This window comes from Drosophila subpulchrella, unplaced genomic scaffold (genome assembly GCF_014743375.2).
Source record: "Drosophila subpulchrella strain 33 F10 #4 breed RU33 unplaced genomic scaffold, RU_Dsub_v1.1 Primary Assembly Seq354, whole genome shotgun sequence".
NCBI classification, from domain to species: domain Eukaryota; kingdom Metazoa; phylum Arthropoda; class Insecta; order Diptera; family Drosophilidae; genus Drosophila; species Drosophila subpulchrella.
Window position 1 is genome coordinate 160,533 of NW_023665577.1, and position 121,896 is coordinate 282,428.

At 40.7% G+C, this 121,896-nt stretch overlaps 6 protein-coding genes and 1 long non-coding RNA gene across 8 annotated transcripts; 3 read left to right on the forward strand and 4 right to left on the reverse strand.

The window, feature by feature from the left end:
• The first annotated feature begins 23,382 nt into the window (after positions 1 to 23,382).
• LOC119560156 lies at positions 23,383 to 24,294 on the forward strand. The gene has a single exon (XM_037873511.1). The coding sequence runs from the start codon at positions 23,383 to 23,385 to the stop codon at positions 24,292 to 24,294; it is 912 nt and encodes a 303-aa protein (XP_037729439.1).
• Positions 24,295 to 25,001: 707 nt separating this feature from the next.
• LOC119560084 (hemicentin-2) lies at positions 25,002 to 103,261 on the reverse strand. Its single transcript, XM_037873401.1, has 8 exons — positions 102,816 to 103,261; positions 73,444 to 74,175; positions 51,135 to 51,445; positions 47,779 to 47,849; positions 35,532 to 35,692; positions 28,992 to 29,200; positions 28,072 to 28,177; positions 25,002 to 27,657 (listed from the first exon to the last, which is right to left on the reverse strand). The coding sequence occupies exons 2-8, from the start codon at positions 73,562 to 73,564 to the stop codon at positions 27,542 to 27,544; spliced, it is 1,095 nt and encodes a 364-aa protein (XP_037729329.1). The 5' UTR covers positions 73,565 to 74,175; positions 102,816 to 103,261; the 3' UTR covers positions 25,002 to 27,541.
• LOC119560086 lies at positions 54,849 to 55,548 on the forward strand. 2 transcript variants are annotated; one of them, XR_005220998.1, is made up of 2 exons: positions 54,849 to 54,964; positions 55,023 to 55,548. It is a non-coding gene; the product is annotated as an uncharacterized LOC119560086 (long non-coding RNA). The 2 variants fall into 2 exon arrangements; XR_005220999.1 differs by having other exon boundaries at positions 54,862 to 54,964; positions 55,026 to 55,548.
• LOC119560083 (dynein regulatory complex protein 10) lies at positions 65,059 to 67,029 on the reverse strand. Its single transcript, XM_037873400.1, has 4 exons — positions 66,779 to 67,029; positions 65,753 to 66,350; positions 65,530 to 65,679; positions 65,059 to 65,466 (listed from the first exon to the last, which is right to left on the reverse strand). Exons 1-4 carry the CDS (start codon positions 66,852 to 66,854, stop codon positions 65,148 to 65,150), a joined length of 1,143 nt encoding a protein of 380 aa, XP_037729328.1. The 5' UTR covers positions 66,855 to 67,029; the 3' UTR covers positions 65,059 to 65,147.
• Positions 90,350 to 91,824, forward strand: LOC119560085. Its single transcript, XM_037873402.1, has 3 exons — positions 90,350 to 90,441; positions 90,528 to 90,542; positions 90,604 to 91,824. The coding sequence occupies exons 1-3, from the start codon at positions 90,434 to 90,436 to the stop codon at positions 91,547 to 91,549; spliced, it is 969 nt and encodes a 322-aa protein (XP_037729330.1). The 5' UTR covers positions 90,350 to 90,433; the 3' UTR covers positions 91,550 to 91,824.
• A 4,559-nt stretch (positions 103,262 to 107,820) lies between the features above and the next one.
• LOC119560157 lies at positions 107,821 to 117,404 on the reverse strand. The gene is made up of 3 exons (XM_037873512.1): positions 117,342 to 117,404; positions 108,600 to 108,764; positions 107,821 to 108,549 (listed from the first exon to the last, which is right to left on the reverse strand). Exons 1-3 carry the CDS (start codon positions 117,402 to 117,404, stop codon positions 107,839 to 107,841), a joined length of 939 nt encoding a protein of 312 aa, XP_037729440.1. The 3' UTR covers positions 107,821 to 107,838.
• A 2,287-nt stretch (positions 117,405 to 119,691) lies between these two features.
• On the reverse strand, positions 119,692 to 120,681 carry LOC119560549. Its single transcript, XM_037874054.1, has 3 exons — positions 120,361 to 120,681; positions 120,091 to 120,298; positions 119,692 to 120,002 (listed from the first exon to the last, which is right to left on the reverse strand). The coding sequence occupies exons 1-3, from the start codon at positions 120,594 to 120,596 to the stop codon at positions 119,793 to 119,795; spliced, it is 654 nt and encodes a 217-aa protein (XP_037729982.1). The 5' UTR covers positions 120,597 to 120,681; the 3' UTR covers positions 119,692 to 119,792.
• Positions 120,682 to 121,896: the final 1,215 nt, after the last annotated feature.

Sequence of the window (121,896 nt, forward strand, 5' to 3'; positions counted from 1 at the left end):
GTTCCCATTCTGGGAGCCATTGGAAATACGGAAAAATCGGACATGAAAATGGGTTAAAATTTTGACCCTCTTATAAAAGAAATATTTGAATGTAAATTATTAGAGCACAAACTCATAGAGGTATGCCACTTAAAAATCGGGATCCAAGTTACAAAGTTATGGCAAATCTCTTCAACTGCACTGACCACCTTTAGCCGTTTTTGGTGTTTTTCTTTAATTTTTAAATTCCGCACGAACACCGCCATTTTCTTATTCTTTGGGCTTCGGCTAACGGCGTTTATCGAAAATTCACTCACGAAATCTGGTATTTTTTCTGGTATTTCCTTACCTCATCTGAGTACCGCGCTGAAAAACAGACTCGACGGAAAGCCTTTCCCGCTGAGGTTGATCTAACGGAGGTTAGCTGCTTCAGCTACTTTTGGCTCCATAGAAATACACGTGTAGAAAAGAGACGGGAAAAAGTCGCTACAACTCGCTGCAGTGGGAAATGGGACCGCACACGCATATCGATTCAGTATTCTGGTGTTCTATTCAGTATTTTTTTTTACGAGTTTCGGGATTTTTTTGAGAACGAAATGCATTTCAACTGCAATGGCGCCGTATTAAGGACAATGTTGTTTGTGCAGAGCCACGGAGCACTTCAACGGTTCGCAACACAGCAAATCATCTCATCTTGAAAAAAAACATTGCTATGCTATGGGTAATGGATGTAATCTTAATGAGCCTTCCACTCTTGATCACCTTGACGGGACGATTGGATATGGAACTCCGGTGATAGACATCATACTCCCGAAGGAGTCCCCAGAACTTGGGCACAAAGTCAAGCTTATTTTCAGGGCCAATGAACTGCAGATGAGAGTGGCGGCCCTAACAAATCCTGCTTAAAAAAAACATCCACTGACCACTATTTTTAGCCGCATCACAGCATGACAATTTCTCTTTATGGACTTCATGTTCTTGTTCAGGGTTCTTCATGGCTGTTTGCTAGTGCACTTTCATCTTTACCGTCATCCGAATTGATCGTCTTGAAGGTCAGGTTTTATTCTTCTTGCGGTCAGGCGCATGCTCTTCGCAATTCAACGGAGTATCTTTGGTTCTTACCTGACGTGGTATTTTTCGATTAGAAAAAATTAATTCAGGACAAGTGTCTACCAATTTTGTGAATATCAAATTTTGCAACTAGATGGGGCTGCTGCGTCCTTTTTGAATTTATTTCTTGCTCTTCGTGAGCGTCATGTTCCTACGGCTTGTTGAGGGTTCTTCATGGCCGTTTGGTAATGCACTTTCACCTACATACGAATTAATCTTCTTGAGGGTCAGGTTTGATTCTTTTGCGGTCAGGCGCATGCTCTTCACAATTCAACGGATTATCTTGGATTATTACCTGACGTGGCATTTTTCGATTAGAAAAAATTAATTCAGGATAAGTGTTACCAGCCTCAAACCAATTTTATTAATATGAACGGAGAAATAAATAATACTGAACTGACAGGCGTCAAATTTTGCAACAACTCTAAAGGGCTGCTGCGTTCTTCTCCTTGCATTTTTTACTTGCTCTTCGTAAGCTTCATGTTCCTATGGCTTGTTGAGGGTTCTTCATGGCCGTTTGGTAATGCACTTTCATCCGAATTAATCTTCTTGAGGGTCAGGTTTGATTCTTGCGGTCAGGCGCATGCTCTTCTCAATTCAACGGAGTATCTTTGATTTTAACCTGACGAGGCATTTTTCGATTAGAAAAAATTAATTCAGGATAAGTGTTATCAGCCTCAAACCAATTTTATTAATATGAACGGAGAAATAATTAATACTGAACTGACAGGCGTCAAATTTTGCAACAACTCTAAAGGGCTGCAGGTTATTAGAGAATTCAACCACAAACTCATAGAGGTGTGCCACTTCGAAATCGGGATCCAATTACCAAAGTTAAGGAATTAAGAAGTCTAATTTTGGGTTCCCATTCTGGGAGCCATTGGAAATACGGAAAAATCAGACATGAAAATGGGTTAAAATTTTGACCCTCGTATAAAAGAAATATTTGAATGTAGATTATTAGAGAATTCAACCACAAACTCATAGAGGTATGTCACTTAGAAATCGGGATCCAATTACCAAAGTTATGGAATTTAGAAGTCTAGTTTTGGGTTCCCATTCTGGGAGCCATTGGAAATACGGAAAAATCGGACATGAAAATGGGTTAAAATTTTAACCCTCGTATAAAAGAAATATTTGAGTGTAGATTATTAGAGAATTCAACCACAAACTCATAGAGGTATGCCACTTCGAAATCGGGATCAAATTACCAAAGTTATGGAATTTAGAAGTCTAGTTTGGGGTTCCCATTCTGGGATCCATTGGAAATACGGAAAAATCGGACATGAAAATGGGTTAAAGTTTTGACCCTCGAATAAAAGAAATATTTCAATGTAGATTATTAGAGAATTCAACCACAAACTCATAGAGGTATGCCACTTCGAAATCGGGATCAAATTACCAAAGTTATGGAATTTAGAAGTCTAGTTTGGGGTTCCCATTCTGGGAGCCATTGGAAATACGGAAAAATGGGACATGAAAATGGGTTAAAATTTTGACCCTCGTATAAAAGAAATATTTGAATGTAGATTATTAGAGAATTCAACCACAAACTCATAGAAGTATGCCACTTAGAAATCGGGATCCAATTACCAAAGTTATGGAATTTAGAAGTCTAGTTTTGGGTTTCCATTCTGGGAGCCATTGGAAATACGGAAAAATCGGACATGAAAATGGGTTAAAATTTTGACCCTCGTATAAAAGAAATATTTGAATGTAGATTATTAGAGAATTCAACCACAAACTCATAGAGGTATGCCACTTAGGAATCGGGATCCAATTACCAAAGTTATGGAATTTAGAAATCTAGTTTTGGGTTCCCATTCTGGGAGCCATTGGAAATACGGAAAAATCGGACATGAAAATGGGTTAAAATTTTGACCCTCTTATAAAAGAAATATTTGAATGTAAATTATTAGAGCATTCAACCACAAACTCATAGAGGTATGCGACTTAAAAATCGGGATCCAAGTTACAAAGTTATGGCAAATCTCTTCAACTGCACTGACCACCTTTAGCCGTTTTTCTTTAATTTTTAATTTCCGCACGAACACCGCCATTTTCTTATTCTTTGGGCCTCGGCTAACGGCGTTTATCGAAAATTCACTCACGAAATCTGGTATTTTTTCTGGTATTTCCTTACCTCATCTGAGTACCGCGCTGAAAAACAGACTCGACGGAAAGCCTTTGCCGCTGAGGTTGATCTAACGGAGGTTAGCTGCTTCAGCTACTTTTGGCTCCATAGAAATACACGTGTAGAAAAGAGACGGGAAAAAGTCGCTACAACTCGCTGCAGTGGAAAATGGGACCGCACACGCATATCGATTCAGTATTCTGGTGTTCTATTCAGTATTTTTTTTTACGAGTTGCGGGATTTTTTTGAGAACGAAATGCATTTGAACTGCAATGGCGCCGTATTAAGGACAATGTTGTTTGTGCAGAGCCACGGAGCACTTCAACGGTTCGCAACACAGCAAATCATCTCATCTTGAAAAAAAACATTGCTATGCTATGGGTAATGGATGTAATCTTAATGAGCCTTCCACTCTTGATCACCTTGACGGGACGATTGGATATGGAACTCCGGTGATAGACATCATACTCCCGAAGGAGTCCCCAGAACTTGGGCACAAAGTCAAGCTTATTTTCAGGGCCAATGAACTGCAGATGAGAGTGGCGGCCCTAACAAATCCTGCTTAAAAAAAACATCCACTGACCACTATTTTTAGCCGCATCACAGCATGACAATTTCTCTTTATGGACTTCATGTTCTTGTTCAGGGTTCTTCATGGCTGTTTGCTAGTGCACTTTCATCTTTACCGTCATCCGAATTGATCGTCTTGAAGGTCAGGTTTTATTCTTCTTGCGGTCAGGCGCATGCTCTTCGCAATTCAACGGAGTATCTTTGGTTCTTACCTGACGTGGTATTTTTCGATTAGAAAAAATTAATTCAGGACAAGTGTCTACCAATTTTGTGAATATCAAATTTTGCAACTAGATGGGGCTGCTGCGTCCTTTTTGAATTTATTTCTTGCTCTTCGTGAGCGTCATGTTCCTACGGCTTGTTGAGGGTTCTTCATGGCCGTTTGGTAATGCACTTTCACCTACATACGAATTAATCTTCTTGAGGGTCAGGTTTGATTCTTTTGCGGTCAGGCGCATGCTCTTCACAATTCAACGGATTATCTTGGATTATTACCTGACGTGGCATTTTTCGATTAGAAAAAATTAATTCAGGATAAGTGTTACCAGCCTCAAACCAATTTTATTAATATGAACGGAGAAATAAATAATACTGAACTGACAGGCGTCAAATTTTGCAACAACTCTAAAGGGCTGCTGCGTTCTTCTCCTTGCATTTTTTACTTGCTCTTCGTAAGCTTCATGTTCCTATGGCTTGTTGAGGGTTCTTCATGGCCGTTTGGTAATGCACTTTCACCTTCATCCGAATTAATCTTCTTGAGGGTCAGGTTTGATTCTTGCGGTCAGGCGCATGCTCTTCGCAATTCAACGGAGTATCTTTGATTTTAACCTGACGAGGCATTTTTCGATCAGAAAAAATTAATTCAGGATAAGTGTTATCAGCCTCAAACCAATTTTATTAATTGAACGGAGAAATAAATAATACTGAACTGACAGGCGTCAAATTTTGCAACAACTCTAAAGGGCTGCTGCGTTCTTCTCCTTGCATTTTTTACTTGCTCTTCGTAAGCTTTATGTTCCTACGGCTTTTTGAGGGTTCTTCATGGCAGTTTGGTAATGCACTTTCACCTACATACGAATTAATCTTCTTGAGGGTCAGGTTTGATTCTTTTGCGGTCAGGCGCATGCTCTTCACAATTCAACGGATTATCTTGGATTATTACCTGACGTGGCATTTTTCGATTAGAAAAAATTAATTCAGGATAAGTGTTACCAGCCTCAAACCAATTTTATTAATATGAACGGAGAAATAAATAATACTGAACTGACAGGCGTCAAATTTTGCAACAACTCTAAAGGGCTGCTGCGTTCTTCTCCTTGCATTTTTTACTTGCTCTTCGTAAGCTTCATGTTCCTATGGCTTGTTGAGGGTTCTTCATGGCCGTTTGGTAATGCACTTTCACCTTCATCCGAATTAATCTTCTTGAGGGTCAGGTTTGATTCTTGCGGTCAGGCGCATGCTCTTCGCAATTCAACGGAGTATCTTTGATTTTAACCTGACGGCATTTTTCGATTAGAAAAAATTAATTCAGGATAAGTGTTATCAGCCTCAAACCAATTTTATTCATATGAACGGAGAAATAATACTGAACTGACAGGCGTCAAATTTTGCAACAACTCTAAAGGGCTGCTACGTTCTTCTCCTTGCATTTTTTACTTGCTCTTCGTAAGCTTCATGTTCCTATGGCTTGTTGAGGGTTCTTCATGGCCGTTTGGTAATGCACTTTCACCTTCATCCGAATTAATCTTCTTGAGGGTCAGGTTTGATTCTTGCGGTCAGGCGCATGCTCTTCGCAATTCAACGGAGTATCTTTGATTTTAACCTGACGTGGCATTTTTCAATCAGAAAAAATTAATTCAGGATAAGTGTTATCAGCCTCAAACCAATTTTATTAATATGAACGGAGAAATAAATAATACTGAACTGACAGGCGTCAAATTTTGCAACAACTCTAAAGGGCTGCTCCTTCTTCTCCTTGCATTTTTTTTCTTGCTCTTCGTAAGCTTCATGTTCCTATGGCCTGTTGAGGGTTCTTCATGGCCGTTTGGTAATGCACTTTCACCTTCATCCGAATTAATCTTCTTGAGGGTCAGGTTTGATTCTTGCGGTCAGGCGCATGCTCTTCGCAATTCAACGGAGTATCATTGATTTTAACCTGACGAGGCATTTTTCGATTAGAAAAAATTAATTCAGGATAAGTGTTATCAGCCTCAAACCAATTTTATTAATATGAACGGAGAAATAAATAATACTGAACTGACAGGCGTCAAATTTTGCAACAACTCTAAAGGGCTGCTGCGTTCTTCTCCTTGCATTTTTTACTTGCTCTTCGTAAGCTTCATGTTCCTATGGCTTGTTGAGGGTTCTTCATGGCCGTTTGGTAATGCACTTTCACCTTCATCCGAATTAATCTTCTTGAGGGTCAGGTTTGATTCTTGCGGTCAGGCGCATGCTCTTCGCAATTCAACGGAGTATCATTGATTTTAACCTGACGAGGCATTTTTCGATTAGAAAAAATTAATTCAGGATAAGTGTTATCAGCCTCAAACCAATTTTATTAATATGAACGGAGAAATAAATAATACTGAACTGACAGGCGTCAAATTTTGCAACAACTCTAAAGGGCTGCTGCGTTCTGCTTGCATTTTTTACTTGCTCTTCGTAAGCTTCATGTTCCTACGGCTTGTTGAGGGTTCTTCATGGCCGTTTGGTAATGCACTTTCACCTACATCCGCATTAATCTTCTTGAGGGTCAGCTTTGATGAAATTGTGTTAAAATTTTTACCCTCGTATAAAAGAAATATTTGAATGTAGATTATTAGAAAATGCAACCACAAACTTATAGAGGTATGCCACTTCGAAATCGGGATCCAATTAACAAAGTTAAGGAATTTAGAAGTCTACTTTTGGGTTCCCTTTCTGGGAGCCATTGAAAATACGGAAAAATCGGACATGAAAATGGGTTAAAATTTTGACCCTCGAATAAAAGAAATATTTGAATGTAGATTATTAGAGAATTCAACAACAAACTCATAGAGGTATGCCACTTCGAAATCGGGATCAAATTACCAAAGTTATGGAATTTAGAAGTCTAGTTTGGGGTTCCCATTCTGGGAGCCATTAGAAATACGGAAAAATCGGACATGAAAATGGGTTAAAATTTTGACCCTCGAATAAAAGAAATATTTGAATGTAGATTATTAGAGAATTCAACCACAAACTCATAGAGGTATGCCACTTCGATTACCAATTACCAAAGTTAAGGAACTTAGAAGACTAGTTTCGGGTTCCCATTATGGGATCCATCGGAAATACGGAAAAATGGGACATGAAAATGGGTTAAAATTTTGACCCTCGTATAAAAGAAATATTGGAATGTAGGTTATTAGAGAATTCAACCACAAACTCATAGAGGTGTGCCACTTCGAAATCGGAATCCAATTACCAAAGTTAGGGAATTTTGAAGTCTACTTTTGGGTTCCCATTCTGGGAGCCATTGGAAATACGGAAAAATCGGACATGAAAATGGGTTAAAATTTTGATCCTCGTATGAAAGAAATATTTGAATGTAGATTATTTGAGAATTCAACCACAAACTCATAGAGGTATGCCACTTAGAAATCGGAATCCAATTACCAAAGTTATGGAATTTAGAAGTCTAGTTTTGGGTTCTCATTCTGGGATCCATTGGAAATACGGAAAAATCGGACAAATGGGTTAAAATTTTGACCCTCGTATAAAAAAAATATTTGAATGTAGATTATTAGAGAATTCAACCACAAACTCATAGAGGTATGCCACTTCGAAATCGGGATCCAATTTCCAAAGTTGTGGAATTTAGAAGTCTAGTTTGGGGTTCCCATTGTGGGAGCCATACGGAAAAATCGGACATGAAAATGGGTTAAAATTTTGACCCTCTTATAAAAGAAATATTTGAATGTAAATTATTAGAGCATTCAACCACAAACTTATAGAGGTATGCCACTTCGAAATCGGGATCAAATTACCAAAGTTATGGAATTTAGAAGTCTAGTTTGGGGTTCCCATTATGGGATCCATCGGAAATACGGAAAAATGGGACATGAAAATGGGTTAAAATTTTGACCCTCGTATAAAAGAAATATTGGAATGTAGGTTATTAGAGAATTCAACCACAAACTCATAGAGGTGTGCCACTTCGAAATCGGAATCCAATTACCAAAGTTAGGGAATTTTGAAGTCTACTTTTGGGTTCCCATTCTGGGAGCCATTGGAAATACGGAAAAATCGGACATGAAAATGGGTTAAAATTTTGATCCTCGTATGAAAGAAATATTTGAATGTAGATTATTTGAGAATTCAACCACAAACTCATAGAGGTATGCCACTTAGAAATCGGAATCCAATTACCAAAGTTATGGAATTTAGAAGTCTAGTTTTGGGTTCTCATTCTGGGATCCATTGGAAATACGGAAAAATCGGACAAATGGGTTAAAATTTTGACCCTCGTATAAAAAAAATATTTGAATGTAGATTATTAGAGAATTCAACCACAAACTCATAGAGGTATGCCACTTCGAAATCGGGATCCAATTTCCAAAGTTGTGGAATTTAGAAGTCTAGTTTGGGGTTCCCATTGTGGGAGCCATACGGAAAAATCGGACATGAAAATGGGTTAAAATTTTGACCCTCTTATAAAAGAAATATTTGAATGTAAATTATTAGAGCATTCAACCACAAACTTATAGAGGTATGCCACTTCGAAATCGGGATCCAATTAACAAAGTTAAGGAATTTAGAAGTCTACTTTTGGGTTCCCTTTCTGGGAGCCATTGGAAATACGGAAAAATCGGACATGAAAATGGGTTAAAATTTTGACCCTCTTATAAAAGAAATATTTGAATGTAAATTATTAGAGCATTCAACCACAAACTCATAGAGGTATGCCACTTCGATATCGGGATCAAATTACCAAAGTTATGGAATTAAGAAGTCTAGTTTGGGGTTCCCATTCTGGGATCCATTGGAAATACGGAAAAATCGGACATGAAAATGGGTTAAAGTTTTGACCCTCGAATAAAAGAAATATTTCAAAGTAGATTATTAGAGAATTCAACCACAAACTCATAGAGGTATGCCACTTCGAAATCGGGATCAAATTACCAAAGTTATGGAATTTAGAAGTCTAGTTTGGAGTTCCCATTCTGGGAGCCATTGGAAATACGGAAAAATCGGACATAAAATTGGGTTAAAATTTTGACCCTCGTATAAACGAAATATTTGAATGTAGATTATTAGATATTTCAACCACAAACTCATAGAGGTATGCCACTTCGAAATCGGGATCAAATTACCAAAGTTATGGAATTTAGAAGTCTAGTTTGGGGTTCCCATTCTGGGAGCCATTGGAAATACGGAAAAATCGGACATGAAAATGGGTTAAAATTTTGACCCTCGTATAAAAGAAATATTTGAATGTAGATTATTAGAGAATTCAACCACAAACTCATAGAGGTATGCCACTTCGAAATCGGGATCTAATTTCCAAAGTTGTGGAATTTAGAAGTCTAGTTTGGGGTTCCCATTGTGGGATCCATTGGAAATACGGAAAAATCAAACATGAAAATGGGTTAAAATTTTGACCCTCTTATAAAAGAAATATTTGAATGTAAATTATTAGAGCATTCAACCACAAACTCATAGAGGTATGCCACTTCGATATCGGGATCAAATTACCAAAGTTATGGAATTAAGAAGTCTAGTTTGGGGTTCCCATTCTGGGATCCATTGGAAATACGGAAAAATCGGACATGAAAATGGGTTAAAGTTTTGACCCTCGAATAAAAGAAATATTTCAAAGTAGATTATTAGAGAATTCAACCACAAACTCATAGAGGTATGCCACTTCGAAATCGGGATCAAATTACCAAAGTTATGGAATTTAGAAGTCTAGTTTGGAGTTCCCATTCTGGGAGCCATTGGAAATACGGAAAAATCGGACATAAAATTGGGTTAAAATTTTGACCCTCGTATAAACGAAATATTTGAATGTAGATTATTAGATATTTCAACCACAAACTCATAGAGGTATGCCACTTCGAAATCGGGATCAAATTACCAAAGTTATGGAATTTAGAAGTCTAGTTTGGGGTTCCCATTCTGGGAGCCATTGGAAATACGGAAAAATCGGACATGAAAATGGGTTAAAATTTTGACCCTCGTATAAAAGAAATATTTGAATGTAGATTATTAGAGAATTCAACCACAAACTCATAGAGGTATGCCACTTTGAAATCGGGATCCAATTTCCAAAGTTGTGGAATTTAGAAGTCTAGTTTGGGGTTCCCATTGTGGGAGCCATTGGAAATACGGAAAAATCAGACATGAAAATGGGTTAAAATTTTGACCCTCTTATAAAAGAAATATTTGAATGTAAATTATTAGAGCATTCAACCACAAACTCATAGAGGTATGCCACTTAAAAATCGGGATCCAAGTAACAAAGTTATGGCAAATCTCTTCAACTGCACTGACCACCTTTAGCCGTTTTTGGTGTTTTTCTTTAATTTTTAAATTCCGCACGAACACCGCCAATTTCTTTTTCTTTGGGCCGCGGCTAACGGCGTTTATCGAAAATTCACTCGCGAAATCTGGTATTTTTTCTGGTATTTCCTTACCTCATCTGAGTACCGCGCTGAAAAACAGACTCGACGGAAAGCCTTTGCCGCTGAGGTTGATCTAACGGAGGTAAGCTACTTTTGGCTCCATAGAAATACACGTGTAGAAAAGAGACGGGAAAAAGTCGCTACAACTCGCTGCAGTGGGAAATGGGACCGCACACGCATATCGATTCAGTATTCTGGTGTTCTATTCAGTATTTTTTTTACGAGTTTCGGGATTGCAATGGCGCCGTATTAAGGACAATGTTGTTTGTGCAGAGCCACGGAGCACTTCAACGGTTCGCAACACAGCAAATCATCTCATCTTGAAAAAAAACATTGCTATGCTATGGGTAATGGATGTAATCTTAATGAGCCTTCCACTCTTGATCACCTTGACGGGACGATTGGATATGGAACTCCGGTGATGGACATCATACTCCCGAAGGAGTCCCCAGAACTTAGACACAAAGTCAAGCTTATTTTCAGGGCCAATGAACTGCAGATGAGAGTGGCGGCCCTAACAAATCCTGCTTAAAAAAAAAATCCACTGACCACTATTTTTAGCTGCATCACAGCATGACAATTTCTCTTTATGGACTTCATGTTCTTGTTCAGGGTTCTTCATGGCTGTTTGCTAGTGCACTTTCATCTTTACCGTCATCCGAATTGATCGTCTTGAAGGTCAGGTTTTATTCTTCTTGCGGTCAGGCGCATGCTCTTCGCAATTCAACGGAGTATCTTTGGTTCTTACCTGACGTGGTATTTTTCGATTAGAAAAAATTAATTCAGGACAAGTGTCTACCAATTTTGTGAATATCAAATTTTGCAACTAGATAGGGCTGCTGCGTCCTTTTTTAATTTATTTCTTGCTCTTCGTGAGCGTCATGTTCCTACGGCTTGTTGAGGGTTCTTCATGGCCGTTTGGTAATGCACTTTCACCTACATACGAATTAATCTTCTTGAGGGTCAGGTTTGATTCTTTTGCGGTCAGGCGCATGCTCTTCACAATTCAACGGATTATCTTGGATTATTACCTGACGTGGCATTTTTCGATTAGAAAAAATTAATTCAGGATAAGTGTTACCAGCCTCAAACCAATTTTATTAATATGAACGGAGAAATAAATAATACTGAACTGACAGGCGTCAAATTTTGCAACAACTCTAAAGGGCTGCTGCGTTCTTCTTGCATTTTTTACTTGCTCTTCGTAAGCTTCATGTTCCTACGGCTTGTTGAGGGTTCTTCATGGCCGTTTGGTAATGCACTTTCACCTACATCCGAATTAATCTTCTTGAGGGTCAGGTTTGATTCTTGCGGTCAGGCGCATGCTCTTCGCAATTCAACGGAGTATCTTTGATTTTAACCTGACGTGGCATTTTTCGATTAGAAAAAATTAATTCAGGATAAGTGTTACCAGCCTCAAAGCAATTTTATTAATATGAACGGAGAAATAAATAATACTGAACTGACAGGCGTCAAATTTTGCAACAACTCTAAAGGGCTGCTGCGTTCTTCTTGCATTTTTTATTTGCTCTTCGTAAGCTTCATGTTCCTACGGCTTGTTGAGGGTTCTTCATGGCCGTTTGGTAATGCACTTTCACCTACATCCGAATTAATCTTCTTGAGGGTCAGGTTTGATTCTTGCGGTCAGGCGCATGCTCTTCGCAATTCAACGGAGTATCTTTGATTTTAACCTGACGTGGCATTTTTCGATCAGAAAAAATTAATTCAGGATAAGTGTTATCAGCCTCAAACCAATTTTATTAATATGAACGGAGAAATAAATAATACTGAACTGACAGGCGTCAAATTTTGCAACAACTCTAAAGGGCTGCTGCGTTCTTCTCCTTGCATTTTTTACTTGCTCTTCGTAAGCTTCATGTTCCTATGGCTTGTTGAGGGTTCTTCATGGCCGTTTGGTAATGCACTTTCACCTTCATCCGAATTAATCTTCTTGAGGGTCAGGTTTGATTCTTGCGGTCAGGCGCATGCTCTTCGCAATTCAACGGAGTATCATTGATTTTAACCTGACGAGGCATTTTTCGATTAGAAAAAATTAATTCAGGATAAGTGTTATCAGCCTCAAACCAATTTTATTAATATGAACGGAGAAATAAATAATACTGAACTGACAGGCGTCAAATTTTGCAACAACTCTAAAGGGCTGCTGCGTTCTTCTTGCATTTTTTACTTGCTCTTCGTAAGCTTCATGTTCCTACGGCTTGTTGAGGGTTCTTCATGGCCGTTTGGTAATGCACTTTCACCTACATCCGAATTAATCTTCTTGAGGGTCAGGTTTGATTCTTGCGGTCAGGCGCATGCTCTTCGCAATTCAACGGAGTATCTTTGATTTTAACCTGACGTGGCATTTTTCGATCAGAAAAAATTAATTCAGGATAAGTGTTATCAGCCTCAAACCAATTTTATTAATATGAACGGAGAAATAAATAATACTGAACTGACAGGCGTCAAATTTTGCAACAACTCTAAAGGGCTGCTGCGTTCTTCTCCTTGCATTTTTTACTTGCTCTTCGTAAGCTTCATGTTCCTATGGCTTGTTGAGGGTTCTTCATGGCCGTTTGGTAATGCACTTTCACCTTCATCCGAATTAATCTTCTTGAGGGTCAGGTTTGATTCTTGCGATCAGGCGCATGCTCTTCGCAATTCAACGGAGTATCATTGATTTTAACCTGACGAGGCATTTTTCGATTAGAAAAAATTAATTCAGGATAAGTGTTATCAGCCTCAAACCAATTTTATTAATATGAACGGAGAAATAAATAATACTGAACTGACAGGCGTCAAATTTTGCAACAACTCTAAAGGGCTGCTGCGTTCTTCTTGCATTTTTTACTTGCTCTTCGTAAGCTTCATGTTCCTACGGCTTGTTGAGGGTTCTTCATGGCCGTTTGGTAATGCACTTTCACCTACATCCGAATTAATCTTCTTGAGGGTCAGGTTTGATTCTTGCGGTCAGGCGCATGCTCTTCGCAATTCAACGGAGTATCTTTGATTTTAACCTGACGTGGCATTTTTCGATCAGAAAAAATTAATTCAGGATAAGTGTTATCAGCCTCAAACCAATTTTATTAATATGAACGGAGAAATAAATAATACTGAACTGACAGGCGTCAAATTTTGCAACAACTCTAAAGGGCTGCTGCGTTCTTCTCCTTGCATTTTTTACTTGCTCTTCGTAAGCTTCATGTTCCTACGGCTTGTTGAGGGTTCTTCATGGCCGTTTGGTAATGCACTTTCACCTACATACGAATTAATCTTCTTGAGGGTCAGGTTTGATTCTTGCGGTCAGGCGCATGCTCTTCGCAATTCAACGGAGTATCTTTGATTTTAACCTGACGAGGCATTTTTCGATTAGAAAAAATTAATTCAGGATAAGTGTTACCAGCCTCAAACCAATTTTATTAATATGAACGGAGAAATAAATAATACTGAACTGACAGGCGTCAAATTTTGCAACAACTCTAAAGGGCTGCTGCGTTCTTCTCCTTGCATTTTTTACTTGCTCTTCGTAAGCTTCATGTTCCTACGGCTTGTTGAGGGTTCTTCATGGCCGTTTGGTAATGCACTTTCACCTACATACGAATTAATCTTCTTGAGGGTCAGGTTTGATTCTTGCGGTCAGGCGCATGCTCTTCGCAATTCAACGGAGTATCTTTGATTTTAACCTGACGAGGCATTTTTCGATTAGAAAAAATTAATTCAGGATAAGTGTTACCAGCCTCAAACCAATTTTATTAATATGAACGGAGAAATAAATAATACTGAACTGACAGGCGTCAAATTTTGCAACAACTCTAAAGGGCTGCTGCGTTCTTCTCCTTGCATTTTTTACTTGCTCTTCGTAAGCTTCATGTTCCTATGGCTTGTTGAGGGTTCTTCATGGCCGTTTGGTAATGCACTTTCACCTTCATCCGAATTAATCTTCTTGAGGGTCAGGTTTGATTCTTGCGGTCAGGCGCATGCTCTTCGCAATTCAACGGAGTATCTTTGATTTTAACCTGACGGCATTTTTCGATTAGAAAAAATTAATTCAGGATAAGTGTTATCAGCCTCAAACCAATTTTATTAATATGAACGGAGAAATAAATAATACTGAACTGACAGGCGTCAAATTTTGCAACAACTCTAAAGGGCTGCTGCGTTCTTCTTGCATTTTTTATTTGCTCTTCGTAAGCTTCATGTTCCTACGGCTTGTTGAGGGTTCTTCATGGCCGTTTGGTAATGCACTTTCACCTACATCCGAATTAATCTTCTTGAGGGTCAGGTTTGATTCTTGCGGTCAGGCGCATGCTCTTCGCAATTCAACGGAGTATCTTTGATTTTAACCTGACGTGGCCTTTTTCAATCAGAAAAAATTAATTCAGGATAAGTGTTATCAGCCTCAAACCAATTTTATTAATATGAACGGAGAAATAAATAATACTGAACTGACAGGCGTCAAATTTTGCAACAACTCTAAAGGGCTGCTCCTTCTTCTCCTTGCATTTTTTACTTGCTCTTCGTAAGCTTCATGTTCCTATGGCTTTTTGAGGGTTCTTCATGGCCGTTTGGTAATGCACTTTCACCTTCATCCGAATTAATCTTCTTGAGGGTCAGGTTTGATGAAATTGGGTTAAACCTTTGACCCTCGTATAAAAGAAATATTTGAATGTAGATTATTAGAAAATTCAACCACAAACTTATAGAGGTATGCCACTTCGAAATCGGGATCCAATTAACAAAGTTAAGGAATTTAGAAGTCTACTTTAGGGTTCCCTTTCTGGGAGCCATTGGAAATACGGAAAAATTGGACATGAAAATGAGTTAAAATTTTGACCCTCGTATAAATAAATATTTGAATGTAGATTATTAGAGAATTCAACTCATAGAGGTATGCCACTTAGAAATCGGGATCCAATTAAATATTTGAATGTATATTATTAGAGAATTCAACCACAAACTCATAGAGGTATGCCACTTAGAAATCGGGATCCAATTACCAAAGTTGGGGAATTTAGAAGTCTACTTTTGGGTTCCCATTCTGGGAGCCATTGGAAATACGGAAAAATCGGACAATAAAATGGGTTAAAATTTTGACCCTCGTATGAAAGAAATATTTGAATGTAGATTATTAGAGAATTCAACCACAAACTCATAGAGGTATGCCACTTCGAAATCGGGATCTAATTTCCAAAGTTGTGGAATTTAGAAGTCTAGTTTGGGGTTCCCATTGTGGGATCCATTGGAAATACGGAAAAATCAAACATGAAAATGGGTTAAAATTTTGACCCTCGTATGAAAGAAATATTTCAATGTAGATTATTAGAAAATTCAACCACAAACTTATAGAGCTATGCCACTTCGAAATCGGGATCCAATTAACAAAGTTAAGGAATTTAGAAGTCTAGTTTTGGGTTCCCATTCTGGGAGCCATTGGAAATACGGAAAAATCGGACATGAAAATGGGTTAAAATTTTGACCCTCGTATAAAAGAAATATTTGAATGTAGATTATTAGAGAATTCAACCACAAACTCATAGAGGTATGCCACTTCGAAATCGGGATCCAATTTCCAAAGTTGTGGAATTTAGAAGTCTAGTTTGGGGTTCCCATTCTGGGAGCCATTGGAAATACGGAAAAATCGGACATGAAAATGGGTTAAAATTTTGACCCTCGTATAAAAGAAATATTTGAATGTAGATTATTAGAAAATTCAACCACAAACTTATAGAGGTATGCCACTTCGAAATCGGGATCCAATTAACAAAGTTAAGGAATTTAGAAGTCTACTTTTGGGTTCCCTTTCTGGGAGCCATTGGAAATACGGAAAAATCATACATGAAATTGGGTTAAAATTTTGACCCTCGTATAAAAGAAATATTTGAATGTAGATTATTAGAAAATTCTACGACAAACTCATTGAGGTATGCCACTTAGAAATCGGGATCCAATTACCAAGGTTATGGAATTTAGAAGTCTAGTTTTGGGTTCCCATTCTGGGAGCCATTGGAAATACGGAAAAATCGGACATGAAAATGGGTTAAAATTTTGACCCTCGTATAAAAGAAATATTTGAATGTAGATTATTAGAGAATTCAACCACAAACTCATAGAGGTATGCCACTTCGAAATCGGGATCCAATTTCCAAAGTTGTGGAATTTAGAAGTCTAGTTTGGGGTTCCCATTCTGGGAGCCATTGGAAATACGGAAAAATCGGACATGAAAATGGGTTAAAATTTTGACCCTCGTATAAAAGAAATATTTAAATGTAAATTATAAGAGCATTCAACCACAAACTCATAGATTTATGCCACTTCGATATCGGGATCAAATTACCAAAGTTATGGAACTTAGAAGTCTAGTTTGGAGTTCCCATTCTGGGAGCCATTGAAAATACGGAAAAATGGGACATGAAAATGGGTTAAAATTTTGACCCTCGTATAAAAGAAATATTTGAATGTAGATTATTAGAGAATTCAACCACAAACTCATAGAGGTATGCCACTTCGAAATCGGGATCCAATTTCCAAAGTTGTGGAATTTAGAAGTCTAGTTGGGGTTCCCATTGTGGGAGCCATTAGAAATACGGAAAAATCAGACATGAAAATGGGTTAAAATTTTGACCCTCTTATAAAAGAAATATTTGAATGTAGATTATTAGAAAATTCTACGACAAACTCATTGAGGTATGCCACTTAGAAATCGGGATCCAATTACCAAGGTTATGGAATTTAGAAGTCTAGTTTTGGGTTCCCATTCTGGGAGCCATTGGAAATACGGAAAAATCGGACATGAAAATGGGTTAAAGTTTTGACCCTCGTATAAAAGAAATATTTGAATGTAGATTATTAGAGGATTCAACCACAAACTCATAGAGCTATGCCACTTCGAAATCGGGATCAAATTACCAAAGTTATGGAATTTAGAAGTCCAGTTTGGGGTTCCCATTCTGGGAGCCATTGGAAATACGGAAAAATCGGACATGAAAATGGGTTAAAATGTTGACCCTCGTATAAAAGAAATATTTGAATGTAGATTATTAGAGAATTCAACCACAAACTCATAGAGGTATGCCACTTCGAAATCGGGATCCAATTTCCAAAGTTGTGGAATTTAGAAGTCTAGTTGGGGTTCCCATTGTGGGAGCCATTAGAAATACGGAAAAATCAGACATGAAAATGGGTTAAAATTTTGACCCTCTTATAAAAGAAATATTTGAATGTAAATTATTAGAGCATTCAACCACAAACTCATAGAGGTATGCCACTTAAAAATCGGGATCCAAGTAACAAAGTTATGGCAAATCTCTTCAACTGCACTGACCTCCTTTAGCCGTTTTTGGTGTTTTTCTTTAATTTTTAAATTCCGCACGAACACCGCCAATTTCTTATTCTTTGGGCCGCGGCTAACGGCGTTTATCGAAAATTCACTCGCGAGATCTGGTATTTTTTCTGGTATTTCCTTACCTCATCTGAGTACCGCGCTGAAAAACAGACTCGACGGAAAGCCTTTGCCGATGAGGTTGATCTAACGGAGGTTAGCTGCTTCAGCTACTTTTGGCTCCATAGAAATACACGTGTAGAAAAGAGACGGGAAAAAGTCGCTACAACTCGCTGCAGTGGGAAATGGGACCGCACACGCATATCGATTCAGTATTCTGGTGTTCCATTCAGTATTTTTTTTTACGAGTTTCGGGATTTTTTTGAGAACGAAATGCATTTGAACTGCAATGGCGCCGTATTAAGGACAATGTTGTTTGTGCAGAGCCACGGAGCATCTCATTTTGAAAAAAACATTGCTATGCTATGGGTAATGGATATAATCTTAATGAGCCTTCCACTCTTGATCACCTTGACGGGACGATACTCCCGAAGGAGTCCCCAGAGCTTTGACACAAAGTCAAGCTCATTTTCAGGGCCAATGATCTGCAGATGAGAGTGGCGGCCCTAACAAATCCTGCTTAAAAAAAACATCCACTGACCACTATTTTTAGCTGCAGCACAGCATGACAATTTCTCTTTATGGACTTCATGTTCTTGTTCAGGGTTCTTCATGGCTGTTTGCTAGTGCACTTTCATCTTTACCGTCATCCGAATTGATCGTCTTGAAGGTCAGGTTTGATTCTTCTTGCGGTCAGGCGCATGCTCTTCGCAATTCAACGGAGTATCTTTGGTTCTTACCTGACGTGGTATTTTTCGATTAGAAAAAATTAATTCAGGACAAGTGTCTACCAATTTTGTGAATATCAAATTTTGCAACTAGATGGGGCTGCTGCGTCCTTTTTGAATTTATTTCTTGCTCTTCGTGAGCGTCATGTTACTACGGCTTGTTGAGGGTTCTTCATGGCCGTTTGGTAATGCACTTTCACCTACATACGAATTAATCTTCTTGAGGGTCAGGTTTGATTCACAATTCAACGGAGTATCTTTGATTTTAAAGGGCTGCTGCGATCTTCTCCTTGCATTTTTTACTTGCTCTTCGTAAGCTTCATGTTCCTATGGCTTGTTGAGGGTTCTTCATGGCCGTTGGGTAATGCACTTTTACCTTCATCCGAATTAATCTTCTTGAGGGTCAGGTTTGATTCTTGCGGTCAGGCGCATGCTCTTCGCAATTCAACGGAGTATCTTTGATTTTAACCTGACGTGGCATTTTTCGATTAGAAAAAATTAATTCAGGATAAGTGTTATCAGCCTCAAACCAATTTTATTAATATGAACGGAGAAATAAATAATACTGAACTGACAGGCGTCAAATTTTGCAACAACTCTAAAGGGCTGCTGCGTCCTTCTCCTTGCATTTTTTACTTGCTCTTCGTAAGCTTCATGTTCCTATGGCTTGTTGAGGGTTCTTCATGGACGTTTGGTAATACACTTTCATCCTCACCTACATCCGAATTGATCTTCTTGAGCAAATGTTTCATGGTCTTTTCGTCCTCAACTGATTTTAAGTCTGATGAATTCATGGGTTCAGACGCATGCTCTTCGCGATTCAACGGAGTATCTTTGATTTTTAACGGACGTATCTGTCTACAGGCTCAAATCAGAGTTATTAATATGAACAAAGAAATATATCGTACGGAGCTGTCAGGCGTCGTGAATAAGCACATGAAGTCCGCGAAGAGAAATTTTCAGTGAGTTTTTATTTTTAAACAGGATTAGTTAGGGCTGCCACTCTCATCTGCAGATCATTGGCCCTTGAAATAAGATTGTGTTGGTGTCCAAAATCTGGGGATTCCTTTTGGAGTATGATGTCCTTCACCGGAGTTCCGTATACAAACGTCCTTTCGTCTCGCCAAGTTGATCAAGAGCGAAAGGTTAATTATGATTACATGCGAACAAATTGTGGCAATAAAAACAGATATAAGCCCGTTAGAAAATCAATAGCACAAAAGCAAGAGATGATTGCTTTAAAATTGGAATACGCATCGAAGATTCTCAAAAAAATCGCATTATGCACTCTGGTTTTGCCATACGAGAGACTAATGGGAAAACAGAAACATTTACAGCGCTGTTACGTGCACAAATTTTCGGTCTTTTTATGCCTTCTAGTGCTTTTAAAATTTGGCTTAAGTGAATGCACTAAAAACACTTTCTTCTACCTGGGACATCTAGTATGCCCTTTTACTCTTTGAGTAACGGGTATAATAACGGTTTTTTTTACTATGTGGCAACCCTAAATATTTTAGCGGCCTCTCAACGCCAACTAAGTGCCAATGGTTGTTGCAAGGGCAAAGTGGCGGGAACTAATTGGCAATGTTTACATTTATACCACTCCTGAGAAAATAAACGAATATAGTATTTAGAATTAATTTTAGAGTTTTACACAAGATACCCTTTTACTATTTGAGTAACGTAAATTAAAACAAGGGAGAACGCTATAGTCGAGTACCTCGACTATCAGATACCCGTTACTCAGCTTAAGGGACCAAAGGGAAATGGAGATATGCAAGCAGCAAAGCGAGATTTAAATGCGCCACCTACCGGCGGAAGACAGATTTTAGCGTTGTGGGCGTTAGGGTAGGCGTGAAAAAATCATTATTCAATAGAATAAGTTAGCCGCGCACTTTGCTCTCTCTGAGCGCCGGCAGTGCTTTTTTCTTTGCCTAAGTTCGGCCGGCAACTATTTACATACACACACATACACGCGTAAAAACATTTTGCATTATCTGGCTCTGACGTCATAGCTTTTTTTCTTGGGAGGGTTGTGGGCGTTAGAGTGGGCCAATCGATAGGTATTGACAAGACTAATACATTTCAGTTAAAATTTTCTACCTAGCATAAAAACTGTAGGAGCCACAGTTTAGGGCGGTTTGTGGGCGTTAGAGTGCGCGTGGCAGTCCACTGAAACAAACTTGCGCTGCGTAAGACGCTCAGGAATCTGCACGCCAAATCTCAATAGCCTAGCTCTTATAGTTTCCGAGATCTCAGCGTTCATCCGGACAGACAGACGGACAGACGGTCATGGCTAGATCGACTCGGCTAGTGATCCTGATCAAGAATATATATACTTTATGGGGTCGGAAACGCTTCCTTCTGCCTGTTACATACTTTCCGACGAATCTAGTATACCCTTTTACTCTACGAGTAACGGTTATAATAATAAGATAAATCAATGAAATAACAATAACTTAAGAGTTAAGTACTTTCTATATCAATAACAATTTTAAGTATTATAACATACATTAATAATAATATAGTGACGTGTCTGCACTGCGATTTCTCAAAGAACGAAGCCGTTCACAAATAAACAGAATCGCCAATTTCGGCTTTGATTAAAAACGATACAGAAGCTCGAGATCCCGCAATGCAAACAAACAAAGAAAATTGATTAAGTCAGAATGTCAACAATAACGTAATTTCATAAACGTAAAAATCCAATAAGATCGCAAAATCTAATAAAACCGAATTATGTAAAAATAAACAAAGAAGTGTCGATCGCATCATCCACTTGCGATTGCGTCACCTAATGCATTAACAGTAAATTCTAAGACGCAAACCGAGGTCTTATTCTAACCAATTCTGTAACATACAATTAGTCTTTTTCCAACGTTCTAATAAAGAATAACCAACAAATATAAAAAATCTGATTTTTTATTCGGGCGAAGAACGACTCATGTAAATATATATATCTTCTTAAGATGAATGATTTACCTTGGTTCTATTACCATCATTGTTAGCGTTTTATTTCCATTTAATTAATGTCCTCAGAACTCAAGTCTTGAACCAACGCCGAAATTTCATTTATTACGAATTTCTCGATGCTCCCCGCCTTGATTTAGTGGCCAGACACAATTTGGTTTGGCAACAATTGTTGGACATCGGCCCTAATGGAAATTCGCAAATAAAACCTTCAATCCTTTCAATCACGTTCGTCCTTCATGCTTAGCCTGAAATTAGAAAACAAGTCGACCTTGACCCGATGACCGTTGGCTGGATTAATTTGAAGCTCCTGTACCCTTTAGCCAACAGAAGTGTGCAGTTAAAAGAAATGTCAATTTTCAGTGTTCGAGTATTTCTTTCATTTTATTTTTCAATTTCTGAGAGCGTGCAGCGGTATTTCGCGACCGAGTTATTTTTTGCTACCTAAAAATTAAATCCGCGGGTCGAGGCAGGTGGAAGCACTACAATTTGGCGTTGCTGTTTCTGGATAATTGAAGATATAAGCGGAATTCTGAAAAATTTTGGATGGACTTGCCAAAATGCGGGTGAAATCTGAAATTTTTTAGTATTAATCCGAAGTTCAAAAAAAAGAAAAAAAAGGAATAGCCCACATGTTTTTAGTATCCGAAGGCAGAGGAATTTGGTTGTTCCGCAAAAAATGGAAAACGGTGCAAAACTCAATACAATTTGGACGCTAGCATTTGGAATGGTTTTTAGCGCCAAATGATTATTTCATTGCTATGAATTGTCATTATATGAATGAAAAGGCTTTGGAAAGTCAAAGATAAGAGGAGTGAACTGCGAATTCATATCATCTTGACATAGCATCCTATAACTTCGGCAAGCCGAAGTTTTAGCACCCTTGCAGGCTTTGCCAAAATTAATAAAATGAAGCGAAACCAAAGTAGCAAGAAACATTCCCCAAATGGCAATATCATCACAACAGGATATGTTGAAATTTTGTACAATGTACATTTGTATGTATTTGAAAAGATTAATGGCAATATGTCAATATGATAAACATAGATGTCCGATCGATGTTGATCTGCATTCATATATTTCAGTATGTCTGTGAAAGTTGTAGATCGCTAGCTTTTAAACTGATCTCGCAAGCAATATTGAAATGAACGGACATGGCTATGTATATCGACTTCCCCAGTGATCTCGATCAAGAATATATACATACACTTTATAGGGTCGGGAACGACTCGTTCTCTGCGTTACAAACATCTGACCAAAATTATTATACCCTCTGCAAGTGTATCACCAGTTTAAAAATAAAAGTATCACTGATTCTTTTATGAACCTCTATAGGTTGAGTGCCGCAATTGTAGTAGGAAAAACTGCACTACCATCATTTAAACCGCCTCGCTTAATAAACACTACGCGGCTTTAAAAATTTGTTTTCCTCTTTGCTGTTAACGATTGTATAAAAACAATTAACGTTTGTCAATCGCGGGTTCTTTTTATCAAATAGTGTGACCACACTAAAGTACCTACTTTTAGAAATCAGTCATCCCTGCTAAATGAAATTAAATCATTTGAGTATCTCTATCGCATAATCGGGGTCTAATTTTATTTTACGTTTTTGAAAATTCGCTAGGTGTTATATGCTTAGCTCTTTCTACAGTATAAAAGCCCACTCTGATGTCTATGTTAGTGCGAATACAATTATTCCCGAATAACCGGCAGGATAGATTATCGATAGTTGCAGATAAGTAATCGGTTTTGCCATCCCTGGTAATTCCGCGTCTTGGACAATAAGTAAATTTTAACATCTACTCTACCATGGCTAATAAGATTTATAATGGCGAGAATTTCAAACACATTACGGGTGACGAAGACGAAAATAATGAAGACCTTCTGGATATCGACGAGGATCATCTAATAATCGCAGAGGAGGAGACGAGCAACAAGGCTTCTAAGATCGAAGGAGACGTGTCTCCGGATGAGGATTGCCAAGGCACTGGAGGAGGTCTTGCTGTTCTGATGGCCGCTATTGACTCTTTCAAAACAGCAAATGGATGTATTTCCGACGATCCTATTACCCCAGAGCCCGAAGAACCCGCAGCTGATTATGCGGGAGAGAGTCCATTTGCAGAACCAAGCTATCCCCCTTACAATGTTATAGCCACTGAACGTTTTTCACATCCTTCTGAAGAAATATCCCTAGTGTCACGGCTGATCCGGTTTTACAACCAGAATATCGTTTACCAGGCGTATTCGCCGCCCTCGATCCCCGGATTGCATGCCTGCAATTGCTGCCGCCGACACAACCGCATCCTGCTGAACTACTTCGGGTTCGATATGGTCGAAGTGGCCTGCACCCTGCTGAACTCGGCAGCTGCTCAAATGGAACCCCCTGTAATCGTGGACGACGCTACGGTGCAATCCATAGCTTGCGGTCTGTCCGCGGCCATGGACTTCACGGCCAAGGAGGGGACTCCCCTGATCGGACGCCAGGGCGTCGGTCGCCTGGTGGCCTCCATTATCGTGGACAGGGAATCGGGCGTCCTTATGGCTTACGCCGTGGCCCAGTTGGTGCCCCAGGCTTTGATCGATGACAACACCGGCGACATTGTTGGCATGATGCTCCATCAGGTAACTCGTGGATTCGGCATCAACGAAAACTGCCGTATCATCATCACCGAAAACACTGGACCCGTTCTCTTAGAGGTGAACCAAATTCCAAACGAATAGCTTCCTTAAAAAGTATTCAACCCTTTTCACTGTCTGTTTATTTAAAAAATTATTGAAAGCCAATATGGTTCAGCTTTGCCTTTTGCTTTAAAACTCATTAGTTAAGAAGTTCTGTGAAATAGGTCCTATAAGAACGATTTTGGTATTTGATAAGTTTTTAGATCGACTAAAAGTTTTTAGCTTTGGTAATCTTTATTTTGAATGTAATGAGCTTAAAAGACGAAATTTTTGTTACTCTAACGTAAATTTTAAAAGTTTTAAGTTTCAAATTATTACTAGAATTTTATAAAAACAGACAAAAAAAGGAATGTATACCTACCATATGAATTTCGCTGACTGAGTCGTTGAAAAGTCCTACTTAAGTCATTGAATTATAATAAGTTATTGCAAGCTGTAGTTTTAATAACTTATTGGATAGTATTCGTGCTACATGACATGATTTTAAAAGTGGAAGAGAAAATGAATTATTTTGAAAGATGATGCCAATCGCTGATTTTAAAAGTGGAAGAGAAAATGAATTATTTTGAAAGATGATGCCAATCGTTAATAGTATTTATAAAAACTAATATTTGGCATAGTACCTAATTAACCCACTTTTCTATACAGAACAAAAGGACAAAACTAAATTGTCTCATTTTATACTTACCGTAAAACCCAAAATGATTTTCCTAACAAGGCCCAAAGGTTGAGTCGTTGAAAAGGCCTCATTAAGTTATTCAATTTTATTATTTTATTGTATGTAATGCAATAAATTTGTCAGTTAAAGTTTCACATAGTTCTTAGTTTCGTTTACATATGTATGTGTAAGTATTTCCTTTCGTTATTAGTCGGTACTTAACAATAAACTTTGCTATATCATGAGTACACGTGAGTTCGAGTGTCTGTCTTTAAAAAGTAATGTCCACACCTCGCTTCGATTCCGGGACGTTTGCGTGTAATGCGATTTATTTACAATTTTTCGGGGTGTTGATAATTACACGTATGGCGTCTATACGTTAATCGAGTTAATGAAAAACACTTAAGAGCTTAGAAATGTATTTTGATTTCGATTTGTATAGTACTTGCTATGGTCATATACGCCGCTTAAATCTAACAAAGTTTCATTGTTTCCACACTCAGTTTTATGGGGTGTCCAATGGGTTGTTGGTGGCTTTTTAGCGGGCAAATAAAAGGCTGAAAGTTAAGTGTCAGGGGATGGTTGGAAGTGGGCGTGGGAGTGGGAGTGGGTGGAGGGCTCAAAGGCGGTTAGCCGCAGACCGCGAGCGTTTGATGCATGCAAGCCGGAATGTGTTAATTGTCCACACCCGTGAAAAGAATCCCTGTTAAATTAACCCCCACCTGCCCTCCCCCGCTGTAATATTGACCGCAGAAATTTATTTCCGTGGCTTTTTTCTCGCCCATCTGCAGAGAGTGTTTGCGTTTGCATTTGCTTACATCTGCTTGCGGTCTACTTGGCCCAGGATCAGTTCGTTAAACGCTCAAAGGCGAGCGCATCAAGTATACGCAGGGTGTGACAAACGGCGCCTTGGGAGGTTCGCACACATAATTAATGCCGCTTTGAGGGCATTGTTTGGGCGGGAGGATGTTTGTGTGTGGCCTGCACCTAATTGCAATTAAGTTGACGCTGCAGCCTCAATTTCCACGTCGCAGCAGAGGGAGCGGAGACAACTTTAATTAATTTCAGACGATTTTTATGGGATTTGCCGTGGATCGGGAGTGTGTGTAATTAAAAAGGACGTTAAGTGGATAAATAAATACGAGCCGGGCCTGCGGGTTCGCGATGCACACGATGTTTACATTTTGTCCGTTTGATTTCGTTTTATTTATTTCTTTGGCCGCCTTCAGCCTTTGTCTCCTGCCCGCCTGCTATTTGTTTATTTATTTTATATATTTATTTGTATCGTTTAAATGCAATTCATTAGTGTTTGGAATACGTCTCTGGTTGGATTCTGCCATTTATATTATTTGTATATTCAATTAATTTACATTTTGTTGAACGATTTCGCAATAGAGTTATATACAGTTCGCGATTCAGTCCGCTCAATTCAATAAATTTACTTTCGTTATCAATTAAATTGTTTTCGCTTGCATTTCTGTTGTTTTCTGCTGGATGTCCGTTCCGATCAATGCATGTATTTGCTATAATTTTTTGTTCCTTACGCAATTATTTACTTTATGAATTTTGGTTTTTCCCGCATGTTTCGAGCTTGTTCGTGAGATAAGAGCACATAAAATAGAGTTCCATAAATTGGCTATGCAAATGTTTGCGATGTCGCCCATACATACATCGGATAGTTCATATTTGTGAGTGTTCTGCTTGCCAAAGATAATGTTAAATAAACTCCTTGGAAATCATACAGAACTTCTCCGAATCCGGGGACGGCCTATTCGAGGGTATACAAATTTTCGGGAGAATTCATCGGCAAAGGAAGTTGGATATTCCTCGACCAGAAACGAGGTCACCGACCAGAGTCCGGTATTTGCTAAAAATAATAAATATTCAAAATCGTCCGGCATCCGTGAGTGAGAGAGAGGGGAGAAAGTGTGCGAGGAGTGCGGGAGATATGGCTAATTGAAAAGTTCAGGATGTCGCCACATGGGAAGGAGACTGCAAATGTTGTTCCAGACTCAAATTGCCATGCAAATGCATTCGAGTTGAATTTTTCCAAAAACGCATTCGTTTGATGGCAGGAATTTACCAGACCCCATCGGTTCCCTCTTCCTTCCCGGTTCGCTCATGCGGTCCGAATGGATTCAGGATATCGATGCAATTTCACATCGGACTGCATAAATATTTACGGTTATGCATTTATGCAAGCTTACTCGGTATTTTCCACAAAACAGAGCCCCGCATCCAAACCGAAAAACCCAAACAAAAACTACATAACAAAGTCAGTTAGGAGTCTGCCTAAGACTAGGGGCTTACTAACTAGTTCGCTTAGAGCCGGTAGAACTTACGATTAGCTGGGGCTCGGGGTTCTCGAAACTGACAGCGGTAATCCGGGGATTACGGAATCATCCTCTATATGTATTGGTTATTAGTTAGTGGATAAAATCAACTAGCTTACAACATGCACTCAATTATTACGTTTATCTCTCTGTTCATCTCGCATTTGCTATTTGGGTCTATCAAATTAATTTGGTTTTATACTTTTTACGTTGGCAGAGTGTTGGGGTTCCCATCTTCTCACTTTCTAGTAGCTGCTGTGGCGCCTGCCCTTCAGTTCGGCTTGGTGGCAGTGACATGTCATGTGCGGTGGCCCACTCCGATGATGATGACACTGAGTAGGAGAGCCAGGATGCTGAGGGCGTAGGCCCGGGTGGTGGCTGCCGATGAGGTGACCGCCGAGGCCGACGATTCGCCTACGAAAATTCAGACAAAAAATCAAACATTGTGGCGAGTGGTCTCCCTAAACAGTAAAAAACTATATTCAAAATAAAAGGACATAAAGGAAAATTTTAAAAATATTTTGGATAGTCTATATAGTGTTTAAAAGCATAGAGCTAACATAAAATAATTAGTGTGATCTAACCCATATAAGTTTTATGCCACAACAAATTTTTAATGAAAAACTTAATTTGATTGGCATTAGGTAATAGTTTCGATGTAATTTATTATTATCTTATCACCATTCCTTAGTTATGAATACCATGGTTAATTCATAATTATATAAACTAATTTTGACTTAGTTAAAATGCGAAAGTAACACTGTTTAAAGACTTAAATTACTTTAATATTGGTATTTTTTGAGTGGAAATTCCCGCTCTGCTACTCACCATTTATTATGTTCAGCGTTACGGTCGCACTGGGGCTATTCGACGGGCTACATGTGTAATTGCCAGTATCGCGCTTCTTGGCCGACTCAATGATTAATGAGCCAATCTGCAGAAGAAGAAAAACACAGGCTCGTACAGTCGCAGATTCAAGTGCCCGAGGAAAAGTTCGGAAAAGAAAAAGATAAACACAGGCATTTTTATTCGGACATGGACACACGTATTCCAAATATTGGGCATGTGCCGGAACTGACTTTTTGCGGCGTTTCAGGGGAACAAAGTTATGGAGGCAATTAGGCGAAATGCGACAAAACTTAAACTTTTGGGGAGCAATATTATAATATATCTTGCTTGCCTGCAGCAGTCAAGGATCCATTGGAAACTGAGAGTAATTAAATAAAAATCAACAAGGGAGTTTTTGGGTCGTGGCTAAGTAAAAGAAGCTCTGAACTACTGAAAACGAAAATGTTTTTAGCTTAAAAGTAGTATTAGTATTTTTGACAAGATTTATAAAGAAAAATCAATTTAACTGTTATGAGACTAAAAGTTTTGTAAATTGTAGGTATTATGAAATTAATAACCCAAATGTTTAGAGACTAAAAAGGTTTGGTAAGTCTCCAACAAATGTTTGTAATTAACAACATTGGATGATTTTTGTATTCTGTTCAATGCTATCTATAAAATTAAAAGAAAAACAGAATTTTGTTCTTAGGACCCTTTGATATATAAAATATATTTATGAAACATTAGCACACAAAACTGAAATTATGGTTTGTTGAGAAGCAGTGCTGGATACTTTTTTTTTCAAATTTCTTTACTTAGTGCATTGCAATATAAGTACACTTAAATTAGTCCTTACATTTATCTTGATAAATCAAATAAATAATTCCTTAATTACAGCGAATTTCTCGCTGTGCATTTACCGTGCTCTGGCCTTCTCCGGAGGCCTCCGGCAGGTTGGGATCCAGTTGCGTGCGGTGGCGGCGGGAGTCGGCCGCCAGTTGCTCGGCGCCGTGGTACCACATGATAAACGTGGGCGGCTCCAAGGCGCCGCGCACGATGCAGCGGAGCACCACGTTGCTGCCCGCCTTCACGTAGCGGTCCGGTTCTCCCAGGATCTCCGTGCGGGGAACTACAGGATGCGGAACGGGGCAGAAAAGAGAGAGATGGAGAGTACATAAGTGGAAGTGGCGAATTCGGCGCTCCGAAATTGTGTCATTTCGCTAATCTATTGAATTAACAGCTGCGAGTCACGTCGCACACGTAAATCTGGCTGTGGCAGAGCGGCACTCCGCCTCCGAAGAAAATCCACTTTTCAATTTTTCACTTACTGATTCCAGCATGAACTACCACCCCCCAGATGTTCTGGCGACCCGGGCCCGGGTGATTTTTTGGCCAACAGACACGCACATGCATAACAAACTAAGAGTTGTGTCAAACAAAAATGGAAGAAAGCAGCAAAAAAGCGCCGAATAGAAAGAACACACAACGAACAAGTTGGAAATGTTGGCGCATACATTTTCACACGACCTTCCCCCGGAAAAGTGGGGAAAACCGGGCGTCTTCATTTGCTAGGGCGACGTGGTGCGACGTGAGCTGTGAAATTTGACAAAATCACGTATACGGCGAGTTTTCACTGCTGTTACACAAAAATGTGCAAAATGAGTGCGCCGAGAATTTACACAAAATGCCCGACTATGCCCCAGAGTATCTGTGTGGGCCTTCAGTTGTGTAGTAGTGCTGCAACTGTGGAACACGCGCCACGTTTTGGTTTGACACCAAACTGTGTCAGCTTGTCAAAATCGTCATGTTGTTGCATGTTAGTTTTCCAGCTGCTTGACTGGAGATTCGCGACACAGCAGCAAAAAATATGCAAAAAGAAAAAGTGGCAAAAAATACATATAGCAGCTGAAGCAGCAGCAAGTGCAATGTTATTAGCAACCGTTCTACTTTATCACCCACGCAACTTGGCTCTGGGGATATCACCGCCCGGTGAGAGAATAATTTTCCAGTCAGCAAATTGTGACACGCATACGGTTCTAATTAGGTCAACGGGGGGTGAAAATGGTCTAAAAGTCTGCAACATTAAACAAGTTTAGAAGTATGATGTATTCTTTTTGTTTTATTCACTGCTTACTTTTAGATACCTAATGTGACACTTAAAAGTATTTTCAAAACACACGTAATTCCCTGCTACATTTTGCTCCTTAAAATATCTAATTAAATAACAAAATTATATTTAAAATGCGCTTCGTGATTAATCGCCTATGCCTTAATCACAGCATACCTTTAGACACCTAAAGTGGCATTTAAAAGTAATTTCAAAACACAAGTAATTGGTGTGACACCCTAGTAAACTTTGCTCTGTAAAATACTTAATTTAATTAGAAAGTTACATTTAAAAGGCGCTTCCTGGTTAACCGCAGCCTTTATCAATCATTTACCTTCGCCATTCGGAAACCATTACCCATTAAAACCCCCAATTCGGTATCAAATAGGCAATCGCACGGACTCATTTTCAAATTAATTTAATTAACAACATCGATTCCCGAACTATTATGCTTGGACCTTAGAAATAATTCTGAAAAGAAAGCAGCTGAATGAAAACCGCAGAAACAGAAACCCGAAAACTTTGCGAGCAAACTAAAGTTGACCACACTTTCAGCTAATTCGCCGAGCACAAAGGGGAATGGCATTGGTTAAGAGTGTCAAGCGAATTGCAGCAACTTAAATTAATTGAGTTTATGGAGAAATGCTTTTAGGGAAATTAGTTGAGGGGAGGTGCGCAGACATCGCAGGGAATATTGTCACTTTTGATAGTGAGATAAAGTGCGATCCCAAAAAAAATAATAAAGCCAGAAGAAAACCCCAAAATTGGCTTTGGCCAACAAGATTAGCAGCAAATTAAATAAGCAGACCGAGCCATCCGAGAATGAATACGAGAACAGGCAGGGAATGAAAAGCCCAAGCCCAGGAGATGAGATGAGCTGAACAGAAAGCGAGTCTCATAAAACCAAATCTAGTTTGTCGTTCAATGATGCAGAAAAAAATATATTCATTCATTCGGCATTCATGTGTGCGTGGCCACCGTGGGTGTGAATGCCTCTTTTCGGCGCGAAAGGCTCCCCCATTCAAGTAATAAATATAAATCTGCCGAGTTTCCCGGGAAAAGTTTAAAAGATTATTGCATAAGTTTGCAGCTAAGCAGACTTGATGTTTTTCGGAGCATTAACAACGATTTGGCTCCATTGTGCTGCCCATTTCGGTGACCTAGAAACTTGAGTAAATGAACCAAAACCAAAGGAACTGACATTTTAACCAGCAACAAAGCAAACAAGAGTCTCCATCCCGGTCCCCAGTTCCCCAGCTTCTCCATCGCCCCGCCGGCCCTGTTAACATAACAAATTGACCGAAAACTACGAGCCTATTACCCCATCTTTGGCTCTGCACCCGAATATGGCCCAGAAATCAAGCAGCAGGCAGGCAAAGGCCAAAGCCTCAACATAAAATCCATTGCCAAAGACTCGGAATCGAATTCATTCAGTGCCAACGGGTGGTGGTGGGTCAAGGCGGGTGATTTGGGTGTTTTCGGGGGTGATTTTGGGGGCCTAGAAGTGGGTGGTGCAAAAATCGACAACATGCAAAGGGAGTTTAGCCGTTTGCACAGACAAAACGATGCAATAAATACAAATTACATGGCAAAGGCACAAAATCAGCCAAGCAGCGAGACACCAAAAAGGGGAGTGGGAAAACTGGCAGGAAAAAGTGCTGGGAAAAACTGGCAGGAAAAACTGCAAAGGGGTGGTCAGGGGCGGGGGCGAATAGGTGCTGCCGATAATGGTTATGGCCAGCTGAATTGGGAGAAAAGGAGCAAAGGAAACGGAAGGACCACGCACACCCAAATTCAACTTCAAACAAACAAAGGCCGATTGGACCACGACGGGGAAATGGAAATGGCAATGGATGAAGGCCAAACGACTGCAAATAATGGTTATGCAGAAGGAGTTGGGGCACCGGGCGAGAAAGAGACGGATCGGCGAATCCCTGCCGGGCATGAATAAAAATCCTTTGCGCTTAAACTTGTCGTTAGATTAACGCAAATGTGGCCGCGCATACGAAACTCAACTGGGCGAATATTTTTGGCTCCAGATGGATACCTGTTGGCTGCCACGTCCTCCGCCCATTCCCGATTTCTCCAAGGAAACACTCAAAAAATTTGATTTGGAAACAAAGAGTCAATTAGGTGTATAACAAGAAAGAAGACTAACTTCGGCAAGCCGAAGTTTCTGACCACTTTCAGGTCGTTCCCTTGGGAGCTTTGTATATACAGAGCTTCCCGACTTTAGAAAACTAAGAAATAATCACAGCTGTATTAATATAATGTTCCAGTTCAATTTTCTACCGTATAAGTTTTACATAAAACGAAGCAAAGCGCTATTTCTATAATTTGGACATTATTTTTCCGATCCTATCTATAACGGTTGCCCAATTTTTATTAAATAAAATTCGTAATTCGTATTTATTTAAAAAATGCCTATATACCGGAGTAGAAAAGTGTATGATCAAAAACAAGGAAGAACGCTATAGTCGAGTACCTCGACTATCAGATACCCGTTACTCAGCTAAAGGGACCAAAGGAAAATGGAGATATGCAAGCAGCAAATGCGCCACCTACCGGCGGTAGACAGATTTAAGCGTTGTGGGCATTAGAGTGGGCGTGGCAAAGTTTTTTTTAAATCAATCGATAGGTATTGACGAGACCAATACATTTAAGTTAAAATTTTTTATCTAGCACAAAAATTGTGGGCGCCACAGGCTTGGGCGGTTTGTGGGCGTTAGAGTGGGCGTGGCAAACTTTTTTTTAAATCAATCTATAGGTATTGACGAGATTAATACATTTCAGTTTAAATTTTTTATCTACCATGAAAATTGTGGGCGCCACAGACTTGGGCGGTTTGTGGGCGTTGGAGTGGGCGTGGCATATTCGCGTAATAAGCTTGTGCTGCGCTCAAGCCTACGGAATCTAAATCTGAAATCTCGTTTCTCTATCATTGATATTTTCCGAGATATCCGCGTTCATATTTACGATTTTTTGAAGTTTGTGGGCGTTAAAGTTGGCGTGGCAAACTTTTTTTTAGGTCAGTCGGTAGGTATTGATGAGAACAATACATTTCAGTTAAAATTTTTGTTCTAGCATCAAAACTGTAGGAGCCACAGTTTTGGGCGGTTTGTGGGCGTTAGAGTGGGCGTGGCACTCTTTTGAAACAAACTTGCGCTGCGCAGGAATCTCAGGAATCTGCATGCCTAATCCCAGTATTGTAGCTCTTATAGTTTCCAAGATCTCAGCGTTCATACGGACAGACGGACAGACGGACAGACGGACAGACGGACATGGCTAGATCGACTCGGCTAGTGATCCTGATCAAGAATATATATACTTTATGGGGTCGGAAACGCTTCCTTCTGCCTGTTACATACTTTCCGACGAATCTAGTATACCCTTTTACTCTACGAGTAACGGGTATAATAACGAAACTTTAACTATTTTCCTTTTATTTTCTCATTAATTATCCGATTGTTGTATATTTTTTTTACAATTTAAATGGAAATTCTGGAATATTAAAGGAATGACATTTCTAAGAGGAGAAATTTGTATGTCAAAAAAACCAAAGCTATAATTTTATTAATTAAAAACATTTTTTTTGGTTATTCCTATGGGAGTTATAGGATACAGTTGTCCGATCCGGCTCGTTCCGTTTCGTATATATACTGCCTGCAATAGAAATACGAAGTGAGAGACAAGTTCGTGTTGAAATGGACAGACGGACATGGCTAGATCGACTCGTCACAGCAAACTTATGACGGAAATGCAAGTGTATGAAAACACAGCTCTTTAAGATGTGGATCTATCCTTAACATTAAGTAATATAATTACATTAATGTGTGCTGAGAATATGGACTTCATTTAATATAAAGATATGGTATTTGATAATAATGTCATGCCAATTATATCACAAAAGCTCACTAAAACGAATCCCTGAAATCCCTGGACTTCATTCTGATTTTAATATTTTATTGAAAATCTTAATATATGTTAATCTATGTAATGATTTTCTTCTTTCGTAGCATCTACATTTTCTGTTCCGTCGTACTATGATTATAGTTGACTGTAGAATACAAATTTCGTAAGCGAAAACAGATTTTATTAACATATTTTAAATTTAAAAAAAATTTTAGTTTAGAACTGAGTTTAACGAGCTAATAACGATTTTTATTCCCAGTGCACACGCACACATGAGGTTTTGGCACACACGCGCAAGTGTTTAGCATACAAATTAGCTGAGCCGGAAATGCGAAAATCACTTTTTGGCAACACCATTATCCAGTCTATTGCCCTCGCCCTCTTTTTTCCCTGTCTTTCCCCAGCTCGGCATGATGTGTCCTTTTTGCCAGCATCTCCTTGGGCTGGATCTCCATAAAACCAAAGTGTTAGTTGGATAAAAGAAAATTCAATTTGTTGGCTTCAAATGCAAATTGACTTTTTACTTTCACTGCCTGGCGCTCTCCTTTTCGTTGCTATCTGGGCCGGGCTAAATTGACCTTAAATTGTCAAAGAATTTTAAATGATGGTGTAATTCCCGGCCCGAACTGTTTGCCCGGCCCGAGGGCAGTGTTTTTTGCCGAGCGGAATTCGGTGTAAAACAAACCTCAACCGCAAAACGGACAGATATGCTGGTGAAGTTGCAACTGCAATCGTTTCAAATGAATGCATCCGTGTCATAGATAAAATCCGAAATCCAATACCCGTGGCCAAAAAATATTCGCACTGATTTCTGTGTCGTATCCCCAAGCAATGCGGTTGTTATTGTGCCGGCCAGATAAATAATGTGAGCCAGAGCCAGGGAAATTTCATATCAATTACAGGGCCCAGAACATCCTCCGATGCCCTCGACTGACATTTACATTGTTCATTTGGCCTGCTGCTGCTGTTTCTTCCGGTATGCAAACATGAAATTTAATTAACTTTTTACTCGGTGCTCGGTGTATGACTGTGAAACCAAAACGAAACCAGAACCCAGCACGTAAAAGTTTTCTCGTTAAAAAACTTGACCGACCAAAGAAATTTTCCGTCTGTTGGTGCAAGTGTGTGCTCTCCTCCTTTTTTTTTCGAGTTTTCGAGCAATTCAATGGGCAGTGGTCAGCAGCCGCAATTTGAATGCAATTTAGTGAGTAATTTGAAATGCAGTAGCCGCATGAAAGATGCAAAGATGCCGGCCCATGTGTGGCCCTGCCCTTTGTGAGAGTGCTGGAAAGTTTTCGCATTTGCTGCCGCTTGACCTTTGCCCTCTGCCGCCCGGAAATTACACGCTCCAACTCATTTGGAGGCGAGTGTCTGAGTGCAAACTCATATTCATAGGCCCCGGCATTCCATGTTCACGGTCTTGGTCTTGGCCCTGACTTACCCACAACTTGCAGCTGGACACGCGCGCTGACTTTGGGCTCCGTGGAGACCTGGCACTCGTAGGACCCGGCATCCCGGGCCTGCACATACTTGATCTGCAGGGTCCAGTACTTGTCCGGCTGCTTTATGGCCAGGAATCGCTGGTCGGCTATGAAGACAGCCCTGCAAATGGAAAACAAAATGGCATTAGTTTCAAATTATAACCTTTAATTTGATTTGAGCGATGCGAGAAAGGATGGGAAACGTGTATATTTTATGAAACAAATATGTTTGCCCTGCCTGAACTTTTGAAATTTTTTAATGGGACCATTGTGAGCGTTTCTGTACTACGGAGGTATGACATGGATCTGAACCAGTATTTCCAAATTCGATTTTATTACCCAATATATTTGAATATTTGACAATCAACCCTCTGTTAGCTTATAGTTTTAACTATAACATGGCATTAGATAATAATAATTTAAGCATTTGAGCAGTGGTCAACTATTCCATAAGTTTAATAAACACTACACTCAGGTAAAAACGCCGTGCTAAAAACAAGTACAAACAGCCTTGATCTAAGAAAAATTGCATGCTCACCATTTAAGAACGTTCGTGCTCAAAAAATTCTCATATTGAGCACTTTTTGAATTTTAATGTGTGCCTACTCTAATAATTCCCAACTGTTTATTCTGAAAGTACTCGGTATATAAGGCGCATAGATTGAACAGTGTTAATGCCCGTGAGCGGCAAGTCTTAAGTAAACTTAAAATATTAATATTTTTTATATATATCTCATTTATTTCGTTTCAGTTTCCAATACTTGTTTCTCTTACTAGCATTAAATAAAAACTCATTTTAATTTCATAATATTTATATATTGATTTAAGAATTATTCGTCCTTAAATCATGCCTGCAACTTTCTTACTTTATTATTAAATCGTTCTTGTTTTAAGTCCAAATATGACTTGATTTAAGAATTATTCACACTTGACTGAAGACCGAAAGGTTCTTAAATCTAGTATTTTCGGTCTTGAAAATTCGTGCTCGAAAGTAGTATTTTGTTCTTGGGTTCTGTGTTTTCCATGCTTGGCGAAGTTTTGACACCGAAAATACTAGGTTCAAGCACGAAATACTTAATTTTTTTTCTGGGTGTACATTTAGCATAGCTAGAAGAGGTGCTTAACTAATAATTAAGAAGCTCTCGCGGAATATATTGAAGTATTCACCTTTACTATGCATTTTCGAATGGGGTTTTAATGTGGTAAAGAATCTGACAAGTTTATTCCAGAGAACTGGTCCATTATTACTTGTTTGAATACTCCAGGTAGCTAAACTCCGCAAACCACAGGCCATTCGGACTGACTTAAAGCGCACAAGTCATATAGCATGAATTCTAAACAAACGAACAATGGCGGCAGACCCACTTAGTGGAGTCCTCGCTAAGCCCGCTACTAATGGCCACTCAAAAGACACTCAAAGTTATTTAGTTGCGGCATTTAAGCGGCAACTAGAGGGGGAAAGAGTTGACAACAAAGTTGCGTGTTTGGGGCAGGCGGCATGCAAATGTTTTTGTTGGTAAGACTAAGGGAAGGGGCAAAGTCAGTGGTAAAATAAGTTGCGTTTAATGTCATTGTTGCGATATTTTTGTTCCTTCTTCCTAGTTGTTCCCTTCCACCACTCCACTCCACCCCTGGTCCCCCAAATTGCCCTCTGCACTTTGCCTAAAGTGCAAAAATGTTTCCGTCATTTGGCTAAAATGCAGCGGAATGGCCACGCCCACTGCACACATGCGTTGACATTGCTTATTATGTGCCCTAAAGACGCCTCTTGGCTTGGACCCTCCCCTCCCCACTGCCATCCCCCTCACTAACAAGTTTTGATGCTAAACCCAGATTAGACCCTTGCGTTTTGCACTCGTAAAACTCGACATTTTATGACTTTTGCCATTTCCTCGGTGCCCCGTTTTTCCTCCTCCTAAACTGTACACCCCCAGCTGTATTCCTTATCAAGATTTTGTAGTTACTTTATAATTTTCATTTCATTTTAAAGTTTTCCCAGCGCGCTTGACTCTTCCTCGATTCTTTTTTCCGCTTCCCGAGTGCTCCGTTGTCCCTTATTTGCCATATATTTCTGCTTTTGGCTTGCTCCTAGTTTGTGGCTTTCTGCGGTCTCCCCGCTCTATTCTCAAGTACTGGGAAGTGACCCGATCCGGCATAAGTTTCCGTCTGCAATTTATTGTTGTGGAAGAAAATTCTGTGTGCCGGCCCTCCTGGCTTTTCTGTGATATTAGCCACTGGGTTGGTACCCCCTATCTATACAAAAAATATCCTTCCAGTGAGCTAATCAAATAAGGTTTTCCGTCATTTTGAACGGAGCATTAGTGCTAACATAAAACTATATTTTTACATAACAAGTATAAAATTTGATTTTTAAATACTTAAAATAATTTATGTGTTTTAATTAATTAGGTAATTTTATTATTCTTTGCTGAAAAGGACAAATAGCTCTATGAACCATTCTTTATATGACTCAGGATCGCCAGATGCTAAGTGCAATAGTATAACATTTATGTATCCTAGCATTGGATCTGTGCCAAGTAGATCTGAGGGTTGCCAATATCCTTATATATGATCGTTTCGCTCACCTGGGCACTTTAACTTCATTGTGTCACCATGAGGGTAGATATAAGCTTTCGCAGATATAAGCTTATTTATTTTTAGGGTAGTGCAGGGTAAGGTGACGATCTCGTTTGCGACGTCCCGTAAAAATTGCAAATAACTGTGGTCGATTTCTCTTATCGTGCCGACAATGTATTTACAATAATATTATTAAGACTACACAACTATTAATAAGATAAATTAGCAACAGTTTCTGGTACTTTGTGTTTTTTTCTTTTGCGCCTTATTGAAATGGCACCATCATATTTCCAACTGTACCTTGTCGGGTATTGTGACAAGCATTTTGTGGGGTAAAAGGATTTAATTTTTGTTCGGTACTTGCTGACATTATATCGTTATTTGTTTCTTTTCTACAGCAGATAATTAAAAAACAATTATTTGTTGGTGATTTTGTGAACTAGAAATTGTACAACCTTATTTGTTCAAGTTTAAGTATAATTTTTTTTAGGCATACAGTTAAACTTGTGCTCATTTTTAACCTTTCTTGAAGAAAAAAGGAGCATTTTCACATCTGCTTACAACTTTTAAAAATGGGTTTTTTTGTTTTTCTCGTTGGGTATTTTTTTTTCCTAGCAACTCAAAAAATATAGAAAAACACGAAGATATAAAAAAAATTGTGTTGAAAAATCCTTATCAATGTAAAACTTTGTTGACTTATTTGCACATCTCCATCACACTCGCTTAAGCTGAGTAACGGGTATCTAATAGTCGAGGTTGTCGACTATAGCGTTCCCTCCTGTTTTAAAATCCAGTTTTCATCACTTATTACCATATGACATTAGAAAATGTAAAAAAAAACCATGGGTAAAGCGATTGTTCCGGCAAATTAGCTCTTAATGGGATATGCCAAACGATATTGGGAATCTTGGCGACATCAGCAAGAAAACTAGAATCAGTTCGATATACAAACTCAACATGTTCAAGTACGCCGCACATTTTGTGTGCGCGTTACTTTCATGGGGTGTTTGTAGAGTCATAGCTGAAACCGGGAATCCTCAGTGTCCCGAAATTCCAACGCACGACCCACTAAAGGATAGCGAAGAAGTGTGTCTGGTGGAACTATCTCCAGTGCTGGAACATATTGCCAATCAGAAGAAGCAGAAGGCGAGCACCTTCGACTCCCGTATATTTAATGAAACGCAGGCAATGCTGGACAGGATTGAGGGTCACCAAGGAGTAAGAGATACGCATTTGAAGGCCCTGCAGAGAAATATGGAAGGTCAGTTAAAGGTGCTACAGGCTAAGATAGCCCAGGATGTTAATATAATATCCCTGGAAAAATCATTGCAACAAGCACAGAATGCACTTCAGTGTTCTCTGGATTCCAAAAAGCCTCCACCATCGGGTCACACGTTGATAATCAATGTGCACTTTGAGAAGATGGGTAAAAAGTTAATTTACATCGAGAAGCGCATTAAGCAGAATTGGTTTAGTGCAGCAAGCAAATGTCGTGAGATGGGTGGTAAGCTGCTGTCACCCCAAAATGAGACTGAACTGTCATTCATCCGGCAGAAACTTGATGCCAGTTGGTATTGGGTGGACTATTGCAATCTGGTCGATGTGAATAAGTGGATTTCCTTGGCCACCGGAAAGGAAGCATCATTTTTGAAATGGGACAAGGGCGAGCCCAAAAAGGAAGCTAATGCGCACTGCGTTTACATATACGCCGGGCTTTATCACGCATTTCCGTGCGACGATAGAAACTATTTCATTTGCGAAGTTGACGAGAACAACGGCTTAAACAATACTAACATTCAAGTTCAAAATAATACGAATATTAATGTAAATGTAAATGTAAATATTAATGTAAAGGAAGACGAAAAGGAAAAAGAGAAGAGGAAAAAAGAAGAAGCAAGGAGAAAAGAAGAGGAAAAGAAAAGGGAGGAAGAAAGAAAGAAAGAAGAGGAGAGGAGGAAAGAGGAAGACAGAATAAGAAACGAGGAATGGCGGAAAGAGCAGGAAAGAAGAAGACAAGAGGAGGCAATAAGGAAAGAAGAAGAAAGGAAAAAAGATGAGGAGAGAAGAAGACTAGAGGAGGAATTAAGAAAACATGAAGCGGAAAGAAGAAGGCACGAAGAAGAACGGAGAAAACAAGAAGAGGCAAGAAAACAAGAAGAACAAAGGAGAAGACAAGAAGAGCAAAAGAGAAAAGAAGAAGAAGCGCAAAGACAAGAAGAGGAAAGAAAACGGCAAGAGGAGCACAGAAGAAGGCAAGAGGAAGCAAAGAGAAAAGAAGAGGAAAGGAAACGACAAGAGGAGGAAAGGAGAAAGGCAGAAGAAAAGAGGAAAGAAGAAGAAAGAAAAAGACAAGAAGAAGAAATGAGAAGACGAGAGGAGGAAAGAAGAAGACAAGAGGAGGCTAGGAGAAAGGAAGAGGAAAGGAAACGACAAGAGGAGGAAAGGAGAAAGGCAGAAGAAAAGAGGAAAGAAGAAGAAAGAAAAAGACAAGAAGAAGAAATGAGAAGACGAGAGGAGGAAAAAAGAAGACAAGAGGAGGCTAGGAGAAAGGAAGAGGAAAGGAAACGACAAGAGGAGGAAAGGAGAAAGGCAGAAGAAAAGAGGAAAGAAGAAGAAAGAAAAAGACAAGAAGAAGAAAGGAGAAGACAAGAGGAGGAAAGAAGAAGACAAGAGGAGGCTAGGAGAAAGGAAGAGGAAAGGAAACGACAAGAGGAGGAAAGGAGAAAGGCAGAAGAAAAGAGGAAAGAAGAAGAAAGAAAAAGACAAGAAGAAGAAAGGAGAAGACAAGAGGAGGAAAGAAGAAGACAAGAGGAGGCTAGGAGACAGGAAGAGGAAAGGAAACGACAAGAGGAGGAAAGGAGAAAACAAGAGGAGGAAAGAAGAAGACAAGAGGAGGCTAGGAGACAGGAAGAGGAAAGGAAACGACAAGAGGAGGAAAGGAGAAAACAAGAGGAGGAAAGAAGAAGACAAGAGGAGGCTAGGAGAAAGGAAGAGGAAAGAAAACGACAAGAGGAGGAAAGGAGAAGACAAGAGGAGGAAAGAAGAAGACAAGAGGAGGCTAGAAAAAAGGAAGAGGAAAGGAAACGACAAGAGGAGGAAAGGAGAAGACAAGAGGAGGAAAGAAGAAGACAAGAGGAGGCTAGAAAAAAGGAAGAGGAAAGGAAACGACAAGAGGAGGAAAGGAGAAGACAAGAGGAGGAGAGAAGAAGACAAGAGGAGGCTAGGAAAAAGGAAGAGGAAAGGAAACGACAAGAGGAGGAAAGGAAACGACAAGAGGAGGAAAGAAGAAAGGCAGATGAAAAGAGGAAAGAAGACGAAAGAAAAACATCTCAGAAGTGTAAAACAAATCGGAGAAAAGGAACTAAAGTATGTACTTCATGTTGGACAGAAAATGGTTTAAAGAAATGTCAGCAATGCAAAATAGACAAAAACCAACAGTCAACGTGTACGGAAATTAACGAGAGTAGTAGCTATTCCTCTAATAGTTATTATTATTCTTATAACACTTATACATACTATAGACCTAAACGATTTAGATGGAGCCTAGGCTGGTGGTATCTTTACTATTGGTGGGAATAAGACAAGTTAAAGCAAAATATGGAGAAAAATAATTTAAACTAAAGTCAAAATTTGTACATAAAATCGTATCTAATATTTTTTTGATCAAAAATTTGACGACACAATTATTCTGTCTAGGAATATCTTATCTTAAAATAAATTACTAAAATGTATATATGATGCGTTTTTTCTGAAATGCCTTCAGTGAATTAAAAAACTACTTGCAGTGTAGTTCGCAGCTTCTTGGCGGTGGAACTCATGAATTCGTCCATCATAATAGGCTTTGTATGAGCAGATCAGTCATACTAAATTCAATTTATTGAAGACGAAGACAAACAAGTTAAATTCTTTTCGATGTATTTCCCTAATAGCCTCTGCACACAGCCACTCTTGTTCACACAGAGAATCTCTGAAGCAAACAGCTGATCGGCAAACCGTATCCGAGTGAAGAGGTTTGTGCAATTCAGTTGATCTAAAAAAAATGCAAAAGAACGCCAAACTAGATTCAATTTGAAAGCAAGCATGTGGAATGTTTTCAAATTGATCAAGAATGAGATATCGATTCAGGCAAGCGTAGTGAAAACAAGGAAGAACGCTATAGTCGAGTACCTCGACTATCAGATACCCGTTACTCAGCTAAAGGGACCAAAGGGTAGACAGATTTAAGCGTTATAGGCGTTAGAGTGGGCGTGAAAATTTTTTTTTGGGTCAATCGATAGGTATTGACGAGACCTATACAGTTCAGTAAAAATTTTGTATCTAGCATGAAAATTGTGGGCGCCACAGGCTTGGGCGGTTTGTGGGCGTAAGAGTAGGCGTGGCATATTTGCGTAACAAACTTGCGCTGCGCACAAGGCTACGGAATCTATACCTGAGATCTCTATCCTTCATAGTTTCCGAGATATCCACGTTCATATTTACGATTTTTTGAAGTTTGTGGGCGGTTTGTGGGCGTAAAAGTGGGCGTGGCAAACTTTTTTTTTATCAATCGATAGGTATTGATGAGAACAATACATTTCAGTTAAAATTTTTATTCTAGCATAAAAACTGTAGGAGCCACAGTCTTGGGCGGCTTGTGGGCGTTAGAGTGGGCGTGGCACTCTACTGAAACAAACTTGCGCTGCGTAAGAAGCTCAGGAATCTGCACGCCAAATCTCAATAGCCTAACTCTCATAGTTTCCGAGATCTCAGCGTTCATCCGGACAAACAGACGGACAGACGGACAGACGGACATGGCTAGATCGACTCGGCTAGTGATCCTGATCAAGAATATATATACTTTATGCGGTTGGAAACGCTTCCTTCTGCCTGTTACATACTTTCCAACGAATCTAGTGTACCCTTTTACTCTACGAGTAACGGGTATAATTAATAAGCGACTATTATGGGCCAACGAGAATTTCAGCAAGTTAGAACCGCTAGGAGCCTTTTAAGTATTTTTAACACCTTCCTTGCGCATGGTTCATTGACTACATCTATTTTTTAAGCAACAATTTAAGAAATGTACGTTTTGGTGGGACATTTCCTTAAAAAAAGGATAGGAATATTTATTTTCAAGATAAGATAATTTGCTGAGTTCCGATCCGTTGGAAGGCTCCTTGGTCCTCCACCAACAACAATTTATTCTCAAAACGTCAGTTAGAAGGAAGCGTTTCCGACCTCTTAAAGCATAAATAGTCTTGATTAGGATCACTAGGCGATCTAACCATGTCCGCCTTTCTGTCCGTCCGTATAAACGCTGTGATCTCGGAGACTATAAAAGCTAGAAATTTTGGATTTGGCATATAGATTCGTGAGCTTTTATCGCGTGTTTTTCAGCAGGGTGCCACGCCCACTCTAACGCCCACAACACTTTCATATTAAAAACCAAATTTTAACTGAAATGCATTCTTAACATCTGCTATGGCTCCCGAGTACTTGTTCCAAACTTTTTGACCAAAGAGAAGATTCAAGAATGTGTGGGGGGATTTCAGAAATTACGATTCCCACAATGTTTTGATGCAATTGCTAAACTCCATTTCATGCTCTCCCCCACAAATACAACAGGAATTGGTTGGTATCCCTTGACCAAGTCATTACAACACAATTACCTGTTCCGTATTCTTTTCTTCTTTCTTTTCTTTCGCTTTTGTCAGGTGTTTCGGGCAGACCCTGTGAAAAGTGCTGGGTAAAGGTGGTGGAAAATACCACAAAATTGACTTGCAGCCATCCACAAGATTCTATCGGATTTGAGGCGCGTTAAACATTAAATGGATGCAAACTCGACGTGTTCACAATGGAAACTGGCCCTAATAGTCGTGTGCCTCGACTGTCAGATACTTTTCCGAGATTGCAGGGCCACCTAGCGGCGATTACTTAATTTGGTCATAACATCTTAAAAAATAACATGATTTTCACAATTTGTAGATATGTATCGATAAACAAAACAAAACCACATTTACACTTTTACAAAATTTTTAAAAACGTGAGCAACAAACAGATTTCTAGAGTCATGGGAGTTTGTGGTCGTTAGAGTGGCCGTGGAACTTTTCTGAAACAAACTTGAGTTGCGCAAGAATCTCTTGATTCTGGATGCTTATTTCCAACGCTGTAGCTTTTCAGTTTCCGAAATCCATTCGCTCATACGGACAGGCAAACATGGCTAGTGATCCTGATTAAAACTATATAGACCTTATAGCGTCAGAAGCGGTTCTTTTTACCTGTTACATACTTTCTGCCGAATACAGTACCCTACGAGAAACGGGTATAATAATGATACTAAATGAATTTACACTCACCTAAATAAATACTCTTTTTGAAATGTTTCTGTTCGGCTCGCTACAGGACACTATATCGGAAAACTTAAAAAAATGTTACCATGGTACTCTAATCATGACAGGTTACGAATCGTTTATTGAATTCTGCACTTTTAATTCGGCTAAATGGGCGTAGTTACGTGGTGATATTCTGAAATGGGAGGTCAGTTCTGAACGGCACAAGACTTCTTTCCTCTCAAAAGTCTTTGGACAAATTTATAAAAAAGGACGGCGAGGGACGAATTATTCTATATCATGACAAAATATAAATACTACGTGAACTCCAGTTCTCAGTGATTAAAGAGAACTCCATAAATTATTTTCAGGGAATGTGCTCCCTCAAAGGGGCACAATTTCCGGAGGGACAGCTTGTGAATATGAAGAGTATTTTTTCGCAGGATAGTTGGTGAGGAGTCTTTTACTTGAACCTCAGACGTATGTAAGTGCCAGGATTTTCTCCCCTCGCCGGAGAATTTCATTTTCTTAGCTTCGTTTATCGCATCAGAGCTTTTTCTCCAGCTTGTTGCGGTTGCCACTCGGAGAATCCCATTAAGAGGAAGCTCATCTCCTGCTGCACATGCAGCTCCTGCTATGTGGCACACATCGCCTGTGTTTGTGCTCAGATAAGAGATAACAAAGTAGCCGAGAAACACCTGGTTGGGTAATTACCTCGACCGCTGCCCAATGACTCCCGACTCCTTTGGCCTCCCATTTTGGCCAAGTAATCCTTTGTGGAGTCGGGGATGGGGACTTGAGGCCATAAATTGAGGAAAGCATGTGTCCAGCGGCAAACAAAGGACGCCATTGCACGTGACATTTATATGATAGTGTAAACACATCATTTGCGCCATTATACAACACACTAGCAGTGTCGCTGGCTAAAAGTTTTTGAAATCTATTCCCATTATGCTTGATATGCCGGGGAACTGCTGGCGAAGGACAAACAGTTGGGGTTTTCTTTTGAGCGGGCAAAAAGAAGCAAACTTTCTAGATAAATGTGACAGAAGACATTGGAGCAGGAAAGAACTCGACGCACACAATCAACTGGCGGCGGAAGCAGCAAATGCAGGAAGACCGACTTGGCCCGAAAAGAAGGGGCGTTGGCCAGAAAGGGGAGTGCCACTGGAACCGAGGGCACTGGATCCGAGGACACTCCTCTGGTGGGCACTGCAGGAAGCAATCAGTAAGGACACTATCTCAGCTAAATTTCAATGCTCTCCGCCCAGCAACGTTTGCCTTCAGCCAGTCATTCATTCATGCCCAGCCATTCATCCTGGCCCACACAGATACTCACTCACACTGCGCCACCGGCATCCCCGCTCCACACAGACACACATATGGAAGCTACTCCGCCAGGAGGACAAACAGGCTGGCTGTCTTATCTAATGTGAAAGGTTCATTGGTTTTACTTTTCTATCAAAGTAATAAGCTGGAAATGTTTGCCTGCCCCCTGCAGCTCAACACGCCCCAAAAGGCAAACGTGGCTAAAACAGAGGAAGGCGGAGATGCACAGAGAGATCAATTGAGGTCTGAAAAGATGAACACTCTTTGGCTATAAATTATAGATTACTAGTTTCAATTTTATTTTATATTACATTTAACTGAATCGAACGATAATACTTACTTAAATACATTCACTTGCTTTAAAAATCATTAACAATATTTACAATAATTGAACAAAAACAATTTTTACTTAAAAAATCATGCCAATATTTTCTATCTAAGTTTTTTTTATTAAAACCAAATCTTTTTAAATGATAAATAAAAATCCGAGACACAAAGTTTTTTTAAATTGCCAAGATCGTAACGCATTTTTTTTCAAGTGTTGAAATAAAAGACAGAAGGAAACAACAACAACCGGAGTCGGAGACAGTTTGAAGTAAAGTTTTGCTGCGTTTGAAGGAAAGGGGGTGGAAAAAATGCAATGAAATTGCACACTTGCGTTTCCGCTTGGCCTGTCATACAGGAAAAACAGAAAAAAGGACATATCCACTATCCAGCATCCACAAGCTCGAATCATTGATGACACACCTGCATCTCCTCCTGCATCGGGACACACAGATTGGAATTGAAAAGGCTCTTCGGAAGCTTCAAAGTTTGTGCTCTTAATTCATTTTGTTGTTAATTGTTTTCGTCTCAATTGAATTTACAAAAATATCGGAGGGAATGAAATGGGCAATCTCTATGGAGCTCTCTGAAAAGGATGTTGAAAGAACTAAAACGAATAAGCGAAACAGTCTTTCATCTAGGGAGTTGATAATCTCCAGAGTTAGAAGTAAGCAATTGAATTGGCTTGAATAAAAATAGCAAATGGTTTTTTTATTATTTAAGACTCAACCTAAGGCGTTGGAGCGTAAAAACTTGCGCTGCGTACACAACTACGGTATGTAAGTCTGTTAACTCTCTAGCTTTGATATTTCTTTGATTTCCCAGATATCAGCATTCATTTGGACGATTTTTAAAGTTTGTGGGGGTTAGAGTGGGTGTTGCAATCGATGGGTATTTTCGATACCAATTCATTTTAATTAAAATTTTTTTCTGGCCTTAAGAATGTAGTAGCCACAGTCTAAAATCTCAACTCTCTAGCTTTGAAAGTTTCCGAGATCACATCGTTCACACGGACTGACTGACAAACGGACATGTTTAGATTGACCCAGCTAGTGAGCCTGATCAAAAATAAATCTATAATATATATACTTTACAGGGTCGAAAACGCATCCATCAACCTGTTACATACATACTTTCGACAAATCTTTTACTCTTCGAGTAACGGGTATAAAATGTTATTGGTAACCTAAAACCTTCTATCGTAGGTCTATTAATGGTCCACGCTTAAATTTGATGTCATCCATTTCGGACTTGTGAAGCCATTTTCGCAACTCATAATATTTTAATTGGCAAATATCATTACTGCTGACGGCCATTCATTATTTTCATGCATATGCCCGTAATGTCTGAGACAGGGCAATCAGTAAATCACTAACAAAACGAAATACTTATGTATATTCGTGCGTTTGTACGAAAGCAAGAATAGCAGTTGAAATCGAGCCTGTGTCTCCGTAATTACGCAAATATTTATGCTCGTCTGTGAATTATTACGTTTATAGCACTTGCGCTGTCAATTACGCAAAATAACAGCTCGCTGTCCCCAAGGCAGTCGAGAATATCCAACGATATTAACGACGCTGAATGAGGAGGCTGAAAATTGATTTGTAATTGTCAGCAGATACTGGCACAGCCTCGAATTCAAATGCCTGGAAATGAGTTTGTTAATTACCTGTCAACGGTCAAGATGTGTCCATCTCGCAGGCGAATCCAGGACACAGATTTGTTGCCCAGCTGCTTGACCTGTGGGAACAAAACAAAGAAAGGCTTTGAGAGGGAGAATTTACAAAAATATTCAAAGTATAATTAAAAAAGGGAATAGATCTTACAACTTTTTAATATTTCTGATCTTTATATCACATCATTTCTATGACTGCTCTTGTTTAATTTTTCTTATTAAAGCAGATGAGAATAAAAAGGGATTATAACGTGCAATTTGTTACCAACTCTCACAGATTAATATACCACAATTGTCGTATATTGTGTTATTGTATACCCATATTACTATTCAATGCCTAATTGAAAGCAATTAGGATAACTTAAAATTAAATTTCTTATTCTGTAAATGGGCTTTGCAAATACTGATTTCCATCAGCTGAGGGAGTAGCTTCGAAGGAGGTACTAAGACAAGATTAACCCCAAACTACAGTATAGGGACCCTCCGCTCCATTAACTATAAGGACAACCTCTGGTGATTAGACGGTCTACATGGGAATTGCTCAACAAGTGGAGAACAAGAAGAAGAAACAAGAGAAACGTCAAAGTGCCGCCACACACACGAGATTAAATTACTGCAACCAAATGCAGATGGGGTCAGGAAGTGGTACGTGGGTCTAGTGGCTGCCCACAGAAACTACATTGAAATGTAATTAAATACCGAAATGAACATGAAACCCGGCCGGCAGATAGACAAACAGGGAGGCTCAGGAGCAGAGGCATCCGCATGTTTCAGATATTATCGAAATGTGTCGTAGTTAGTAAATCTAAAATGCATTTATAGGCGCACACACAGTAGGATCTCTGTTTGCACTGAAACGATTTTGTCCATTCAACACTTTGGTTCTGGGTTCTGGGTTGGTTTGAGATTAGGGTTTGGTGGTAGGTAGCTCTGCATAGGTAGAAGGCCTCGGACTCCTGCCGGGGATCCATTAAATGTTTAGCCGCTGTCACCGCCCTGTAATTCCGATGTAATGGTCTCATTAGGAGCTCGTTGCATGTGTCGCATTTAATTGGGCCTCGGCCTGGTCGCAGGCGGATTACTAATTTAGTTTTGTGGAAAATTCCAGTTCCGAGATTACTTTTGATTGCAACGACATCGAGAGTCAGTACACCTCCGCCTCCACTTATTCGAAGGGCGCATTCTTTGGCCGGCACAGAAGTTAAGCTTCGACAATTACAAATAAGCTGCTGCTTGAAATATTTCAAATAAGCCATTGGTCCCAAAAGGATGTACTACTCCACCTGATGTCATCGAATGCCCGGACAAGTGAGGCCAATTTGAAAAGAAGCGGACCGAAGAGCCACCTCTGTCCGCCCACGACTCCTGTTCATGTCCTTGTCCCGTCCCAGTATCCTTACCGCTCCGACGTCCCTCCTGGCTAAGAGGACTCACTCAACTGTGGCACTTAATGCAGCATTTGAACAGAGAATGGAATGAAAGGCTCCCGGAGAATGGGCCACGGAGAATGGAGAACGGCCAAAGGAGCATCGAGCAAACTGGGCGTGTCATCCTGGACGGGCATAAAGTGTAAAGCCAACGACGAGTAATTGACGAAAATTGAGATGCGAGCCTTATACTTTTCATTCCTGGATCGGGCAATGATGGCTGGTATGGAGGTGATGGGGACTGCGTGTTTGAGGACGGGGGTCGAAAGTCGGGTGGCTGTCTAGGCTGTCGCTGGCGAACTCTGCGGAGGAGCACTTAATTGACCATGACAACAAGAAATTAACATTGCTCGGCTGGAAAATTACAGAACACACGCCGCACGGCCACCTCATCATGTATTAAATATTTCAGCCACGATTAATGCGAGTTTTCCAATGCTTTGTTCTTTGCCAGGAAATTTGAGCTCTTGAATTGTTGGGCTGTCGGAATAAATTTGTCTTTAAATTTGTTGGAAATCCTGTAAGACGGTATTATTTTTCCTTGAATTTAATCCTTGTGTTTGTGTTTAGGAAAATAAAGCCTTTAAGCCTTAACCTCAAGCTAAATCCGAGGGCTATTACACATCGAGCTACTGATAACAATAATGTTAGTAAAGCTGGTAACCCAAATATTTTCTGTTTATTTTGGCCCCAATCATCGAACCAATGGCTAAGGGACTGGTAAATACTTTAATCCCCGAATGAAGGCCTAAATTAAATAAATATTAAATAATTAGCTTGCCTTTCCCATTGGCAAAAGAGTCACGTAACGTGGCAGACCTGGACAGCAAACACTTGCCACCGATTGCGATGCCATAAAACTAATTTGTTGGAATTTAATTTTCAGTTTTCGTTTATGCTAAATAAAATATTTACAACTTGTAAGCAAACAGTTTGCCTGGCTGCGTGCCCCGGGCGCTCTACCCGCTCCCCTGACCCTGGCGTTTCCCCCAGATCTTCCCGTTGGCCTTTAAACACCTGCGCAAACAATGGAAAAGCGTGTGAGAAATCGCCCCAGAGAGTCTTGGCCACGTTTGTTGGGCATTTGTTTTTGAGCCTTGCGTTAAATACACAGGCTGCGGTCACACCTCGGCGTCCTCGTCCCGGACATCCCACAAATATTTGCGCAATAAAATTTAATGTGTTTTCTATTAGGACCCCGGCCAGGTCACGCAGATGGGGACGAGGGCAGCCACAACAACAATAAAAGTAATAATTACAAATAGCAACTCTCACGCACCTCCACTAAACAGCACGCAACTTTGGTTACGAACGTACAGGTGGAATTCCTTGACTCGAACAAAGTGTGTGCGAACAGGAAAATAAACTATCGGTGGTTTCTGAAACATTCTATCCTATAAAATTCTTTGTCTGCTCAGATCTGTTGAATAATTTTTTAAGAAAATGTATCTCAAGAAGAAGAAAGAGATTAGTTCTGATTGGGTTATAATTGGTTTTCCAAATTTGAAAATCCTAGTTTCTAAATAATGTATTTTTATCTTTTGTATGTTACAAACACATCTGCATAAGTAAAATATTTTTTTTATTTATAGAACGAAATTATTTTCTGAACAGCCTTAAAGATTCTTCTTTCGTTAACTTCTTTAAATTTATTTTTAATATTTCATTTTATTTTATCAAGTTTTGGTACTAAAAATAATAATTCTGCGATATTTCTAATGCTCGACGAAGCAGAAAACTATAACGCGGAAGAACAGTTTACTTGGTCAAGTTTGGGTTAGATACATAAGTTAAGCTGTACGCGCAATAAAAACGGAAATAAAGCAGGAATTATGAATTTATTTTTCCGCTAGTTTAGCTCGTTTGGCTCGTGAAATCGAGATGAGCTGTGGGCTTGGGGTTTGAGATGGAGATGGCACTTACCCGACAGGGCAGATACGCGTGTGTCCCAATCTGAGTGGTCACATTGGAGGTGGCGTAGCCGTCCAGATAGGGCTCCTTGAGTCCCGATGTCGCCGACAGGGCGGATGCCTCCGGCAGAAGCGAGGACACTTGGGCCAGGCTGGAGAATGCGGTCGCCGATGATGGGTCACCGCTCTCGTCGGAGCTGATGGCGGTGGAGGCTGCCGATGACGAGGCTGTCCCAGTGCCTGCTCCTCCCCCTGCTCCTGCTCCTGCTCCGGAGCCCGATCCTTTCCCGCCTGCCGCCTCCGCCGAGGTCTGTGTGTGCGATGCTGAAATTGATTTGGGGCAGCCCAGAGAAACGGGAGAAAAAGTAAGAGAAAAGTGGATTTCTTGTTAATCGAAATGACAATTTTGGGCTTCGATTTCACCAAAGCACATGTCACGTACATGGCGCTACTGATGCGGGTATTTGAGTTCGGGAGGGGAGATAAAGGGGGCTGTGTTAGTTGATTGGGCATTAAGGCTGCAGGCGAACAGCCAGCTTTAATTTGCATACACTTGTGTAAACATGGGAGCAGGGAAATATAATTTAATTCGACGGTGAAATACATTGTTTGCATTTAAGTGTTTCAGGGGTTTATTCAAAATGAGTGGTTGAAAACAAACCATAGCTCGTACGTATGTATTTAAATCTGGTTAGTATCAGAGATGATACAACAAAAGAAATCAACTTAAGACAAATATTTTTGTTAAATTAAAATGTAATTCGTTTGATAAAAGGGTTTACTTCGTTATTTATTTAAAGGGCTTACTTTAAATGAAAATGCTTTAAATTCGAATATATTCTTGATCGATCCCAACACCGCTTTGTTGAACTCGGTAAAAAGGGGATAGGCAGTGCAATTTATTCATATTTAATAGCCCATTGCCAGAATCCTTGTGTATCTAAGATTTTTCCTCGATTTCACTCACTAAATTATTTCCCCCAACCGCATTCACATGTCCCACAAAAGCAGCAGCAGCGACAACTTAACAACATTAAACGGGCAACGTGGCAAATGAGTGTAGGGCGTTTAAGCCAGATCCACACAAAACCGCCAAGTCAGGGGCAGGCGAAGTAGGAGGTCCGACCACACTGGCTGGCCAAGTGGGTGGTGACCACCTCTGCAGCTGATGGGCCATCCTGCGGCTTCCTTTCACATCCGAGCCCCAGATACACACACGAACTTGTCTGTTTGCCAAATGCCAGTTTTTCGGTTTCAAATGAATCATTGGCGTTTAAGTGGCTTTCGGGCGACAGCGACGCCATCATGATTTTCGCACCGCTGCAAAGTTTTTTAATGAATGCCGTTCATTAAAATTGATTGTTGTTTGGTGGGGCCATCAGACGACCCTGGCTCCCCGCCCCCCCCTGGGAGCAAATATTGTCCAACGACCAAGGGACGCAGCAATGTCGATGAGTTGGCAGATTGCGGAAGGTCCGCTAAAACGCATGCTATTTGCTGAATTGCCAATTAACTGGCAATTTGGGCTAAAACGAACAGACCCTCGAATTCCCCCTCCCGAAACCAAAGCAATTGATTTTATCCGTCTGGGCCCTTATTTCTGCCCCACGACCGAACAGCATTTTCGGTATTATATTAATTTTTGGTGGAGTTTGGCAGCAAGAACACGGCTTTCGAGTTTTGACTTTGACATAATTGCGCCTGTCGCTGACAGTTTGATATTCTTCTCGGTCTATTGCAGGTTTGAATTGAATTTGAATTTCTTACAAATCGGTGGATAAATGTGATAGATGCGCGGCTTTTCAAACTAAAAGTGGGATTTAAAATGTCTTTAAAACCTTTACAGAAAATCTAATTCATATCTAAAAACTTTTTATTCTGCTTGAATTCGAATTGGTTCTGTGAAGGTAATTTTAATGTTATTTTTTCTTATATCTCAACGGGGCGGATTTTTTGTTTCAATATTAAAGAAAACTGTTCAAAAGTACCCTTTATAATAAGTTATTTATTTCAGAAAAACTCTGAAACGACTATGTTAATATACAACATGAGAACTCAGATTGATCCCAATATAATATAATCTTTTTATAAGTAGGACAGCGGAATAAACTTGTTAGCCAATCAGTTGAAAATTGAAAGTAAAAAAGCCTCACAAGTTGAATAGTCACAATGGAAAGATAGCCAAAATAGAAGCCATGGCAAATGGAATGACAAGGATATGTGCTTACGTAAATCGAACAAAAAGGTACCGGATCCGACATAACCATGGACGAATTTCTGCTCCAATTAAAAGGACGAATGTAGCGTAAAATGATTTCGAGTTTGACAACTTGCACGTCAGTTTAATTGGTGCGAGCTCTTGATGGCCAAAAAGGTGCCACTGACAGTGGCAGTGAGGTCCTGGCGTATGCATAGCTGAAATCAGCAATCATTTCATCTATGCCTATTTTTTGCCTTTCAGGATGGCACTGCCGCCCCCTTGGCCCTCTGACAAGGGGCAGAGCCACGGCAACAGCAGGAAAAAAGGAAAACATTCAGGGAGCTGGGGAAAATTGAGAGTTGGGGGTGGAGGCGTAATTGACAAAAGGTTTCATGCATTCAATGCCACTGCCAGGCTCGTTGTCGTCCTCTGACAAATACAGCGCCCGACTGACGGCCCGACACTCCCGGCCAAGTTGTAGGACCGGGCCAGAAGGACATGCCCGCTGGCAGCCACACCCACACCCACACCCACACCTACACCCAACACTCTCACACACACAATCAGCGCAATCGACACGCAAAAATTGGAGAGAAGCGCGCTGAAAAGATCAAAGCCGTTCAATTGTCAGTGACGACAGCCGGAGAGGTTCCTCGGATGTGGATGTGAGTGGGGATGGGGATGGGGATGCGGATGTGGATGTGGCGGGGCTCTTTCGGGGGTGGTGATTTGTCAAAGCAGGACCCTCAAGGCTACCGCCACCCAGTTGCCGCCCAAATGTTTAGCTCAACTTTCACCAAATAAAACAGATGCCAGAAATTTGCTTAGTTTGCATTTCCACACGATGCTGTTGATTAACGTGTGTGGCGAAGACGGGGGTTTGGATCCCAATCAAGGAAATTGGAAATAAAAATGAAAACAAAGACGCGATTAAAGTCGACTCTTTGTTGTGGAAGTCCTGTATTGGTTTATTAAACTCTTTAAGGAATCTATCAATTTCAAGTTGAATTTCTCAAATGAAAAAGAAATGTGAAGCCAAGAAAGTTAAGGGTGAAGTCTTATTTTTTAACAAACAACCTAATGGAAAACCTATGGAATATCATACAAACTTATTACATATAATGTGAGTGCTTTGACGACATTTATAAAGCTGTTTATCTTATTTATTAAAGAAACCTTACCAAATATATACATTTGGTAAGTTCAATAAAGGCGCGAAAAACATAATATGCTAGTTTTCATTGGATAGAAACACATTCACAAAATTCTATACATCATTTTTAAAATATAATACAAGCACCAATCCTTTAGAATAAATAAGGGAAAATATTTTCAATGCTCAAACATTTTTTGTTTGGACCTAAAATATTTGGTTACATATTAAAAACAAGGAACAGCTGTTGAGTCTTAATTAATTATAAATTCTTTTTTATTACTCTATGATGGGACAATTTCAAGAAGGTCCTATACCACGAATATCTTCCACGCTCTTTAACTGATCTTTGTTATTTCGAAAAGCCCCAACATTTTGCATTAAACCTCAAATAGAAATGTCAGGAGAAACTCATTTTTTAGGGAAATAGTCACACGGCTCACACAAAACAAATTTCAACCCCGGGCTAGAGATCTCTGACGGGTTCAAGGTGAGTGGACTTCTGACGCGAAATTGGCTAAATCCTAGCTAACTGACTTTCCCATTAGCAGCACGAATCGAAGATGTGCAGCCCCTGCTGTGGATCCTGCTGCGGACCTTGCTGCGGCCCCTGCTGCAGCCCCTGTTGCCCACCGTGCTGCAATGATTGCTGCGGGTCCTGCTGCAGTCCCTGCTGCAGCCCCTGTTGCAGCCCCTGCTGCGGACCCTGCTGCAGCCCTTGCTGCACTCCTTGCTGCACCCCCTGCTGCGCGCCCTGCTGCGCGCCCTGCTGCACGCCCTGCTGCAAGTGCTGTACGCCCTGCTGCTGCACCCCCTGCTGCACGCCGTGCTGCACCCCTTGCTGCACGCCCTGCTGCACCCCCTGCTGCACTCCGTGCTGCAGTCCGTGCTGCGGCCCCTGCTGCTCCCCCTGCGGCGGGTCAAAGTGCAAGTGATCCACGGAAGCGAGATTGGATTCAGGGGCGGGAGCCAATCGCAAATGTCACCACAAGTTCGTCGAGCTCGTTGGAGGACCGCCGGAGCCCACCTGCCATTACCAGCTAAGGCAATCAAATACACGGAAAGTCAACAGCATACCAAAGTTTTCGGTCCCTCCAGGAATGGGTATATGGGTGTGCGAGGATGTGGGGACATGGGGGAACTTAAACCATCTGTTCCCGGGGCCATGTTAATGAAGACACAGATTAGACAGCGGGCCCAGGCAAAAGTTGGTCATCCCAAACTTATGCCAGTTAGAGCTGTGTAAACTTTTTGGCCTCTTCCAAAAATTAATTAAAATCAGTTTCAACTTATGTGACATGAGCAGGCTCACAAAAGAAATTACATTACAAGACAAGATGAGTCAACTACATGGCAACGCAATCTGTTCGCAAACTTACAGGGCAGACAAAATTATCCTGTAGGTTTTATTATGTTTTTGGTACCTTTAATATTCAACTTGAAAGGAAATATTATCAGACAGTCTCTGGACTTAACATTTTTGGTTACCTTTACATCAGTTTAAGAAATTTGCTTACGTCCTTTTAATATTTTAATTACATTTAGTGGAAATCATATAACATTTTTTATTTGAATAATCATTAAATACTTAGAACTTAAATAAATAGATCAATAAAAGGCAAATTAAATGTGAAGATTGATGTTTCAGAGTAGATATGAAACCATAAATATAATATATGAATAAAGTAATAAGATATTACTCAGAAAAATTATTATATTTCGATTCGTTTCAGAGCAAATATAATTAAATCCTTAAGGCAATATCATTTCATTCGAATCGCCAAAGCCTTATTAAAAACGATTCCTTACCGGAAGTTATTTATTTATGCACATCTTTGCATACTTTAATTAAACATTTTACAGCACATTTGTGCAGGCACAGAGGACTCTCGTTGAAAGTCTCAGAACGTAGCCTGCAGCCCTGGGCTACGGGTAAAAATAACTTGTGACATGCTGCTGCGGCAGTTGTTTAATTATTTCACTCGAAATGTTTCCAGGCCCGCCAGCCATTGCCACCCCCCCTGCTCATCCTGTAGTTTTCCTGGGCGATGTGAACTTAATTAGGGTTAATTAATACTAGAAAAACACACAGACACACAGAGGGACATATTGACAAAGGGCAAATTGGAGTGCTCAAGAAGTAGCCTCCCGCAGAAACGTAAGTGGGACGGGGTGACCAGGGTCCTTGGCCCAAAAAGGATGCCTGAGCCTGCGACAGGAAATGAGTTTTCAAAGGCCGGAAGGCAGCAATTATGGCAGTCGCTTTGTGTGGACTGTTAATTGGTCTGGGAATCGACGAGGCCGACGACTTTACGATATTTCATAAATTGCAATTTTACGATGCCCTCAAATTGAAACCAAATTGCAGGCTCAACCTTGAGATTTGCATATCCTGGGCGTCCTTTTCGGTCTTATCCCTGAGCCATACAACCCCCATTCCCCATCTCCACCGACTGTTTGTGTACTTTGTGAGTGTCGACGTCATGTAACGTGGCAAATCCAATTTGGCCACGCCCATGGGGCGGAAAGGAGCTGGAGTTCGAATCCGACCCCCAACCCACCCAATCTCAATAGGGCAAAAGAAATTTTCTCTCAGACGAGGAGCCAAAAAAAAAGTGCCTTTGGCAAATTTGTTATTGGCCTGGTTGATGCAGCATTCTTTGAGGCGCAGTCCGAGAAATTGGATGAGGCCAGGTGCCAGCAGAGATTCATCCTGTATGCAGGTAAATATTTGCCGTAGATGACTCCGGGCTTAGTGAGGCGCCTTCTTTGCCCACAGCTTATGCGGATTTAGTGCGGCTTCGAGGCCTTGAACTGCATTAGATGCTTCGCAGATAAAATTAAATTCGCTTCGGCAGCCAAAGTCATATCAAAATGCAAAACCAAAGCCAATATCGTGATTGCATTTAATGAAAGTCGGAAATCTTTCTCGTTTACATTTTATTTCCCCCTCTCGCCGACCTGTCAGTAAATATTTGATATGCGAGCTGTGCCATTTTTAATTATGCTTCAAATAAACATGACGACCGATATTTGGTCTGCGAGCTGCAATAATATTTAGCCAGTTGCCCTGATTTTGACTGCGACGCACTTGTTTTAATGCATAAATAAATATTTGCGTTAAAATGAAAAAACCGCAGGCCCAACACACGAACGTCATTTGATGCATGCATCCTGTGCTTCATGTGCTATATGCATGTGCCGGAAAAAACTGACAGGCATTAGATGTCGCTTAATAAACCCTAATAGTCTGTGGTATCGTGTCGGAGTGTCTATCAAAAACACACTTTTCGGACCGCCCGCCTTCCGTTGTTCTGTTGTTCCGTTGTTCTATTTTCCAATTTTCCATTTTTCCATCTATCAATTATGCACCGAGGTCTGTGGACGAGGGGCAGGGAAATTCGCTTTTATATTATTATTTGCTTTGAAATGAAAACTGCCAGAAATGACCGCAAATGTAAGCGGCGTTGACTGGTGGAAAATGCTTTTTGCGGCCGTTTCAGTTGCATTTATCGGTTTGACATTTCCAGTTTGCTAACTCACCAGCAATAAAAGGAATTTTATGAAACATAATAGAATAACAAGCATTGTAGTTTTTTTTCCTCTTTCTAATTGAAATTTACTGGCGGACTCGGAATCAAAACTAATATTATCTCGCTGAAGAAATACAGTATAATTGTGATGAAATGGCTTTTGACATTTCAAACGCTATCTATTTGAGAAGCGCTCTCAGCAAATAATTTTGACGTGACTAATAAGTTGGCAGCTTTCAAAATTAATTGACAGTTTTTAACATTTCACTGATTTTCACAGGTTACTAAAAATATTAGAATTGTTTTATAGCTCAGATCAAATCGATCAATAAGAATTCGAGACCAAAAAAAATCATTTTGGCTTTTATGTAGATAATTTGTGGCTAAAAGAATTGTTTATTTTAATTTAACTCGAGTGACTACTAGTACTGAATAAGGTCGATGCTAAGTAATTTTAATTCAACACTATTTTTATAAAAGGTTTACATCAGCTATTATCGGAGATCAAATAACATGTTCACGTAATCTCTGAAAAACCTAATTCCAATTATTAAAAAAATGAAATGCATGAAAATGTTCGCTCGTAATGCATTATAGTTTTTCGATTTAGCTCCCAATTAGTCATATTAAAAACGTACATATGTGAAAAGATAACAGAGCTAATTCGCGGGCAAAACAGCATTTTCAATTTGTTAAACAAAATCCCGCATAAAATATGGCAACAGAGCGTTCCCGTATTCTGTGGGTAATAATTAATGTAATGTTCTGCGGACTCCCCTCGGATGGAGTCATTACGGGCCCAGGCCACGAATCAGGGATAAATCCAGGAGGAGTGGCGGTATGTGGGTCATGAAACAGCTTGATATCTTTACTGCGCTCTCTACCTGTGGCTATGGTTCATCCATCATTAGTTGGACACAAAAAGAAGGATTTTATGACGTGGTAATGGAAGCATAAAGGACTCCACGGGAGTGGGAGTGTGTGTGCGTGGCAGTATTTTTTATGTTTTATGCCTTTTGAGCAAACAAGTTGGCGTATTTTTGAGCTTAGCTCGCAGACATAAACTGTCGGCTGGCCCCCCACTCGCCCACAAACTAAGCCACAACTTCCGCAACGTGTCATTCAAGCCACCCACATCATTACGACCCCCCTGCCCACCCACTCACACACTCGGCCGCACTCTTGCACATACACCCACTAACACACGTCCAGGGAAGGACTACTACTGGCTGTACGTGCTAAGTTGTTATGGCGCTGCTCTACGTAACTCTCTGCTCTGTCGCATAACTTAGTTTTCCACGCTTAATACAGTTTTACGGGCCTCACTTCGCCCCCCTGCCTGGCCCATGGAAATACTTTAAAACGCATAAAAATTCCGACACGTCGTAACCTCAGTGCTTTTAACAGCTTCTCCCTGCTCATCGCGAACCAGAGCCCAGAGATCCAGATGGAGAGCCCCCCTACATATATATAAAACCAAACCCAGAGTCAGCAATCAACTGCACTTCCCAGGGACTCTCGCTTTGTTGCAAGTCATGCACATCAGGTGAAGTTCCTGCAGGTTGTTTTTCCTGCAATAAGCGAAATTTCTGAAATACAGGGGTATACTGGATTCGTGCATATATATCTTGTTTCACATCTCACAGAATCGTCTTCGGATTGCAAGGACTTTGACGTGTAAAAGCTTAAATTAAAAGGTTGTGCATTCCTATTCGGGAAATGTAGAAACTATTACGCGCCCTCTGCTCATATCAGCAAGGGATTCCCTATTCCATCCTAATCTTAATTATATATAAAGGATTTCTCACTCCAAAGTATACTTCATACGGAGACAGTGAGAAACCCTTAATTTTTTTGATTATTTTGAACTTTAGTAACAGGTATCAAAGAGTTGGGACACTAGATTACTAATATCAAACTTGTTGTTTCTAGCGTGATGTTGTTGTCTACCGGACGCGGTCGCTCCGTCTGTTCGCTGCAGTTAACCTGCAAAGTAGCGCAATTTGTTGATAGCAGGTTAAATTTCATTTTCCCGCGCAGTTTTTATATATACTTCGCTCCATGCTTGCTCCTTTTTTGTGTGCCCTCTAATGATGTTGGCAGCAGGATAAGGCCGAGGATGGGGGAAAATAAGATGCATGTGGAAAATGTGGCGCATCCTAAACACGTTTTGCATGAGGAATAAACGTAATTGTTTTTTCTGTGTCACAGTCGTTTGTATAAATAAGGTGCGAGCGAAAATGATGCTGAATTACATTTTAAATTGAATTGCTGCCAAGGGAGCGATAAATATTACACTTTTTTACACGATGAGAGATCCTTTAAATCATACAAAAAAACGTTGCATTGAAAATTGTATTGTTATATTTGCAACAAGCGCTTAAAAGGGAAACGTTTTATCTTAGTAATGGCATATGTTCAATATTTTAAATATTTATGAATCAATTTAAAGTTGGAACTCTCCCAAGAGGCACACAAATATTCACCGGCCAGGAATTTTATTGCCCGACAAAATTCATTAGCTTTATGCCCACAAAACTAACCAGGCAGTATAAACTTTTGCGCAATTATATAAATTTGAATATCCTGCCGCCCCCAACGGCCTCGCCTTAACTGGCGTTGACATTAATATCACTTTACCTCAATCTGTCCAATTTACCAATAAAACTCTTGAATCTCGGCTCGAAGTGCTTTAAACTGCAATGGGCCAGGTGAAAGCGAGTGGGTGAGTCCTCGAGTGTGTGTTCCTGTGCTCTCGTGTGTTTGTTTGTGCGGCTGGGCTTGTGCCTTTTATCTTTTGCATAAAAACAACGAACGCAGCCGGCAGCAGTTAGTGGATGGATGGATGCTGGATGGTAGATGCAGGATGCAGGCCAGATCCAAGCCAAGGATGCAACTTTCAGCTGCTAAACGAAAATATAAAACACTTAACTCGACTGCAGGGGCGACAATCCCCTGCATTTGTCCCCCGAAGCCAGCCAGATCCTCCGCTGCCATGCGACACATTCAACTGCACCCTGGATCCCAGGGACTGGCAACAATTTGATGGCACTGCGGTGGTGGGCAGGGCAGCCCCTCCCTTTGGGCCGGGCCAACAAACCCAGACACAGCCAGCCATCCCCTGGCTGGAAATTTAGGTCACTTTTTGGCAGCCAACAACAGTGAACCGGAAGTGCAGAAAATTTGGCCTAAAACTAACATTTATGTGTGTGCAGTTCACTGGCGTTAAGTTTTTCAAACTCGATTACGATTCCGATTATGGAGGCACTTTAATGAAAAAATTAACCCAATGAGATTCTTGTTCGCTGCCAAGTAAATAGTTAGAGTCGAGGGAATACTAAGTGAATTTTACAGGGATCCGGTTGCGGTATTAAACAAATTATATGTATTCTACAAGTTTAATCAATAATCAAGATTATATTGAATAATATATCTTGGAATAATTTATCATATATAGGATTAAATGCAAGTATAATAATAATGTTTACACCAGTATACAATAATATTTATTTTACGAATATATTAACACATTTAGGTCTAGATTGTCATACACAAGAATGTGATTTTTATTAAGGGAAGCGTCTAAAATAGTATGTTTTTACAGAAATTCTCGAAACATTTTTCTTGAGTAGCTGCCAGAATTGCCCCACTGTGCCTGCGTCATGGGTTCGGTTTAGTGGGGCATTGAAAGCGCGGCTTACAATGACCGACCACCAACCAGCTGGGAGGATGGAGTGAAAGGACTTCACGTGGCTTTAATAAATAACAGCTGAAGTTTAAATTGCCGTTAGCATAAATTATGAGCAGTTAGAGACGTTGCCTGCATTCAGGGAACGACGCCTTTTTGGCTGCGAACTTCTTTCACCAGCTCGTTTCCCTTTCTGGTCGCTTTTTTGGCAAGCATCCTGCTGAATGGAGGAACTGGTGCCACTTCTTATGCATTCGACTATGCATAAATACATATATATACGTATATTTCTGGGCCAGCCAAAAAACACAAGATGAAAAGTTAGCGGCGCAAAGTGAGATTTCAATTTGGCTGGCTCGCGTTTTATGGTGGGGAGGAAACATTGCCGGACTCATAAAGCATTTCCGGCACTCATGAATCGGTTGGGGCCCTCGAGGCTTTTGTCCCCGCTCCTAGAGCGGCTGACTACCCCGATATTGTGATGTTTGGAGCTAAAGTTGTTTGCTTTCTTTTCGCCCAAAAGCCGAAAGCCTTAGAAAATGGAACGCCGTCTGGTGGCTTCCTGCTTCCTGCATCCATTACACCCACCTTCAAGAATACACTGAAGAAAGGGGCTTTATAATTTCAAGATTATATACCTTTTATATATCTATGTCTATGGCTAACATCATGAAATATAATAATACGAATTTTCTGGGGTACTTTGCAAATTCTAAACATTTTCCACAATTTTCTCCGGGTAAGACCCCTTGATATTTCTAATACACTGCACGTAGGAATTGGTTTCCGTGTAAGAGAAAGCCCAGTCTCCAGCTGGGAAGCTCATTCGCTGCATACTTTCCGTTTGCCCGGTTTTGTCTCACTTTCCCAGCAGCGAGTACACATTACATTCCCTCGCAATTGTTTGGCCGCGAATAAAAGAAAGCCCCAGCCATACTACCCATATCCATAGCCAAAACCCGAGTCCAAAGTGGGTCTGTTTGTTGTGGGCTGGTGAGGAAGCGAGTTGGGTCCATGGATTCCATGGAATGCAACGACCATGACAGGGCACATGGCTCAGCATGGGTTAAGGCATTCGAGTCAAGGAAATGGCTGGCATACTTGTGTGTGCATTCCGCCAAAACATTTGAATGCCAAGTATTCAAAGCAACGAAAACAGGGCTAACTGCAAGGGTATCAGCCATTCATCATTCAACGTTTCAAGCCAGACACAATCGACTGAATGGCAAACACTTAATTTAATGAATATTGAACCAGTTATACTATCAACGAGATTTAGTTGAATGTCGATGTGGATGCCCAAATGGAATTCTAAACGAAAGCATCTAGTCCACAATCTACACATATCCTGTACACAATGTCAACTGGCTGACAGGACACAGAATCAAGGCAAAACAATATAAAAGGTCGGGCTTAAGTGGAGATTTTGTTACCCTAATCTGGGTGAATTAATACCTCTATCTATGTCTATTTTTAAATCGGAATATTACAACACAGAACAGTGATAAGTAGCGGAAATAAGAAAATTTAAGTATATTACGAGTAATGTTTATATTTCAGGATATCGGAACTCTATAACGGCTTTTGTAAAAATATATTTATCGAATGAATATTTGTTTATCAAAAATAATAATCTAGTTGAATCTTTAAAGTCGAATACCTTCGACAAATTTTCTTTTCAATCTGAGAAATTCATTTAATCTTAAACCTTTAATCTTTTAGAGAAAACTCTCCAAATTTTACAAAAAATACTAACTTTAGTAAGAGTATTTAAGGAAAATGCAGATCCGCGGATGGTTTTTGTTTCGATTGCAATCATCGGCAGGAACAGTGGCACAATAAATATAACAATTGAAACGGCAAATACTCTGAAAACGGATTCCTATATATGCACGAAATGAAAATCTCTAATAAAAAAAGACATTTCCATTACTGCGATTAAATCGTCAGGACAAAGCACCCACACAGAGCCAGTCGGATACACACAGATAGGGAACGGCAGGAGATAGAGGTGGAAAGCAATTCTGCTGCGGTCTTTGCCGAGCTGTAAGGATGAGTCCTGTGATAGGATTCAGTTGCCTGCCATTATTTCAATTGTTGTTGTTTATATTCATTGGATTCTTTGGCTCCTGCCCTTTTCTCTCCCTCTCCCTCCCCCTTCACCCGTGCAGTGTTATTATGAGCGTTTTATGTGCATTGCACAATCGGCCTGAAGGTTGACCATAAAATATTTTCCACCACCCATCCGATGATATCAATTTTTACGGCTGACAATATTAGCCCGACATAATTATCAATCTTTATGGGCCGAACTGAAATGGTCAGCAATAAAACGCCAAACGTAGATCGCCGATAACGAATGTCCTCGGCCGCAGAAAGGATGTCCTCCTAGCGCAGAAAATGTTGTAGCACATGTGTGCACGTGCTGATAAAATTAGCAATTCGAAACCATTTGTGGGTATGTGGGTGGTGTGGGCGGTGTGGTTTTCGGAGGCGGAAGGAAACCTGATATTAGCAGCAGATATATTCATGTCGACTGCTGTCGGGCGTAAAGTCATGGTGCAGCCAACGGGGCGGATGAGTGTTGCCGCCAACGGGGCGGATGAGTGCCAGTGCCGCTGCACCCGGTGGGGCCCTCTGCCTGTTTGCGGTCTATCCACCTCATGGTTTGGGGAGGGGGTGGATCCTTTCCCTACCATTCCCATTCCCATTGCCACGCCTCAATTCCCCCGGCGCCCACACAGCGCGTGTCGAAGCATCTCAGTCGGAAAATGGGTGACAATTCATGACAGGGCATGAGCAGTGCGCGTAATTTGCATATACGGTCGTTCGTTCGTTTCGATGGTCGAATTTGGTTGCCTGGTTGCCCAGCTGGCCCGCTCTTTACATTTTATTTTTACCCCCTACCATGAGCCACAAAACACCCAGCCGTATTGGGCAGGCAGTTTTTGGCATTGACTTGACTGCACTTAGCCCCATGGCATTACAAAATGTCCCCTCATTCTGGCTGCATATTCTGATAAAAATCCCCCATTCTATGCATTTTCCACAGCGAAAACGGCCGAAAAAGGGTTGCCAAAATGGAGACCATTCTCACACATTTTAAATGCAAATGGCACCCCATGGAGGGCAGATAGTAGGAAGACGCGTTGAAGGTGCCTTTGCGGCTTGCCAGCCTGCAGATTAAAAGCGAAATTAGTTTTCCCTCTAATAAGCCAATCCAGCCTGGGCGAAAGCAGTTGGTGACAGGATGAATTTCAATTTAGATGGAAGTAGTATTCGGGTATTTTGGAGATAAGACTGCCGCGTGTTAATAGCTGGAGTTATTTTTCATCCGACTTTATATTTAAAATGGTCTGATAGTTAAGTTTAAGATTTTAATTTTAATATTAGCATTTAGTACTATAAGAGTTCACTGACAATTTAGATAGTTTTTGTAGGTGTTACACGGACTATCCCTTCTTGTTTCGCCTGTTCTTCCTGCGCATGTGCTTCTTCCACTTCCTCCAGTATTTCTGGATCTTGGTGGCTGCGCGGTTCATGGCGAATACGAGGATGCGGTGCTGCCGGCGTCTGGCCTCCTCCTCCTCGCGTTTGACCACGATCTGCTTATAGACCCGCTCGACCTTCCGGAACCCCACCATATATTCGTCAAGGGCCTTCTTAGCCTTTTTGTGCTCGTCGGTCAGCTGCAGGTTTTCGATCATCTTTTCACCAATGCTGTGATCATACTTCTTGATGATGGCTTGCAATTGTAGGATCAGCTTATTTCTGAGGGATTTGGGGGATTGGATAGGAGGAGAGAGTCGCTCTAGAAAGGTCATTGTAACTCACTTTTCCTCGCGGAACACCTTCTCCTGTTTTAAGTAGGTTTTTGTTGATGTCTCGTAGTTAGTACGCGTCTTTTGCAGCTGTTCCTCCAAATCGGCCTGACGCTCTAGGCTCGATTTTTTGTTAGCGCGGACCAAGCGAGTGCATCGATCGCTGGGAGGAGGAAGATCATTATAACCTGTTCTATAAGGAAGAATTAGCCCATTTTTCGATCAGCACCACTCACATTTCCTTCTGGATGCGCTCGTTTTTCTCCCGCTTCTTTTTCAGAAGGAGGTCCTCGTAGTTCTGCAGGTAGGCCTCCTTGGCGGCCATTCGAGTCCTGATGGCCAACTTCTGCTCCTCGATCTTCTGGCGCATCACCTCCACCTGCTCCTTGACCACCTCGTTTCGCTTGTACATGGCATGCAGCTGCCGCTCCTGGGCGATGGCATCGGTGGATGTCCTGTACAAGCGGTCCTTGGCCAGGTCATAAAGCATCTGGAAGGCAGTCAGCAGCTTCTTCTCGTTGTCGCTCATGTGGTTGTAGTAGCTCGGAAACAGATGGTACATCTTGTTGTTCCGCTGGAAGAAGTCGATGATCTGGATGATCCCGTGGTCCATCAATGGCGGACGCTTCTCCCGCAAGATGAACTCCCTTCGACGAACAAAGGACTCCACCAGGTGAACAGCTTTCTCAAATTTGGTGCCATTCAAAACTTGTGCCATGTGCATGGGATGTTCCAGCAATTTGGGCATAATTAGCGAGATCTTAACCCGTTCGATGGCCTCGGCCAAGACATCCAACACACAGCCGATTTGCACCATTCGCACGTTTGCAAAGTCTATTCAGGATTGGGTTTATTCATGAAAGAATTATAAGATCTGGTAATTCCATAAAGTGCGATAATATGTTGGACAACATTGTACACTCAAATGACCCCGAAATAGCATTTGTTTTCCAGTCGGAAAAGTTCTTATTTGAAAAGTTTCTTTTAAAAAGTAACAGCAACTTTTTAAACTTTCCATTTAATTTAAACAAACAAATTAATTATAAACATATGTGGGAACTCTTAAACTCTTCATTTAGTTGGAAATAAGTGCCAAGCGTCACAAACTTTGAAACTTTTTGAATGAATGACATCGGTGTTGTGGCAGAAAAGCATGACTGAATTTAGAAATTCAACCGACCCTGGTAATTACGAAATTTAGAATTTTTAATTCATATTTTCTGAAGATCCATGAGTTTTAGCTTCGATTTTAAGTATCTCACCATGTTGGGCCAATTTGATGTCATTCTTCTTATCCGCCGGCATCGATTTGCCCCGCATCATCTCTGTCATACTCATCTTGGCGTTTTTGGTTCTTAACTAGTCCCTTGTGAATTATTCATTTAATATTTCTTTTTTTTTGTTAGTATGAATAGCTGCGCCAGCAGCATTTGCCGTGAGGTGCTTATTTTTATTTGATTTCTGCTTTTATTATTTTTTTTTTGACAGCAGTGTACGTGTGAGTCTGTGTGGACTTGCTCCAGCTCTGAGTTAAAAGTCGGGGCTGATGCTTGATGGAAACCAGCCCGGTTACCACGTTACCCTGATCCCCTGAACGATGTCGCCAATTTATGTACACAAATTCCCATATTTACAAAAGCGGATCCCCGACACATCTATCTGCGCTGGGTTCGCTCCGCTGAGCTGCAAACTTGCTCAAGTGGAAGCTCTTGTTTGGACCCGAATCAAGTTGACATTACATGGCGTGTTTCAGTCGCGGACTGCGGACAAAGTTTCTAAACAAATGCCCCGGAATTTGTGACTACAAATGCAGCGCTTCCTGCTCGATGTTGGATGCACTTTTTTTGCAGCCTTTGTGCGCTCCTCTGTTCCGCTGTGTTGCCAAAAATTTATGGCTAACAATATTTTTGCCTGGCAAAAGACGCACACAGCTCACAGCAAATGGCAACAACTTGCAGCGAGTCACAGGCGAGGCACCTAAATAAACCAATGAGTGGGGGGGAGTGCTGGCAGTTTTCCAGGGGGCTTTTCGGGGGACTGTCCAGGGGAGTTTTCGGGGGAGTTTTCAGGGGCGTGGAACAGTTCTGGGGCGTAATTTGTATGCACTATGCGAACAGCCTCCTCCGCCTGTGAATCCGAATCCGAATCGGGCTGTATGCGCCAGTGAACTCTTTGGGGTTTATCTTTTTTCCCAAGTTGTTTGTGATTTGAATACCCTATAGCCCGAAAGTGAAGTCTTCTTTTCCATAAAATTCCAATTTGGAGGTAACACATGTTCAACTTGAGTTCTTGTCGACCTAATACAATCTGCTTGCACTGTAGCTATATTTTAACATTTCAACATCAAATAACAAGGGTTGAAATAGACTTTTCACAAAAAATATAAATGTAACTCACCAGAAAAGAAATTATCAGAAATTATTTCTAAGCTAAATTAGTTACAACTCATAAAATATTTATCGTTGCGAACCAAATGATATATTTCATTTGGTTTTAAAACTATTATAAGTAAATGGTTTTTGATTCAAAAAACAAAACAATGGAATAGTTTTGAACCCTGGATTTCTATGTTAGAGAAGATAGAACCATTTAAGTTAAAGTTCAAACTATTGACTTGTCTATATGAAAGTGTATAACCAATTCGTTGGTGGGAAGAACTTAGCAGATCCCATTTTTTCTGTCGCATTTTCTATAGCCGTTGTAGTTGCTGTGCGCTTATTGCATTTGTCTCGATTCGTTTGGCTCGCACAAAAACAAATTGCCGGAAGTATGCAAATGTATGATGCAGCTTATCAGATATTGTTTGAGAGCCTGGACTCGTTGTCTGTTGGGTGGGAAATGGGGGGTGGAAAATGGGGTGGTGGCAGAGGGTGTTGGGGTGGTTGGGCGATTCGGGGCGTGGCATTTGGCACGGCACTCATTTGCCTTGCAAAAGACGCGCCTCCAGTGAGCAACCAGCAAACAAGAGCCAAGCGACAGCAAATAACTTTCAGAGACACTTGCACCCGAATACAAATAAAAACCAGAAAAGTATCGGGAATTGAACTGTCAGATGCAGCTGCACGCTGGGGAAATCGAAATTGAATTACATTTGCACTTTATGCTAAAAATCCATCAGATGACAGCAGCAGCAAATGGAGGGAGATAAAAACTAATTAAAATGTTTCGAAACACTTTAGATGCGGAGAAGGGAACCCACTTCTAGGAAAAAAACTTACTTTAGATGAGTGATGAGCAGAAATGTAGGCCAGATATAAAGTATTCCTAACAATTTTAACATTATTCTGGAAGTAATAATCAATTGGGCCCTGTGAACCTTGCTTACATTTCGACCCACTGACTACATTTATTTTATAAAAGTCATGATAGAGTGTCTCCAGCTGATTACGATTTTTTGGGGGTGTTGTGACGCCGATATTTGATTGCAAGCAGTGGCAGATACAGAATGGGATTTGTATATCTTAATGATTCTGAAAAGCCGATATGTCAATTTCAACATTTCTACTGCAGAGGGTTGGAAGACTATTTTCTGAAAAAAATAATATTATAACATATTATAATAACAAAAGTATATATTATTTTAGAGCCAAATAAATGAAAACTAATAAAATCTGGATCTTCTAAAAGTTCACCGCAGATTATTCTTACTTTGAAATAATTTGTATTGTGTTGCTTTTAAGTACTTGAGAACTAGTTCGGATCAAAAAATATTTTTTTTACATTGTTTGTTATTATGATATATGTCCCAAACTTCGACAGTTATGAGGTTTATGTTCAGGTGTTGGCTGTTTGTTCTTTTTCTGTGGACTTTGGCCTTTTCGGCGAAGCCGTTGTCTTGGTTCAAATTAATACATTGGCGAGTGGCTCTCGATGTCATTTATCAACTCCGAACTTTCTGACATTTATGCTCTGTGACAAGCAGGTCCAGGGCGACAATCACTGGAGTCTAGTATTTGGGCCCGACAAACTTTCTTTCGACAGATGACACATTTTCCTCCATCCCTCCTACATGACTACTTCATATTTCCATATTTCCTTAGACACCCTGCGCTGCCCCCGTTGAAAAAGCACACCCATTGATAAATGATGCTGATGGATTTTTATTGCCCAGTCTTCTGGGATGGACAAGGGAGGAGATAGCCGGACCTATATTTTCCAGGGGTGGAGATGGGAGGTTTGGGCCATGTATGACACGCTGTTGGCCGGCTGCTTATCAACGGTTTAGGGCGGCTTGTGTGCCTGACAGGTGAATAAAAGCAGCTGTCAACACTTTTTTATCCCTGTCTTTTCGAGGTGTGTGCGAGTGAGGGCCAACTGGGTCCATTAATATTGATATAGAATATATTGATTTTGCGTCTTGTTTTTTTGCTGCCAAGGAGCATGCGGGGCGAAAGATTAATGCCTCTGCGAGGATGGCAAACAACTGTTTGAATAGGCTTCCAGGGGAAATCTCGAAGGCCTGAGTTCTTGAAACCGACAATTAGCTTTCGGTTATTGCTGGCCAAGTAGAGCACTTGCCAATGATTTGCTTGCCGGTAAGCATATTAAATATAAATTGCCAGCCATCCATCAAAATGCTCAAAGGAACAGACGGACGTCGTGTGGGAGGTGTGGGTAGGTCAGAAGTCAAATTGAGAAACAACTTCAATGCCAATCGGCCAAATCCGAATGCATTTTATGGCCACAAAATCAATTCAATGGCTCAACAAGACGCTCTGTTTATGTTGGCAGTCGGACGGTGGGCGTGGCCGCTGCACTTCTCGCCTTCCGCCGGCTGAAAATTTTATGTTTAATTTATTGATACACTCAGCTTGCAATAAAAATTGATGGCAAAAACACATTTACACACACCGGATGGGGGCGGGGCGGAAAGGGGGCCGAAGGACGAGGGGCGTTGGCCATAATTTTTCATTTCACTGTTTTGTTTCGCAGCAGTCGTGGGAAAATACGCCGCGGATAAACCCGAAACAAAAAGCTGGCAAAGTAGCAAGCGGCAAGCGGCAAGAAAAAATGAGAGCAAAGGAAAATCGAGGGAAAATTCTTTTCTATGCGAGAGAAATTCATGAAAACGCCCGACGGAACTGGAAGCGAATTTTTTTTGTGATATTTATTTGCTGGGCCAGGGAAAAAGTGGAAAAGAATCCGAGTTGCGGGAACTGCAATAAAACCAACCAGACAAAACAGACGGAAATGAAAGCAGAGAAATAATGTCCCCGGCTCCAGTTTCTGTTTCAGATCCAAGGAAAGCAGAAAGGAAAGTGAAAAGTTTCCCCAAAAGAGCGAGGAACTAAGCCGAAGACGAAACCAGAGGCGCAGCACTGTTGATTTTATTTTTATTGCCATAATTTATATATGCACAGATCCGACGCTGCGTATACGCAACGCAGTTCTTGGCAGCTGCACATTATGCCAAGGCCTTGATAGTACTTAAGTTGTGGCCATGGATTTATTTTACTTAAAGGCGAATCGAGCGAGCGGACAGCTGCAAATCATTTTTAAATGCTTACAAATTTCCAACACAATTTACAACTTAAATAAATTTACTGCAGGCGAGTGGGAAGCACAGAAAAAGTTATGAAAAATGTGGAGCAGCAGAAAGCAAAGCACAGCAAATGGAAAATAAATCAATCTTACACTCGAAGTTGGGCGTGGGCGGGTGGTTAGAGCAACCACATCTCTTCCAGAGACGGGCAAATTCAATAAAGTTTAAGAATGTTGAAAATATTATAGCATACCTGCGGGCAATTGCAGATGCAGCTGTATATGTGTGCAGGGGAAATTCTAATATTTGTATAGTTGGCCAAGTTGAACATGGAATTTCGCAGAGCCCTTAATGGCTTCACTAGCTTACCGCCCTGCCCCCGTTTTTCCGCACCCCCTCCAGTCGTTTTTCCACATTTTTCCTCTGCCTGCACCGTTGCCTGATCATTTACAATTCAACATTTTGCAGCACCAGAGAATTATGCTTTTCATGTTGGCCTTTTCCCCAGTTTTGCCGCCACTCGTTTTCCACGGTTTCCGGGCATTCGCGGTCTATGGCCCATTTGTGTGTTTTGAGGCTTTGGGCGACGGCAGTAAGTACGCTAATAGCTTCTTATGACAGCAATGAGGCAAAATCATGCGAAAATTCAATTGCACAACTTTTCCGGCTCCGCAAAATGGCAAGAAAGTGGGTTAGGTGAAGGCAACTACTTCCCGTTTGTAAACTTTGCCTGCATTAAATAATTGATTTTTCAGCTAGAAGATGAAGTATTTTCCGAATGTAGGAAATACAATTTATTCGCGTAATCTTAAGATAATCCGTTCTAGGTCATGGAAGAAATACCAATTATTTTATGTTTGGTGGCTTACTAATATCATAAAATATTTATCTAGTGTATATTGAGTCAAAATGGAAATGTCGACATAGATTGCAAAACAAAGTGGCCTCTAAATCAAAAAAGGTTTATTTATGAATAAAATGCCAATCTGTGGTTATTTTAGCGCTTGCTTTCATGCAGAGAAACGACAAAAAGGTTGGGTGGGTGAAAGAAAATAAATTCAATAAATTTTAAACGCAACCAGTAAGGCCAGTCAGCCGCTCTTGCTAATTGATTCCAAACTCTCTAACTGTAGCCGAATAAAACCGACTCGGTTAGAAAATAAATTCAGCTTAAAATTCTCCTTTGCCGTAAAACCAATCAACAGAGAAATTCAATTTAGATGAAAATTTCAGCATAAATTGTACATATTTTTTTGGCCAGACTGTCGATTGTCTTTCATTATGCTGCAATAAATATGCTGGATGGTCAATCGGTGACTGTCAAACGCTAGGGTCCAGCTGGTTCTGTCACATCGAGTGCAAAACTCGGAATTGTAAGCTTTGATAGACTGTCGCTTCAACTTAATGTAAGCTCTTTTTATTTATTTTTTGAGGTAAAACCCAGCTAAGTGAGCTGAATTGTTTTGACATTGAGTGGCAAAAAAACAACCCGACAATTGAAACAAATTAAAGGTTGATGGGGTGCGAGTGGACTGAATCCTCTGTCGTCGGCGTGTTAACAAAACCACTTTATGCAGTTCATTGAAATTACCCCCTTTATTCCATTTTTTACTGCTCCTCCAGAGCAATTAACACGTACACACACACACACACACAGCCAGACCGACGGGGATCATAATTGTTGTCGCTGGCAACTGGAGAGCCAGAAAACAACAGCGATGGCAACAACGGCAGCGATTTTGTATTCGAAAATTGAACAAGGAAGGTGAAGAACCAAACTGGGGAACATCTGTTTCAGCCAGGCACTCATTCATTTTTAATGTATGCAACTGCAATTGAGCCGCCTCCGGCTGAAAAGCAAATGTCAAGCAGCTTTCCACCGCACACGCCACCCGCTCGCCTCTTGGGTTCACTGAGGAAAAAATGTCAGCACTGGTTTCATGATAGTATTTTAATATTATTAAATGTCAAATGATCATTTTTCTGAGTAGTCTTTTATTTTATAATTCATAGGGTTCCATTTAACGGTGTTAAAAAATATAAAAGTTCTTAAAATGTTTGTATTTTATTGGGTAGTGTCCTTAATAAGGATTAATTGGGGCTCTATTAATGGCGGTTAAAAATAATCGATTTAATAAAACAAAATTGTATGGCTTCAACTATATTCAGATTTAGAATTTCATTAAATGTTGTTAAAATCACCTTAAAACACGAAACACTCTACCTTGAATTAATTTCCTATAATATGATTTTTTTAGTGGACTTGTGGCTGAACAGCCTTGTTTTTGGAGACACGCCTTTGACATTGCGCAAGGAGCCAAGGAAATTGTCGAGGATATTGGGCCATCAAAACTCTAATTGATTATGCTCTGATTAGTTTGGATGTCGAGATACAACGCGAGGGCCTTGGGTCTTTGGTCTTAGGCTAAACATCGGGGCACTTACCGATTGTGAGACAGAGGATGCCTCCGAGGAGGAGCTGGGCGAGTTGGGCGCCCTGCAGGGGCCGCGTTCTCGTTTCGAATGTTTGCATTTCGGATCGACTGCGACTTTTCCAGGGGCGCATCCCCTCCCCCGAGGGAGCGAGAGCGATAATGTTCAGTTACGCGGAAATAGTGCACAGCTCGGCACTTTCACTGGCTTTTACTGGCTTCCAGTGGCGGATCCAAAGGGGACGGTGGTCGGGGGAGCTACCGCTCCAGCTGGGATTTGCGAACGCATTTAACACCTCCTGGAAAATTGCGGAACTGCCAACGCGGCGTATACGCAACGTGTGCCAACGTTTAGGGCTCTCCTTGAATAAAGCGTCCCACCGACTTTCTGCAAACGTTCACAATTTTACTTTCGAGTGACTCCGCTGACAGTTTGTCAAATAATAGTTTTCGTCTTTTATTGTTCGGCACGGTATCAACTGTTTTTTTATGGCCAATTTTATTGCCCTACAATCGCTGTGCTGCTCATAATTTGCTTAATATTTCTTTCCGTCTCGGTTCCTTAGTGCTTCAACAGTGATTTCCACTCTTCGGACCATCAATAACCGTTGGCTCTGGGCCATGTTCACTATTTTCCCGTTCGTGGGGGAACAGCAACATCTGTCTCTGGGGTTAAATCCCACTGGCCCTTTGATTCAGATTGGATTTTGGCCGTTTTCCGTTTTTGTTTGTATAGCGCATTTATCTGAAATGAAACAAAAGGCAATCGGGGTTTTTAATGTTCCGTTAATAGAGAATCGATTTATTTTAGACTGCTAAATGCCAAGTGATTTACTGTAGGTCCTTTGTGGATTTGTGGGTGTGTAGGGTGTGTTTGCAAGGGCCACAGGGCTAACGAACACACACGGATATGTGTGTGGCTAGTATTGTTATTGTAGATAATTGCTTTTGGCCGGCTCGGTTCGGAATTCGTGTTTAGTTTAGCGCTCAATTAATTATCTCAAGTTTCGCCATTTGCCGGCTTAGTTTGCCGGGAATTGGCCTCGGGCCACATGGCCACGCAATTTGTATTCAATGCGCCAAATTACTCCTCTCGAGCATCTCAAACAGTTGTCAATTAATTTGGTTCTCCCCCGATACACAGTTCCTCAACTATTTGGGAATTTAATTTGAATTAGCTGGGCTTGCATACAGATGGATATATGACGCACTTGAACCTGAAATATCAAAACTGTAACATCATTGAATGAAGCTTATATACATATTTCACATCAGTAGTATGTAAATGTGGGTGCTGGGACAAATGAGTCAACTTTAGTGTTATGCTAACAAGTTTCAAAACTACTCTAATCATATTAAGTTCAATTTTACATTAAAGTGTAAGTCCAATATCTTCAATGGATAATAAACCCACATAAATTGGCTATTAATGGGTCTCCACAAGTTTTGTATTCCTTACTTCATAACATCTAAAACTCATTTTAAGTTCACTCTATTTCTTTCGTGCTCTTCCATTTCCGTTGGCTTTAAGAACTCCATTCTGTAGGAAACTATCGCCTATACCTCACCCGGATTTACTTGGGTAATTTTTCATAGAATTTTTCGTGTCGGCAGCAGCTGGCGCCGCCAAAGTGGCACACGACTGACGCTCTTCGGGGCGCTCGCAAAAAACAAAAAAGACAAACACAAATTTATCTTCATAATTTTCCACACGTTACTGGCAACTCATCTGCATAAGCACGCACACTCACTGGCACTCTCGCACACAGGCGCACATGTGATGTATGCAACGCTGCAAAATGTCACCGAAAGTGAAAGGCGGAGGCAGTAATGCTGAAAGTACACTTCAAGCTCCGCTTTACCCCCGATTTCCCAGCGCCACCCCCCACCGAATGTAGGCCACTGGCAGCAGAATGTTGACTTTAACGTTGCCGGCGCAAGTGAAATTTATGCAACTGACGGCTTCTGAGGGGATGAAGGGGGACCGCTGGAAAATAGGGGCTTTTCATCTCCGCAAGCGACTTTAAAGGCTTTTCAAAGGTCGAGTTGTGCGTTCATAATATTTTTTCGGGTAAGCCCCGGCTGCAAGATTTATGCGGGCGGTCGTCGCTGCGGGCCCCGTAATTAAAAAGTTTGTCTAAACAATTCTCTAATTAAATATTATTCGTCTGAATCGAGAATTGTTGTTGAAACTCTTTCGCCTCTGCCGGCGTGTGAATATTAATGACTTGACATTTTGGTTAAACTTTGCGAGTGGGGAAACTTGCCCACAAATGTTGCTCAATTTCGGTCGAGGGTTTCCGTTTCCCCTTGTGTTGGCAAAACGAAACGCAATTAAAACGCCGCCCCCTGCGAGGAGTCAACCCTTTAATGGCTTAATGACGAAACCACGAAGAACATAGTTGAGCGGCCAAATTGAGCAGCACTTACTTATTTCGAGCGAATGGAGTCCAATACTCCACATCTGCCCGGCAAGTCAGCTCCGCAGCAACCGAAAGTGACGAGGGTGTTGTGAAGTAATTGAAATTAAATGGCATTTGAAAGTTTATTTAGCTGGCAGTTTGTCATCTCATTAGCCCATTGATCGACTCAAGTTTTCAATTATTGTAATTGGTGCAATCCAATTTAAGTTGGAGCGGTATTCAAAGCCACTTTAGCGACTAACTAGGTATGAAAACTAGATTTGCCACAGGCAGCAGACTACTACATCATTCTTTTCGCTGCGCCATCCATTTCGGAGTCCCGGGGGAAATTTATCTAAATGTTGTTTCAAAACTTCAACTTGCACGGAGTTGCTGTCCCTTTCTTTCTGACACTTTTTTCGCACTCTCTCAGATTCAGTTTGGTACCATGGCAGCTCTAGTTTGGACCCAACCCCCAACGAACTTGTCACAACTAAAGACATTACACAACAGATTACGTATACGCCGGGCGGACGCTGAAACAAGAGGTGATTGGGCAAAGTTCCCATTAAAGTGTGCCTCCTCCTAGTTGCGAGCAGATTTACAGCAGCAAATTTTTATGTTATTGCCTGGCGTGTGTGCGTGTATTGTTGAGGGGTTGGGGGTTGGGGTGGGTCGAAACTTTCCTTCCCCAGCTGCTGAATTAATGTCTGTGGCCCCCAGCAGGCGGCATCCCCTTTCATTTGCCGAGATGTTTATCCTTACATCTATAAAAACACATTCTGCGCACAGCCCTACACACATGTGCGCCACTGTCCAGGCCCCCGGCACGTTCAGCCCACTGATGTAGTCTAGTCAAAATAGTTTCCCCGTCTTCATCTGGATGAGTTTCCCCGGCTGTCTCCCGTCCTGTCAACGGTTCTGAGTGGAGCTCCGCATCCTCGTTGTGCCGTTGCTTTTAAAAGCTTAAGCTGGGCAAACACTTTCCCACATTCTTAATGAGTGCTTGCCTGGTTGCTTGACGCTCCACTTCGAAAACTCGAAATTTCGTTGGCCATTGTCAGAGGAAGACATGGTAAGAACTCAGCCAGGACCCCAAGTAGTTGCCCCTAAGTGTGGGCTTTATATATTGTTCCAATTGTAACCGGTGCAACATATTTATTCTAAGCAGAGAAAACAAAGTAGTCATTGAAAGCAAGATGTACGACTGCTATTTGCTTTACTAAATAATGTACTTTAATCATTGTTTACATGTTTCAATTGGGTGATGTGTCAAGACTCTTGATAAAGTTTTTAATTTTTGGTAGACAGTTAATATTTAATCTTTGATGGATATCTTTACTTTTGTGTTGGCATAACTTTGGTACCAAGCGTTTCTCATAAAACTCACTCAGCTGGCCTTCATTAGTAATAAATCATTGATGGATATCTCTCTTGTGCTGCCATAACTTAAGTATTGATTAAAGACAGAAAAAGTACACCGACAGGCCACAGAACCTATAAGTTCCCTTATGAACTAAGGCAAAGCTAGGAAAGGACTTTTTATGTGTTTTTTACACACACCCACAAGCAGTATTTTCGACCAGTGGAAGTCATTTCTGCTTTGTTTTGCAGCCAAAATAATATCTGAAGGGTCACTCGAGCACATACAACCGACACGGGTAGAAACGGAAACTATTACGACGGGCAGCGAAAAGTCTATCAAAGCAAATGCTGCTTTCTCCAACGCCTTGAGATCCCCACCCTCAAACGCCCCCAAAAAGGAGCAAAAGCTAGACCGGAGCACGGAAGGCAGAAAATAAAGTCGACTATAAAAATCACAGGTTTATATACATTTTTTGAGGGCGGCCAGTTGCTGGCGTCGTTATTTTTGTTGCTGCAGTGTTTGTTCTACATCAGAGTTCAAAGTTGTTTTTGGAAGCACTTTTCCCCGCTTTAAACAGCGATTGACTGGCTGCCTTTTCCGAAAAAGTTCCCGTTTCGGGGGCGAAAACAGCCGGGGAGGTCCAAACGATTACGTCAGCCCCGAATTTGGCATCTTGTCACTGGAAAGTTAATCAGGAAAAGTGGCAAAGCCAGTTTCTGGCTTAATCTTCAATTGAAACTTTGGACATTCCCCGAATAAGCTCAACGATCGGCGGGAATAAACAAAATTATAAATACGGGCGAGAGGCGAAAAGTTGAAGAAATTGCTCTGCCAAGGGTCTTGGCCCGTGGCATCTAAGATGGCCATCCATAAATCAGTTTTCACACACACACGACTGCCATAAACTTTGATCTGTTAATAAATTGCCTGCACTTAATCATCCCAGGTAGGAAGAAAGTTTCGGTATATAAACTCGCACATAAGTTGGAAAAATATCTGCCTCATTTATTCATATGCCAATCTGGGAGAAACTTAAGCAAACAGTCGGTTCCGAGAATTATTACTGCCGACTTGGTAAAAATTTAATTTATTGCTCATACGCCGCGTGGGCCGCAGAGTGTCCCCAGAGTTTTAAAGTGGAATCCCGCCTGTTTTTGGCCAATTCATGTACACGGACACCGAGGCCCAAACGCAATTAACACACACACACTAGAACAAGCCACTTAGCGAAATTTGGGTGATAGCTAATCGCTTCGGTGGCTGAAATTCAAAACCCAATGTGCCTGCCCCATTTCCGATACAGGCTGCATTCTGGGCCAAATTGGGTAAACTAATCAATGCAAGTGCATTTGTTCTTGGCGGCTGCATTATATGTAATGCCACTTTTTGGCCGGTTTGCCAGTTTTGCACCCACCTGCCCATTACTTTGCTCATTTGTGTGCGTTACCTGTTCGCCCCAGCCGTGTTTGCCCAGATGCATCTAAGCTTTATTTGCCTGTTTACCCTGGCATGGCAAACAGAGATCAAGTCAACGGCAGCAACAATGGCAGTGGAGCCACAATTCCAATGGCTCATTAAGCCAATACCAACGACAATGTGTGCCGATGCAGCAAATTTTCGCATTAATAAATCTTTTGTTTGCTAATAAATTTCTAAACAGCAAACGTCTCTCTTTCCTGGGGCTCAGTTCGCAGCTTGTTTATTCATATATTTGCTTGCCATCTTGGAGAATTTGGCTTGCGTCACCCCAAAAATAGGCAAACATAAGCCGAACGTGTATACGATTGCAGTAAGATCCCATATTAACTAGAACTTAAGTTCAAGGCTTTGGCGCACTTCTAATCAGCCAAGTCCCTAGGTATTGCAATTACCTGAATCGAATTACTAGGGGAATAGTCTTCTTGGGTTTCGGGAAAATTTGAATATCATTCCGGCAAGCCCTAGTTGTCTCTAATTGCCTCATGTGAGAGCAACAGGATATTTACATGCAAATCAACCCAGAAACGCACTCCAAGGGAATATATGAAGGTGGGGGAAAAAGTTCAATCATGTAAATGGTTTGTCAAGAAAATTGGGGCGGCGAAGGTAAATCACAGCACACGCAGGCACTTTTGGGGAGGGCATGGCTGTCCATCTAACCAACTACGTTTGTCCTTGACCTCAGGAGGAGGACATGTGTCAACCGACTCACTAAACACGTGCAATTTCAGCCTAGCGAAAACTCCGAAAAACCCGATAGCTTGATTTGTATTAAAGGTGAAAGAGAAAGCTTACCTGACATGTTATTGGTGTATGAAATATTTATTACGCGTTGACCTTTCCTAATGACGTATGTCTGCAATAAGGCTTAGCTGCTAAATAAATAAGAAAATATCCGGACCTAACAGTTTGTATATCCATACAATACCTCGCCTATAAACGGAATTGTTTAAACTTGGGATCCCAAAAGAGTAAAAGATTTCTTTGTAAATTATAAACACATTTATTTTCTATAGAAAATACATAAGTTTACAATATTTTCACCTTTTTAGACACCCCAAGTTACTGTAAGTACTTCCCTTTATTATGTTATTTTCCACATATGTATACCGCTAATACTAAGGTATTATCTTGTCGATAACGATTTGTTGCGAGCTGGAATCAAATCAATTGGCCAGCCAGGAGCTGAAACAAATCCCAATCGAAATTTGTGTCAATTTTGTGAACCTGAATTTGTGCGTTTATGTTTGTGTTTGCATATTTACACAGATGTATCCTTATGCGTTGAATGTGGGTTTCATTTCGTCATTGTGTGTGCTTAGTCACACATATATTTTTGAATATTTCATGACGCAACCGAGCGCGTTGTCATTGCTGTTTAGCCCTCGTCACTGGCCCCCGACCCCTTTTATATCCAACCCTAACTCAATAAGTTCGGGCACTTTGTTGTAGAAAATAAAAGTTTAGCTTTTCACACGTGCCCCAAACGCCTCTTTTTTTCAGCGTCCCAGCTGTCAACTCTTTACACAAATTATTAAAACATTTTCCCACGAGTGTCAACACTTTCGGCGGTCGTCATTTGAATCGCCAGGGAGTCGCCAGATAGATAAGGGGCGTGGCAAGTTGGGGGCGCTGGGACTGGCGTGGCAGGACCGCAATGAGACCTCTTTAATATTTAAGGCAAGTGAAAAATGCAGAAGACAAAGGGATTTTTGGAGACTGGCGCAGGGCGCAGGGCACAAAGTTCAGCCGTTTCGCGGTTAAGTGTGACAATATTTTATGGCGAGTGTTGAGGGTACTCCAGGGGTGGCTAAATCTCTTCCGCCGATGGAATGTATATAGCCCGGATTAACCCGGCAGAGCGTAATAAAAGTTAAAGACAACCGAGTAGCGACTAGCAACTGCCGTGTGTATTTAGGTCGCTCCTGGGGGCAGACGGCTTCATTAAGATAAACCAATAGCTGCTAAATTGTTAACATTAGGCATACATAATGAATTACGGCACGAGGTCCCCTGAAAATTTAAGTGAGCTACCCACGAAACAGGAGCTGCGAGTACGAGGACCCGAGTCCTGGTGGTCCTGGTTATCTATGGGCTAGTGGGGCGCTTCTGGGTGTGTTCCTTGTCTGCTGTTTAGTCATTCGTTTCGCTTGCTAACAATTTCTTTGAACCAGACAGGCGACAGCAGCGAAGACTTAGGCATTTCACTCAGCTGCACCTTTTCGCCTGTTTTCGGTTGAAGGCTGAGTGGTGGGGATGTGGATGACTGGCAGATTCCCTCTGCCATCGCAGCCCGGGTATTCATAATTTAATGCCAACTTACACGACACTTGGCGTCATTTCGCATCGTTTAGCTCAATTTTCGAAGCGCTTGCACAAACGGATTTTTAATGAATTTGTCTCGCTTTATCAGGCTGTCTACCTTTTACCTCCTCAGTTGGGATATGGCAGTTTTAGCCATCACTTATCGTCTTGTGTAATTTGTAAGCGGTTACACATTCAGGCGTTGCTTTAGGAAAATAATACTTTGACAATAGCAAGCTGAATCTTTATATCTTTAAATAAATAATGAAATGTTAGCAAAGAACTTTTGAATAATTAATAAATGAATACGTTTGATTAAACGTCAGATATTTTTTCAAATTTTTAGTAAGGAGAAAGGTAAAATGCTAGGTTCTCCAATTTTATCCAGTGAACATTGTGTCCTCTTACAGTAATTTACTTTTCATTGGAACCACTTATATTCAAGATCTTGACAAGCTGAAAGCCACCTCAAGCTGCAAAGGAAAGCCCCAGGAATTTGGCGGAAGTGACAGTGGTTTCGTCTCCCATTTCTTGCGGTGTACACCCAGAAAAAAAAGAACGAAAAAAATCAAGAACATTTTTCATGAAATGCGAACAATCCGTTCTCCATTTTTAGTTCTCACATTTCGAACGTTTGTTCACGATAATCGAACGGTGTTGGCAACAATTTCTACCGACGAACAACTTGGTTCCAAATTGCGAAAAATGTTCTCAGATATCGAACGCCGTTCATGAAAAAGCTGCGATAGACGCGTTAAAGTCTATCGAAATCGATAATATCAACACCGTTCATAAAAACATGTATGTAGGTCTAATGTCCCGATTTTCCGCACTCGAAAAATTCGCTCGGTGGTCCAGCTGCTAGAGCGTCCGCCTTCGACACATGGTAGCACAGGTTCGAATCCGCGAGAAGACGGTTGTGAATTGTAAGTTTTATTAAAATATTACTTCTAATGTTTATATGTATTTCTATTAATAAATAAATTCTTTGTCTTCAGCAAAATATGCAAAATACATTGAATTCTAGCAATAACAAAACATAAGGTGGGAAATTAAATAAACCTCTACCAGGCGTCCAGAAAGTCTAGCGTGTACACAAACCTCGTTTTTTTTAGATTTTTATGTTCTCAGGTTAAGCCCGAAATGTTCTTAAACGGACACCATTCGTTCGGAACCCGACCCTAAAGTTTCGGTCACATTTTACGAACGACCGTTCATGAACTGTCAACAAACGGGCTCACGCACTTTTTGACAACGTTTGGTCTTGATTTTTGAACGTTTCGAACGGATTTTTTTCTGGGTGTAGGCGTCTTGGCTTTCGTCTTGTTGTGTTGTCGCATGTTCATTTGCAGTTTTCGGTTTCCCTTGTCTGAGCCGCCTTCAACTTTGCCTCCTTGTGGCCTCCAGAGGTCATGTGCTCCTCCTGCGCCCCGAACCCTCCCCCCCCCCTTTCACTTTCACTTTGTCTCCGCTTAGACAATTTGTGGGGCTTGGCCCCGGGCACCCGCTTTTCCGCCCGCTTTCCCGCCCACCTTCCGCTTTCCTTTTGCCAGGCCGCTCTGCTGTTTTGCTGGCTGACTTTTTACATAATTTTGTCGCTCGGCTGGCTTTGTCCTCCTTTCGGCTGTCGGCCCCCCTGCCCCACCCACTTTCCCCGGCCCCGAAACCCACTGTCATCCTGTTTGTGTTATCCTATGTGTTATTTTCATTGTTGTTGGCGGCATTCTGTGAATTCGTTGTGGCCATTTCAGCTTGTAATTCACTTAAAACCGCACACAATGACAAAATGTGGCATTTGTTTCTGCCTCAGCATCCCTGCGAGCCAAGAACAGAGGCTTCAAATTATGTTATTAAATTTATTTACCAAGGAATTTGGCAACCCCGCCCACCTCGAACCAAGTTTGACAAAGTTTCCTCCGCCGGCACTTGACGCACAAATCCAACGACGTCCCCGGCATAGTTCTGTCCTATTTTAATTAAAGCCAAGTTTCCAGTAAGTCCCGGGCCTAATCGAATTGCCAAGTTGAAGAGGGGCTGCCCCCGCCCAGTCGTAATACCTTAATCCACCCCGAAATCCCGAGCACGCGTTCCGGTGGCGATGATTTCGCTTGATTGCTTCGATTGTTCGCAATTTGCCTGGGCTCCTCGCGACTAAGTGCTCCAAAAACTTGGATCGCGACTCGGCCGAAACGTAATGGTATGGTAGAATAACATGGGAACTCTCGGCTCGGTTGAACTTTAATTGGCGGGAGCCGCGAGCTGCTAGCCCGAAAAATGTCTCATTTTGCGCGACATGAAAGCGTCACATTATTTAATAAAAACTTGCTCCTTCCGCCCGGGGAACAATGCCTGTTCGCAGAATGGAGAACGGAGAATGTAGAATGCAGGATGGCTCTGAAACGAGGCTCGGGGCGCTATTAAATATTGACGCGGCACACAAAGGCGGCTAAATGCCACAAAAGAACTCATAATGGCGACTTTGTGCCACTCTAATGCCATTTTATGTGCTTTATTAAGGGCCAGAAGTGAAGAGGCCGGGGCCTGGAGTGCCGGGGAGACATTCATTTAAGGCGATTCCCCAAGTTGTACAACATCAAACGCAAATTTGTGTCAGGTGAAGCATTAAAATTACCAATTACCGCACAATACCAACTCATTTGCCCATAAAGAAGGCATTAACTACGGCCAAAAGGCGACTCTACACAGGGCTTCGGAAATCTCAATTAGGATTAGGCAAACTAGTTATTTCAATTATGCGGAGACTTTTGCGGAAAGTCGGCTTAATCAAGCTCAAGTGGCGAAAAGTGTACATTTTGAAGGAATAACTAAACCAAAGCCAGTACAAGCTGCAGAAGATATATATGGATTAATTATCGGTTTTCTATGCAATAGATGTATGATGCCAATACAAACCGCAAAGAATACATATATATGCATTAATTATTAGTTTTCTAAGCAATAGATGTTTGATGCCCTTAGAGACGGACTTAAAAGGTGAATTCCCATAAATCCTGGGTGTTTTCGCTTCTTACGCTGTATAAAAATGGACATAAAACAGGAGGAATCCCAGTCCGAAAAAGCGTCAAGAAAGCCAACTTTATGACTCACTCTAGATCCCATCCCGCTTCTCCTCCACCTCGACCCCAACTTTAACCCCACAGAAAGTTTCTCGGCGACCCCAGCTTCCTGGGGCAGGACTACAGATACGGATGTATGGACATTACGGTGCGCACGGTCAATTTATTGCGTTCGCGCTTTAGCTGCTCATGCATGGCTGCACATTAAAAAGCAGATTTAATTAACTTTGGCCAAACTTTTATTAATATTGAACGCGTTTATGGTGGGCGGGCCAGCTGCCGGAGCCCCACCATTCGGCACCCGATGGGAAAAAAGGCAAAGGGCGTTAAATGCGCTAAGCAAGTTTAAGCCGTAATAATAAAAAGTAGCGCACAAGAAAATAAATAAATAAAAGACATACCATCAGCACGCATTACGTACACAATTTACTTTATTGCATAAACTGATTATAGTTTTAATGCCGCACAGAGCGAGACTGGGAAAAGCCCGGCCACGGGCTGGGAAAAGGGGCACTTTGGGGGCGGAGACGTTCGACATTCAGGCTGGCGGGCAGGAAAACTTTAATATCCTGACGTTATTATCATTATTAAACTGTGAATGGCATAATAAACGAACAGGGTAACCACAGCGAGTCGCGCACAGCGCGCACTCCCAAGTTTCTTCAAGTACGGTGGACTGTAAGAGCGAAAAGTGCAGGGAATTCTGATTGTGTAATGTTATAATAACTTTCTGGAGACTCCCTATTTAAGCAAATTATTTGAAAACAAAATTATTGCTAAGTAAGTAAGTAAGCTAAACCGAAAGACAGTAAAGAAGGTTTTGTATAGGAACACTATGTAACAATAGATATGTTAATGCTAAGATGTATTTATAGTAATTTGTCTACAAAACTCTTTAAAATGTCACTTTATTTCCTCTAACTAGAATTTAAGTAAAATAAGTCTCTCGTTTTACCGCGATTTTCCACTGTGCGCTAAGTGAAGCTGCAGAATGTTGTGTTTACCGTCAACATCCGGCTGAAGTGCACCCGCCCTGGGCCAAGAGACAATACGTTATCGATGTGCGGCTTGAAGTTATGGCCGCGTAATAATCTATTGAGATGCGTTTTATTGCGCATACGCCAGCCAAAGCAGTCGACTGCGGGTCGTAAGCACTTCCACGGCCCTGAGCTGCACTTAAGATCCACGGGCAATGCATTAAGAGCCCCTATGGCTTTCGCTTAATGGCGGAGAGATTTGGGGCTGGAGAACGCCAGGCCGGGGCGAATGGAAACGGAAAACTGTTGCTAATTTCGAATTGCAGACGGAATTGGGATTGGAAAGTCTGAGCGGCCGCAATTCCTTCGGCATTGATTTCGCTTGGCAGAACATTTCGTTCGCCCAACATGCGGGACGGTCACTAATTAGTCGTTAATGATGCATTTCCCCAGATTGCATGTCTCGATTATTTCGTTTCACTTCGCTTGGCTTGGGTTACCCACGGAGCACGCACATACTTTCCGAGTTAATCTTGTATCTGGAATCCCGGCAGACACGCAATATGGAAGCCCTGCGGAAAGTCAACAGCGAACGGCGGATAAAAAGTCCTCTTACTCACGCCATGAGTCGGAGTTTTCTCGCTCCGTGATTCCTTTATCCTTATTTACCTGTAAGGAGATAACGGCCACGGGTGCTACGGACTGAAGAGGGTCAAAAATTTGTACTTGGCATTTCAATTTGCTTTGCATATAATTATTATTGTATTACGCATACGCCCATGGGCTGCGCTCTCACTCGCACACCCAGGGAATTATTCTGACTGGCGTGCATGATACAACTTTTTCAACTTCAGCCACCGGATTTCCATGTGAGTACACAGGGAGAAATTTGCATAAGTCCAGGAAAAATATTTGCATTGCTCAGCTACCCGCACCCACTCCCCATTTTTCTGCAGCATTTAAGCCATTAATTTGCATTCATGGAATATTGCCCGATCCTGATTTTAATTTCCAACCAAAAATATGTATCCTCAAGCATTCGGCAGACGGGCAGAAGTCTCCTTAGAATTTTTAGCTGCTGCCTGTTTGCATTGTTCAAGCCATAAGCGGATGGGAAAACCACATTTGCCTCGTTCAAGTGGCCCGTGCGGCTTTCACCGATGTGCGGGCGTAAAATGTAAAAATATATCAGAGGAAAAACTCATCAATCCGTGGAAAATTTATGACGCTTCATTTCTGATTATTCACCGAGAATTCCCGCCTGACCGAGGAAATTGACATCTGGACTTGGCTGTCATTAATTTGCTTCGTTAATGTGAAAGCAAACAATGTGAAAATGGCGCGGAGTCATTATTTTACATTGTAATTAAAATTATGCCACTCCACACACAAGTATTCTCAATAATGCTTATGCAGGACTCAATTTGTTGTTACATAATTACAAGAAATAACACCGCGGGCCATTATGAGTGAAAACAAAGGCCACAATTAAAATCATTAATGTCGCCATAAAAAGTCAAAGTCAATGGGACTTGCACTAAAATCACTCCCACCAATTATTAAAGCCTCCTGGCCCAATCCAGCATTATCCCGAAGATAATATCTGGCCGTCATTCACTTGGAAACTCGGCCCATTTCCGCCCCACTCCATTTAGAAGCTACAAATGATGAGTTACCAGTTACTATATAGCAGTTACCAGTATCTTTTGCCGGGATCTATGCACCTGCCTGTGAAACTCATTCGTTGCCCAGTGAGCACCGAGCTAATTGATTATAACAAACTCAATTCGTGTTTAATTAAATTAAAATTTTGATTTTATCACACTCTGCCCCGCAGCATATGTTAATGCCCGGGGGGGCTGTGGCCGGCTTTGGGTGGGAATTTAAATGGAATTCCAGCCAGAAGCGGAAGTGGGCGGCGGGCCTTGCAATTACCCCACCTAATTAATGATCTGCTAGGCTGCAAATACGTGCTTGATTAAAATTTGTGTGTAGCTAACGCATTAATTAAAGTTTCATAAGAAGAGGCAAGCGAAACCAAAAAGAAGGCGAAACAAGGACTGCTATTTAAATATTTATTTCAGTCATTTGTATTGTGGCAGAGACCCGAGACCTGGAGACAGAAATTACCTTCGGCACACAAATTGCATTTGCGTGTCAGCCGCATTGCGTCAAAGGGGGCGGGAATGTCCTGGGGCGTCCTCAATTGAGAGTGTGTGAGTGTGTCTCTGGAACATGCGAAGCGTGCGTAAGTCGGCAACATGTAAACGCGTATTAATTAAGCCAAAACAAAGCGACGCCGCTCAAGAACCAGACGAACTGCGAAGACGACGCCGAGGACGACAAGGACATGCAAAAGGAGTGGCAGATGGCAGGGGGCGTGGCAGTCAAGAGCCTGTTCACTGCCACCTCCCCCGTCAAGGCCTCAATGTGTCCGTAGAAAATGGAAATGTCCTTATAATACGCCAGACGTGGTACATTTAATTTCTTTTTGTGTGTGTGCCGCCTTCTTTGACTGATTCTTTTGATTCCATTTATACATTTTAATTACACAACCATCTCACATATTATTCGCATATCTCACTGTGCTTAACAGGCGTTTTATTTAAATAGTCCCATAATGAACCAGCCATCGGGCGGGGGCAGGTGAATGGCCCTCGAAGTCGTCGGCCTGCCGGCGACACTTTTCCGGCATTGTCACACCTGTCAGCAGCAGTCGGTCCGAGCTGCCACAAACGTCAATCCCCGCTTTAAATGGAGGCTGAGTCGAGTAAGCTCCAAATGTATTTGCATCTGCTACAAACCAATTAGGGCAAAATACATTTAAACACTTAACAAAAATCTTTATATGGAACTCTTGGAACCGAAGAAATGAATTAAACAAGACTTTTATGACTGAAAAAATAATTTACTTAAAAAAGTTCCACAAAAATGTCAAGAACAAAAAAAGGTTTGCATTGGTCAAATCAGTCTGTTTTACATTGTCATTAATTAATGAGATACATTTTTTTACATTTATTATAAAACTCTGGTAAAAATTATTTAAAAAAAAATTTAATGATAACTTGTAAGTTTTAAAACATAAAAAAGTTATTTTTTTTAAATTTTAAGCTATTTTAAAAAATTGTTTATGCTTGTTTTTCTTGTAAAATGAAAAATAATTTTTGTACAGTTTTCGTACCATCATTCGATTTTGAGAATTCGGGCACAACTTTACTTGAAGAATTCGTGAGTTATATTTAGTGATTGTAATGGTTTAGTGATTTGGACTTATTTAATCGATGGTTTTAATTTTTTAGGCTGGAGTCAAGTTTACAACAATAAAATGCGTACTAATTTAGTAAGGCTAAACCATTTTTAATTTTTAAATTTTTTTAAATGCTTATTCTTTTAGCTAACATTAATAATAATAAAGATCTACGACTTTTGCTCAGGTAAACGATTTTCAGTCGAGTGCATTTGACATCGCCTGTCATGCGAACTCCAATTCAATTTTCGTGCCCACTTTAATTGCAATTCGTGTTAATTTGGCCGGCGAAACTTGGGTTAACAGCCACTTGAGGCGGCCAGCTGCCACTTCATCGGTCATTATGGTCAGCCATAAACAAATCAGCAAACAAAGTGGCCGCCACCTGCCGCCTTTCGATGGCCACGTCGCCACTTTACACACCCACTTTTCGCACAAATTGCACGTTGGGCGCCACGAAAAGTTGCGACCCCAAGGAAAAGAAGGCGGAAAGCCGGAAAACCCGAGCGAAGAAAGCGAAGGGAAACAAAGGAGAGAGCGAAAGAAAATCATTCATTATCATGTCACGTCAATCGAAAAACAATCTAATGACTGCACATGATTTCTATCTCAAATAGGTTGGACAGGAGGCTGGAAAAGGGGGAGAGCAAGCCGGAAAATCGCCCCACATACGCAGCCAGCTCACTCACACATGCCCACAGAAGTGGTTGAAAAGTTTGCGGCCAAACGTTTATTATGCATTAGCCATGCTTAAACGGTTAAATCAACTGTAAATCTCTCTGCCCACAATAAGGTCGTTTGGGGGCGGCCTTCGATGGGCGGTCAACTGCACAAGTCAAGTGTGAACTGTGTGTGGGTGAGTGTGATTTGATAAATCACTGCGATACTAGGCCCGTCGGAGTGGGTGTGGGTGGGGTGCTTATCGGAAACTAAGACAATACCATGGTTTGGGCTTTTCCAGTTGATTAGGGAGTAAGAGTTTGCCAGGTTCTGGTTTCAGTTTCATCCAGATTTTTTGAGTTTTTCGGATTAAAGCAGATGTCTAGGCAAAAAGTAACATGTTGTTAGCCAGTATCATTTTTTTTTCACTCAATCTGCAGAAAACAGGCAAACTTCGGCGACTCGAAGTTTATATACCCGTGCTTGTTTTAAATCTAAACCAATTAAACATTACAAAAATTCCATTTTTAACCGATTGACTTAGGGTATACCATTGCATCTACTTAAGAATCTAAATTTAAGTCACTATAAAAGCGTAACATCTCACAATTTTCTCACACTATTATTATTTAATTTATACATTTTAAGGCGGTTAGCTAAACAAACTATTTACTGGTCTAGATCTATGTAGAGAACCTATTAAAATTTGGATTAAGTTACCATCTTACACTGGAATAGGGCCTACACAAACTTTATTATATCTTATCCAACTTAATTTGACGGATATGTGGTGCTTGGAAATCTGTACTCTGCTGAGTGTTCTGAACCTTTTTAGTCCTATTGACGGCCAAAACTTGAAACACATCGATTGAACGGCCAATGGAACTCAGAAACATGCGAATACAACGAAATATAAAGTGCGGAGGTCGTTGAGAATGTAAGCCAGGATATTTAATTAATGAATTTATACCAGCCTGTGTCCTACGCTCAGATTGCCCGAAAGAGGTAATTTAAAAGGAAAGATTAATCAGTAATATTAATCAAGTCACATGCTTTGGAAGAAAACGTGACTGTTTTAAGAAATTTCTTAAGAGCAAAATGCTTATATTTTATATCATCGTAAATGATATTATATTCCTTAACTATACAATTCTAACATAACAAAAATGTGAAGATGTTGAAAACTTAGAGGAATTGACGATAAGTACCACTTTTCAAAAAGATCTGCGTGCTCTTACTTTATTGGGGAACTTTAAATCGATAACTTTTTAACTGGGCTCACCTCTAGTGATGGTGATCAAGAGTATACAAAAATTATAGGGTCCGAAACTCGCCATTCAGTACGTTACAAACTTTTAACCAAATTTTGAACACCCTCTGCAAGAGTATGAAAATAAACTTAATAGACTTGCCGTGTAAAGTCAAGTTTGTCATCTAAACAAAATTATAGAATTTTAGTATAGTTTCTTACATTTTCATTTGTTGATTATTATGTACAAGTAAGTCATATTTATAAGTTCTTCAGAATTATTGTGATTGTATATACATTTAATTTTTCCTTGTTGCATTTCGTTTCCACTCGCAGTCGTAGAGCTACCACGCAAGTATCATTAGTTAATCCTTAAATAAGTAGAATTTTAAGAATGTCCTTCCCTGAGCAGTAGCATCCTTGAAGAGGCGGTGAAATTTGTTTACCAGTATCCTCTGCTGCCGATTCCACTGATCGATTATGACTTTATCTACAATTTGGGCTGCAAGAAACCGCGGGATGTGAGTCTGCCGTTGGTCCTGGAAGTGGAGACGGAGTACAAGTCCGAGGCCAGTGCTTCCGAGAAGCCAAAGAAGGTGGCCCGGCTCTCATATCACTCGAAAGCGAGCTCAACGAGTGAGGAGGAGACGGAACCGGAAGTGGAGATCAAATACCGCTGGAACTCGCCCCGTCTGATGATCCTCTGCGAAGATGGGGATATCAACTGTGCCTTGCACTATCTCATTGAGTCCCTTCACGATCCATTTGCCTGCAATGCAGTGGTCACTCTTTTCTTGCAGGAATCCATTCTAGAGGAGTTCGTGGATCGAATGAAGGATCGCTTTGAGCCGCTAAACTCTGACATCTTCGGACATCCTGTTTACGTTAAAACACTGGAAAGACTGGAGCAACTGCAGGCTAAGACGATAGTGGGAGATCCCAAGACGGTGCCCGCGAATGCGAGTCCCATTCTGGTTTACGACCTGGGGCATCGATACTTGGCCGATGGGCCCACCGGGGTCATAACCCTCCACACTTTCAGAACCATGAAGGAGGTCATCGAACTGCAGGCCAAGGAACCACTTCCCTTCACCTCCGTCTGCATTTGGAACGAGAAGCTGGGAGCTGCCTACGAACTGGTGGCCCGACTCAGTCCCTTGATCTTCTTGCTCAACTGTTACTACGTGGATCTGAGCCAAATCAGCCTGTCATTCGTATGCAACTTTAACTCTGCCAAGATCATAGACGGCTACCACTACGAGTCGTTGACCTTCAAGGAAAAGCGTAAAATCGTAGTGCACCCCGTTGGAACCATCTGGGGAAAGGTGGCGCGTGAGGCGGCTCTCGTCCAGTACTGATCCCTCACCCTAAGTTCAAGCCCTTCGTCTGGCAGCTAATTTAAATTACTAGTCATTGATCGGGGGCTCTGACTAATTGACTTTCCGGCTGGGCAACTCAATTACCAATTTAATTGCTCAAACAAGTCTGCCCGTCCTGGGAGCTTTGTTCTACAATTTTCTGTGGAAATTCAACAGGCCTCTTCCCCGGGGATAATCAATGGAAATTTCTAGTGACTTTGAGTTGTGAAATTAAAAATTCCTTCTGCGAAGTAATTCACCTAACGTGCCAATAATTTCAAAAATTTACTTTCTCCATTGCCACTTCCCCTAGTTTCCCCGCTGCCCACAAGAGCACAACAAAGGCAACAAAGGAGGTTCGTGTTGGCAACAAAATGTTGAGGCTGCCAGGTGGGCGGGTGGTGTAGGTGGGCGGTGGTTGGGTGGTTTGCAGGCAGGTGGAATTCCGAAAATGCCATAATTACTCCACTTGCTGCCTGCTAAGAGATGGAAGAGGAAGGGGGTGTGGGGCTGGTGGTAACGAGAGGCAGGGCGGTCATATTAGTGGCACATTTCGGCTTGTTGGTTGGCCAAATAATACGGGAATGACTTCGGGCCAACGGGGGCTGGGCAACTTTATAATGTACTTCCGTTTGCTTTCATTCACATGGCAGCGGAATATCAAAATATTTGACATTTGCATAAATAACACCGGCAACGGCGCAGATCTCGGGCAAGTTGAAAGGCAAATATGGCTGGTACTTTCGCCCCACCCCCAAACCACACACATATCATGCCTGGAATTGGGCAAATTTAAAAAAACAGCACATGCCAGCGCCGAAAAGCCGGGGGATGGAATGGAGGAAAGTATGCAGCGCAGGCAGCGGAAACAAAACCGTGGAATTTCTGCCCACCAGAGGCCGGACTCCTGGCTACGGACTCCGGCGGATGGGTGAGTCCGGTGGCCATGGGCAAATAAGATTTGCGCGGAATTCAGCCGAATTCAGCTAGCTACAAGGGCTCCGGCCCTCTGTGTGGTGGGTACGGTATGGTATAGTATGGTATAGCATGTCGGCAAAGCACGGCCTGCTCACTAAATAAACAAATTCATAAGCAAACAAGTGCGAAAAATATGGGTCTTTGCTTAGGTCCCCGTTTGATACCCTGATGGAGCCATTCCAATGAATTGTTCAATATGAGAGAGCAAGTTTTGGCCCGGGGAAAAAAAATTTGAAATATGACGAAGCTGCGTAAGCTTGTTTTGGACTCCAATCATAATATCGGATGTGTACTGAAGACACAACAGTATTTTGGTATTCGCTGTCGCTTAAAGCAAATACCCAATAAATAAAAAAATATTCATATACATTCACAGCAGACCCACTTTTTGAAGGCGGTTTATGGATTTTTTCGAAAAATGTTAGGAACAACTTATATTTTTATTTTCATAAACTACATAAAACACCTAAATTGTACAATATTTATTTTGAAAATATTGGTATAGCATTAAAAAGCCTTGTTATCAACATTATAACTTGTTCCACTTCAATCTTAAGTTAAGACTACCCCACGGTAGGGCATATCGAAACACAACGGAAAAAAGCCAAATGCGGAAAAACCCCAACGCGAAATGAAGTTTATTTATCCAGCGAATGGGCAAAAATTAGACGCGGCTGCATGCAAATTGGCAATTAGGAAATCCTTTATTTTATGAATTTTTCGCCAGAGTGCCGATTTCATTTTCTTCATGTTGGCCCGTTCGCTCAGGTTGGGTTTGAAATGCAAATAAATGACTCCACCTCCGCTTCCACTTCCACAACCACTTCCACTTCCATCTCACGGCGTTGAAGCCCCATTTAGGGCTTTTACTCGGGTGTGTGTGGGGTTTGAGTGGGTGAGGAGTTCCATTTTTCACGCTTTTATTTGGCATTTTATTTTGGTAACGTATTTAATTTCATTGCAGGTTTTGCCGGGGTAATTTCGGCCATATGAATGGAAATGAATTCTGTTGAGTGGAAGGTTTACTTCCGCAACTTGTGATGTATACAATTCAAATGGATTATTATGGGCAAGTTCTGAGTGGGGTTTTTATGGGATTATCTTTTTGTGAGCAGTGGCAACTTCTCGCGCAATTGCTGCAATCAGAGATTTAATGAGTTCCTAAGAGTCTCGTTGTTTGTTTCTGCTCAAATATCAAAATAAACTGTCCTGGTTGTTTGGGTGTTTCTTCTATTTTTCTTTTTTGGCTCCCCAAAAGCAATAACAGACTGGCCAGGATGAAAAGCGGATATCTCTTGAAAAATAAATCCACAAGCGATAAATTTTGGCGTGCAGAGCACCCTCGAGGTTGGCCTGGAAACCGTACACTTCACTTCAATCCCATTCGATTTTCGACCGTTGGTAATTGCAAAGGTGAAGGCCACAAAAGGAAATATCTGGGCAAACAGCACAAAACAAAACAAAGCAAGGAAAAGCTGAAAAACCCATGGAGAGCAGAGTGGAAATCTCAGTTAAGTTGAAAGATTACATCCTGTGTGGAGGGACGTGGGTTGCCAACCTTAACTAAAAGTCAATTCCCAAATCAGCACAGCCAAATGACTGCGAAAGTAGCTTATTTCAATCGAACGTTTGCGGGGCTCTGTTTAAATTGTGCAAATCCTTTTATTTTAACGACTTTAAACTTTTCTATTGTCTGCCTGCCTCCCATTTCCCACTTTTCTGTTTTCAGGTTCTGTTTTCCGTTTGCTCCTTTTTTGGCCCCGATTGTTTGGCATTGTTTCATGCAAGTTTGATTTTCAAATCAACTGCAGGTTGCCCCCACCTTAATCCTGTCCCTGTCCCCACTTAGTTGCTGTTCTTGCCGTTGTTGTTGTTCCGCCCCATTCAGTTGTCAAAATAAAAACCTGGCAACCTGTTGCCACGGAGGATTACTCGTGCGTTGAATGCCCCCATCTCGAGGGTCCCGCCCATCCCGGATCCTTTGCCCCCATACCGCCGTATAGAGGAAAAGTTTCCGCTTTGATATTTGATTTCTGTGCTGGCCTGCAATGGCAGGAATCACCGAAACGGAAAAAGGTTCAAATTACCGCGGGTTTTTAGCCGTTTTCCGTCGCCAACATTCTCGTCCTTCTGTTTCTGCTCTGACGTTTTTCGCTTTCGTGTTGTTTAGTGTTGTGTGCACTTTACTTTTCGGCTTTGACTTTTATGCCATGCTGGTCTAAGTTTCGGCCCAATCACGACCTGCAAGGACTCTAGCCACTCCGGAGGTGAAGAGGGATTGGAAGTTTTGACAAATATGTCGGGCAGCCGAGGCCATTCAGTGGGTTCAAGCCAATTGGATTACAGTCGGAATATCGGATGGGCACATGGAAGAAATATAGCAACAGAACGTCGTTTGTTTTAAAATATTTAATAAAAACGTTTTCCTTAGATACTTGAAATATTAAGAATATGGAAATATTGATTGATACTATTATTTTCTATTTTCCTTTAAAGTCCTTTATTGTAGAAAATTTAACGCATAATAATTAAATTATTTTAAATAATTAAATACATGAAAACTATGATTTTAAATTATTAAAATATTTTCAAGACACTACTGCTGTTTATACTTCAGACCTAATTATACGCTGACTTATTAATCGTATTTAAATGACACACAAAAATTACTTGACTTGAATATTTTATGTCGAGCACAGACAATTTACTTCAACATATTCCTTTTAAAAACCGCACGCCACTTGAACATCCGTTCAATATCGATTTAATTAATTTGAGAAACGTTGGGGCTGATTAAATATTAACGAGGCGGCCGTATTTGTGCATGTCGAATGTCGATGAGTCCCAGCCCCCTTTGGGGGATCCTGCGGTGGGCTGTATCGCCTGACAGCCATTAGGAATATTGATTTCCATATCGCAACATTAACCAGCGTCGGAAGGCAACAAAAAGTCGCATTCCCGAGCTGCAAAAAGAAAGTACAGACGGGATACAGGACACCAACACACACATCTAAATGCGCTGACGTAATGCGAAAATTATGCGTTGTAATTTGCGCCATCAGAAGGAAACGGAAAGGCGGAAGACGACGCACTCAAACAAACATAGGAGAAAGCGAACTGAATGGGAATGGAACAAGGACAGGGCGTCGGGTAAAGAAAGGAAAACAAACGCAGAAGAAACACGCAGGATATTCCGAGCAAGAAGAAGACGGCATAGGCGGGCAAACAGACACATTTACATATGCTTAGCTGTGTGTGTATGCAGATGCGGACATGAAAAATTGGAACACTTTAGCAGTCAAAGCTGATTCACAGTTCCTATCTCCCCAGCCCCCAGATTGCCATGTTGCTGTTGCCCTTGTTGTTATTTGGCACTTTTTCACCATCGTCCTCTTCATCTCACTTTTTTTGCTTTTGGCCCGAAAGGAAGTTGTAAAAATAAAACATAGCACGTTCACAAAACCCCAAAAACAGCAGATAGAATGTCACGATTAGAGGGGTTCCGACCTAGGAATACCCGGTATATGGAAAGATAAATAAATATCTGCTGGGCACAATTGTTGCTTGATGTTCTATCGCTGCAAAAACATAATATTGCTTGAATTTCAAATACTTTAAGTACTAGCTACGAAGAAAAATGTAATCAGCAAATTTTGTCATCGATTTGTAATAACATTGGATGAGAATATGAAAAAGTGTGATTTTAAATAGGCTGATATAATCACAATCCACTTATTACTAAAAAAATGTTTTGTACTTAACTGTTATAATATAAAACCGAAAAATAATTTAAAGGCCCTTAGCAGGAACTTAAAAATAAAGAGATTTAAAATATAAATTATGAATCATATCCTGTAAGACCAAAATCTGACAATATAAATGTCTGGTTGTGTAAAAACTTCGTTCAGAAGTGGGGAAAACCAATGCAAATAGATCGAATTTGGCTCTCCAAGTTTGGATCCCATGTTACAAGCACTCCCAACAGCACATCCCTTTCTGTCCCTCGTAAAACAAAAAGATGGGAGGGGAATTTGGGATGGGACAGCTCGGAGGCGAAGAAAAATAACTACATGAAAATTTGTGGTCGCTGAAGAATGTGGCAAGCGAAACCCAGCGGAGGAGCTCAAATTTGCGGGCACTAAACGTGGCATGTGGCGAACTCAGCATCAGCATCTCGGGACCCCAGCATCCCTACTTTTTAGCATCCCTGTCTTCCAGCCCAGCTCCATTGGTATCCAACCTGCGTGTGTAAATGCTGCGAAATAAATTTGTGTCGCTTGCAGCGTTGGCAAAAAGAAATGGAAATAAAAATGTGTAACAACGGCAAGAACAAGCAAAGCCTCATAAATGTTTACACCTTGTCTGGGTGGAAATTCAGGCTCAGGTGGGCGGTGGGGGTGGGGGGTGATGGGTGGTTGCCGCACGCACAAAACGTGTCAATGACGCAGGTGGAAGGGGGTGGTGTGAGGTGGGAGGAGCTGCGAGTGCCGCTGATAAACGTCGTTCTAATAATGATAATGGCTGACGTTGCATCCTGTTGCACAGTGGAGCGGAAAGGTGCGGCACCTAAGGAGCTAATGAACTCTGTGCGGGGTGCTTTACGACCACACCGAACGCAACTTCCGGCCTGTTCAATCTAACCCTCGAATACCCGTATTGTGCAGATGGTCCAAAATCAACTATGCTGAGTATTATTCATTCCAATTCATTCGACAATACTTGTCTACCTATCAGAAATTCATAATAATTTCGTTAAAATAAATAAAAATAAAATTTTTTTTAGTTAAATATGAATGCTTTAAAAGGTTTGGTTGGTTTAGGTCAGAATAAAAACTGTTTCATTCTCTAGAAAAGACTTACAAGCATCTCTCGCATCTTTTTAGAATTTGTCGTAGTGCCTGATTGACCCACTGTGCCCATATTTTTCCCACACGTTTGAATCATTGTTTTTACCACCCTATTTCGCAACTTTCTGCTGTTTTATGCTGTGCAGATACAATGGACAGCGAGAGACATTTAAAATTTTCGTCGAGCTGAGTACATAATTTGTTTAATGGTGATTTATTGTCTGGCTGCTGGCGCCTCGCTCTAACAAATGGTATAAATTTGCAAATTCTTTTTCTTGCTTTTCGGCTAGGATAAATGTGCATTATTCTTTATGGCCCACATTTATACACTCGGTGTGTGTGCCAGATATTCCTTTCACTTGGCTCAGTTTTTTGTGCTTCCACTTTCTCGCTTTCGCCTCGTTTGCCACAACTTTGGCTAATTTTTTAAGGTTTTTATTGTTCACGTTTTCGGCGATGTATCTATTTTACTATGGCACACTTTGCAACACTTTTCCGGTTGCATATATTTAATTAAAATAGTTTTCGCTGACATTTAATGAGCTTAACTAATTTTCGGTTTGGTTCGACAGTTAAATATGCTGCAGCTTTTTATGCCTGAGAGAATTGCAGTGGGCCGAAGCCCTAATGAGCATGGGTAATTAATGCAAAAATTTAAATGATGCATATTTTCCATAATCAGTGCAAAAATGTGACAAATTGAATTTACGGCATATCTAAATATTTTATAGATACCTAATTTCAAATTTTCTCCTCCCTAATAAGGTTTTGAAACAGTGTTTTAAATTTAATTTACAGCCTCTCATAGAATGTTAGCAGAGCAGTTCATAATGAGCCAACAAATAATGTTATGGCCCGGCTCTTGACTTGTTAACAAAAAAAAAACAAATAAATAAATAATGCCGGAGTGCACACATATTGAAATAAAAATAGTTTGACTTCTGAGTGGGATCTGCGCCGCAATTAAAGTAAGGGCAACAGCTTGAAAATGAATATTCGTTATCGCGGTGTCGGAGCGTACTGAAAATGAAATTAATATTAAACAATGCGTGACATTTTTTGCAACAAAGCAGAGGCAACGAGCGGGCTCGTAAAATATGTGGTACCAGCAACCGCACCTCGTTAAAATTGTATGCCGAAATGGCTGCATATATGTGTGGCCAAAACAAACAGCCAGCAAGGAGCCGCATCGAAAAAGTTAAACAAGCAAACATGGCACAAAAATATACAAAATATAACGAAACAAAGGAACCGAAGGCGAAACCCCGAAGAGAATTAAAAATTCAATTCGGGAATAGCCTTGGGATCAACTTTGTTTTAGCCTTCATTGGGAGAAAGTTAATACCATGAAACATGATGCATACGTAGAGCGAAATATACATCGTGGCTAATTATAACCTCTGAATATTAATAATAATCAATGCCACATATGCCAAACCGCCCATCCAGCACTAAATGTGTGACAAATGAAATATTTAAATAAATTTCAGACCCACAAACATTTTGACATTTTTCGCACTGACAAAGTGCCGCAAAAAGTTGCAAATTGTGGTTATTGTGGGGACAACACAAAAGCTGCAAAAAGACGAAAAATTTCAAACGAACGGGCGCCCAACTCGATGACTTGCACTGGGGAATGCGTTAAAGTTTTAAATTCGGAAAAAGTTGTTACCCAACATAAGAGTACGAAAAACTTTCCAATCATTATCATCGTCATGGCGATGATGATGGGCCAACATCGGGGACAGCGGGTGCTTGGCCTTTTTTGCAGCATTTGAAACGGAAGTGATTTCATCAAATATTCATATTAACTAATTGGATTTGATGCCAGTTTGCATATTTTGTGTGTGTCCTTCGCAGCGGATATTGCCCGTCGAGCTCATCAGGCCGCCCTTCCGTTACGGACAGTCGTAATTTAATACACACTGTTTGTTTTAAATTAAACATTTATTTATACACATGTCATCGAAGGACGGGCCTATCGAAAACCGATTGTGTTTTCCGCCGCTTTTCTCCCACGGAATTGCTTACCTAAAAAGAGCAGAAGTAAACACAGCCGTGTTAATAGGAGTGGAGAAGTTTGCTTGTGTATTTTTAATGATAGCGATATCTTTTCAGTATAATTATGATAAATATAAATCGACAAAAATAAAATGGTATTAGATCTTCTTTGAAAGTCTATACAAATCGCTTGCGATATATATACATATATGAGGCTTATAAACTAGTGTTAATGATAAGTAGGAGCTACAAAGATATTAACAAAACTTTACTGAAACTTTTCATATTTCAAGGAACAGCTCCAAGGCCTGTGTTTCTAATCAAACTACCCTACCTTCCACCCCCTGTTTCGACCAACTTACTAAGAGACCAACTTTAATTCCAGTCTTTTCATTAGCATTCAAGGCGGGCAGCGCTTTCCCAGCAGAGGCGATGAATAAAATAACAAACATGGCGAGCGGCAAAGAAAAATAAACCTTCAAAAGGCGGGCTGGGGAAAACAAGGCGAAAATGTGTCAGTTAAAGTGGCGTATACACAACATGTGGGCGAAAGCAATGAACTCCGCGGAAAACTTGGCTCAACTCTCGACTCAACTCTTTTGGGCCAACACTTCGCCTCTTTCCATCACGTGCACGCGCCAAAAAAGCGAAGAAAACGTGGCAAATATTACAAAATATGAAAAAAACGGGGGAAAATAAAGAAAACTCTGCTGTGCCAGTAGCAGGAAAAGCGGAAGAGGATGAGGTGGCGAAGAGGGGCGGCAAAAAGAGCTACAAAATAGCATAGAAAATTAATAATCGCGCAATTTTTGCGCCAGTAAACAATGAGAAAGTCTTGGCTCGTTAGTTTCCTCATTATTCTGAATTTTCAACTTGCTCTGTCTGCCTCCGCGGGAATTTTCCCCGCTCCTCAGTGAACTTTTCTTTGTGCCCGCCGCTTGCAGTTCCAGTCCAAATCCCTTAAAAGGACAAAACGCAATGCTTAACTGAAAATGGAACGTCGGCAAACGAGCCTTGAGGTTGTGGGCCTGGGCTCCGAACTGGGTCTCGCTGGGCTGGCTGAGACAACTGTCTGACAAGATGAAGAACGCGATTTTACCGGAAAAATAATAATGAAAAATGCGATTTAATATCATTTTTCATAACAACAAATTTCGCCAGTCTCCACTGCCACTTCGCGTTCCCTTTTGCGCCCCTTGAAGTGGAGTGCAAATGAAGTGTTTTAGCTAAAAAGTCCGTGGAACCCTAATGGATTTCAGTTTTGTCATATTTCCGAGCCATGCAATTCGCGGGGAAAAAACTCGCCAGGAAATTAACGACGATGAAATCTCGGTGATAAGTTGTTGAATTTTCGGGTGAGAAATTTTAAGGGCAACTAATAAATGGGTTTTTGGCATGGCACATTGCCAGGACTAAACAAAAAATGGTGTAGCTGACAATGGTTAATAGGAATCATTGTATGTTTACAAAGACATTTTAAAGAAATATTTCGAGCACATTTAGGTTCCCGACAAAATATTGCTCACAGCTAAATGTTAGGCTAAAATATACGTATTGCTTGGGAAACTTTTAAACTTTTAGGAAAGACTTTGCTTAAGTTGGAAGCTTAAAATATTTAATCCTGGTTTTTGTTTGTTTGATGTTTAATGTGCATACAATCATTTGAATTTTTGAAATTGTTTCTAGGCATTTATGAGTTCCGCAATAATTTCTATAAAATGTAATTCAAGAAGACTGCCTAATATTTACATCAAGCACCTTTCTGAACCTGTTTTCCAACTCATAAAGAATCAACGACAGATGGCCAAGTTTATTTAATAAGACAATCTATTGTCGGGGTGCGCAGACGAGGACGAGTGAATCAAGTTTAAAGGGCAGCCATGCAAATGATACCGGGCTGATAGAGCAGCCGCAATTCCCATCGAAGCTGCTGACCAGCAGAGTACAACTGAAAACGGGGAAACAAAATCAAATTACAAGAGGGCAAAAAGGAAAAGCGAGCCAAAGGGCAGGCGACCAACAAGTTTTCCTGGGTGTCGACTCGCATTCGCATCGGAGGCGAAACGACAACTAAATTATTAATGCACAATGAACTTGAAGCGAGAGCAGCCGGGCAAGCGGCAAACCAGAAAATATGGAAAGTTGAGAAATATATGTACGGCACATGAAAGTGGGTATATGGGCGAATGCAAATGACATTAACTTAGTCGAGAGTAGGGCAAGGACAAGGGCGACCGACGGTGAAGAGTAACCAAAAAATGGTGGGAAAAATTATAATACGTAGACAAATTGCGTACAGGACAGCAGGTCCTTTAGCTCCGTCTCTTTGTTCTTTTTGCTGTCATTTCATTTTGCATTTTAAATCAACATTTGTTTTTTCCTGCTGAGGTTCTCATGTTTTTTTTATTTTGATATGCATTAAAAACTTTTCAACTTATTTATATAATTTTTCATGGGAATTTCACCTTTTGAAGTTGGGATATGAAATGCGTAATGGTTTTTTCATTGCTGTTAAATAAACAATTGAGCGGGGGGAGTTGCCAAACTTTTCCAGCTGGGATTGATACCCAGCCTCGAGAGCCCCTCATTTATTATACACTCACCTGGATGGGAAGGCACAAAGCCGCTTGCGTGTATGGCACTAATCAAATTCTGTCATTTAATTTGGGCAACTTGCAGGGCATAAAGGTTAAATGCTGCTAATACGAAGGGGCTTCGAAGCCACTGGGGTGACCATTAGCCATTTAATTTATGGTTAAGAGCAGCCTCGTTAGTGGATAATATTCTCGTAAATCATTGCCTAATTTGATGTGAATGTGATCCTTCTCTCAATGATTCTTTACCAATCGATTCTTAGTCTTATCAACTGTAAAAATATTATAATAATTTGTGCTTATCTTCTTGGCTTTAATTTGTAATATCCAAATCATTTCTTACATTATCATTTCACTTCTCATTTGCCATTTAAAGTTAATGTTTATTTTCTAAATAAGTCCCAAAAAAATATTTACTTTACCCTAAATAGTTGTAAATTATTTGTTCACTTGTTCAAAAATTCAATTTGTAATCAATAACCCCCTATCGTTTTTTAACCAGTCATCCTTGTAAAACGAGATTCCCTTTTTTTTATAACCACTTCCTGAATAATCTTCAATTTATTTTAACTTTGTTAGTTTTACTGCCTGCCCGTCTATACAGAATATAAACCCATTTCGATTCCCAGACCTTACGCACAAATAACCAATTTATATTCAATTATCAATATTCCGTGAGGGCAAACTTTGTCGGTCGAGCATCCGCATAGTTATGTCCTCGTGGCCCTTAAGCTGCTTAACTATTTTAATTTTCAACGTGATAGGGCCATTTTTTGACATTTCATTTCATGAACCATATGCTGCGGGAATCGGGCTTTGGGGACTGGGGATTGGGGATTGGCTCACCTTTGTGCGATTTTTCAATAAATTCCCGGGCTTCGTTGGCGGCCTCAGAAAAAGATATCCAAAACACGTGACAGATTTGCTTGGATTACATACGCATTACACACACACGGGCACAACCTCACTACCACACTAGCCACCGCACCACACAACAGCGTGTGTGTGAGAATATCTGTGTATGAACTTCAAAAGGAGCCGCACAATTCGATGGTGGGTTTGCTGTTGTTACTTCTGTTGATATCCTAAAGGATGCACTGCGAGAACTTCGCCTAGACGGCGTATTAAAAACCAAGCATACGCCAGGGCGCCACACAAATCAAGCATACGCCACCGGACGCACAACAACCGACGCACGGGAGTCACGGCTGGAGTCACAGTCACTGTTTTGAGTCACACCCACTGGCAGCAACGGTACACACTGAGCGGTTGGCACAACTGAAGCCCACGACAACGGCATTCGAAGTGGCGACGGGTGACTTCAGCAGTCACGACGACCCCACAAAAGCTCGGCCAACTCGCGGGAAAAGCCGAGCCAGCCTGCTCGGAAAACGGCCGTCTAAGAGACTCGAACTCTCTTCCCGAAGAGAGTCCTTTGGGTGCGTCTGCCGGCGGACATGCGCAGTGGGCCTTTCACCAACGGACCGCTGAGGACGGGCTCTTCCAGTGCCTTACTTTATCGCGCGGATACGTCCCAAAAACAAACAGCAACAGCTGTTCCTCGAGGCGGGGAAGACCCCAAAAAGCTGTCCTGGTTGTTGTCGGCTTTCTCTGACGCACTCTCCCGATACTCCCCGACTTTTGGTTATATGCGTGCTCTGTGCCGTGTCTTAGGTCAGAAACGTCGGCATCCGAAACCGGGTAATGGGTAATGGGTAGTGGGAGATGGAAGATGGGTGGTATGCGATGGAGAACCTTCGCCGGTGTTGGTAGAATTTTTAATTATGATAAATGCCCATTCATAAAAATGAGTGGCATACATTTGCGTTGCGTGTTTATTTTTATATCTCGTATATTTGGTGTATTCTGCATAATTATTATTGCCATTATTATATCTCTTTTTTATATCTCCACTGTCTTCCTCTGCGCATATTTTTTTGTTTTGCTGTCAGTAATTTGTTAGCTCCATCTTTGATGGCTTCCCCCCTTCTGTTTGCACTTGACAGGCCAAGATTTATGCGACTGCAGTTGGTGGTGATTGCTGGGGATTGGGGGTGGTGTGGGGTGTGGATGGTAAGTGGTGAGCGGTAAGTGGTAAGGAAGGGGGTTGGGCGCCTGATGATCGACTGCCGGCTGCAGGTGTTGATGGCCCAGATGTGCCTCAATCACCATCAGAGTCAGTTAATAAAATCACAGCACGACGTTTGATGAATTGCTGCGATTTTTGCCACTGACGTTTTTGAGGGCAGAGCGTTTATCCGACTATTAAACAATCATAGGCCGACAATTACGAAGAGGGGGGGAGGGGGGGTTGGACATCAATAAAGACATTATGAGATTAGCTTAATGGGTTGGGTCAATTGGTTTTATGGATTTGCCACTAGACAACTCTAATCTCCTGGATTATAATGGCTACCTTCCCCATACGTTTTGTTAAGGACTTCAGAGGGGCTCCTCAAAAAAGACCAAGGGATTGCGCCTATAACCCATTGTTACGAATATGGTCGCAAGAAGTACAGTCCGGCAGCAACCATCTCAATGGAGTGTCCGAGCACTCGACAAGAACCAAATTGACCAAAGTTAATTTAACCACTGTAAACAAGCCGGGACTCAAGTACCCGAGCACTTGAAACGCTTCGCTGGCCACGAGCAGAAAATAAGGTGCAAAAAAAGACAGATCGGGGGTGAAGTCGGATGAAAATCTGGAGGGGTGCTTGCAGCATACGTATGTATATGTACGGGCTGTTGTGAAAATCAATTGAGGCGCCAACAAACGCTTCAATCAATTTTACTTTGGCAAACATTGAGTGCAAAATAAATCACAGCACCGACTCGAGACGATGCTGGATGCTTCTCCCCGAGATCCTGGATTTTAGACCCCGGAAACGAGGGACTGGGATCCTGCCGCCCACCGAGCTCATCCTTGTGTTTATCTTATTTATGCAAAGCTGTGGCAAACACCAACAATAACAAGCCAGGGTGTGCGGCAAGGAGCTAAAAAATGAATGAATTCAATGAAATGTGGGTACTGGCTGGGGGAAACCGAAAGATGCACCGAAAGAGAGAAAGAGTGCAAAAAATGCAACAAACCGATTGGCGATGTGCGAGTGAGCTTGTGTGGGGACATCATGCTACTTGGAGGCACATCAAACATCTCAAACGGAATGAATAATTTATAGAGGCAAAGAACGGAGGAAGAGCCAGTCGCGTAAGCCAACTGCACTGAGTTCCTTTCGCACAGTCAAGGGCGCGGGCAGTGGGATTTTCGGGGGTCTATTCCACCCTTAACATTTTGCTTAATAAATCTTTAAAAATTCAATATTGGGGGAGGGTAAGACGGCTAAACCGACCACAAAAACTTTGTACAAATTAACACATGTTCTTTATGAAGTTTTAGTAACATAACTGAACTAGTGTGTTTTCCGAATACATTTTTTGTTGCATACTTTTTCATTTTCTTATTTTATTTCAACTTTGATCTTTGATGGAATTCTGACGTTCTCATCTGAGTTGAAAGTGTTTTTACTTTGAGTGAAAACATTTTTGAAGTTGAAAATATTTTCAAAGTACTTTAATCAAGTTGAATTGGCGGTATCTTTATTGTCTATCTCAACAACTAAACTATTAGTCCAGTCAGTTGTTAAATAAACTTAATTTTATTTTCTCTGCTCATCTTTTTGTTCTTTTATTAAGAACATTGAACCCAAACTTACACGGTTTTTAAGAACGAATGTTCTCATTTTAATAACATAATAATATATGAGGGGATCCACGAACTAAATTAATTAATTTTATAACCATTTCTTTTAGATCTCTCGTAAATACTTTTATAATGAAAAGAATATATTAATTTTAATTTTAATGTGATTTATTTAAAACTTAATTTTGTCATTTATCCTATCCAACGTTCGTAATGTATTTTTTGTTATATAATGGTTTTAAAAAATAAGATTTTAATTGCAGAAAATAGTTGACCCCCTTGACAAAGTCCTGGGTGCGCCCCTGTGTGCAACTACAGCGCTCAGGCAGCTACGCATTAGTTGACACACACATTCCATTCATGGATTTCAATGCGACTGACAAAATAAAATGGCAATGCCGATGCAGAATGTAAATGGCAAGCTGAAGTGCTCGGGATACCTTTGCATTTATTTTCATTTTTCGCCCCAGCACTCCCACCGAAGTATGCAGCATAATTCCCGCAAAAGGAAATGTACTTCCAGGACAAAGCAGCCAAGTGTCAGTGATGCACTCCCAGCATTTCGTATTTACGGAGAAAGTCAGCTTTATGTGCCGATTGTCGTTCTGCCGGCACTCCACTCGGCATCCATCTCATATTTCCAGCCGCGTTAAACGAAAAGTTTAAATAAATGACTGCAGAAAACTTTGCTAATCTGACGGAAAACCAGTGAATACCAGAATGACAGCGAGCGAAATTCCGTCAACAAGCAGCGCAGTAGACTTTGATGCTGGTTAGACCGCACTGAAATTCGTCAATTTTTGGAATGCCACCGATGAAATCAAGGCAAAACAACTGTCTCGTGGTAAATATTAATTTAACTTTCCGCATTAGCCGAGCAATGACACTTGACTGTGGAGAACCTGTGGCAGCACATCGTGTTAAAAGCTGGCCACAAATGCTGGCGGGAATCTCCCCCTCCCCGCCCATAAAACACCCACCTCCCAGGGGGTAAACCTCAGTTATTTGTCTATTTGCCTATGCGAAATTTGATGCGCTGTCTGTCTGTTTTTTTTGGTGGCGATGTTTGTAGTGTCTCTGCTGTTCTGCCCCTCATTATCGTAAATTTTTATGCTAAATACGTTTCGTTGTCGGACCCAAAATACAAACACAGAAACCGAAGGCGACAAAAGAAATCCGAGATTTCCTTCATCATCCACTAAGCAAAGGAGATACTCTATTATAAAGCACCTCTATTCAGATACAAAATTGGGTTAAAACTATCAGCATATAAAAAGAAAAGTTGTGTAATGCAAGTAATAATAAAAAAAATGAAAAAGAAGAGAAGTAAACTTGATAAACAAAATTTAGCCTTGCATATTACTTATAAGGATTAATAGGAATTATTTTAATATATAATTTTTTCTAATGTCAAATTTGTATTTGTGGACCTTTTAGACAAATTTGGATAATACAATATTACTGGATTATTTAATAATACAAAAATGTTTGCGTACTAGATTAGATAGAAATAGCGATACACAAGGCTTGTAAAATATGAGGTATGCCCTTCCTACCCCAAGGACATCAGAGTACCGCCATTTGTGGCAGCTGCCGCCACGTGGATGTGACGCCTTCGCTGGCCAGCATAATCAAGGAAGCTCGCACATGGGGTGAGAACCTGTGCCTCCTGACAAATTGAACAATTTAAAGAGGGATTTGTGGGCTTATTGTATGCCTGGACCAGACTTGGACTCGCCGCGCTCCAAAAAGTTATTTTAAACTGCGAAATACGATTCAAAATCTGTGGTCGACCAGTAAGACCAGCGAATTTTGGAATCGCGCTAACAACGATAGCAAACGAAGTCTATCTGGCAGTCTTCCTCATTGAGATATTTAGAGTGAGAGTTTAATGAACTCTCAAAAAGGACGCGACAGAGGTGAATTCATATTTTCATTCATTCATAGCTGATAAAGATCGCGGACCGGTAATAACAGCTGTGACCGATTTAGATATCTTGCTTTTCTTTTGTTAGCATTTCATTAACTTTTTAGTATTAAACAAATTGTTCAAATTTTTTTTTTTCCAATATATTGGAATAAAGATATAGATCAAAAAAGAAAATTTACTTAATTGAAAGGCTTTTGTACCTTTATTTAAAGCTTTGACTAAATAAATACACTTTAATTTTATATGTTCTGGAAAAGTTGCTGTTTTTTGTTAGTTATCTCATCAGACAGATGGTCTCTTAAATTCTCCGACGCCCTCCTTAAATTATCTATCACTTTAAGGGCATCTTGCCTTAAAGGCTCATATTCATTCCTAATTATCAGTTTATTATGATTCTTCTTTACTAACTCCGTCGACTTATTAAGATATTTTCCAAATGCCCTGCCACAGTATTTTTCCTCTTCCAAGAATCGAAACCGTTGCAGGCATAGTCCCTGATATTTCTCGAATTTGAGCTTAAAGGAGTTCAGTTCCTGAATTCTATTCTGTAATTGAAGCTCTAATTTCTTGTTCCTGCAGTGATCATTGCGTACAATTCGGATGGCCACATCTGCTGCTTTTCGGACCGGTTGCAGCTGAATCAGCTGATGAGCAAGTTTTTTACTTGCAATCTGCATCTGAAGGATCTCGGGATGGTCCTCGTTAGGCATCGTCAATAATATTTGATCGCTCTTACAGAGATCAATAGTTGGACAGTCCGATATATTTGTGCCAAGTAGGTGATTGAGCCGATTTACGCGCAGCCTTAAGCGGCTAACTTCTTCGTAAATATCTTTGACTTCCACAAGACTTTCTTCAAGTGATTCTTCCACCCCTTCTTCAACAGTCAACGATCCTTGGTAAGTGAAATCTGTCTGTTCCTCGCAATGGAATACAATTTTCGGTTTAGCCTGTGTGGAAATCAATAATTTTTTTTCCTTTTTAGGCTCTTCAATCTTACAAGTCGCAAGTACGGGAATTCCAGGAGCCATGCATGGTAAAAATTTAAACTTTGTTTTATTGAGCTCAATAGTCTCCGAATAAAACTCTTGATCCATTGAAATGATCTATTGTTCAACTCGTAACCAACACAAAATAAGCAGAGAACGCAAAAACCAAAAATTAACTGTGATAATAACTATCAGGTAAAATATGTTTTAATTTTTTGAAACTTAAATCGCAGAGCAAACTAATTCAATAAAATATATAAACAGGAATATCCTTGTTGTCGAATAATTCAACTATGTATGATGGTCTGTTATAAGTATATAACGACAAAAAATGTAATGAAATCAAAATTAATCAAACTTATTTTGTCACTCAAAGCTATATATTTATTATTAATTACATAGCTATTAGAATGACCTACATTGATATAATAAACGGCATTACTATTAGAGTTTTATTTAACTTCGTATTTATTGAAATACTTTGAAGAATTTTTGAGTAACTTATAGAATAATACATTTTTTAAGACAGATAGCCCGCTTCCTACAGTAAAAAGGACGACATAAATATATCCATTCAGGCAGCAGCGTCACCCAACCCTCGTTATGCCATTTAAGCACATGCTGAGCAAACACACACACTCAAAAAAATATACATACCAATCGTATTTAAACTATTTCTGTTATTATATCGTGCATATTTCTGAACATATTATTTTCTCCTTTTAAAAAAATAAATTATTTCTAGATATATTCGTAAAGAACTGTATAGCAGCCTTTCAGATCCTTAAAACCATTTTAAAGTAAATTTTTTGTTGAGCCTCAATATATTTAAAATGCTATAAAGTTACACATAAATGTGAAATTGATTCTGTTGTAACTAGAATCAACGGGAATGCCCTGAAAAAATCGCCACAATTCTTTTTCATGAGAAGACTTAAACCAAACATTAATCAAGTTTTAAAGTACTAAAATAAATCGGCTTTAAGCCGACTGAATAAGAATTTTAAAGGAATAATAACCAAATTATCACAGAAAACGGTATGCAAATTAAGCACATACAGAAACCAAATAACATACATGTATTTCTACAGAAATCTTTGTAAATATTATTTTAATCGCTTGTTGTTTAAGCCATGGTAACAACCATAATAATTGTGTTTACATTGGAAATTCAAAGCGGTTGCAAGTTTTATAAATATATTACCAAGCCCGACTTCCGAAGCCCACAATAGCACAAAGAGTTTCGACGAAGGGAAAAACAACTCACGATTAGATGATTGAACACGACTATCCGCTTTGATAGGTAAAATGGTACAAAGCAACCGCTTCCATTGCATTGAATGACAGCGGAAAATGAAGTAAAATCTAATTAAAAACCTTTGCCCGATGCTGAACCATGCGAAAATCACAATCGTCAGCGTAAAATTCAAGCGCACCTGCTCACAAAACTCACGAGCACACAAACAGATGGCCAAGCCCCGCCGATTTCCCATACGCAAACAAATAGGGGATTCCGAATCCGAACCCGAGTGGAGCGGAAACCTGGCAGGTGAAAAACAGACGGCGGCTGTCCAACTCCCCGAATGCGGAATCTGGCGAAAACAGAGGAAAAGTTTTGGCCAGACAAAAAAGGCGCGGCGATCTGTTCTCCGATTCGGAAATACATAGTGATTCCAAAAGGAGCTGTTCCAGATTACATTAGCTGAAATATAATGTAGCTTATAATGGTAAAATTACTTTTGTAATACCTACTTTTGTAATATGGGCAAGATATCAGAATTAAGATGTCAGCTGGGATAATAAATATATTTTTTCTGGCATTTTTAAACTATTAATGCTATGCTATGCTGGATAATTATCTGCTTCTTTAAATTATCAGATAAAAACACACATATAAATACATTTTTCTGGGATTCAAAAATGATATGACTTTACAGAATTATGGATTTCTTGTAAGTACCTCTTTGGGTTTCATTAAATATTATCTATGCTTGAAAACTCTGTTCTTTTTTAAGTTATCAGGTAAAAGCACCAAAATTAAATCATGTTTTTGGAACTTGAAAATAAGGTTTCCTTACAGAAAATTAGATTTTGTCTCACCTATTTCCTCCGACTTGGTAACATCAGGCCTCTCTGATTGGATTGAATGATGCCGAGGGTGTAGGGGCAGATAACCTCCAGGAGCGAATGAAACGCGCTGTTGCACACTAAAAATAACAAGCTGCGTTGGTCAATTCATCGAATGTCGGTCAGGGCTGCCACCAGGGAGAAAGTGGATTGGGCGAGTGCGCTGTGGGCAATGGGAGGCTGGAACCCGGATCCCAAAGCCGGGGGCCGGAGGAGGGTCAGACCACCTGGCTGGGGGTCAGCGCAAGGGGCGCCAATAAAGTTTCGCACCCAGGCATTTGGACATCATTGTTCGGGGAGCCGGTGGGGCTGTGTTTGCTCTGTTTGAATTAAAAGAAATTAGTTTAGTTATGCCAATGTCCCCCGGGTTACTCTATTGAGTTATCGGCATTGTGCGAATGGGACAACTTGGGGCCGCCGGCGGGAGACAGCTCGGTTGGATAAATTGCATTTATTATGCAAGTTTTTCCTTCCATTTTGGGTTGTGTGTGTATGTTCGCTTTCCTTGCCATAGTGGTAGGTTTTTCACAAAAATAATGCGAGAATTTGCGTGTTGCTCTTCTGATGTCGGTTAACCATTGTGTCGTATGAATGTGCCATTTTCATTTTAATGCTCTTGGCAGTGGTTCAACTCGTTTGCTGTTTGGCGACTATTCTACATATATCCCAGCAAAGTTCAGCTCGTGCGGAATGTGTCCTTAAATTGTGATTGTGTTGTGATCTAAAAAAATTCGTTAATTCGTAAATACAAAAGACAAATGCATAACACATATATTCATTTGTATTGAAGTGCATAAAGTATAAGTGAATTATCAACATTTATTATTCAAGAACAAAGATTTCTTAAAGTTTAAGTTAAAAAGCTTTTTTTACTAAGTTCTTTGACGAATTTGTCTATGCATGTAATAAATAAATGTTTATAATAAAATAGCACATACTTTACTTTAATCACTGATATCTAAAAATGGAATTTCGATTTGTTCCCGTAATATTTTAAATTTATTCTATTTGCTTTATTTAGGTATTGACTGACAATGTGGTCTAATTTATGCGACCTGATACAATATACAAAAACTAAAAAGGTATATTTCAAACATCAAAATCGTAATTTAAATTAAAGTGCGTTATTTTCATTTCCGAGATAAACTACAGAGGTTCTTATTTTTTCACCACCATTGACGAACCACATTAGGCTCATGATGATGGTTCTGTCGAAATTGATAGTGGAAATATGTGCGCCGAATGGGATATTTAGAGCGCCTATCAAGCACGAACACAATAAATCTTCGTCACGGGCCCAAATTGACATTTTACAGCCAAAAGCCAAAAACCAAAGCCACGCAGAGGACAAAGTAAGTTCCACTGGCCCGTGTTCCCGGCTTTTTTTTTGCTGCGGCTGCCGCTGTTTCCAAAGCCACTGATATTGTTGTCAACAATGATGGCCCAAAGCATCAGCCACATGTGTGGGAACAACAGCTCATCCCTCACAAAGTGCCCTCACACATGCCGGCCAGGGCCAAACCTTTGTTGCCACAGTCCCACTGAGCAACAGGACCAACAGCGAAAATTTAATATCTGGCGCAGGGCTTGTGGGCTGGGGGCGTGGCTCTATTAGAGTTAGCCCGCTGCCGCTGACGATCTGAACTCATCGCATTATCCTTTCCCTGGTGGCGGTTACTCGCTCAAAATAATTGCACACTGCACCGCCAAAAAGCCAGCTCGCTCGTTTGCATACAGAGGAAATAATATTTACATTGCGACGATATTTCTTTTGAGCAGAACTTTAAATAAATTTTAATATTAATAGAAAATACAAAAAGTAATAAATTATATAAAAGTAAGTGCAAGTATTTAAGTGGAATGTGTTTCAAAAGTGAAATATGACAGCCTTAATTAGAATCTAATCAGATTTTGTTGAACTATTTAATCTAGATAAACCAGGTATATTTTACTCCTTAAAATCTTTCGAAATATTTTGAAATAATGTAAAACTAAGGAGCAAAATATTCCATTGTGCCTGCTTGAATACCCTATGGGATTTCAGTAAGAAATCACATTTCAGACAAATATATACACATATGGTAAGTCCTAAAAGAATATTATTTATTGTATCCTTTATAAAAGTAGTCCCTTTAAAATTAAAGTAATCTCCGATACAACAACATCGACAAATTTAAAAAATGATATCAGTCGGGGTTTGCCTATTGCATAGCATAAACACAGTAACTGAAGCAATACTGATAACATTCGTTTAATTTTATTTTTTCTCGGTGTTTTTTTGGTAGTCATCTGTCAGTCAGTACCTAATGCCAAAAGCATCAAACCACAGCGACCAGCTGTCAACACATCAAAAAATTGCCGTTGTAAGCATCAGATTTTCTGGTGTCTTCAAACATCGACTTTACTGTTAAGGGCGTTCGTTATGTTATAACATATGAAGGGTTATATTTTAACTAAAAGAAAATTAACTATTTTTATTAATATAAATTATTTTGATTTAAGTCCATATACATAGTTTGAATTAAATTCTGTTTATTATTTCGCATACTTTGTATTGCGATAAAACAAATTCTATAGTTATGAAAATTTTCTCTGAATGCCTGTACGTATAAGTGATGAGGTCTTGGAAACTGTAAGATCTAAAGACAGGACGGCCATATATATCCTTCTTCAGGTCAGATATATTTTTCTTGGTAAGATACTGCCAAAAACCGGTGTTTAAATTAAATTTTCGATTTTTTCTTTTATTCATTAAACAGTTTTTTAAAAATGCTTTAAGTCTGCACTGCAGTTGTTGGGTAAATTTAAAATCGTGCGATAAGGTTTTTCCATTTTCTTAATAAGTGCGAGATCCCAACGCTTGGTGCTGGCCCTTTTCTTTCCGTATTCATTACAATCTTTTTTTGCAATCAGCATCGGGCCAACTGAATCCCCCATTGGCCATCCCGGTGTCAGCAAAGTGTCGGGAAAGATTCGGAAATGCTCCCGCGTTTGTGGGATTGTCATTTAACATTTGGCTATGTATACCCTACATTAGTAAACTCGTGCCAAAGTACGTTAGATGTACCGCTATAATACCTTTTTTCCCACATTATCAAATTATATTCCAATTTGTATAGAAGTTTTAAAAGCCCATCACCGCCTAATTCTCCAACTGTTATGCCATTTCTTAAAAGGAACCCCTTTGATATTTAAAGAAAGTTACCTACCATATAATACAAGTTCTAGCGTATGCAAAATGTTGCTCACCGGATATCTTATAGTCGGAGCACTCGACTACAAGGATATTTCTTGCTTTGTTTCCTACATGTCTGTTCCCAAGTGGAAGTCGATGTCTGGGTCCTAGCAGCTGCCGGGAGCGCATTAAATCCTTAAGCACTCATTATTATTCAATCAGATATGGAGTCGAATGCCTTTTTGTTTGACTCTCAGTTGGCTTTGCTTTCTGGCAGCGTCGTGCGTGGGCTCACCTAATGACATTCAAATTGCTTCCATCTCCGGTCGGTTTCAATTGGAACACCTTCAACAAAATTAATGGAATTATAGATCACGGCGCCCAGGGAAGCCAGCTCCCCAGATATTTCTTTGACGACGGGTTGAGTGGGACAGTTTACCTTCCTTAGATGTTTTTGATATTGCTGAAACCTATCTGAGATTCTCAAAGCAAAACAAAAAGTTTAAATATTTTTACTTAACATTTTGTGATTGTAGGTAAGAAACGGCCCTTCTCATATTGCAAAAGAGTTATATTTGATATTTTATTATGGGATATTATAATCACCATAGATATTTTCTTAAAAAAATCCAATTCAGTCAGGAACCATAAAAAATGAATGAATATTTTTAAGTATTTGGGTATTTTCATTTTGTGCCTCCTTAAGAAGCTCCTATAAAATGGACCCCATTGTCACTTCATTGCTGCTTGGGTTATAGGGAGAGCACGGTTTGTCAACTATATAACTTGAACTTGGTCGTAAAATTTATGTGCTTCGTAAGGGCTAAAAGTTTGAGCAACGCTCAGAGAAAATGTTGTGAAATCAAATTTACACACAAACCATCCCTAATGACCAAGCCCACAAACAGAACGGAAACGCGGAGGCGCCGTTCCGGAAAAGGACGAAACCAAGACGTGGGACGTAATGTCTGGTTGGCAGGACTTCTTTCCGCGGGACTGGAAATTTTTTAATTTCGCCCTCGCTTAATTATCTGCAGTGCGCCGGGTGCTTAAATTATAATGGCGCTGACCTAATTGAGTAATAATTAAAATTAAGTGCATGCTAAATTGTTATTAATTATGAAGTGCACGCGAAGATGCCACCAACTTCCATCGATAGCGTGCAGAGGAATACTTAAAAGAGGGGCTAGTTTGTTGCAAGTGTCACCCTTTGCGAGTTGCAAGTTGAAACTTTAATTAAAGGTATACTTGACCATACTAAATATAGGGCGAGGTTTTAACATAAATTATGTTTTAATATATTTTTAGGTAGTCTCCTGCTTTGTTTATTATATTTTTATGCGGTCTCCTGGAATAATTAGTTTAGGAAATGGTATCTAAAAATTAAATATCCTAGCAAGATATTAATAGTTCAATAGTGAATAAATAAAAATGAATATTTTAGGCTAGATTTCGGAAAATATATATTAATAACAGAGTCGAGCGTTGAAAATGTTCCCTCTCTATTAAAGGAATACAATTTATTCTGCCTCCTAAAAGTTGATTTACTTTTCGCAACGACTAATGGCTGCGCCCAGAAATTAAACGCGGCTCTCGCAACTAATGCAATCCCACCCTCGTTCAGATAGAGACACTTCAGCAGTTGCAGTGACACATTTCAATATAAATTATTGTCAATGGGAGTGCATAAAATGTCGCATGTAGCTGCAACATGAAAACACCGAACAACAAATAGAGCCGGGGCTAAAAACAAAGGGAAAAGCCAGCGAATCGCGTTATTCATCGTTAAAGCAACTGCAGGCTGGAGCGATGACGACAGCGGCGGACGGCGAGATGAATGTACGGGGCGTATGCGCAATGCGATATGCAACAAATTGCTAAACAAATCAAATTTATTGCCGGAGCTTGGCAGCATTTGCAGTACGCATGTAAAGCGTCGCCGAGATAGCAGAAATTAATATGAGTCCGCGCCCCTCGTTTGGCTATCAGCGTTGGTATAACTTCATTTGGACCCGGTTTGTTTGACCGAGTCCTTGGTCCTTTCGCAGCTGTTTGGCTGGTTCCCAGCTCGCGTTCCATTCTTTCGGTTAAACTGCATTTTTGCCGGCGCAGACTGCATGCATAACAACATGGCGGTTGCTCGGACCGGAAGTCCGAGTTGTATGGCGTTAAATTTATGCCAGAATGCGGCTTCACAGCGCTGCAGTTGCAGCTGCAGCCTCAGATCCTTTTCATCCTGAAGCTGCTGTTTGCCCACACTGGTACAATGGGTTAAATGAGAGGACCGGATTAAAGCAGATGGAATTAGCGAGTATAAGCCAATTTGTAACCTTTCAACTTGTTCTGTGAGCAAGAGAGAATTTTATTAAGGTTTTAAAACTGAGAGACTAATTGCTTAGGAATTTTTCATAATAATAAAATATGTAGCGCAGGTTAAGACTTCTAGACAAACTTTATGAAAAAGTTATACTGGAATCACCCACAACTTAGGAACATTTTTAAATAGTTAAAGTTATATTTTGGGAAACACAATCTTAAACTGGAATCAAGATATTGGCCCAAGCCTCATTTTAGATAATTTTACCATAACTTAAGGACAGGGGAACTGCGTTGCATAATATTTACTACATATTAAGCGATATCACTTCTTGGCTGTTTTCTAGGGAGCCTAAAAAATTTAACATTTTCTAATTAACAAACATTCCCATAATAATTAAGCACCAAAATGTTAAAATTATATAATTTTATGTTTTAAACAAACACTTTTATAGATCTTTGGACTAGTTTTTAATTGTATAAAATAGTATTGCACTGAAATCTTGTAAAGTACCTTACAATCTATTTCCGTAGTAATTTTATAAACTTAAATTACAATCAGAAGCCCTTGACTGTTATTCCACCCAATAAGGACTTCATTTTGATGGAGTCCTGCCCATTGTCGCCGCTCGGCCAGTTATCCTAGTTGTTGATTTTTATTTTCTCAATTAGGAAGCTGTTTTTATTATTGTTGTGCGCTGCGTACAGTTAAACAAACTAAGCATGGGGTATGCGGATGGGTGGCAAACATGGCCACGCCCACTCCCACTGGCGAAGGGCGGAATGCGGGGGCGGAGGGCGGCAGACACTTATTCATCAGGCGGAAGTTTGCTTGCCTCCTCCATTGTTGCTGCGGCCGTTTGTTGCTGTTGTTGGCCAGCAGACTTGTTAGTTGTTCGTGGGTGTTTGCCGCCTCATGCAAATTGCATAAGTAACGAAAGCGGGGGAAAAAAGCCTGGCGAGAAGTAAGGCGAAAAAGCAGAAAGTAAAAAGTAAAAACCAACAAGGCAAATAGTGGCAAACAAACTTGCTTTCGCCAAACTCCCCCGCACACTCGTATATTTTTTGAATTTATATTTAACTGTATTACAAGGCAACTGCTCCCACAGCCCGTCCACATCCACACCCCGCCTACATTCCCATCCAAAGCCAGCCAACGGAATCGGAAGTTATAGTTATGCCGCTTGCGCGGACGCATTCTGCAAATATATTTTTGCCAGGCACAACAGCAACCAAAGTTTATTTAAAACTTTTGCGGTTAAGCTTGTTACTTGCCAGCTACTTTTCCGAACGCCCCCTGCCCTCCGCCCCGAAATGCTAACTCGTTTAGCTCAAGAGTTCCGCCCTAGAAAATATTCGAGCTGCACTTCCCAGCAGTTTCCACAGGGCGGGCCATAAACATTTTCGAGCACGTGTAGCCCATCGGTGGTCATAAAAATTATACAGACTTTGGCTTTGACTCCGCCATTAATGTCGAGAGGTGTCCGACCCCGGGCGCCGCTCAATCCCGTCTTAATCAGCTGGCAGATTAACAAACTTTATGCAGCTGCTTAAATTTTCAGCATTCTATTTGCAGTCCTGGTGTTGGCATCATAAAAATTTTCAATTTCATTTGCCTGGCACAAAGAAGAGGGCTATCAGGAGCAGCGGGACAGGATCCAGAGGCGAAACTACAGGGAGCAAGGAGCGGCGCAAGTGCAGGATGCTACTGGCATATCGATGACGGCCTCTGCCACCCCTTCCCCGGAAATAGGGGATTCTCCTGCAGAAGGGCGAGCTGTCCACCCCGACGGACCGGGCCAATAAAAGTGTCGAAGGCTGCCTGACAAAGCGCCGGCCTGCTTTGTATTTATGATGAGCCATCCGTGCCAAAGTCCCTCGTCGTGCCAATCCCGGGCCTCCTGCGGGTCACCCAGCCCTCTCCTGACCCATTCCCCTCCTTCGGACGAAAGCTGGCGTGCACTGCTCCTAGGAGCTGGCAAATAGTACATCTAGCTAAACTTAGTCTCAACCTAGTCTGCAATAGGGTTTAATAGGGTGATTTCTTTAAAATGTAACTTTTAAGGGCTGCTGGTATTATCAAAAAATGTGAAATACTTGTACTTACCACTCAAAATCGAAACTATAAACACAAGGGTTGATTCTGACTTATTTATTTATTTAAGATGATAGTAAAAAACTAATAGTAACATAGGAGGTGTAGTGCTAGATACGAAAGATTCTGACTTATTCTACATATGTTTATCATATATCAGCAGTACGTACTTTAACTTTAAAAAAGTGAATTTTAATCTAAGTGACATAGATTTCAACCAAAAATGTTTTCTGCTATCCGCTGCTTTTAAAGGAACAACGAAATTAATAAGTTGACAAGGTTAAATTAGTAATCGATTTTAGGACTAAGTCTAACTGCCATCCGAGGCGTATGAGTAATTTTAAGGAAACATTTTCAAGTTTTGGAGTTCAGTGTCTGCTCACCAAAGTCTCTAAAATTACATAAGTGTGAAAATAAGGTTATATTTCTTGGACCACCCTAATGCACTTACATATGTGCTTGGATAAGTTCATATATTCTGATTTAATTTTATTGTACGTTTCAAACTAATTGTAGATTACTTCTTGAAAAGTAATATATGTTAATATCGGGTTAGTTCCACCAAAATACACACCTTAGGTTTAATTTAAAATAAATTCAATTGAGCCCTCCAAATACAACCTTCTAGTTTAGTTGATATTATGAATATGGAAGTTCTTCTATTTTTTTAGAATACGAGTGATAGCCATTTCCTCTAATTCCTTCTGGCCTCCTATCTTAATCGGCTCTTGGCATCACTGGCACACAGGGCATGTCCTGCAGTTCGTGCGGGTCACAGTGGGATGCCTGCCATGCGAGTTGGGAGCAGTGGAGCTGCAGCCTCACCATTGATGGAATTCCAATAAATCCTCCTCTCAGCTGGCTCCTCTTTTCCTAGAGTGTGTGTGTGTTTTAACCGCTGCAGAAGCAGCAGCAGCTCTTAGTGCCATATTTTTGTTGGGCATTTGAATTTTGAGCTTTTGTGGGCTGGTGTCTCCCCGCCCGTCTCCATGGGAAATAAATTATGGCTTAATTTAATTTGAGGTGCCTGCCCGGTCACCGCCTGCAACTGTGGCAAAATCTGTCTGTGGTTGCTGGATTTATATGCATGCGAGTGCGGAGGCCTTAGATTAGTTGCCAATTCGGTTCGGTCCTTCGGTGATGCATGGCAAAAGCAGACTTTCAAAAAAAACTGCTTCCTTTTGTCCACCGATGCACAGAAATCTAAAAAGAGATTGGGTAATAGCATTTTGAGAACCACGGTTGGGAATAAGGTTCCTGATCCAAATCAGTGCTTATCTAAAAATTGGACTTCTACAAGCTCGTATTCCACATGTAATCGATAAATTCAATATTTGTTATTTGAATTTTTTTAAGGCAGTTGCTTACAAATATTAAACAAAAACACATCTTAACGAGGTCCCAAATTTCACAATTTAATTTTTGTTTACTTTTCGCAAGATGATACATAGCATACTAAGAGGATTGAACATGTTTTTGACGAAATACTAATCAGGTAATTATTTTTATGACTTTGTTGCCACTCTCGTCGACTGTGGTTCTGAGGGCAGTCGACAAGGCTCGTTTTCTGGCCACATCCACTTGGGCGTATTCCCCGACGATCTGCACCAAATGGGTCAGGGCGTTAGTTAGAGTACAGGAGTTGTGATTTTCGATTACAGAAGACTCAAGAATATATCTCTTTAGGGCAGTGGCCAGCATCTAATAAAAAATTAGAGTTATATTAGACGTTTCCTGGTACAAATTTGACTGTAGTTTAGTTACGACCTGGAGTTCCTGTACCACTCACCTTCATGTAGTCGGGATCGATGCCATTTTGCAGATGCTTCGGAAGGTTTTCATCCAAGGCCATGCGGAATTCTAGATTAGTATCCAGCGTTTGAACCAGCCTCGACATCAGCTTCATCATTGCCATGGCGTGACCATGTAGCTTACTAAGGTTGATTTTTCCATCTCGCCTAAAGATGTTTATGAGGTTCTCGTGCTGCGTAAGGAATCTGTGAAACATATGGAAGGAGTGTATGATACCGGACACAATATGTTGATCAATGACTGCTACCTATAGAAATTTTCCTTGCCAAATCGGCGCTGGAATGGCTCAATCAAACGCCAGGCATTGCGCAAGGCCGCCTTCTCCACCATTGTAAAGCCATTCTCATCAGGTCTGTAGCTTAAATCGCGATCAGGCAGCGGCTTCGGATAAACTGGTAAGTCCACATGACGTTGCTCATCCTCATCACTTCCTTCAGATTGAATAGCTTGGCTAACGTGGCTACCGTGGCTTATTTGGCTCATATTTCATAGTGTTTTCTGTGAGCCCCTCTTGATTAAATTTCTTGGAACTATCGGTGTCTCAAACTGTATTTGGTAAGCATTACAATGCTTACTGTGATCTCTAAATTGGTTATTTAAATTTAAAGGTGGATCTTTTTACTACGGAAAAAAGTGTTTTAACTGAGGCATTTTTACATATATGCTTATATATATCTATTATATTCTTTCGTATTTAATAAATTACCTTATTTGTTAATTTGGATGCTTCAAAAAACCCAAACATCATTTTTAAACAATTTCAATTGGCGTTTTATGGATTAAAAAAAGGGGGGTAACTTATATCTGTTCACAATGTGAACTTTACATCTTTAAAAAAGGAACAAGAAACTTTAAAGTTTTTGCAGCGCGATATCTCTGGCTATTGTATTCTTGAAAAGCCCTTGTCAAATTATAGAACAAAGTTAAGACAAACAGAAAATTTGGACGAAAAAATCTTTTAAAATAGTTACACGGTGTTATTTCTTTTTTAAAATACAATATGTTTTAGTGTCAAGTATAATTATTTTTACAACCGCCAACTGTAAGCCTAAGCAATGTGTGTGTTTTCTTAATTGGGGTTATATAACAGTTTTCAAACTCAGCCAATAAAGTTGCATCACTAGTTTTGGATGCATTTTTCACTCCATTTTGTAGCAGGGCAATAATTAATGTGGCGCTTGTATAAAAACACGCAAGCGTAGCAGAAAAGTAATCCGAAAATAAAGATATGAAAGCGAAAGTTGAAAGTTGAGCAGCGGCAGCAACAAACAAACAAGCAAACAACGCATCAACGCAAACAGCATGAAAAGCGCGTGGGGAGGAAAACTTTTCGGGTGAAATTTTCTCATTAAGCGCAATGCAGTTTGCCACGCCCACTTCCTGCCTTTCGCCCTTCTGGCTAACCGGAAATGCATCAGTGTCAGTTTCGCTGGCTGCGCAATTTCGTTAAGAAGTGCGCAAAGTTGTTAAATTTTACGATTTAATTGCGAAACTATTAAAAATTACGTCGCCTTTCGCTGGGCGCGAGTTGCAGTTGCTGTCGTTGTTGGAGTTGCAGCTGCAGTTGCTGCTGCTGCTGGTGTTGATGTTGCTGCTGCGGCTGCCACGAGCAGCATTGCCGCAAAGTTTTAAGTATGAAAATGGAGCGCTTAATGATGACCCCCATACTTACACAGAAAAAAGGAAATAATACTACACTTCTTATAAAAAAGATAAATACATGTTTTTTAATTTTATCATGAACTTTTTCTTTTTACCATTCAAATCAATTAATTATGAAAAT

Excerpts from the sequence above, each read along its gene's own strand:
- LOC119560156 (XM_037873511.1), top strand. The coding sequence starts at position 23,383 with ATGGCTAATAAGATTTATAATGGCGAGAATTTCAAACACATTACGGGT.
- LOC119560083 (XM_037873400.1), bottom strand. The coding sequence starts at position 66,854 with ATGAGTATGACAGAGATGATGCGGGGCAAATCGATGCCGGCGGATAAG. Across the intron at positions 66,351-66,778 it reads CATCAAATTGGCCCAACATG|ACTTTGCAAACGTGCGAATG; the intron begins GTGAGATACTTA and ends AATCCTGAATAG. Across the intron at positions 65,680-65,752 it reads GAGCGCATCCAGAAGGAAAT|CGATCGATGCACTCGCTTGG; the intron begins GTGAGTGGTGCT and ends TCCTCCTCCCAG.
- LOC119560084 (XM_037873401.1), bottom strand. The coding sequence starts at position 73,564 with ATGCGCCCCTGGAAAAGTCGCAGTCGATCCGAAATGCAAACATTCGAA. Across the intron at positions 29,201-35,531 it reads TGTCCAGCTGCAAGTTGTGG|TTCCCCGCACGGAGATCCTG; the intron begins GTAAGTCAGGGC and ends CGCATCCTGTAG. Across the intron at positions 27,658-28,071 it reads AACGCTGAACATAATAAATG|GCGAATCGTCGGCCTCGGCG; the intron begins GTGAGTAGCAGA and ends GAATTTTCGTAG.
- LOC119560157 (XM_037873512.1), bottom strand. The coding sequence starts at position 117,404 with ATGCGTCCGCGCAAGCGGCATAACTATAACTTCCGATTCCGTTGGCTG. Across the intron at positions 108,765-117,341 it reads GGCTGGCTTTGGATGGGAAT|TTAATTTTTGGTTTTTGCGT; the intron begins GTAGGCGGGGTG and ends TTATTATCACAG. Across the intron at positions 108,550-108,599 it reads AATTCCCGTACTTGCGACTT|GCTAAACCGAAAATTGTATT; the intron begins GTAAGATTGAAG and ends ATTTCCACACAG.
- LOC119560549 (XM_037874054.1), bottom strand. The coding sequence starts at position 120,596 with ATGAGCCAAATAAGCCACGGTAGCCACGTTAGCCAAGCTATTCAATCT. Across the intron at positions 120,299-120,360 it reads GGCAAGGAAAATTTCTATAG|ATTCCTTACGCAGCACGAGA; the intron begins GTAGCAGTCATT and ends TATGTTTCACAG. Across the intron at positions 120,003-120,090 it reads TCGATCCCGACTACATGAAG|ATGCTGGCCACTGCCCTAAA; the intron begins GTGAGTGGTACA and ends ATTTTTTATTAG.